At 45.8% G+C, this 116,759-nt stretch overlaps 4 protein-coding genes across 17 annotated transcripts; 2 read left to right on the top strand and 2 right to left on the bottom strand.

Moving 5' to 3' along the window:
* Positions 1-226: 226 nt before the first annotated feature.
* MEI1 (meiotic double-stranded break formation protein 1) lies at positions 227-57,676 on the bottom strand. Of its 10 annotated transcripts, none has more exons than XM_044983885.1 (31): positions 54,159-54,383; positions 53,177-53,300; positions 47,482-47,532; positions 45,247-45,320; positions 44,485-44,590; positions 41,477-41,680; positions 39,616-39,746; positions 38,966-39,080; positions 37,627-37,743; positions 34,095-34,194; positions 32,183-32,317; positions 31,758-31,872; positions 29,597-29,688; positions 28,260-28,401; positions 26,744-26,855; positions 26,005-26,065; positions 24,025-24,122; positions 23,034-23,208; positions 22,783-22,930; positions 21,964-22,248; positions 18,209-18,374; positions 16,271-16,375; positions 14,256-14,366; positions 13,447-13,628; positions 12,721-12,802; positions 11,549-11,739; positions 11,017-11,098; positions 3,661-3,824; positions 2,841-2,972; positions 2,307-2,416; positions 227-450 (listed from the first exon to the last, which is right to left on the bottom strand). In XM_044983885.1, exons 1-31 carry the CDS (start codon positions 54,294-54,296, stop codon positions 405-407), a joined length of 3,894 nt encoding a protein of 1,297 aa, XP_044839820.1. In that variant the 5' UTR covers positions 54,297-54,383; the 3' UTR covers positions 227-404. The 10 variants fall into 10 exon arrangements, with proteins under 10 accessions (XP_044839820.1, XP_044839850.1, XP_044839811.1 ...); XM_044983915.1 differs by lacking the exons at positions 227-450; positions 54,159-54,383 and adding exons at positions 930-1,469; positions 57,656-57,676 and having other exon boundaries at positions 2,279-2,416; XM_044983876.1 differs by lacking the exon at positions 227-450 and adding an exon at positions 930-1,469 and having other exon boundaries at positions 2,279-2,416; positions 26,744-26,852; positions 54,159-54,451.
* Positions 57,152-63,935, top strand: SNU13 (small nuclear ribonucleoprotein 13). The gene is made up of 3 exons (XM_044983949.1): positions 57,152-57,305; positions 61,544-61,664; positions 62,899-63,935. Exons 1-3 carry the CDS (start codon positions 57,303-57,305, stop codon positions 63,159-63,161), a joined length of 387 nt encoding a protein of 128 aa, XP_044839884.1. The 5' UTR covers positions 57,152-57,302; the 3' UTR covers positions 63,162-63,935.
* A 6,312-nt stretch (positions 63,936-70,247) lies between these two features.
* Positions 70,248-91,165, bottom strand: XRCC6 (X-ray repair cross complementing 6). Of its 5 annotated transcripts, none has more exons than XM_044983981.1 (13): positions 91,100-91,165; positions 89,661-89,754; positions 89,249-89,361; positions 87,684-87,822; positions 85,327-85,581; positions 83,252-83,435; positions 80,829-81,015; positions 79,155-79,323; positions 76,728-76,889; positions 75,349-75,478; positions 73,878-73,978; positions 72,405-72,518; positions 70,248-70,991 (listed from the first exon to the last, which is right to left on the bottom strand). In XM_044983981.1, the coding sequence occupies exons 2-13, from the start codon at positions 89,737-89,739 to the stop codon at positions 70,792-70,794; spliced, it is 1,833 nt and encodes a 610-aa protein (XP_044839916.1). In that variant the 5' UTR covers positions 89,740-89,754; positions 91,100-91,165; the 3' UTR covers positions 70,248-70,791. The 5 variants fall into 5 exon arrangements, with proteins under 5 accessions (XP_044839916.1, XP_044839923.1, XP_044839932.1 ...); XM_044983988.1 differs by lacking the exon at positions 91,100-91,165 and adding an exon at positions 90,378-90,553; XM_044983997.1 differs by lacking the exon at positions 91,100-91,165 and adding an exon at positions 90,429-90,550.
* A 402-nt stretch (positions 91,166-91,567) lies between these two features.
* Positions 91,568-107,332, top strand: DESI1 (desumoylating isopeptidase 1). Its single transcript, XM_044984043.1, has 6 exons — positions 91,568-91,866; positions 99,701-99,722; positions 100,814-100,883; positions 101,633-101,742; positions 102,562-102,684; positions 104,180-107,332. The coding sequence occupies exons 1-6, from the start codon at positions 91,776-91,778 to the stop codon at positions 104,271-104,273; spliced, it is 510 nt and encodes a 169-aa protein (XP_044839978.1). The 5' UTR covers positions 91,568-91,775; the 3' UTR covers positions 104,274-107,332.
* Positions 107,333-116,759: the final 9,427 nt, after the last annotated feature.

Below are 116,759 nucleotides of genomic sequence, written 5' to 3' on the forward strand. Positions count from 1 at the left end.
TCTGGCTTAGGTAAACAGCGCTCAGCCTCCTTGCTGGTTAGTGTGCTGAGAGCTCCCCATTGTGTTTAAATCTATTTTAACTGTTGCTACAGGCTGAGACACCTCCTCCCCCCACACATACCACCTGGGACGTGCAGTGCTGTGCTCTCAATGAATGCAAGTCTGACCTGTAGGGTAGGTTTCAACCAAGCCATTTCTAACAAATGAATAGAAAGAAGAGGGAATGAAACCTTTTATTTTGTGATTGCTTTTCAACAACAGTAAACACAGAACTTTTGAAAACCAACTACCAACCATTTCTGTTATTGCTCCTCTCTAAGCCACTCTCTGGGGAAAAGGGCAGGAATGGTCTTTTTCTCTGTCAATTTCTTATTTTTCTGCTCCATGTGCTCCCTCCTCTTGTTTCAGTCTGCAATGTGCGAGAGAGACACTGCCACTCCTCCCAGGCATCTGACGTTGGTGGCATGAATGGAAAACCAAAGAGAGGGACAAACCAGGAACACCCAACTCGCTTTTGTAATTGACTCTTTGTTGCTTTTTACAGATCCAGACTAACACGGCTACCCCTCTGATACTGTTTGGGCAGTGCTCAACACATGTTGCTGAGAAGCTACTACACGTGTCCTTTCCCTAAAACTGGGTTCTGGCTGTGGGGAGGGGAACGGCTTTCCAGACAACGTTAAACTTAAAAATCTGGCTTTCAACTAGAGGATTCTCGCTCTTCCATACAGTGACCCTCACACAGGGGCGGCTCTAGCAATTTTGCCACCCCAAGCATGGCAGCACTCTGCATGGGGCGCTCTGGCGGTCGCCGGTCCCGCGGCTCCGGTGGACCTCCCGCAGACGTGCCTGCGGAGGGTCCGCTGGTCCCACGGCTCCAGTGGAGCATCCGCAGGCACGCCTGCGGGAGGTCCACTGGAGCCGCCTGCCGCCCTCCCGCCGACCGGCAGAGCGCCCCCCACGGCATGCCGCCTCAAGCACACGCTTGGCGTGCTGGGGCCTGGAGCCGGCCCTGCCCTCATATGCAGTCATTCATCACCATTCCTATTCAGATGGAGCCAGAATCCTTTGTAAAAAACAGTGCAAGGATTTATGGGCCTCCCTCGCATCGCAAGACCAGTTGCAACAGCCCAGAGGCAAGGAATAAGGGAGATGACTCAGGGCGCTACTCCCTCTACCTGTAAAAAAGACAATTGCAGGGAACCTCATGGGGAATGGGATCAATCCGTGCAGGTTGAGAACTTTTATTCTGGAGCAAACCTCAGCTCCCAACATGGCATGATGGTGGAACCACTCTGGCAGGAATCCTGAGGATGGCGCCAGCCACCCAGTGGGGGTTTTACTTAAAAGACAGCTCCTTAAGGGGCGACTCCCATGTGATTGTCAAAGGCAACAGAGATGCCTCACAGTCACTGCACTACAGGGGCTCGCAACAGCATTAGCTTCGGCAGCACTTTGGACAGAGTCCCCTGCACAGGCACAAGAACAGAGACAGTGTCCGCGGCATTAGCTGGCTGAGACAATGCAGTGTGAAGAAGTCAGGCAGGCTAAAGCAGCTAATTTTAGAGAGAAGTAGCCACTTAATTAGGCATATACTCTAGACTCCCTCATTTATTTCCCAACCCCCAACAATAGCAACTCAGGCTAAATGACCCTTCTAGTTGAGAAGAGCTAGTTCTAATTGCAAGCAGTGCCCATCAACTCTGCTTCTAGCCCAGGCTGGGTGGGGGAGATGCTTGACAATACCACAAGACATGCCTGCCATTTTAACAAGGGCTAACAATAATACCTAGTCCTTGCATAATGGTGGTTGTTTTCAAAGTGCTTTACAAGCATCCAGTTATCTTCATGTCACCCTTGTGAGGAAGGAAAAATGAGTAGCAGCACCAGTTAACAGATGGAAAAACTGAGGCAGACTCGTCCTAGAGAGGAGTCAGTAATGGGGCCATGACCAGATGTTCCTAGTCCCCAGTCCTGTGCTCACTCCTCAAGCTGTCTCTGATGGACAAGCATCGTCCCACCAGGACACCATTCCAAGCACAGGTAGCGAGGGGCTAGGTATCATTAATCCCTTTTCTGCACAATTAGGATTTTTTTCACCACATGATGCCCATGGCCAGTTCTTGGCATGAGGGTCTTGGCATCTGCAACAAGTGGAGATGTACTGAATACATTCTTACTCTCATTCAGTCTTAGCTGGAAGGGAAGATGGCATGAGCAACAGATTAAATATCACCCCTAGCCCAACTGCTGCACCTTGTTTGGCAATGTCATTTACCAAGGATGTGTGTCTTGCAAAAGGATACACCATGTCCTGTGGGCTTAGATGGGTCCTGGTCCTGGCTGGGAGGCTCTCCAGCAAGGTCTGAATGGTCCCTTCCTGGGGTGGCTCCATCTCATAACTCCCACTCTGAAGCTGAATACCAAAGGAAAGGGATGATTTCCTGACCAAAGGGCAACTAACTGGTTTGTTCCTTCACATCTCCATCCCTTACTTCCCCCACTCCCCCATCCATGGCAATGAACCCCACGCTCTTCTTATTACAAAGGGTGAGATTCAATAGGCAGAGGGGCTCATAGCAACATAAACAATACAATCTGGGCACTGCTTGAAACGTTCCTGTTCCACAGTACCTCCCTGACTGCACCAGACACAAACAGCCAAGCTGATCATCTGTGGGATCCTCCCTATCCCATTATCTTCTACCTCACAGAACCCGAAGTGTTTCCCAAGTCTCATAGCAAAAACAGAAGAGATTGTTTGCAGGATCCCCTTCTTATAACCTCTTCTCACATGCCCCCATTTCCCTTTTCTGCCTGGGCCTTGCCAGCACTCTTACCTGAAGGAGAAAGAGGCGTAGGGCGTGGGATGTGGCACCAGGAAGCTCTGCTAACTTGGCTTTTGCTGCCTCTTGGAGTATCTGGCTAATTTCACTTTGAGAAATAATATCGCTGCTCCGATATCTCACAAACTTGACCGACAGGAAAAAGGGACATTTAATAACAGAAGTCACACTGATTCCAGCAGTGACTCATCTACAGCTACACAAGGAAGCTTCACTTAACCAAAGGTGAGATTTTAAACCAATTTAGTCAAATCAATGCAAAAAGCTGTGCAAACACTCGACTTATGGTTTAAATCAGGCTTAATTCAGTTTAGCTTTAGTCAATTAAGAATCAGTTGAAGCCTAACCAGAATAAACCATCCTTAAACTGTAATAAGAGTATCCACACAGGGGTTTGCATTGGTTTGACTAAATCCGTTGAAACTGAAGTTAAACCAGTGCAACTTTCTTGTGCAGGCAAGACCTCAGGTAGGGAAGGGCAGAGTCTTAGATCAGCTGCCATCATCTTTCTTTCAACAATATCTTCACACATATTTGACATGTGAGACCAGTGCTTCAACAATGCAGTAAAGCAAAGAAAACCACATATTCTCTTTTCTCTCCCCGCCCCCACATATGATGGGAATGTTACACAGAGGAAGAACAGGGTGTATCCACCTAAAGGGCAAAATGCGTAGCGGACTTCCCTTCTGCACTTCAAGATTAATAGTTTGTTGTCCAATTATGGGCCAAGAATACAGTTACAGAATGAAAGCAATGGAAGTGTGTATGTTGGGAGGTAAACTTATGATGTACCGTCCAATAATGTACACACCTGCATTGTACTAATACACAATAGATTCGCAGAAATGTCTACTCCTCCCCTGCTCACCAAAGTCATCAGCCTGAGAATTTCTGGACAAAGGAAGGAGTTCTCGCCACCATCCAGTAGTGTGAAGAGCAGGAATCGATTCCAGGGCTGTGAGACGACATGGAGCGCTGGAGAAGCAAGAAGAGAAACTCATCACAGGTAGTTTTAAAAACTGCAGTGGCAGGGTGCTCTTAGGTAAGAGCATTCCTTCATGCCAAATCCTTCTGTTCTTCCTGCGAGACACCAAGTCACAAGAGACAAAAGTGGTATTTGTTTTATATCCCTTCATCAGGAGAGGGTTTATTGGCTAGGAGACCAAAGGCTTAGCCTCTTCTTCAACCACTGCTTTCTGGTTTGGGGCCTCACACCAGCACTTTAGCTCATTTCTAATTCAGACACGACAGTGAAGTACTGGGTGTGGGGGCTGCAGCATCCGATAAGCCAATCGTCTGAGACAGTAAGCCCAGTTGCCTTCTCCCCATCTCTGGCATTTGTACAAGTGATGGTTAAACAGATCTCCAGGGGCACTTTTCAGAAAGAGTAGGGGGCTATTCCTAGCCAAGAACTACAAGGGAAATCCAGGTTCTCCTCTCACTGTGACAGATATTATCATCACCTACATATGGCCATGTGTTAATAGTGTACACCTATAAAGAATTACACCCCATTATATTTTCATGGAGAAATCCTCTTACCCCTTCCCCTCAGCTCTGTGACTTATACTAGCCTTGTCTGCCCACTTCACCCACAGCCATCTTCATGCCTTCTTCCACACTGCCTCTACCTCTGGAAGTCTCTCCCCAGCCTCATCCAAAAGGCCACTACCTTCTCCTCTTTCAAATTCTTCTGCAAGCCCTATTTCTTTTGTGGTACCCAAAGTGATTAGGCCAACTAATTAAGGGTAGGATATGGGGCAGTCAGCTAGATTTGAAGGGGATTTAGTAATGGAAACAGCGCAATATGTACATTTAGGCCTTTACTCCTGGGGGAATTCTGCGCATCTTTTGTGGATGCACACAATTCATCTGTCTTGCATAATTTTGTACTTTCCCGCATAAAAAATATTTTGCCTACAGTGCTACAGTTCCACCTTTTGCCCATCAGAGGTCGCTGTGGCACCAGAACAGCCAGCTGCGTTCATGCCAGCCGTACTAGCGCCACAGTGGCCTCTGGTGGGCAAAGGGCAGAACTGCAGCACTTCTCAGGCAAAATATATTTTATGTGGGAAAATACAAAATTCTATGCCCAGTTCTGCATAATTCCCCCAGGAGTAAAAGTTCATCACAGCGCCCTGCCTGCAGAGCCAGGTTTGGACAGAATGGGGCACACAGGGCTGCTGGGGGGTTACAGACTGGGGTTCAGAATGGCTAGTGGGCAGGACAAACTGGAGCATGGGCTCAGGAGCTAGTGGTGTGACAGCGTGGAGCCTGGGGACAGGGGTGTGGGGCTGCAGAGACCCATGGGGATGAGGGGTGTGGGGAAAGGGGCAGAAGTGCCTGACTGAGTAGGAGAGGTTTGGGGTCAGCCAGGGTCTCCATGGAGGAGGGTACCCAACACCGTAACAATCCCCACCCCCAAAGAAAAACCTCCCACCCAACACCCTCGTGATTCATTCCTAGGCTCCTTCTCTCTCCCTCAGCTCCTCCATTACCCCGATTCCCCCAAGCCTTTGCACTGCTTCTGACAGGTGCAGGAAATATAGTTCTGTATTTTAATTTAAATGAATGACACAAAGTTCTGTCTTAATATGCCTCGTAAGGAATCTGTCAAAAAAAATTACCAGAATCTTTTTCTTTTTGGTCTGTATTGTTACAGACATACTTGCTGACAGATATTTTGAAATAAATTACCAAAATAATTGTAACTGGCATGATTATATTGTGCTATTTTGACAAACAAAATTTGCAGATTTTTGCAGAATTTTCAAATATTGTGTACAGAATTTTTATTTTTTTGGCACAGATTAGCCCCAGGAAAGTGGTTTAATAAAACTAGTTTACTTAAATTGACTAAAACCCCTGTGGACACTCCCATTTCAGTTTGAGTGGCTTATTTCAGTTTTGTTTAAGCACCTTTCTAATCTATTTAAGCTAAATACGCCTGGTTCAGACCAAAAGGAGTATCTACATAGCCTTCTGTACCAGTTTTAGCTAAACCAGTTTAAAATCATACCTTAAATCAAACTGGTGCAACTGGGTGTGTAAACAAGCTCAGAGTGTACAGAAAAGCTGTACCCATTTGGTTGTCTCCCCACCTTTTGTAGGTCATTCACCTTCTTATGTTGTAAGCTCTTACCCGGGTAGGGAGCATATCTTCCTGTGTATTTCTATAGCAGCCAGCACAATGGGACCCCAAATCCTGACCTGGGGTTCTGGGAACTACTGCCATAAAAACAGATCCATACTGTTTTCCCCTTTCTTAGAATTCCAAACTAGGATACTCCAAACTCCACAGTTTGTGATATTAGACTGTTGCTGAAATGCTGAAACAGCATGTGATCTGTTTAATATTGAATCAGTGGAACTTCCTCCTAATCTGCTCTCTCTTTTGTTCTATGGGGACTTTATCAGAGACACGCTTGGGCTACTGAGTGGCATTCATCTGTAACATCACATTTTGATTTACTAGTTTCCTCCCTGCCAACAATGACCCTTTTGTTTGGTGTTCATTCATTCTTTGGTGTTCTCTCTCTGGGTATGTTTACACAGCCCACAGAAGCAGAACTAAAAATTAATGGTAGCTTAGGTACAAGTGATCATGAATTAATCGCATTTATAATGGAAAAGCAGAATTAAGTCCAGGCCAGTAATATATATACTTGGTGCTTTAGAAGGGCCAATTTCACAAAGCACTTACAACCCAAACCAGCTGGGAGGAAGAATTTAATAAGAAAAATTTGACTGATAATTTAAGAACACCTTACTATAGATGCCTAAAAAGCCACAATCGAGGAAGAAGCCAGTGCTGGTTAAAAATGAACCTGAAAATGAAGTGAAAGCAGCTATAAAATATATCCAGTGTTATATATATATAACAAATGGAAAAAAGGGGAACTTGATGGCCATGAATATAAGTCAGAAGTTAGGAACTGTAGAAAACTGATATGGGAAACAAAGGGACACAAGGAGAAATCTGTAGCCACCAGAGAGAAGGTCAATAAGAAGGAGTTTTTTAACTATATTAGCAACAAAAAGAATCCTGACAATGGTTTCGGTCTATTACTAGATAAAACTGGTAGAATTATCACTAATAATGAAGAAAAGGCAGATGTCTTCAATAAATAGATCTGTTCTGTATTTGGGGCAAAAAACAGATGAAATAGTCTTGTCATTAGATAATAACAATCCATTCCACTAGTATCTCTGGAGGATGTCAAACAGAAACTACTAAAGTTGGATATTTTAAAATCGTCAACTCCAGATAACCAGCATCCAAAAGTTTTAAAAGAGCTGGCTGAGAAGTTCACTGGACCATTAATATTGATTTTCAGTAAGTCTTGGAGTATGGGGAAGTTCCAGAAGACTAGAAGGCTAAACAAAATAACAGGATAATCATATGCCTGTAAGCCACATTGATCTCAGGCAAGATAATGGAACAGCTGATATGGGACTTGATTAATAAAGAATTAAGGGAGGGTAATGTAATTAATGCAAAGCAACTTTTTTCTTTTTTTGATGAGGTTATAAGTTTGGTTGATAAAGACAACAGTGTCAACATATTATACTTAGACTTCTTTAAGGCATTTGACTTGGTACCACACAGCGTTTTGATTAAAAAACTAGAACAATATAAAATTAACATGACACACATTAAATAGATTATAAATGGGCTGACAGGTCTCAAAATGTAACTGTAAATGGGGAATCGTCATCAAGTAGACGTGTTTCCAGCAGGGTTATGCAGGGATGGTTTCTTGGCCTTAGGCTATTTAATATTTTTAATCAATGACCTGGAAGAAAACATACACTCATCACTGATAAAGTCTGAGATGACACAAAAATTGGAGGAATGATAAATAATGAAGAGGACAGGTCACTGTTCCAGAGTGATCTGGATTGCTTGGTAAACTGGGTGCAAGCAAACCATTTTAATATGGCTAAATGTAAATGTATACATCTAGGTACAAAAAATGTAGGCTATATCAACATGATGGGGGACTCTGCCCTGAGAAGCAGTGACTCTGAAAAAGATTTGGGGGTTGTGGTGGTTAATCACCTGAATGTCAGTTCCCAGTGATTCTGTGGCCAAAAGGGCCAATGTGATTCTTGGACACACCAACAGGTGAATCTTGAGTTGGAGTAGAGAGGGTATTTTACCTCTATTTGGCACTGGTGCGATTGCTGCTAGAATACTGTGTCCAGTTCTGGTGCCCACCATTCAAGAAAGATGTTGATAAATTGGAGAGAGTTCAGAGAAAAGACAAGAGAATGATTAAAGGATTAGAAGACATACCTTATAGCAATAGACTCAAGGAGTTCAGTCTATTTAGCTTAACAAAGAGAAGGTTAAGGGGTGAAGTGATCATAGTCTGCAACTATCTACATGGGGGAACAAATAGTTAATAATGGGCTCTTCAATCTAGCAGAGAAATGTGTAACATGATCCAATGGTCAGAAGTTGAAGCTAGACAAATTCAGACTGGAAATTAGGTGTAAATTTTTAACAGGGAGGGTAATTAACCATTGGAACAATTTAACAAGGGTCATGGTCGATTCTCCATCATTGATCATTTGTAAATCAAGATTGGTATTTTTCAAAAATATCTGCTCTAAGAATGTCTCCAAAATAATTCCATGGCCTGGGTTATACAGGAGGTCAGACTAGATGATCACAAAGGTCCCTTTTGCCTTTGGAATCTATGAATGGATCTAAGCAAGCCTCCCAGCCAAGGGTTAGTGCTCTAAAAATAGCTGTGTAGCCTGCTTTGAAGTTGCAGCTCAAGGTGGACCTTGGGCTCTGACGCCTAGGCACGGCAGTGGACTTCAGATCCTGAGCTCCAGCCTGAAGCCTAGTGTCTACAAAGTTATTTTAGCGCTGTAGTGAGAGGCCCGCAAGCCGGAGTCTGTAGATCCAGGAGTGACCCTAACAGCCCTTAATGCCCACTGACATAGGGTACATTGTCTCTCATCAGCCCCAGCCAACTCACTACACCCAACACTGTCATCATGATATTTATCCAACAGATATTGTGTAAGGCATCATATGAAAGCTAATAACATGCTGGTTATTAATATCACTGTAAAATGCATGTATTAATGTTAGATGTGAAGTTATGAATTCTCTCTAACATGATTAAGACCAGACAGCCGACCCTAGGGAAAGGTAATAAACAGCTCTGTCCTAGACAAAGGAATGTGGGTTTACCTCAATTTAGATATTAGCAATAAACAAAGCTATCAAGTTAAACCAATGGGGGTTATCCTGATTGTGAACTCTGGAGACAGAGAATTAAGATGGCTCCTGCATCCCACAGAAAGACAGGAGACTGAATCGCCAGGAGGCCTTCCTGACTTGTAAGAGAAACACAGTCCCCTTGGGGCTATAGCAAACAGAGAGAGATTCCATATCCTTCACCTCAGGAGACAAAGGAACCAAGCAATTTGATCACTGTAATGGATCCTGCCAGAAAAAGCTAGAAAGACAACTCTGGGGGAGAGAGACTATCCTGAACAAAGACTGTATCTTGCTAGATTAAGTTTTAGTCTTTTAGAGGCCTGTTTTCACTTTTATTTGCTTGTAACCATTTGTACCTTTATCCCTTTTACTTGGTATCACTTAACCATCACTTTTGTTTAATAAACTTGTTTTACCTTTACTATAAACCCATTCAGTGCTGTGGTTGAAGAGAGGATGTGTTTACCCCAGTTAAATTAAGATGTAATGTACTGACTATTTAACAGAGCAGCAAACGTAATATCCTCGGTGAATGTACAGTGATAGGTGCTGTGCACTGCAGAGAAACGTCACTTTGAGGAGCTGGGCAGCTGGAGTTCACCGATAGTTACCTGCGAGCAGGGCCGGCTCCAGGCACCAGCTCAGCAACAGGGCTGCCCAGAGGCGGGGGGCAAGAGGGGCAATTTGCCCCAGGCCCCCACGAGAATATAGTATTCTATAGTATTGCAACTGTTTTTTTATGGAAGGGGCCCCCAAAATTGCTTTGCCCCAGGCCCCCTGAATCCTCTGAGAGGCTCCGCTCAGCAAGCAGGTGCTTGGGGCGGCCAAGGGGAAGGGGCAGCACGTTGGGCTCTTCCATGGCAATTTGGAGGCGGGTTCCTCAGTCCCTCTCGGAGGGAAGGACCGGCCACCGAAGAAGAAAGTAGCGCGGTGAAGCAGGCGCCGATCGTGATTGCGGCTTTTTTTTTTCCCCCCGCCGCTTGGGGCGGCAAAAACCCTGGAGCCGGCCCTGCCTGCGAGGCAAGGTTTGGGCTGGGAGAGCCTTGAGGAGTTTGCTGGTCAGGAAGACAGATTGGTGGGGCAGGAGCTGACATAATCTAACCTCCAGCAAAGCTCACTTTTGTTGAGGCAGAGAGGTAACGCAGTGACTCACAGCTCTGGGTGTCCCTAGCAGTGTGTTACACCAAGGTCTGAGATTTGCTGCCATGGGCTCCTCCTTGCTGGGCAGACATACCCTCTGTGTCTGATTCGAATGGGTCATGGAGCAGGGAACTTTTCTGTTTCAAGATTGAAGACAGAGCCCACTGCCCTGTATCAGCAGGCTGAAACTAAGGGACACCTTCTATTCCACTGGCTCAGCTGAAAGAAATCTACACGCCAGCAGAGTACACTGTGACATGGGGTTCTTGAGTTCAAATTCTGTGTTGAACTCTTGGTCTCTGGGAATACCACCATTTCCATCTCATTTCCCTGTGCCCTAACCTGGGACCAAAGTCCAACTGGCAACCTATAGGTAAAAGGTTCCATATCCATTCTTGGGCCTCTCAGTCACCTAGTTGTTCTGGCCTCAAGGAGTGGAACAAATGATCAGCAGGTGAAAGGTTCTGAATCCCATTCCCAAGCTATCTAGTCTTTTCAATCACAGCAGACATGAGGATGGGGAACATGATTTTTGTTCTTCTGAAAACCAACCATGGGATGGGTTCGTGACCACAGCAAGGGTTCAATTCTGCAGGGGCCTGGGTATTCTGGCCTCAATCCAACAGTGCACTGAAGCACATGATTAACTTTAGGCACACAAGCAGTTCCTTTGATTTTAATGGGACTGTAGCCACAGGCTTGATGTCAGACATCTGCTTGTTGGATTAGGGCCAGAAGACTCAATAGGATATGAGACCCAAATGAGCAAGGACTGGGCAGGTTTACCGACGCCCTGGTTCCTCCTATGCAGGTACTCCATCAAGACTTCCAGGCAGGTAACAACAGTCTGAGACAGCAACAGGTCTTTCTGAAAACACAGAGAAAAGAATGAGGGCGATGGTTGTTGAGAGAGGAAAATTCAAGAGACAGGAGGTGCAAAAGGTGTAGCTTAGGCAAATCACACTTTTCATCGTCCTCAGGGCATGCGATGTACAATGCACTTACAAAGCCAGCTCTGCACTCAGTTCACCATAAAGTCGGATGAGGCCAGAACTTGGTTCAGAAATTATAAGACTGAGGAGCAGTGTCCCAAGGGAAATGGTGAAAGCATGCTGGACTGGGCAAAGTCCTGGAGGATGTACCGTATATAACAGCCCTGCACTGGCTGTGGTGGGAGAATATGGTCTAATGCTTCCTTACAGATCAAAATTTCTATCATTCTGTAAGGGGTGAAGAAGGGGAGAAATTCCCTTGGGCCATGTTATTTGAGGCGTTTTTCCTCAGACTAATCCATGTTTATTTATGTCTGTACATGTACCTGGACCAGAAGGTTCTGCAGACTGACAACAAGCGAGAGCACCTGCCACGTGGCCAGTGGATGCAGGGAGGCATCGTTTTCTGACAATGATGGCTCCATCCTGCTCTGGGCTGTGGGCTGGACTACGAGCACCAGCAGGGAGGAAGAGAAGTTCTGTCTGAGGATGGCTCGCAGGAACTGAAGGATACTGACTGCACACACAACGGCTTGTTATTACAACACAGCATTACCCTCCCCCACCCCAGCCCCATGAAACCAAAACCATTCGGCACCAAGGAACCCAACCCTGCTGCCCAGGAATGCCCAGAGCAAAGCCTGGCAGAGGAGAGAAGGAAAAGTTGGGTAGATTTATTTTCAGGACCTACTAAAGGGAGACTCCACTGGCTAGTGTCTGCAGGCGTGAATGCCACCAAACTAAGTCCCCACACACCCGGCCCTGCAGCACCACCTGACGTGTTATTCCAACTCCTGCTCAGTTTCAAGCCCTGTTACCTAACTCTATGATAGTTTTAAGAAATTAAAAAATACCCACCAGGGATGAACGCCACCAAACTCATTTTACCTTTGCCCCAAGTACCCCAAATCTGTAGTGGACAAACATGGGTGGCACATGAACCGTCAGCTGGGGGAGGCTAGCCCCCAGCCCTGCCCCTTCAACCTGATGCCCCGCTCCTTCTGCACCCCCTCCCCCATGAGAGCCCAGCCCCCCCCCAACTGCAGCCACCAGCCCCTGCCCCAAGCTAGTGCCCTCAGGACCAGAGTGCCAGGAGGGTGGGCAGCGCGGCCCCAGTTCCCCCAGCCCCAGAGCGCCGGGAGGGCAGGCAGCACAGCTACTGCACGGGGGAGCCACAGAGCGGGACGCAGAAGGAGGGGACCTGGGGTGGAGCATGGGCAGGGCCATGCCTGGCTGTTTGGAGAGGCACAGCCTCCCCCAGCCTATGATACCTGCCACCCATGTGGACAAAGATAAATGCACCAAAGGTGCCAAGCTCCCACCTGCATGTTCATCTCCAGCACATCAGTCACTCTTATGTGTGTTCTTTTTGCCTTCCAATAGTCTCAACTACTCTCCCGACATTCTCCCTGTCTACTTTAAACAGTCTTGGAACTAGGCAAGTGCCATTTATTGTTCCCAGGCAGCAGAAGCATGACCCTGGACAGCCTCTGCATACCTAAGAGCAGTGCAGGCTTCTTCCTTCTGAAGATAACTGCATTCAGGACCTTTTCTACATCCAAAGAGATCGTCTGGTGAACCTAGTAGAAAAAAACACCGGGGGAAGGAAGAATGAATAAAAGCCTGTCTCTGGTGTTGAATCAACAGGTTATCAGGTGGAAGACTGTCCCCTTAAATGCTCTTAATTCTCATAGATTCCAAGGCCAGAAGGGACCATTTTGTTCATCTAGCCTGACCTCCTGTATAACATAGGCCATAGAACTTCCCCAAAATAATTCCTACAGCAGATCTTTTAGAAAAAGCCAGTCTTGATTTAAAAATCACCAGTGATGGAGAATCCACCACAGCCCTTAGTAAGTGGTTCCAATGGTTAATTACACTCACTGTTAAAATGTATGGCTCGTTTCCAGTCTCAGTTTGTCTAGATTCAACTTCCAGCCACTGGATTGTATCAGACCATTCCCTGATAGACTGAAGAGTCCATTATCACCCCTTAGTGTAGACCAGGCCTTAGCGAACCACCTGATGGGATTCCTAGCCCTCTGCCAGGCTGGGAGAGCAGGAGACCAGAACTAGGAATCCACTGCACAGAACAGTGCAGTAACTGCAAAGGCCAGCAGAGTCCAGGCCAATGTAAATCGTTTCTGCCTGTGAACAGGGATTTTATTTTAGCATGATGACTGTTCCCTCACAGCTCGGGTTCTGGCTTGACAGCAGTTCTAACCTCGGAGTTGTAACGATGCTGATGAGTTAAGAGGGAAGCAGTCAGCAGCCAAGCAGAGCAGAGAAGTGCCTCTTCGGATGAAGATAAAGCAGGTCCAGAGCGACAGGGCCACATCCAGGTGAGCTCCAAAACCTTCTGGAGCAACTCCAACAAAGGCATACTAGAGAGCAATACAGCCACCACTGTGCAGGAGAAAAGGGTACAACAGGCTTCAAGAGTCTGCTAGGATGGCATAGAAGGGATCAGCATGTATGTGACACAAGTGATTTAAGCAAGCCACTACAATCAAGAGGCAACCAAAACACCCCACAGGGCACAGCCCCTCAGACCAGTGGTCAGTCTAGTCTGGCATTCCACCTTCTGCCACACAGATGTGATCCCTGATACAGCTAATAGAATAAACAGCATTAAAATAATCTAGTACGGTGGCCATCTTGATCTTCCTCTCTCTGCTATTATTATTTAATTCGCGGTAGTGCCTGGAAGCCCCAGTCAGGCATCAGGGTCCCATTGTGCTTGCTAGCTAGCTGTTGTACAAACAAGTAAAACAAAGCTAGTCCCCTGCTCCACAGTGGCCAATACCCGAACCCTGAGGTAAAAAACAAAAACCACACCCCAACCCCATAATGCACCTGGCCAACTGCATAATGCTGTAAATGGAAGGAAAAAACTCCTTCTTGACTTCCCCTTGGAGGTGATCAGTTGTCACTGATTGCCCTTATTACCTTAGTTAGCCCAGCTACAACCACAATGAGACTAATTCAGTGAAATCATCCAACCCCACATCGTTTGACACAATTCCACTTCACCTCTCTGCTGACTACATGTTGTTGTCTGGTGAAGGCTCCAATATAGGAAGTTCAAGGACGGCTGCAGCAGCTCAACATCTCCTGGTCTGCATTTCCCACAGAGGTTACTGACTAGAAGACAGAACAATATAGATCAGTACACAGCACCCTCAGAAATATCTGATATAAAGACAATTCTGAGCAGCTCACTACAAGAAAGATGCCATTTAACTGGAGAGAATTCATATAAGAGCAACAAAATGACGGATGGGCTGGAGGGATTGAGGAAAATTAACAAAACTAAAAGAATAATTTGGCTAAACAAAGAGTACAAATTAATGCAGCACCCCAGGTGTGCATGCTGTGTAACATATACAGACTGACTGGCCCCTGCAACAAAGAGACTGTGCTCTATACTAGACAGAGTGCAGCAAGGGATGACAACTGCAAAACGAAGGGTTGGAGCAAAGAGCATGAGAGGATGAGGGGCCCAATAGTGGTGGATTGGGAGATAAACTGATTGTTACATGTGTATATTGTTTGTCCATAATATCAAACATTTGGGGATGGTGTCTATCAAGAAGGCCTGGGAGGAGGCCAAGGATTGAAAGGCTAAGCACAGAGCTGCCATATCAGACCAGGACCGTGGTCCATCCAGTCCTGTATTCTGTCTCAGAGAAAGGCCAGCACCAGATACTTCAGAGGAAAGTGCAAGAAACACCACGATGAATTGCCTGCCCATTTATTATCTGTGTTGCAGTACAGCCTGGAAGCTCCAACCCCAGTATGCTAGGTCAGTACAAACATAACAAAAAGCCAACCCCTATTCAGAAAATCTGACAGTCTAAAAGGAGATGCTTCTTCCTAGCCCTGACCTCTTTAGTTAGCAGCTACCTGAGAATCTGTGGATTAGTCACAAGGAAAGTAATGGAAGCACCAAAATGTGGATCTTTCAATGGAATAGCGCCCCCGGCCCTCATGGGTGGCGGGTGGCACTATTCCATTGGATATCACCTGAAGAACGCCGTAAAGAATATCCCTCCATTGGCCATGGTGGGAAATAGGAGAGGAGGGAGCAGATGATCTAGTAACCTCTTTTCCATCTCTAATGTCTATGATCACTGAGCAGCTTGCATGACACGTCCGTCTGCTGTCCCCACATGCACAGACAGGTGAAAGGGTATGTTCCAGCAGCCCAAAGCACATCTTTGAGGCCTGCCATGAAAAAGCCCATCTGATTTCATTTTCCTACACGCAGCTTTCCCTTCTCTGCCTTGTCTGCAGAGGGAGAACTGGAATAAACTGAGAGAGGAGGAGGGAGATTTTCTGCTCCTTAGGAGTGGAGACAGATACAGAAGTACACAGATGGGTTTCAGAAGGGAAAGAGAGATGTGACATAAGTACATAGGCAAAAAGGAGCATCAGAGGTTCAAAATCTTGTCTGAAGGAGTCTGGAGTAATTTTCAGCTGCCTAAGCCTTGGCTATTGCATTTCCCTCCAGCTACATGTGAGAGCTAAGCACAATACCCAGCCTCATTCTCTGATTCCCTGTGGCTGCTGGAAGCTAGAAGTATCCTCCTCTTCAAACCTCATTCCCAGGACTATGAGTAAGGCAGAGACCATCTGCTCAGCCACTGGTGCGGGACACAGGCAGGCAACGCATTGCACATCAGCAACCCACTCCCGCCACCTAAGGGGCACCAATGATGGACTCCATTCTCATCCAGTCCAGTCCCACCCAAGGGAAAACACTTTGGCCTTGATGTGAGGTCTCAGGCAACAAAGGTGCTTTAAAGGCAGGAAGCAGAGGAAACACTCTCACAGCTTGATCCTCATTTATAGCACAGACTCTTTACACCACACTCTGGCAGTGGAAAGGGACCTTTAAGTGACTGTAAATGTGATGTAATTTACTGCCAGGGCAGTGTAATGGGACCTGAGCTCCAATAAGAACCAGGCCCTTGGTCTCAGTACAGAACCGCTGGGTTAGAGCACAATCACATCCCAACAGGAAAGAAATGGATGCAGAGGCTCACCATGGTGAAGCAGCTTGAAGTCTGTGCTGTCCAGCTCTCTCTCAGCCTCATTCCTCAGCTGCACCAGGAAGAGAAGTCTCAGCAACAGAGGCAGGTTCTTGCTAGCTAAGAAAGGATATGAAAAGTTGGTCAATGCGCTCCATCCTCCTGCTGTCTGATAGGTACTGCACATTTTGGAGCTGGGGGGGGTTGGGGGGTTGTAAACTGACTGCCACCATCTCTGCCATCCCAACCCCCTTGTTCACTCTAAATCAGGGCTCAGCTTCCTTCCCTTCAACAGCTGGGTCCCACCAACACTGTTCTAGATTAGCTAGAGAAGAGCAAAAGAGATGGGATGCGGGTAATACTTCCTCTCCCAGGAGGCCAGAGACCCTTCAGCACAGAACCTGGGTTTCACTTTCTTAGTGAGCCATTTAAGGGACTCTCTCACCTACATTTTTACAAAAGGGTCCAAAACCCTCTGAGAAGCTGGCAAGCATTTCTTTCCATTCTGATGCTTTTTATCCCAAACTGTTACCTGTCTTAGGTAATGATGCGGCACCTCACACTCTAATGTATTAATCCTCACAACGCCCCGGGATGTAAGGGTGTGTTAGTATCCCCACTTTGCAGATGGGAACCTGAGACACGTGGTGACTGAACAACTAGCACAGGGTCACAAAGGAGGGCTGGGGCAGAGCAGGGAATTGAAGCTATGTCTCCAGAGCCTCAGGCCTCAATCTTAACCACAAAGCCATCCTTCCTCCCCTGCCTCCACCTGAGCTTCTCTCCGCCGAGCAGCACACAGGTGAATAGTTACATATGTGTGTGTGTTTGTATGTGTGTCTGAGTGATATATGCAGGATAAATTACCATAGCCTTAGAAAAACTTTTCCCAGTGCTGCTTAGGGGGTTTTCCTTTTGGGAGGGGAGGTTTAACTGCTTTTTTAAAATCTACTTGGGGTTCAGAGAACTTGAGCCCAAAGCCCTCTGGTTATTTATACAAGTTTTCCAGATACGCTGCCCCTTCCCTGATCTGCCACAGACCTTGCCAAAGGGGCCACCTCCAGTGGGAGGAAAGAATTCAAGGCTCATTCAGTCATTGGCTTCCCAGATGAGACTAGGAATAACTGGGCCACAGCTAGCATAAACCGCAACACAAGCAGGTGCCTGTGATGTTAGGAATACAGGAACTGCAAAGGTAGATCAGAGCTCAGGTCTATCTCGCCTTGTACTTTGTCTCTGATAGTGGCCAGCACCAGATGCTTCAGAGGAAGATGTAAGAACCCCCACAATAGGCAGAGGTGGGATAATCTGCACCCATGTTGTTGCCTATGCACCAGGAACTATATTCAGCCCCACCAACTCATGCTGCATAGAGAGCTGAACAGAAAAGAGACAGGAATGACTTTCAGTCACTAGCTACCCGAGGACGTGTCTACAAGGGGACATTTACTGGCAGAACTCTACAGCTCTAGTTATACTGACGTAACTTCCCAGGGGCACATTCTTTTACCCCAGAATCAGAATGCCCTTTTTAAGTTTAATTTATACTGTTTTCAAAGTGACATAAGCAAACCAGAAAAGGCACTTGGATTCTGGAATAAAAATGTGTCCACATAGGGAGTTATATCAGTGTAACTGTAGTGGTACAGTACTACCAGTAAATTTCTGCATGTAGACAAGTTCTGGCATTAGGGCCTGATCTACATTTAAATCTTATGCCAGTTACAGGTATGATTTTTTTTTACTAGCATGAGCCCTAATGTAGAGGCTGTGTATTTCAGGGAACTTGTATAACCCACATCTCCAGTAGGAGGGTTTTCTATGTGGACAAGGCCTAGATTAGAACCAGTAACTCTGAAATCAAAGGCTTTTTAGCCTAGATTTAGCCCCTTGAGCTATCCAGTCCTTTCACAAATTTCAGGGTGTGGGTCCCTAATTACAAGTCGGATTCACCTCGCAAAGTAGTGGAGCTGCTCTCCACTAGAAGCTGCTGCAGGATCTGTAGAAACTGACTCCGAAGGAGGTCACAGACAACAACATCCTCGTTTCTTTTCAGGAACATACTCAAGGTCATCAAAACTTTGTGAGCCACTTCTGTGGTGCTCAAGCAGACCAGGTCCTGAGCGGGAAGAAGTGCAGACATTACCTTTCTGTCCTCATTAAGCAGAAGTCATTGCTGTTCACTATCATTATGCTACATTGGTTCCTTGAGTGACACCCTACTGATGTGGATGTCCAAACTAAGTTTGGCCATTAAGCAGAGTGTATTGTATTACCTAGGTAGGCTCTCCTCTTTGATAGCCAAACACCTTCTTTAAGTGGGCTGTTAGAATTAAAATATTGATATGTGGCTGTTAAGTGCATGGGCATAGGAAGTAATGCAAGCTGAAGGCCAAGAATTTTAAAAACAAGTGCCTGAAGTTAGGCACCCAGATCAGTGGCCTCAGTTTCAAGAGGGCTGAGCAGCCCACCACTCTCATGGGGAACTGCTGCTTTGAAAAATCAGGCCACTTATGGTAGGTGCCTAAATATGGATTAATGAACCTAACTTTAGGCACTTGTTTTTAAAGTTCTTCACCTAGAAGCCTAGCACATATAGAAGCAACATAATGGATAAAAGTGATCAATTGTGTGATACATAAACCAAATATTCCTAGAATCACAGAAATTAGAAATGGAAAAGACATGTACAGATCATCTAGTCCATCACCCCACCCCCAAGAATAGCCCTTCCTGGAGTCTCATAGCTAAATTCCCACTAACTCTGGCAAAGATTCAGCACAGCACTTAAGCACGTGCTTTACTTTAAGCATGTGCTTCAGAGTTTGCTGAACAGGAAAGGACTTAGGTATGTGCTTAAAGTTAAGTTTTTGTTTAAGTGCTTTGGTGAATTGAGACCTATAAAGAAATAGATTCAGAGAGAGGCCACATGAAGGATAGAGAGACTTCCATATGAAGAGAGACTGAAAATATGGGGAGTGTTCAGACAGGAGTATGAGGAGACACAATGGAAGTATAAAAGCAACCAATGCTTCAGAGAAGGTAAATTGAGCACTCCTATTTACCATAGTTCATAATACAAGAACAAGAGGACATTCAGTGAAACAGAAAGACAACATATTTAAGAGTGATAAAAGGAAATCCTTCACGCACTTATGTATAATTGCCCTATAGAACTCACTGCAACAAGATACACCTCTACTCCAATATAACGCTGCCCTCGGGAGCCAAAAAATCTTACTGCGTTATAGGTGAAACCGCATTATATCGAACTTGCTTTGATCCGCCGCAGTGTGCAGCCCCGCCCGCCCGGATCGCTGCTTTACCGCGTCATATCCAAATTCATGTTATATCGGGTTGCGTTATATCGGGGTAGAGGTATATAAAGAGTTGAATTCTATTAAGCAAGGATTAGATATTTATATGGATAATGAGAACATCCACAGTTACATTACAGGATAAAATATTTCCAAGAGATAGAAACCCTTAGGCTTACATGCATGAGCTGACCACTTATTTCTCAGGGTTAGGAAAAAAATTCCTTTATGAGCAAGTTTTTCCATAATCGTCCATTATGGGGTTTCTTGCATATTCCTGTGAGGTACAGGATACTGATCACCACAAGAAATAGACCAGTGGTCTGACCCAAAAAGTCCTTTATTCTTAATGCAATACAACACCATTCCTACGAGCTACTGCTTATATTTGGTCTTGAATTCACTCCAGGGTGGCCTTCATCTGTGCAGGACAGGAATATAATCTAAAGTTGGCAGAATGTCTTCACTGTATGTGTTAAAAATTTTCTGTTTTTACTCAGGAGCTAACGGTCCCAAATGAAGCCACGCACCATCTGTCCTATCTAATCCAGAGTTTTAATAAGAACAGCTAAGCAAATAAAACATTTTGGGAAGGATATTCATTTTTGTCTTCCTGTGACAAGTCTTTCCATTTTACAAGAGTTTTAACTTGCCCTAACAGGCAGGGGTTATTTTTCATAAGCTTGCTTTATATCTGATGGAATATTTATGCCAAGACACTGGACTGTTTTACTAGCCCATCTAAATTCAAATTGATCATGCTGTACCCCCGCAGAGAGGTGAATTGCCAATATCTGTGATTTACTGTAGTTTACGCTAAAGCCTGAAACAGAGCTAAATTAATTTCTTTCTGTAGGAGTGCATGGCAAAGGGAAAATGGGAAAACGGGAACATAATATCATTCACAAATGATGCAATTTGTTTCTCTTTTACCTGTTTATACTTGTAATATTTAACCTGATTTTAGTTTGCTGGATGAAGGGTTTCAAAATTATTGTGAAAGATAATGGGGTAGATAAGTCATCCTGGGGCATCCCTCCTTTTAATTCACAATGATTTGTCAGCTCATCATTCACTTTCACTGATGCTCTGGAAGTATCAAGTGCCTGAATACAGTTCAGTATTCTGGAACCTAGTCCCAACTGGTGAAGGATTTCTCTAAGAAATAGCCATTCTGTCTGTTGGCCCTTTCAGTAACTGGAGAGAAAAAAATATTTTGCAACCTCCTAGACCAGGCCAGATGTACCAGCACTCCAAGCCCTGTGTATGCTGCCTTGTGTGTGCCTACTCATAATAAAACCTACCTCATTTCTTAATTATTTTGGGAGGTTGTTTATCCAAGAGCGTGTTATTACTTGATCTAAAAGCTTAGTAGTTTTAGTAATGAAATAGGTCTCTATTCTGAAAAATATGTAGTATCCTTATCAGGTTTGGGAAGAAATAACAAGTCACTGACTTCAATGGAGCTACACTGATTTACATCAGCTGAGGATCTGGCTCATTAGTCCAACTGCTGGGAGGACCTTGCCTCATTGATCCCAAAGGCTTTTGATTTCAGTTTTGTAAGAGCAGCACAGGGTGCTATTTACAGTCCTGGGAATCCTGGGAGTAGCACAAAGAAACACCTCCCAGTTAATAAATACGCTCCCTCAGTTCTAGTCTTTACATGCCATTTTTAAAGCTCTTTATTCCTCCCTTTCTTTCCTATCCATCAATAGCCTATAACAGTCCCCACGTTAACAGAGCAGCTTCTTGCAAAGCTACCACAGAAGAGATTAACCAGCTGTGTGTGAGGAGCTCACAGTACATGTGCATTTTTTTGTACCATGTATAAACAAGTGCAGTTATGCAGCACCTTTGTGATGGGGTTCACTACCTATCTGGGTTGCCGAAGGCCCTCCAGGCAGGTTGGGCAGGTTGCCCAGGTACAAAGGCCCACAATCCCATTTCCCATGTCAGGTCTGCATGTCTGGTTTGTGACCAGAGCTTAATTTGTGCCGGGGCACAGCCCTGGCCCCTCTCCTGTCAGTGGCGGGCTGTGACATTTATAGCTAAGCATGTAATTCTACACTAGCACACAGGGCATGGCCTCGCTCGTATGGTGTGTGCAGAGGGCACTCTACGCAGAGGACATCATGTTGTTCTGCAAAATGGCCTCTTCCATGCAGCACGACCTTGCTGAACGGTGCCATTTTGTCCTAGGAACAGTATTATCGTTATTGCTTGAGCCCCAGCACCTCTTTCTTTACAAATCAGACAGTCTGTGACTGCATATGCATATGTGAGACTGTTCGCTTAGGCCCCGATTCAAGAAAGCACTTATCCATGTGCTTAAGTGCTCTCCAGAGTCGGGGCCACAGATGGCAAACTGTCCTTGTGAAAGTCACATACCAGCAAAATGAGTACAACACTGGAATTGCCCTTCAGGATGTGAAGCAAAGTGGTAAAGCTGTTTGGATAATCAGGCAAGCCAGAGGAGAGCCCAGAGACAGCATCTTCAGTCTCAATCTGACTGTAGTCTTCCCAGGAAAACCAGAGCTGGAGGATCCGGCGACCAAATCTGCCCATAAGCTCAGAGTAACGCAGGAAGAATTTAAGCAGAAGCGGATGATGAATGTAGACCAAGCTCAGATCTGATGTATTCTCCAAGACTCTCCTTATGGCACACAGTGGACTCTGACAAGAGTGGAGAGAGACGGAGGGAGACATATATAACCATAAGATGAAGCTGATGTGATGAAACCCCATTGTGAGAAGTGCAATTATGTGCCCTGTTTATGCAGCCTATCAATACCAACCAACTACAGGCCTTGTGAAAGCCGCTGAATTACAAAGTCTAAAAAGTTCTTGTAAGCTCTGTTCAGTGCTCTGACCCAGCAAAAAGCCGTACGGAAACGTTAGAAAGCCTGCTGCAGACTGCAGAGGCTGCTGATGCTCTCAGGAGACTGAAGCTATGGAATTTATAACAGCATTCGCATGCACTCCCAGGACTACCCATCATGCAAACACCTTCCCACATGGACACAACTTTATTCAATATAATCTGTATCCCAAAGTGTTTGTCACCGTTAAATAACCTGAGAGTACACATGGTGTGAGCTCCCCCAGTCTATTCACTGACCATCACACACAGTCACTTTTCTGGGGTGGAGGGGAGAAGGTAAAAAACTTAAAGAAGCTCTGATTGGTGGTGATGAAATCAGCTTTTACCGAGTCTAAGGCTTCGCCTTTGTCTTGACAGACTGCCAGAAGGTAAAGAACAGCCCTGAAGACGTAAGGAGGGAGACAGTCTCCCTGGTCCTGCACTGACAGAAGGAAATTTCTTATGGCTGAGAATAATTCTGCCTCTGGAACAAACCTGCAAACGAGGATGGGGAGGGGGAACAGTAATGATGACAGGCTGCACCCTCTGGTATCTGTGTACAGTGCTGCCCCCTCCTCAACCACACCGCTTGGCTCACCTGTCTTCCAGGGCGTAGGAACAGTACAAGAGGAGCAGGAGGCAATATTGGTGGCTACGTAGAGCTTCATCTAAACAGAAGGGATCTGGGGTTTCTGACAGGAGGGTGAGGCTTTCAGGCACACTGCAGTTTAACTGGGGCAGACTCCTCTGCAGGAGCTCAGACATCTCTCGCTCTAGAAACAAAACCAGCATGAGAAGGGCAGGAAGGACTTAGGAATACCAGAGCAAAGGCAGAGAGGTGACGGTCTGGAGCGAGGGGGGCATGGTTCCCCACCCCAAAGTCAGGAGTATAAAATCAGGGAGGGACCTGGCTGATAAATACTGAAGTCCTTCATTTATCCCCAGAGCAGATATAGTACAAGCAACAGCAAAGCGTGATTCCCTGGTGCAGATCTGCTGTACATGCCTCAACCCAACCTAGTGAGACCATATCTAAAGATGAGAAGGGAGTTCTGCTTTCATGGCCCATTCAGTCCTTGGCTCTCTGCTGAGCCCATCAACAGAGATACTAATTAGTGCCAACCATGAGAGTGTTTTTTGTGGTGTAGAAACCTGCACCCACCCAGAACTGGAGTGAGAGATCGACACACTCATTTCACTTAGGGCTTGAAATTATCAGTGCAACTAAATTGGGGAAAAGCACTCTTATTCCAGGGTCCCCACTGAGAGTTATATCAGTATAACTATCACAGTCTCTCTAATATCCTGGCGCTGACATGGCTACAACTATATGCGTATCATGGTATAATTATACCAGCAATATTATGCCAGTAAATTTCCCATGCAGTCAAGCTACAGAGATTGCTGAAACAGGGATGGATTTTTACATGGCTCAAGGCTTGGTTTTGAGTATGGAGTAAATATGTTTAGAAAAGCCCGATTTGCCTCCCTGGCAGACAAGCTAAACCAGCTGAAAAACCTTTAAAACAGGGGCCGACTGGGTCCACCCAATCTGCGCCAGATTAAATTGCCTCCTTCATCAAACTTGCCCTGCTGGGAAGAGTCCTCCATCTTCTCTGCAGCTGAATGAAGGCTGAGGCACATGCTGTAGAGGAAGCTGGAACAGGCTTGATTCAAAGCAGGGTTACTTGAAGGGAGAACAAAAAGATATGAGAATGGAGATCTAGGCTGATGCATCCTCTCCAGGCTCTGGATTCTTTGTGTTTATTTGACAAGAGAGCATCAGCCTAAGGGGAAACAACTAACTGCGCACAGCTTCCCCTGTCAAGATATGACACCCAGAGCTCGGGCTCCAGGAGACTCAGGAGCACCTCAGACATTTTGGGATGAATAGCAAATTTCAGTGAAGAGCTATCAGAACTGTGGTGTTCCAGGGGTTAACACTGAAGAGTGGCAAAAAATGACCGAAAAGGGTGAGAATAACACAATCCCAGGCATTTCCCTCCCTGGCTGTGAGGACTTCTCATAGAGACCCCTATAGAACAGGACCATCACATTATAGCCCAGTGTCTCATGGGCCACCTGCCCATCTATTCCCAGTCGCAGACCACCTCCCTGCCCAATCGCAATCACGAAACATCCCCGTTTTAACTATCACACCTGCTCATGTGGCCAAGCGATACTAGGATCACAGCAAATGTATTTTTAACTGCTCTTGTAATGAGATGTAGCAGCTGGATACAAGGAGAGCCAACACCATGCAACTTGCCTGCTTGCTGCAGACCATTAGCAAGTGCCTCTGTAAGTAGAACCCTGCAAATCTGGAGGGGGGATGACACAATCTAAAGGGGAGGACACATGACCGCCCCATATGTCTCCTCTGTCAGTGACTGCCGGCACCCAGCCCGGGGCCGCTACGCTCTCCCTGCCCCACTAGAGTTACCTGGCGGGGGCTCTGTCCTTCTTCCACTCTACTTCCCCACAATGTTTGGCCGCTCTCCCTGGCAGCTGAGCCGGGGCGGAGAGCAGGAGGGAGCCACTTCTCATGCTGGCTGAAGCTAGCCACTCTGGGTTGCTGACTCTGTGCAGTGCAGCGGCTGCCTGAGAGAGAGCCTGGCTGGGGTGGTGGCCTGGCCTGCCCCACCCCTCTGCTCCCCACCCGAGCTGGCTGCTGGGGACAGGGGCTGAGCGAGCCAGAGTCTCTCCTCCTCCCCAGCATGTTTCCAGCTCACTCGGCCCCTGTCCCTGACAGCCAGGCCCAGGCAGGGAGCAGAGGGAGCGGGGAGGACTGTCACCCAAGCCAGGCTCTCTCTCAGGCAGCCGCCGCGCTGCCAGAGAAGTGACCTAGAGCAGCTGGCGTGAGAAGCGGTTGGTCCCACCTGTTCCGCTCCCCACCTGGGCCTGGCTGCTAGGGACAGGGGCTAAGCGTGCAGGGGGCAACTACGGTGGGAGTAGAGAGCTCCTCTCCTTCCCCACCCCACGGCAGGCCAAACAGAAATATTGGGGGAGGGAAGCACTTGACTCCACACATCCTCTTATGTGCCGCCTATGCACGTGGGGCTCTATCCATAAGCTTCCAAGCTCTGCTAGAAATGACCCAGCATAATGTATTTTGTTAGCATTCTTACCCTCCCCATCCCTTCTAATCACTGCACCAGTATTTATATAGATGGTACGTTCTGTTCCTGAAACGCCAGAGCTCCAGTGAGATGGAACCTGCTGTAACATCTCCTCTCCATGGCATCCAGTGTCATCACTCCATAACAGCAGCACCATTCTACTGAACCTGCATAGCATGTTCCTTACTGGGGATCTTTTAAAACAGTTCTGGCAAAATTTGGAGTTCACTTTTCCATTACACCGTCAGTTTCTCATCCCACCTCAATCCATCTAATTTTTCCTTTACAATTACTTTTTAGGTCTTTCAACAAATGAAGGCAAATGGTGCTGGCCCAACTGAGCAGAGGGTATTTCAGATCCATTCGCATTTAATTCTGCTGCAAGAATAGGACATTTCCTCTTTTCTCAAATGGAAACTCTTGGTTTAGTTTCAATATAGAGGACAGTACCTTTGTCCAGTGCAGAATTTGGCCTTCAGCTCCAGTGCCAGTCGGATGAAAGAAGAGGATGCTAGAGAGAAGGCAGAGCAGGAGGGAAGATAAACACAGCATGAGATCACAGAATGCAGGACCCCCTGTAACAAACAACCATCCCTGACTTTTCAAAGCAACAGCTGGCAAACAAGACAGGTCACCCTAGACAGAATGCATCTGCCAGGCTCATTCTCTTTTAGGTTCCATGGGCAAATTATTTTTCCAGATTTTGGAGAGAAGAACCATATCTGTGATTCACTGGGTCTCCAGGCTCTGTGGGAAAGAAGAGTAAGCACTGCCTGGTGCACTAGCTCCAGGGGAGAGTGACTTCCTCTTCATCTCTGACCCAGAAGGTGGTAAAGAAGACAGACAATACAGAGGAAATAAAACACTTTGTCTGATCTCCTGTCTCCAACAGTAGCCGATTCTGGAGGCTTTAGAGGAAAAGTACAAAGCTCCCATAACGGACCTAGCTGAAGTACTATGCTATGGGGTAAACTCCTTCCAGCACTCAGCAGATCTTGTTTTTAACCCCGGGTTTTATCCTAGTTAACATAAGTGCAGATGCTAGTCTTACTCAAATAAATGGCTCTATATGAAATGTTGCTAAGCTCTTTGCTTCAATCAGATCCAACAGCAGCAAGTTCCCCAGGTTAATCAGGTTATTCACTGTGTAAAGAAGCACAGTGAATTACGATGTCAGAGTTCGGCATACCCAGCTTCCTAGAGAATTTCTCTTGCATGCTCGGCACAACAGTGAACAAGGTGCTGAGGGTGGATATGAAAACCTCCATCAGAGCTGGGCTGGAAATCCTTTCTGAGTGCTTCTGAGGGGAGAGGAAATGGTCAGCAAGCAAATGCCGTATCCCTTTGTGCATGGGCATTGACTTTCATTTTTCCGGGTGGGTGCTTCACTCCTGCTCCACCCTGAGGCACCGCCCTCCCTTTGCACCCCCTCCAGTGCCCCACCCTTGCTTTACCCCTTCCCCTAAGGCCCCAGCCTCACTCTGCCTCTTCCCACCCCGACTCCACCCCCTCCTCCGAGCACCTCCTGCCAGCCGCCAAACAGCTAATCAGCAGGGCTGGCCGAACAGCTGTGGTTGGTGGGTGCTGAGCACCCACTAATTTTTTTCCATGGATGCTCCAGCCCCAGAGCACCCATGGAGTCAGCGCGTATGCCTTTGTGGTGAGAAACATGCAAGCGCACACTGAAGGAATCAGTGATCTTTCAGTGAGTCTCACATGGTTACAAAGCCAGGCAAATGTGACTGAAGTCAAACAGCCCTTGTTCCAACAAGACTGCTGACAGCAAGTATCCTGCCTCAGACGGTGGCCTATGCTAGGTGTTTCAGAGGCAGATTTAACAACTTCCCTCTCTGAACAATTGTTCCTAACTGTGCAAGACTCTACACCAAGGAGAAAAATTCTTCGTGGTTGCAGTTGTTAATAGGCTGATGTCCTGAAGCATAAGACTGATACTGTCATTTTTACTCTACACAGAATCACAGTAAATGGTATTCCTGTTCGGCTACTGAGGCCCCAGTTCACCAAAGCAATGGGACTTAAGCACGTGCTTCAGCGCTTTGCTGAATAGAGACGGACGTAAGCACTTAAGTGCTTTGCTCATTATGGACCAAAGTCTGCAAGGAGTGTAGTAATAGATTTGTAAGAAACACAGTACAAAGTTATGTGCGTCTGCTCCTTCTTTGCCTTATGGAGCTATGTGCTTCAACAATGTCCTGTGGCTGCAAGTTCCACAGGTTAATCAATATACTGCATAAGCCTAGATGACAAAGAACTTGCAAGTTCTGTTGTTTGCCAGGCCAGTGGCAGGCCTTGAGAGAGGAGAAGAGGGAGAGTGGTTCATATATACATCACCTCCAGCAGTGGCAAAACCTGTCATTTATTATCTCATTTGGGTAGGGTGCTATTTCAGAGACTTCCTGGTCTGGAGACCTCTCTATGGAACGCAGGCAGGGCTCTGAGTTCATACACCCTCCTCTCACACACGCTAGACTTCTCTCTTCCGTTTCCCATAAGCCAAATAAATTGAGGATTGCCCAACATGAGACAGAATATGCCACAACTACACTTGTATGAGGCTGATGCACTGGTTTATCCCTAATTCTCCTCTCCCACACAAATTCTTCTCAACAATCTCCCATAAGCATCTCTACTGCTTGGGTGCCCCTTATGCCTGAGGGACAGTGTGGATTCTGAACTGACCCTACCAGGACTATGGGGATGCAAAGGCTGTCGCAAATCCACAGCAGAAACTCAGAGAAGCTGCTCAGAGTATTCTCGCTCTCCGAGCCGGGAGCGGTGAAAGCATTCTCCTGAGCCACAGGGTCGCTTTGACATTCCACAGCTAACCTAGAAACATACACATGGACATCAGAGAATGCACTCTCCTGCTCTCTGCAGAACCTACAGTGTGTTACACTTCTAGAATCTGATGGACCCCAGAGCATGTCACACGCTGTATGTGCACGGATCAGTCAATGAAATGAGCTGTCTCAAATGAAACCTGACAGCCATTTTGAGCCAGTGACACTACACAATAGTATCACAGGAGGAGAAAGAATTAAATGGAATTCCTGCTGCAGGGCGAGGAGACAATATCATCATTTGGTTAAATGTACTTAGTCAGTTTGGAATTTGGCCTGAACACCAGGGCTAATGCCTCAAATCTTATAAAAATGCCATAGGGTATTTAATGATCATGAGTGGCCATGAACCCAGTTTTGCATTGCAATACAAGACAGTATTATAGAAGCACAGCGCCCCCTAATACCGTACCAAGAGATTGTTTCAGCATAGACTAAAACAAGGGGACAGGAAATGGAATACAATCTTCCACTAGTTCAAGTTTAGCCACCAAATTTGGGTAGTGGCCAGAAGTTGTTATTTTCCAACAGCTGTTCAGGGGTCTATATGGAATGAGCTAGTAGGTCTCAGGCAAGTTTCTAATGGGACAGGTGTGCATCACAAAACCATCAGAACTGGTACTGGGTCCCCCTTCTTTTGGCATCTCAGTGAAGCCACCAAGGATTAAACAGGCAGCTAGAGATTCTTCTCTCTCTTAGAAGTGAGTCCCTCCAGATCTGGGTAAAGTCACCATGAGGGGGACTCTACTTTGCAACTTCCTGCAGTTTACATGTTATGTGGCTAAACAGACAACTTGAGTCTCCAGTTTCAAGAGCATCACATTGACCAATACATTTAATTTTAAAAAATCATCTCTAGCCTCTGGCCAGGAGGTCCAGCAACTGGATCGCAGAGGCACGGGGAGATCTCCACTGACTGGATACATTCACTCTAGTGGCTTAAAGGATCCCTCTAAGTAGTTCGGTCTGCTCTAGCATCTGGCTAACAGCTGGCAGACTCACCAAAGAGCAGCCCTTCCACAAGTTGAGCTGACAGAGCATATACTGTACTTTCACATCACGCTGAAGAGAGACTGTAAAGAATGTTAGTTGGGCACAGGGTGTGTGTGGGGGAGGGGGGAATTCACTCACCAATTGATTAGACAGAGCCCGAACCAACAGAAATCCCCTTATCTCCTCACCTACAAGCATTTCTGAAGCCTTCCACAGTGCTGAGCAGGAACTGCCCCTGTCGCAAAACTGCTTTGTTCTGAATGCTGTGCCCCAGGTGACTCTGAGAGATTGAGGAGAGAAGATCACCCCATTAAAGGACAGAAGCAGGTACATGTCCTCAAGAGCTTGTGTTTATATGTGAAACAAATTAACGCTCCCCCCTAAAAACATCTAACCAACCAGAGGTGGGGTGTGGGACAATACCTGTTGCGAAACTCATTTCATCCACAGATGGGTTCCTTTTTGTTCAGTGTTATTACCCATCTGCTGTAGCAATAAATGAAGCCAAGTCCGTCAGTCTGTTCCGGTGGAGCGCCCCAAGCGGGGGGTCTCCACGTCCTTTTATTATAATGGTTACATAAATCATTCTATTATGCCCATGTACTAACCCAAGCCAATTTCTCGCCCCCTCTCCTGATTGGTGCTTTATGCACTGCGTCTTCCAGTGGTAAACACCTAGTCGGCGCTTAATCTGTGTGTCTCCTGATCGAGAGTGTGGGGGGGTGGGAACCACTTCAGCCACTCTAAATCCGGGGGCGGTCTTCCAACCCCCTTAGTGCTTGAGAAGTGTAAAGTTCCTACAATCTGCACTTCCCTCATCGAGATTAGAAACAGAAAAGATCTGTTAGATAATACCTTGCCCACTGGACAATGCAATATATTGCCATGGGTCTGTCTGGTCCCGTTTTAAATGGCTCAGGTAATGAGGGTTCTATCACTGCTCTGGGAAGACTATTCAGCTTTAATTTTCTCTCAACTTAGTTTCATCTCATTACCTCTCGGACAACCCTGAACAATTCCTCTTCCTCCTCAGTGTTTACATCATTCAAGTTGCTTGTAGATTGTTATATCCCTCCTTAGACCCCAATCCCGCAGCTGACTGAATGGGCAGACCCCAGCTCCCAGAGTCCCATGACTTCAATGTGGCTTCACGGGAGCACAGGAGTCTGCCTGCATCTCCTCAGTTGTAGGACCAGGGTGCTAGTCATTTGGGTGAGGAAGGACATACACGGCTCTTTTAATCTTTCTTCATAAGTCAAACCCACCAGCCCCTTAATCATCTGAGTTGTTCTTCTCTGAATTCTCTCCGAATGGACAACATTTAAGAACCATTACAGATTGGTGCCTGAGCAATCTGAAAACTGCGTGTCCATGAGCCACTTTCCCATCTGATGCTGAAACAAATTCCACCTTATAATAACCATTTTCTGCTTTCCCTGAGTCCCTGGTTTCTTTTCCACAGCCCAGTTCCCCTCTATTAGTGATTCACTAGTGCTAGTGGAGCTAATAGCTCAGGAAAAGCAAACAGACTGACATCTAAGGTCTAACCAAACAGCATGAAACAACTTCATAGTCCCCCATCAGATAAGACAAAAACAACAGATGCTACATGATTCAGACCATGCATAATTCTTTTAGAGAAAATTCAGCAGCTACCTGCACAGCCCTACATTTCAGCCAGGTGCTTCTTCTATTACAGACACACCTGTGACATAAACCCATGTGCATATAGATCTAAAACAGGGGTTCTTAACCTTTGTGCTTGTGTTCAGCCACCTGTTATCGCTCCTCCTCCTCAGATACCCCTCTGGATCTTTGCCCAATTCCCCTTCATGAGAAGAGGACTGGATATGCAATCCAAATGATTGCTGGTAGCTCTCTTGCTGAGAGGGGGTCACAGCCCATGGAATGTGACCCTCTAAGTTTAAGGCAGAGTGAGGAACATCACTGGTAATAAACATGAAAGAGGAAGCATGCTGTGAAGAAGCCTGAACATGGGGAGCTTGAACTCTCTTGGAGCTGAGGACACATGGAGGGAGGAAACTCAGCCCTGAGGGAAGGAATGCCTTGCACCACTTCTTAGCAAACCTCCCCACATTTCCATTGATCTGGCAGAATCAAGAATGACCTCCAGAGGGACCAATACCCAGCCTTCCTCAATCAGAGAGGAACTGAGGCCTTTCCAGAGGAGGAAGAATAAAGGGAAAGTGTGGGAATCCCTGAGGGCTACCCACCACCCATGGAAAAAGGGGGAAGTGTAAGTGTATGCGGCATCCATATGCCAGCTATATACAAAGGCCATCATCCGCAAGGCCTGCTGAGAAGCAGCAGTGGTCCTCCTTGACTTACTGCGGGCCTCCTGTTAATGGGTGGCAGTGATAGGTCAGCGCACCGCTTCAGCATAGTCTCAATCAGTTTCTGCAACTCTACATACTGCACTGGGGGGCAGCTCAAGTGGTCCTTCCTGTGGAGACAGAGAGAAAGAACGACAGCAGCTGGGACTTGGAAGAAGCCTCTGAACTTTCCCCATTGGAGACAGAACTCCCAAGAAGGTCACATGTCATAGCATGGTCAGCACAAAGAAAGACTTGATTGACAGTAGCACACCTTCACCAACTCGCTCCTGCCTTCAGTCTGTAACTGGACTGAAAGCAACTGTGATGGATTTGGACAGACAGGAGTAGATCTGAAGAGGCCAATATGGATAAGACAGATGTGTCACATCCAAAATACATCTCTCCTGAAAGAAGCCTATCAGACCCCTTCCTGCTTACCTCAGAATAGCAGACACAGCTTTCACAGCCTCTACTGCTACCTCCAGCACCGGACATTTTACTGCCTCCACAAGAACACCAATGGCATCTTTACACATGGCTAGATTTGTGAATAACTTGATTTCCACTGGTTGCCTGAGAAGGGGAAACAAAGAGCAAATGAGTAAAGCTTTGTGACCACCCCTGTTTGAAAAGAGAGTATGAAAAATAAGACCATCTCAGTGTTCTGTCCTTATTCCCCAAAAGACACTAAGTCTTGCAGCTTCAGGCCATACTACCAGACGTCACACAGCAAAGTCCTAGCTTTGTACTGAGATAGTGACTCTCCAAGGATTTCATGTAGTCTCCAAGCAAAACATTCATGCTGTCTATGAGTCTGTTATGGCTGGATCCCAGCACCATTCATGACAGGCAAATGTCAAAAGGTTTGGAGAAAAACCTAAGTGTGTGGATGGTTAACTGATTGGATCAGCAAACACTAGTCTGAAAACGTCAGGACAAACAGCCTCCCTACAAGAGAATGAACTCACCTACCTAGGATTTCACACCATGCTCAACTCTCTGGTACCTGAATGCCTACCTGAACAGAGACATTTCTAAATAAGGAAACAAATACCCTGCTTCCAGAGAGGCTGGAAACGCCATGAAAAGAGCTTCTCTTGCAGTATCGTGGCACTTCCTTGTTTGAAACACTAATCCTTGAGAAACGCTTCCCTACTGACTGGGGGCACAAACATCACTGCAGTAGGGCACTTTATGATGTAACTTTGCCTTGGAGGAAAGGTCTAAACAGCAGCATCTCTGTTTGGGTCCCAAACTCTGCCCACTGCTCCTCCTGTGCTGACACTCCTGCAGGTGGAGTGCGCTGAGTACCCCAGACCACCTGACCCTTTCAAAAAGTGACTGGATTCCTAAGGGATGGATTCCTGTGTTCAGCCACCCCTTTGGCCAGTGACTGTGGTGGTGTGGGGGAGAGGAGGTGTTGCTGCAATACAGCAACCCTCAGTTAGACAGCAAGTAGAAGGGGAAAAAACTAGAGGATCATTGATGGGATCCCTTTCCCCAGCACAAAATAGATGATCTGAAAGAAACACTGTACTTCAAAGCATAGCAAACAAGAACACATACTGTACTAAAAATGCCATTAGCTTGGCATGATATTAGCCTCTCTTCCATTTGCAATGACTAATGCAGAGAAGTGTACTTTGAGAAAGAGCTTTTCTCTGCCCATATCCCGGTTTCTCTCCTTCTGACGGATCCTGTACTGCCAGCACCATCTTGTGCCAATAGCATCACATTTTCTGTTATTGTTACAGGAATGACTGTAATATCCTGTCACAGAAATTCAACTTGGGGAACTGAGCAAAAAAAAAAAAAAAGGCTGAGATACTGAGGTGATGGAGAGGCAAAGAAATAAGGGGGGAATTAAAGCCAGACACTACATGAATTCTCCTATTTTGCAGAAAAGAAGAGTGAAGGGAAACAAATTCATATTTCAGCCTAGTGTTTCTATGTAAAATTTAATCCAGGTGACAGGTGTTGGACTGAAAGCCCTGGAGGTTGTGCTCTCAGTTTAGGTATAGAGCAGCACAGGCAGTGCCGAGCTGCTCACATACACTGACCCAGTCCCCTGGTTCCCCCGTCCTCTTCCCCACCAATGTGCCTCTGTCCTACCCTGGAGGTGTCCTTCCCAAGGCAGAGAGGACAGTTCACTCAGTCCCTCAGTTCTCTGCTGACACTGCCAAGGAAGCTACTATGGGGCAGTTGTTTTGGTAGGTGGTGCATGAGATGTGGATGAGTCAGTTTTATCTGAAACTTGCCCTCAGGCCCTTCTTTAGTGAACAGGTGCTCTCCCTTGCCTTCGCAATGTCCTCCAACTCAGTGACATGTGAGCGAGCAGGAGGCCCCTTACCGTTTCAGTATTTCAGTGAACAGCAAGAGTCCCTGCTTGTGCAGCTCCACATTATTCAGTTGCAGGATCCCTTTCAGGCTCCTCACCACAGATTCGATGCCTGCAGAGGGGCATGCATTCACGAGATGTCATCAGGGAGATTTTAACAAACACACCAAAAACCCAAGAAGAGTTATGATGGGGGTGGGAGATGAATTTTCAAAGGAGAGCGGGGGTTGGAGGATCTGCTAACATTGGCAGGGCATAGGCAGTGGCAGCAAAACGTTCCCCATATACTCTGCTCCCTGCCAACGTGCCTCAGCTTCCCTTGTAAAGGCACATCTACATTTGAGCTGGAAGGTATGATTCCAAGCTCACGCAGACGTACCTGCACTAGCTCTGCTTGAGCTAGCACCTAAAAACAGGAGTGTGGCTCTGGTGGCCCGGACGGCTGCTTGGGGAGGACCTTGTTGAGGAAATGGTTGTAGGGGACAATCTTGGCTCGAGTGATCATGAGCTAATTCGGTTCAAAATAAATGGAAGGATAAACAAAATTGCATCTGAGACTAAGGTTTACGATTTCAAAAGGGCTAACTTTACTAAATTAAGGCGACTAGTTAGGGAAGTGGATTGGACTAACATATTTAGGGATCTAAAGGCAGAAGACGCCTGGGATTATTTCAGGTTGAAGTTGCAGGAGCTGTCAGAGGCCTGTATCCCGAGAAAGGGAAAATGGTCCTTAGGTAGCAGTTTTAGACCGAGCTGGATGAGCAAGCGTCTCAGAGCGCTTAAGAAAAAACAGAAAGCGTACAAGGAGTGGAAGATGGGAGGGATCAGCAAAGAAACCTACCTTATTGAGGTCAGAGGGTGTAGGGATGCAGTGAGAAAGGCCAAAAGCCGGGTAGAGATGGACCTTGCGAATGGAATTAAAACCAATAGTAAAAGGTTTTTAGCCATATAAATAGGAAGAAAACCAAGAAAGAAGAAGTGGGACCGCTTAAAACTGTAAACGGAGTGGAGATTAAGGATAAGCTAGGCATGGCACAATATCTAAACGAATATTTTGCCTCGGTCTTTAATGAGGCTAATGAAGGGTTTAGGAATAGTGGCAGAGTGACTGATGGGAATGAAGGTGTGGGGTTGGAAATTACAGTATCTGAGGTAGAAGCCAAACTTGAACAGCTTAACAGTAGTAAATCAGGCGGCCCGGATAATCTTCATCCTAGAATATTAAAGGAATTGGCGAGTGAAATTGCAAGCCCATTAGCGATAATTTTTAACGAATCTCTAAACTCGGGGGTTGTACCGTTTGACTGGAGATTAGCTAATATAGTTCCTATTTTCAAGAAGGGGAAAAAAAGTGACCCGGGTAACTACAGGCCTGTTAGTTTAACATCTGTAGTATGTAAAGTCATGGAAAAAATATTAAAGGAGAGAGTAGTTACGGACCTTGAGGTCAATGGCAATTGGGACAAATTACAACATGGTTTTACGAAAGGTAGATCATGCCAAACCAACCTGATCTCCTTCTTTGAGAAAGTAACAGATTTTTTAGACAAGGGAAATGCGGTGGATCTAATATATCTTGATTTCAGTAAGGCGTTTGATACGGTACCGCATGAAGAATTACTGGTTAAATTGGAAAAGATGGGGATCGAAATGAAAATCCAGAGGTGGGTAAGGAACTGGTTAAAGGGGAGACTGCAGCGGGTCATATTGAAAGGTGATCTGTCGGGTTGGAGGGAGGTTACCAGTGGAGTTCCTCAAGGTTCGGTTTTGGGTCCGATCTTATTCAATCTATTTATCACTGACCTTGGAACCAAAAGTAGGAGTGGGCTGATAAAGTTTGCGGATGACACAAGGTTGGGAGGTATTGCCAATTCGGAGAAGGATCGGGATATCCTCCAGGGAGATTTGGATGACCTTCTAAACTGGAGCATTAGTAATAGGATGAAATTCAATAGTGAGAAGTGTAAGGTTATGCATTTAGGGATGACTAACAGGAATTTTAGTTATAAGCTGGGGATGCACCAGTTGGAAGTAACGGAAGAGGAGAAGGACCTCGGAGTCCTGGTTGATCACAGGATGACTATGAATCGGCAATGTGATGTGGCCGTTAAAAAAGCTAATGCGGTCTTGGGATGCATTAGGTGAGGTATTTCTAGTAGAGATAAGGAGGTGCTAGTCCCGTTATACAAGGCGTTGGTGAGACCTCATTTGGAGTACTGTGTGCAGTTTTGGTCTCCCATGTTTAAGAAGGATGAATTCAAACTGGAACGGGTACAAAGAAGGGCCACTAGAATGATCCGAGGAATGGAAAGCCTGTCGTATGAAAGGAGACTTGAGGAGCTCGGTTTGTTTTCCTTAACCAAAAGAAGGTTGAGAGGAGATATGATTGCTCTCTTTAAATATATCAAAGGGATAAATACCAGGGAGGGAGAGGAATTATTTCAGCTCAGTACTAATGTGGACACGAGAACAAATGGATATAAATTGGCAGTCGGGAAGTTTAGGCTTGAAATTAGACGAAGGTTTCTAACCATCAGGGGAGTGAAATTCTGGAACAGCCTACCGAGGGAAACAGTGGGGGCGAAGGACCTCTCTGGCTTTAAGATTAAGCTTGATAAGTTTATGGAGGGAATGGTTTGATAGGATAACGTGATTTAGTCAATAGGCAATAACGTGCGACCACTGGTAATTAGTACCGAGGGTCAATGTTGGGATATTGAAAGTCTTTTTCCTGAGTGTCTGGCTGGAGAGTCTTGCCCGCATGCTCAGGGTTCAGCTGATCGCCATATTTGGGGTCGGGAAGGAATTTTCCTCCAGGGTAGATTGGCAGTGGCCCTGGAGGTTTTTCGCCTTCCTCCGCAGCATGGGGCAGGGGTCGCTTGCTGGAGGATTATCTGCTACTTGAAGTCTTTAAATCAGGATTTGGGACTTCAACAGCTGAGTCAAGGGAGAGAATTATTTCAGGAGTGGGTGGGTCAGCTTTTGTGGCCTGCATTTTGCGGGAGGTCAGACTAGATGATCATAATGGTCCCTTCTGATCTTAAGTTCTATGATTCTATGATACCCCAAGTACAATCCCACCCACTGTTCTCGGTACACACTCAGGTGGCTACCCACCTGTGCCGGCACAGACACGCTGCTGTTTTTAGGTGCTGACTTGAGCAGAGCTAGGGTGGGTATGTCTACACAAGCCAGGAATCATGTTCCCAGTTCAAATATAGACATACCCTAATGGTGAATTCAGCTTCTGTCTTCCTATGTCCTTGGCATCTTTGTAGAGACTGCCAGCAAGATGCCAGTTAATGTCAACAGTGCTGGTGGCTTCTGTAATGTGGACATGTGCCCACCAGGAACTGGACTCAGGCACCATAAACCTATGTCATGGAAGTCTCCAGACAAGCATCGTATGGGAATAATTTTCAGTTACTACTAATCTGGGACCAGTGACCTTGCAGTAAAAGGCTCTGAAACCCCAGCTACATCCTCAGTGTCTATGTGATATTACTCAAGCAATTTTGACAGGTTAGGAAGGACTGGGACCTACCATAGACTGTGTGACACTTGGAAAAGAAAAGCCGCTCCTCAGTTAGGAGCAGCAGGCAGCAATAAACCGACCAGAGGAGAATTTCATTGGTGCAGAAGAGACACTCAAACAGGAATTCTGCAAACAAACAAATAAAACAACCCTAGTAAAACAGCATCTCCACCATGCATGGCACAACTGCCCCTAGGGGGCCAGGGAGAACAACAGAGGCTGTAACTGGGAGCAACGTCTTCTTGTTTCCACCCTACTGCCATACTAATTTAACAGTAACACTCAGTAATAGTCCCTAGGGAAGAGGAGACAACCACCCACTACCTCTGGATGGTGTCCAGCAGCACTGATGAGTCCTGAAGGAAAAAGGGATTCCAGCTTTGCTCAGCCAAAGCGAGGATTACTGTGAAATAGGACTCTTAAAGAAAGATAGGGAGAACGCAGAGGAAAATGATGGATATATCATCCTCAAAATAAAGTGACTAAAGAGCAGCAGGGTCCTGAAGGCAAGTGGGCTGATATCCTTCTGGTACATAGCTAGCAAGCAGCTGAAATATGGCTATAGACATTAACATGATTTAAGGGATAAAGCCAGCTTTGTCACAGCAGCTGTGACCCCGCCTCTCAAACTCTTACACATCCAAAGTAGTGGATGCACAAAACCAAAGTGATTAATTCCTCTGCGGAGGGGAAATGAAAATTTAACATCTTCCTGGCCTGGCATCCTGGGCCAAAGTCTGAGCTGAATTATATCCTGTGCAACCCCACTGAAGTCAAGGGGATGATATAGGGTTAATTCAGGATAGAAGTTGGCTTGTTTGGGTTCTGCAGTTATGCATGCCATGAGAATGCATAATCTAAGCAGAGTTAAGCCAGGTTAATTCTTGGATGGGAGACTTCAAAGGAAAATTCAAATGCTGCAGGAAGTAATTAGTAATTTGGTAAAGGACGGTCTATGCTCTGAATCACTACTGGAGCAATGCCTCCTAGCAGTGCTATGCATTTAGAAGTGCTGTCTTTACACCAATTACGGATAATAAGTATCCTCATCGGCACTTTTTGCAAGAGGAGTCTTAAACTTGATGACCTGCCCAAATTCCAATTTAGGACATTACATTCGGTCTACATAAAACTCCCCCTACAATTTCAACTAGGAGCTTATTTTTCACTTCTCTTCCTATAATAACGTTGGTGGTTTTTGTTGCTGCAGAATGGCTGTTGTGACTACCCCAGAGGTGGTTGCATTACATGGATTGAGGCCGATTTGAGTGCATAAACTGTACACTGGTAAGATACCCCCAGAGGGAAAGACACTGTAGAAGTACAAGGTATTATCGTATTTCTTCACCTGGGATGTCTGCATGAATAAAGGCAGGAGCATATTTGATAGGAGAATGCACAAGCACAGCAGTCATACACTGAACACTTGCCACCTGTAGCATCTCATCTCTGGACAGCAACAGCTGTGTGGAAACAAAAATGAAGAAAAAAATCAAAACCACAGACTTGATTAGGAAAGAATTCCTAGAGGGAGCTTGAAAAAGACCAATTTAAAACAGGCAAAAAGAAATCTCTTTAAGCAACATATAATTCCCTAGTGTAACTTGCTATGGAAAGATAATACCAAGGCAAGTAACTTAGCAAGATTAAGAAAAACATTAAAGACGCCTAGGACTAAGAATAGCTTTGTAATCACACTTGCCAGGCTAATGCTTACAAGAGCTATGTTGATCCTCATGCTTCAGAGTATAAGCTAAACAGAGCTGGGATCAGGAAGAAATTCCACTCACTACTGGTGCACTATTGAACAACTGGTGCATTATGGGGGATTTCCACCTTCCTAGGCTGCATCTGACATTGATCAGTATGGGGGAGGCTACTTGAACCAGTGCAGCAAATAACTGTTCCTATTGATAACTCACCTCACAGTAAGGGATAATTTGACTGGCCACTTGTACAAGGAATGTTGAGAGATGTGGTAACCCCTTCAACAATTACCTTTTTGAGCACTAGTGGCAGTGGGTTCTCTCCCTCCAACAACTCAGTATTCTCGGAATCTGCCCCTCTTCTTGAATTGCTCATAATAACTGATACAAAATGGTCAGAATTCAGCAGCTCCTTTAGCAAACCTGCAAAGGGAGAGAAAGAACAAGCAGCAAACTGGGAGTGGGGAGGATTGGGAGCTTCACAACATCCTGTCCTGAAACATGTCACTGACTCCTTACCCACTGCTGTATTCTTGACAAAACCCTTCTGCTTACATTCAGGGCTTTCTCTGGCCATGCCCCCATGTATCTCCACCGTCCATCAATGCATTACACACACACCCTCATCTCCAATTCTCCTCTTTGCCATTTCTGATTCTCTCCATTCCCCGTTCCCTCTTCTATCACTGGATCCTTTAATTGCCATTGCACCAGCTTTCTAGCACAACCTGATCCACTCCTTCTGCCTTTCCGATTCCTCACCTCCAAACTCTTTTTAAAGCGCAGCTCAAAACCAGCCACTTCTCTGCTGCTTGCAGCCAGGGACCCAATCACCAGTTTCTCCCCCAGGTACTTACTACTGCCAACCATTCACACCTCTTGCTATCTATTCTCCCAACCTGCTCTCATACCTACCCATTTAATAATCCCATTTCTGTAACTGCTACAAGTTTAAAGAACCTACCACAAGCAGCACATTATAAACATACAGTGCACATTGTTACATGCACTGATGCAAATCATAAACAAGAGATTTTGTAGACAACACTCTAATGTAAGGTCAGAAGTGATGTAGCAGAGCTGTTGGAGTGAACTTTTGAAAAGAGACATCTGTTACAAATGGCTGACTGCTGGATGTGAAAAGCAAGCAGACTACTGTTTCCCTTCTACAGTAAAGGGAGAGATCGCTGTGTGGTGTGCATTTGAGCTGTGTGAATGTAGCCGAAACCATCCTGTGTACTTCATGACATCACTGCTCTATGCAAAACGATGGCTCTGACTGCATCATCCAGAAGCTTAGAGAAAGCATAGGCGCCGACTCCGTGGGTGCTCTGGGGCTGGAACACCCATGGGGAAAAAAATGGTGGGTGCTGAGCACCCACTGGCAGCCCCCCTATCAGCCCCACCTTCCTCCTGCAGTGCCTCCCGCCCATCGGAGGGCCCCGCCAATCAGCTCCTCCCCCCTCCAACCCGGTGCCTCCCGCCTGCCGTGATCAACTATTTCACAACATGCAGGAGGCTCTCAGCGGGAAGGGGGAAGGAGTGAGGATGCAGCACGCTCGGGGAGGGGGCGGAAAGAGACAGGGCAGGGTGTGGGGTGAGGGTGGGCATATTGGAAAGTCGGCGCCTGTGAGAGAAAGCCAATCTCCATTTTTGTTTTTCAGCCTAAACTACGAGACACTTCATATCTCCAAGTTGCATTTCTCAGAATCAATCCAACTACTTTACAATACCAATCTATCTGATTGTATGTAGAGGTTGGAATCAGTCACTTTAACCTTAGGGGGTTACTTGATTTCCAGGAGGATGACACAGTCAAATTGGGACAGGTCAAGCCAGGGTGCAAGCTGGAGGCCTTCAGAGACAGTTTCAGCAGGTACCACTGGGGTTCCAGCAACAAGGTGTGACAGGGTGTGTTGCTTCCCTGGTTATACTAGGAGGGTTTGGCAATGGGGCTAGGATGAACGATTGTTGTGCAGTAACAGAAGGGATCAGCAGCTGTAGACAAGTACACTCACTACCTACGGAATAGTCCAACCAGCTGAGAGTTTGCAAGTTCAGAGTTCTGAGGAACAATCCAGAGTCCAGCACACATTAGAATCCCAAACTATCAAAGACAACCCCACATCTTTTGTTTCTCTGAGATGTCTTACCCATGCAGTTAACCTGCAGTTCCTTTGTCTGTGCATTCCCTAGGGTATCCAGGAAGAGGTCACACAGCCTCTCTGTGAAGTGCCCTGACAGCCTTTCTGAACTAGTGGGGGAAGAGTACAGCTTGCCATAAAGATAGCAGACAGCAGCCTTTACACCCTCGTTGGGGTACATCAAGCCTGCCAGCAGGTGTTCCATTAAGTTACCTAGAGTGGTAAACAACAATGACCGCTGTTGAGAGAAAACACTGGTAACGACATTTCTAAGTCATCCGGCAGAGGCACATTCCTTGCAAAAGCCTCCACAAACACTTTACAGACCTGTCCATGCAGGCTAGGAAAAGAGGTTGAGGTTAGGTTGAGATTAGCTAATGCATGTTAACTGACCTTTCCCTCTTTCCCTAATCAAGCCTTATATTAAGAAATGTGGGGCCACCTGCTGTGATTCTCTGAGGAGTGAGTGATGTTGTAAGAATTGTCCAGGGGGGCTCACAGTTAAACTACATTACAATACACACGCCCACCCCCACTCCCCCACCCCTCTACTCAGGGGCTGAGCATTCTCGCACCAACACTCCTACCTTGGGGAAGGGAGACCTGGAGAAGTGCAACCACATGCATGTCTCCCAAGACACAAACAGAGCTCCAAATTCCAGTCCACTAAGGCTGGTCTTCAACAGGCCGAACTAGCCAGGAGAGGTAAAGCAGCCTCATGGCTAAGCACTGGACAGGGACTCAAGAGATTTGGGTCCAATGCCTAGTTCTGCCACAGATTTGCTTTGTGACCTTGGGAAAGTGACTTAGTGTCTGTATCAGAGTGGTAGCCATGTTAGTCTGTAACCACAAAAACAACGAGGAGTCCGGTGGCACCTTAAAGACTAACAGATTTATTTGGAGCATAAGCTTTCATGGGTGAATATCCACTTTGTCAGACGCATGCCGTGGTATTCACCCACGAAAGCTTATGCTTCAATATGTCTGTTAGTCTATAAGGTGTCACAGGACTCTTTGTTGCTTTTTACAGATCCAGACTAACACGGCTACCCCTTGACACAGATTTATTTGGAAAGATAAGCTTTCGTGGGTAAAAAAAACCCCACTTCTTCAGATGCATGGAGTGAAAATTACAGATACAGGCATAAGTATATACTGGCACATGAAGAGAAGGGAGTTGCCTTACAAGTGAAGAACCAGTGTTGACAAGGCCAATTCAGACAGGGTGGATGTGGTCCACTCCCAATAACTGATGAGGAGGTGTCAATACCAAAAGAGGGGAAATTGCTTTTGTAATGAGCCAGCCACTCCCAGTCCCTATTCAAGCCCAAATTAATGGTGTTAAGTTTGCAAATGAATTGTAGCTCTGCAGTTTCTCTTTGAAGTCTGTTTTTGAAGGTTTTTTTTGTTGAAGGGTGGCTAATTTAAATCTGTTATTGAATGTCCTGAGAGACTGAAGTGTTCTCCTACTGGCTTTTGTATGTTACCATTCCTGATGTCTGATTTGTGTACATTTATTCTTTTACACAGAGACTGACCAGTCTGGCCAATGTACATGGCAGAGGGGCATTGCTGGCACATGATGGCATATATCACATTAGTAGATGTGCAGGTGAATGAGCCCCTGATGGTGTGACTGATGTGGTTGGGTCCTCTGATGGTGTCACTAGAGAAGATATGGGGACAGAGTAGGCAATGGGATTTGTTACAGGGATTAGTTCCTGGGTTAGTGTTTCTGCGGTGTGTAGCTGCTGGTGAGTATTTGCTTCAGGTTGGGGGGCTGTCTGTAAGCAAGGACTGGCCTGCCTCCCAAGGTCTGTGAGAGTGAGGGATCGTTTTCCAGGATAGGTTGTAGATCGTTGATGATGTGCTAGAGAGGTTCTAGCTGGGGACTGTACGTGATGGCCAGTGGTGTTCTGTTATTTTCCTTGTTGGGCCTCTCCTGTAGTAAGTGACTTCTGGGTACCCATCTCGTTCTGTCAGTCTGTTTCCTCACTTCCCCAGGAGGGTACTGTAGTTTTAAGAATGCTTGATAAAGATATTGTAGGTGTTTGTCTCTGTCTGAGAGATTGGAGCAAATGCGGCTGTATCTTAGGGCTTGACTGTAGACAATGGATCGTATGATGTGTCCTGGATGGAAGCCGGAGGCATGTAGGTACATATAGCGGTCAGTAGGTTTCCAATATAGGGTGGTGTTTATGTGACCATCACTTATTAGCACTGTAGTGTCTAAGAAGTGGATCTCTTGTGTGGATTGGTCCAGGCTGAGGTTGATGGTAGGGTGGGAATTGTTGAAATCCAGGTGGAATTCTTCAAGGGCCTCCTTCCTGTGGGTCCATATGATGATGTCATCAATGTAGCACAAGTAGAGGAGAGGTACTAGGGGACGAGAGCTGAGGAAGCGTCGCTCTAAGTCAGCCATAAAAAGGTTGGCATGCTGTGGGGCCATGCGGGTACCCACAACAATGTCACTGACTTGAAGGTATAAGTTGTCCCTAAATCTGAAATGGTTGTGGGTGAGAACAAAGTCACAAAGCTCAGCCACCAGGTGTGCCATGGCCTCATCAGGGATACTGTTCCTGACAGCTTATAGTCCATCCTCATGTGGAATATTGGTGTAATGCGCTTCTACATCCATGGTGGCCAGGATGGTGTTTTCAGGAAGATCATTGGGAGTGGCTGGCTCACTACAAAAGCCATTTCCCCTCTCTTGGTATTGACACCTCCTCATCAATTATTGGGAGTGGACCACATCCACCCTGACTGAATTGGCCTTGTCAACACTGGTTCTTCACCTGTAAGGCAACCCCCTTCTCTTCATGTGCCAGTATATATATGCCTGTATCTGTAATTTTCACTCCATGCATCTGAAGAAGTGGGGTTTTTACCCACGAAAGCATATGCCCAAATAAATCTGTTAGGCTTTAAGGTGCCACCAGACTCATCGTTGTTTTAGTGCCTGTCTCACTCTCTCAGGGCCTCTAGATGTTACCATGATATAATGAAGTATGACTCACCGTGTTCAATTACCAATATATCAGCTAAACCCGGGATGGCATCTGCCAGTTTGCCCAGGAGATTAAACATAGGCAGGCTCCCTCTCATGGTGGCTGCCTTAGATAACTGGGAAGGGAAGAAAACAAACCACCAATAAGAATGTGGCCCAAAATGGGAAACACACACAAAATGGTGAACTCCCCTCATGGTGCAATGAACCCCATGAAATGGGACCTTCTTAGCCAGTGGAACCCCCTTAACTGTTCAGGATAAATCAGCGGAAGATATTTGTTTGTCCATACAATTGTCCCTAAACACATCCACCAAATCTCCCAGCAATAATCTCCTCCTGGTTTCTGCCCTGTTGCTGCACCCCCCGAGCTGATGTGTAGGTGGATGGGGGAGCTGGCTAACCCTCTCCCCATCTCTGCTGTCTCCCAAGCTTCTGTGCTCTGGGGAAGTCTGACATTTTGTGATGAATCTGGCAATGAAGAGAGCACAAGCGAAGGGAGCAGACCTGCCAAGCAGCTCCAGGTCTGAAAAGCTGCCCATATTACTGCCGCAGTAATGGAGGGAAAAGAGAAACCACAGAGAATGCCATGTTGCCATGGTGGAGGGGATACAATGGTAAAAATTCCAGGGCAGATGTCAACATTGCCAGAGTCACAAAGGCAGCAGCAGCATTTAGGACATTCCTCAAGAGCCCGTTCACAATAGTGTGTAACTTGCCATATTTTCAAACTTGGGGGACCAAAGGGAGCAAGGAAATAATCTTTACTGACCTCTTTCTGGCTTTCATCCAACACACAGTGTACATACTGCTCCAACTTCAGCTCCGCCACAAGTCGCACCAGAACTGAGCAGAAGAAACAGGATCAGTAACAATAACACACACCAGAGTGTACTCAGAACACATCTTCCACAGAGCTTTACCGAGCAGGTGGAGTACGTGTTTAACGCATATGGAGGTTAAACAGCATGGGGCACGGGTCACTTGCTGGAGGATTCTCTGCAGCTTGAGGTCTTCAAACTGCAATTTGGGGACTTCAATAACTCAGACATAGGTTAGGGGTTTGTTATAGAAGTGGATTCTGTGGCCTGCATTGTGCAGTAGGTCAGACTAGATGATCATAATGGTCCCTTCTGACCTTAAAGTCTCTGAGTCTATGAGGTGCTTATAAAGCATAGTAACATCTGCATTCCCTTTGCTGTTATTTGATATTCCTCCTGCCCCAGCTTGATCTTTCTGCAGTGAAGTCATCATAAACCCTGCATTAGTGACTGCCATCTGTTTACAAGGAAATTAACTTCCAGTCACCAATTCAGTGTTAGGCTATCAAGTAACAAAGAGAGATCAGGCTGGAAAAGAATTAGTCCCTTGTTCAAAGCAAAAATACACTCAATAAGTAGTGCATAGGACAAGTTTCCCACACTTCCTTTCTGAGATTAGATCAGGACACAGTTGATGACCAGATATAATTTGAGGGGCCCTTATCTAGTATTAGGTTCTTTAATAGTACCTGGGAGTCTGTTACAGACCAGGTTGTAATAGCCCAGTGGGCAAGGGGCTGACTTATAACTCAGGAAACCTGTGTTTGAGCCCCCAGCTCTGCTCCTGGGTGAGTGCTACCAACCCACTTTTCTCCCTCATTTTCCCCAAATGTAGGATGATGAAACTGACCTCTTTTGTAAAGTGCTTTGAGATCTACCGATGATAAGCCCTAGGTGTTATTTACACCTGTTGTGATTATTCTGCATATCAAGTCCTATTTCTTCAGCTTGGTGTTCCAATTGTACCTTTCCACCTCCTCGGCACCAATTAAGACCTATTATTTTTGGCTCACAGTAACTGCAAGAAAACCTTATTCCATCTGCCCTAGTGAAAAGGAGGAGGTGGAATAATGGAAATCAACAAGAAACTAGGTTCACTAGATGCCATTTGCATATAATTTTTGGCTTTACTAACAAAACAACCAGTGAGTTGCATGAAGCAAGACAACCGCTTTCCCAGTAAAAAAAAATCTGCATAACCTCTGATGCCCGTTGCTCACCTCTTGCCTGATACGAAGAACCAAAACTATTTCTGACATGCTTAGATCACAGGCTTTCCATGGGTATAAGAAACATTCAGACTGACTTAAGAGGTAAAAGTTTTCTAGCAGACAACCAAATAGACAAGAAAGCTATTGGGGTAATACAAAGAGGATGGAGTCAGGGTATACTGTTTGATATTATATGAATGGTTGTTGTGGGTTTACTTTGCTCCCATTGTGTATTTTGTTTAGGGCATATGCTTTTATGGAACATACTTTTTTCTGTTTATATTGTTAGGGTATTCAGTGACACATTAACAGTGAAGGGTGGTTAACCCTTTGAACAAGTTATCAAGGAACATGGTGCATTCTCCTTCTCTTCATGATTTCAGATCAAGACTCTGGGCCTTTCTGGAAGATGTGCTTTAGCCAAACACAAGTTACGGCTCAATGCAGAGGTAACAGGATAAAACTGTAAGGCCTTTGTTATGCAGGAGCTCAGAATAGATGATCTAACAGTCCCTTCTGGCCTTAAAATGTATGAAAACCTTCAGGTATGAGGCACCAATAAGTTAAACTGTTTTACGGTTTGGGAGTGTGCACATCTCAGAGGATTAGTAATGTGACAAAGACACTTTACCTCTGTGTCACCATGTGAAATCCAGCCCACATTCCTACTGACTGAAAACTGATACCCTCTCTGAAGAGAGCTGGTTATTTTTCAGTTCAGCTCTTAAGATTTTTGTGAGAAAGACAGCAGTGTCAGCAGAAATGCCGAAGATTAAATGAGCTGTGGGTGTGCTTCCCCCAAAAACAACTCTTAGGAGACTATACCCCTTTCACTGTGCATGCAAAGCACCCCGGCAAGGAGAGGGAACAGCTGCTCTCTTCAATTTGTGAAGTTGCTGAGACTATCAGCATCCAACCAGATACAGTAGATTCTTCTTCCCAACCTGCCAGTGAGACCCAGAACCTCCCTCTCACCTTCAGTGGGTAGATCCAGTGCACTACTGTCTTCTGCTGTATGCAACATCCCTGAAAGATCAACTCACATATAAACCACAATTACATAATATATCCCCCATTTGAGATCATCAGTGTTGGGGCTTGATTTTGAAAGGAATCCTGGGGACCTTTCAGGACTCTTGCATTTTCCCCATTTATTAGCCCTGCTTCATGTTAGACCAACCTGTCTTTCTGGTCAAGACTGGGAGGACATTGCTCTTTGGGAGCAGGATACAAGGCGCTCCCTGTATCCAATTCACAAGAGGCTGAAGCATACAGCCTAACTTGCAATCTTTTAACTTGCTTGCTGTGTTTTTATTTGTAGGGGGTATAGTGACAGATTTTTTTTTTTTGCTAAAATAATTGTTTTCACCCATCTAAGTACATACACAACCCACATCACCAGCGCATTTGAGTGTCTGTGACTGGTATTATTAAATCCACCTCACAAAAGTCTGTTTCTAGAATACACACAGCACACTCTCCAGAATCCCAGAAGTTACAGACTGTCAGATCAGTCTCTTATGTTCTACCCACTCCTGCCATGAACAGTTTTGTTCCTGCTCCCTTACTGCCAAACAGATTATTTAGCCTAAAATTAAACACTACCAGTATTAGAAATTCACATTCCCGTTGAGACTATTCCAGAGGTAAACTTAATCTATTGTTACAAAACTGTTTAACATAATCTTTTATTTTCACAACCAGAACATAAGATTTGACTATCATCCCACCTTTTGCTGCACCAGATCAGACTACTAATCCAGTACCCCACCTCCTTCCACATTAAATCAGAGCATTGGTCTACCACAATCCCTTCTTCTGCCCTACCGGGCCTGTTCTACCAACATTTCTAGTTCAGTATTTTGCTTCTGATGGTTCAAAAGGACAAAAACCCTCCACATAAAACAGCTGACCAACTGAACAATACTGAGACACTGGGTCTGGAGAAAGCAGTTTTATTTCCTGCCTCATCCCATCCCCTCTACATCATAGGATCAATTACCTTTATTACGGAATATTGTAGAGTTAGCTTCCTTTCACTTTCCAAGTTAAATTCAGACTATTCATGCTCACCAACATGGCCCTTCACAATACCCCAGCCTGCATCTCTTCCCTCTTTCACTTTTAACCTCTCTTTCTTCTGCCTATGTTCCTCCCAAAACTCCCTCCTTTTTTTATCTTTTTCCAATGTTGTATTGATTTAGATTAAATAAATTGGCTAAAGGTGTTAACATAACCCAATCACTGTCCAACATTAAACAGTATTAAACCAGGTGTGGGGTTTGGTATACAGAGACCTCAGCCTGCTTAGGACCTTGGAAACATACCATTACATTTTTTAAAAAAACTTTTAAATTAAAGAAAGGAAAACAGTTAAAGAATTTGAAAGGTAAAGTATTAAACAAGGTTTTTATTTTAAACAACTTTTTTGTTGTTTGGGGAATTAGCTGGAGAGAGTTTTTACAAGGAAAAAAAACCCTTTGTTTGGCATTTTTTTAAATGGTAAAAACTATCATTTTAGGGACAAGAGAATAAATTGGTTGAGGGAGGCTTGAGCTGTTGGTGTTGTTGTTAACATTTGATTTTGTTTTATTTTAGGTGGTGTTTGGGATATAATTGGAACCAGCAGAGATGGCAATGTCATTTGGGGCTCTTTTTTGGCCTGGTTTGGTCAAGACATTTTTTAGGATGTGGATGATAAAAGTCTGGTGCCCTGGTAGATCATCAGGGTGGCAGCCATGATAGTGAAGCTTCATTCAGTAGCCAATTTTTCTTCCAAAGTGTTTTAATTTAAGGACCACATAGGGAGTGTGGGACGTTCTGTACCTTGTGGGAACACCCTACACCCCCATGTTCATCCTTATAATATGATTGTGTGGCATCCAATGCAAAGTTTGTCATGTTGGGTGTCTTTGGAAGGCTCATGATACACTGAGTATTGTTGTTATAGTGATGCTATGCACTGGGATAGCTCACTGGTTTGCGCATTAGCCTGCTAAATGCAGGGTTGTGAGTTCAATCCTTGAGGGGGTGACCTAGGGCAAAGATCTGTCTGGGGATTAGCCCTGCTTTGAGGAGGGGGTTGGACTAGATGAGGTCCCTTCCAACCCTGATATTCTATGACAGGTATATACTTATGTGGCTGAAAATGTTTCCTCATAGCTTAAAATAAGCCCTGACAAAAAGCCTCCAAAAGCAGAGGCAGCAAAGAATCCTGTGGTACCTTATAGACTAACAGATGTTTTAGAGCATGAGCTTTCGTGGGTTCCGACGAAGTGGGTATTCACCCATGAAAGCTCATGCTCTAAAACGTCTGTTAGTCTATAAGGTGCCACAGGATTCTTTGCTGCTTTTACAGATACATGGCTACCTCTCTGATACTCAAAAGCAGAGGGGCAGTTCACACCTCATCAGGGCATGTATGCAACCAGCCCAGCCTCACAAGAACAAAGGATCTGTTGGACTCTTGAGTGAGTCACTCCCACCTTCCTTTGGTCAGTTTGGGACTGTGATGAGGTAATACTCACCTGACTCTGATGGGGGGGGGCAAAGCCAAGAGGGAAGAAAGAACATGATAAAAGGGAGATGTTTGCCATGCTCTTCCTCTCTCTTTCACCTACATCTACAACCACCATACCAAGTGACTGAAGCACTGATCAAAGCAGAGAGCCTGGCTGAGGAGCAACCAGCCAGCCTGTGGTGAGAAGCAGCTACATTTGCAAGGGCATTGAAAGTGTTAAAATCAGCTTAGAATGTGTTTTGCTTTTATTTCATTTGACCAGATCTGATTTGTTGTGCTTTGACTTATAATCACTTAACATTTATCTTTGTAGTTGATAAATCTGTTTGTTATACCAATCTCCTAAAACTGGAAGGGACCTTGAAAGGTCATCAAGTCCAGCCCCCTACCTTTGCTAGGTGGACCAATTTTTGCCCCAGATCCCTAAGTAGCCCCCTCAAGGATTGAACTCACAACCCTGGGTTTAGCCGACCAATGCTCAAACCACTGAGCTATCCCTCCCCCCAAAGCAGTGTGTTTGGTCAGAAGCCTGTCAGAAACTTCCCTTGAGATAACAAACCTGGTACATATCACTTTGTTAAACTGACAAACTCATATAAGCTTGCAGCATCCAGCGGGCATAACTGGACACTACAAGACAGAGGTTCCTAGGGTTGTGTCTGGGACCAGAGATATTGGCTAGTATCATTCGGTTGCACAATCCAAGGAGCAGCTTACATGCCAGAGGCTGTGTGTGAACAGCCCAGGAGTGAGGGTTGTCATAGCAGAGCAGGGTAACGCTGACTCCCAGAGTCAAGGATTGGCGTGACCTAGCAAATCACCGCCCTGAATAACACTAGGGGAACATCACGAGTGGTAGGCAGAATAGCCTATCTCATCATTATTTTGTCCACCAATTAGGCCTAGATTTTGATACATCAATTTTGGCTTACTGTTTTTACACTTTTTTTAAAACACCATCCTTGAGTTACATCAATAACCTTTCTGTTTAGACTAATTCAGTTTTTCTGTCTCCCTTTCATACCTTTTCCCATTAACATTTGTTCTTGATAGGTTACTGTGACATTTTAGGAACTTTCACATACTTTTTACAATTGAGTTCTTAATTATGTACATTTGTAGGGCCAATTATTACTCCACCACATTGGTTGTTTTGCCTTCCCCATGCTGCTGCCCTTACCCCTGGACCTCCCTCCCAAAGCTAGTGTACCAAAAAAAACAAAATCAGCTGATTCCAATCCCTCTTTAATACTTATTATTATTGATTATATGTAGTACAGTGACACCCGGAAGCCACAGTTAGGACCCTACTGTATGTACAAACATACAGTAAAAGACAGTTCCTGCCCCCAAATATAGAGAAGGGGTATTTTTGATGTTATTGCCTGTTTTTAAAGCACGCATTGTCCCCCTAAGTTATTGGATTCATGTGTGTTTACTGTTAGAACTATATTATCTAGGTCTGAATTGTCTGTAAACTCCTCAGGGCCAGGGCTGCTCCCTTCACGTTTGTACTGGGCCAACGGTGAATAAAATTATACAAAGCTGTGTTCCTAACAATGCACATCATCATATGTACAAACAAAATGGGAAAACACCACTGAAATTATTCAATGTGTCAGAATAGAAGAATGAGAGGGAGGGATCTTGAGATGTATTTTCCCCTGAAGAGCAAGAAAAATCTCAAGTGTAAATGAGATCTGGGGAGTAACCAGGCAGAAAGAGAGAATCCAACATATTCATTCACTGAAACAACCAGCTTTTGGGACCTCTATGCACCCCACCACTTTCCCCCTCCCTTACTATTCCTTGCTCGATGGGCCAACATTCCATACCAACTCTTCCTGCAAGGGCTGTGATGCAAACAAAAACCGATCGTGCATATGCTCTGGCCAGCAAGGATCATTGTTGGAAAGACACCTCTCCTAATCCCTTAGGCCTGGTCTGCACTGCAGTGGGGATCGATCTAAGATACGCAACTTCAGCAACGAGAATAGCGTAGCTGAAGTTGACGTATCTTAGATCGAATTAAAATGACTTACTTTGCGTTCTCACAGCACTAGATCGACGGCCGCAGCTCCCCCGTCGACTTTGCTTCCACCTCTCGCACTGCTGGAGTTCAGCAGTCGACGGGAGAGTGATCGGGGATCGATTTATCGCGTCTATACTACACGCAATAAATCAATCCCCGATAGATCAATCGCTACCCGCCAATGCGGTGGGTAGTGTAGACGTACCCTTAGAATATGCTGCTCTACTGTGATGCTGGCTGGAAAGGAGCAGGCAAATGGCCCTCAAGCTTCAATGAGAATTTCTACAAATTCAGAGACATGAGCTGAAAAGGTATCATGCAGATTAGCATTTTGGATATTGTGCTATTAAACCATGCAATGTGTTCCTTCTACCCAGCCCCCTTTGGTTTTGTACCACTTCATCCCAAAGCTGCAGTCCCACCTATCATAGGCGCCGACTCCATGGGTGCTCCGGGGCTGGAGCACCCACAGGGAAAAATTAGTGGGTGCTCTGCACTCCCTGCCACGCCCCACCTCCTCCTCCTCCAGAGCGTGCCACGTCCTGCTCCTCCACTTACCTCCCAGTGCTTGCTGCCAGCAAACAGCTGTAGCAAGCTGCAGGAGGGAGGGGGGAGGAGCAGGAACATGGCACGCTCAGGGGAGGAGGCAGGGCCAGGGCAGGGATTTGGGAAAGGAGTCGGAATAGCGGCAGGGAGGGGGTGGAGTTGGGGTGGGGACTTTGGGGAAGGGGTTGGAATGGGGGCAGGGCAGGGGTGGAGCTGGGGGCAGAGGGGGGGGTCAAGCACCCACCAGCGCCACTAGAACTCGGTGCCTATGCAACCTCTTCTATACCTCTGACAGTGCTGTGGCAGAACAGCAGTGCACTATGGGAAGAGACAAACCCCCAAAAGCTCTCTGTTTGTAGCAAGACTTTAAAAAAGGAGACAAAATAGAAGAGGAGCATGATCCACGCTGTTATGCTGGTTCTGCCTCCAGTATTCATGACACAGAGCTTTGAAAATCAAGATGGGGCAGATAGAAACAGGGAACACTGAGGCAGAGGGATCCCAGAAAAGTAAAGCTCAGCACTGCCTTCCCCCGTTAGCTGTATTAGTTAACATAAAGGGGGTGCTCTTACCAAAGAGGGTTCCTATGAAATGGACACACACCCTTTCGTCCTGTGCCAGCAGCTGGATTACTGGCATGGCATGCCAGGCCAGGACATCACGGAAGCAAGACAGCACATGCTTCTTGCGCACCAGCTGAAGGTTAAAGATGGAATGGAAAGTATCACTGGTGATTTCCTTCATGACATGCAAAGAGGGGGGGGGGGCTGAAGAAGACACTAGGCCAAGGGGACAACAGCCCAGTGTGCCTAGGTGTCTGAGCAACCCCCCATGCTGGAGCCCAGAAACGCAGCAGGGCAGGGCACTTGCCCTATTCCCACACTAGAGACCAGGACTCTAGTCATAGAGACCATCCCATGGTAAAATGACCTGGGAGGAATGATCCGGCAGGGGGCAGGGCAGGACCAGGCAAGGCCTGGGGTGAGAATGGCAGGGAGCGAGACCAGACCGGGTTGGGGCATAGAGCCAAGCCATGCTGGGCCAAGCAGGGGGCGGGGCAGCGCGGGGCGGGGCTGGACTGGCTGGGGGGGGCAGTGACCCAAGCCAGGCAGGGGGTGGGGCTGGACCGGCTGGGGGCGGGGCGGGGAGCGGAGCCGGGCCAGGCAGAGAGCTGAGCTGGACCGGCGGGGGGCGGGGAGCCGAACCGGGCCAGGCAGGGGGCGGGGCTGGACCGGCTGGGGGCGGGGCTGGGAACCGAGCCGGGCCAGGCAGGGGGCGGGGCTGGACCGGCTGGGGGCGGAGCGGGGCGGGGAGCTGAGCCGGGCCAGGCAGAGAGCTGAGCTGGACCGGCGGGGGGCGGGGAGCCGAACCGGGCCAGGCAGGGGGCGGGGCTGGACCGGCTGGGGGCGGGGCTGGGAACCGAGCCGGGCCAGGCAGGGGGCGGGGCTGGACCGGCTGGGGGACCCGTGTGGGGACGCGCAGGGGGCGGATATGGAACCTGACAGGCGGGGGCGGGGCGCGCTGGCGCGGGGAGGACTCGGCGGGGCTCCGTACCGAGGCGCCGCCGGCCCCCAGCGTCTCGATGACGCAGGCCAGGCAGAGCGGCGGGGGCAGCAGCAGGAGCCAGCGCGGGTCGTGACGCGCGTGGAGCCGCTCGCAGACCAGCAGCCCCGCCCCCGGGGCCGCTTCCATCGCGCGCCGCCCGGGCCTCGCCGCGAGTAGGTGTCACGTGGTTGGGGGGAAAGAAAAGCACAGAATTGGCGGGGAAAGTCCTGCGCATGCGTAACTGGGGCGGGGTTTATTTTCGGCGCCTGGGGAGACGCCGAGCACGTGCGTCCCGGTGGTGAGGGCGGGTCCCAGGGGAGGGAGGCAGTTGATTCCTTGCTGACGCTCTCTGTCCTTAAAGGGCCACACACATCACCCTCCGCACCTTTCTTCCCTTCCCCAGCCTGAGCCCGCCCCCTAGGGGAGCCACGGCCGGCAGGACTGGGGCACTCGGGTCAGGACATCACCCCATGCAATGCGCCTGGTGCCTGCCTGGCATCATGGGCAGCTGGGGGAGCCAAGAGGGGAGGAGGAGGAGCGGGGATCTGCTGGGGAACCTAGAAGGGGAGAAGAAGAGAGTTTCCGGAGCAGCGCCGCATGGGGGGGGGGCAGCCTTAGAGCAGAACCCCCGCCCTCGGGGGGTGAGACAGAGGTGAGGGAGGGAAAGCTGATATGGGTCCAGGGGGATAACAAGCGGGGAAATGAGAACCCTGGGCAGGGATCCAGGGAGAGATTAGGCGGAGGGACAGAGAAGATGAGAGAGCAGGGAAATGGGTGGGGAAAGACACAGGGGATTCCAAATAGCAAACGGGGAAGGGGAAATAACGTGCAGAAAGGAAAGAGAAAACTGAGAAATGACAAAATAAGTGAGGTTGAAGGAGAAACCCCAGATCCTTACATTTCATTGGTTGCAACCTATGTTTTGGGGTGACATAAAAGCCACACCAGCCTTTTCCCTTTTGTACTTGGAATGTGGAGGAGTGATCAGTCCTTGACTGAGGATACCACTGCACTTAAAACAAGCCCTATAGTTCATGGTTATTTGGTGACCTATGTGAAATCATTTTTGGCTCAGTCCAGTTCCTACTGAGGTCTGCAACACAAAAGCCACAATTACAGCTGGTACTAATGTTCTTCCCAATATCAGCCCCTTGCTGGCAGCCTCAGAGAGGTCAAAGACTGAATTAGCTATGGGGACTAAATTTCTTTTCTTACCCCTAGAGATGGACCCTTCAAGTCAGAGTTGAAACTCATCAGCTGTGTGTGTTTGAGACGCCTGAACTGCTGCTGTAGTGCAGTAACTGCCTTGTAGAGTCTCCAGAACTATAATTACAGCAGTTTTTCCCAGCATAGATTCACTTAAAATGTTGAACGTTTAGCATTGCCACCCAGTAGCATCCACCTTTAACTTACCCTTACAGCAGCATTCAGGGGGCATAGAGATGCCTTTCATCCATTCTCTGATCTGCACAGAACTGCAGAACAGATCCTGTGTTCATAGTCCTGTGTTTCGCATCAGTAAGGATGTTTTGGGAATTCATAATCCAACACTAAGTGTGTATGTGTTTTGTTTGGAGTAGGGAAGGGAACAAGGATGAATGACATTAGCAGGCAAAATATTTGCTTATGTTTCTCCAAGTCCAGAAAATTATCATGATGGTTTTATTGCATTTGGAACTAGGAAGTTTAAAAAATGAGTTAAACATTTGCATCCCTTTCTGAATAGGGAAGATGGAACAAAGACTAAAAAAGAATGAAATATGGAAAGACAAAAGAGAACAAAGGTGGAGTTACAGCAAAAGGCATATACACCTCTACCCTGGTATAACATGACCCGATACAACATGAATTTGGATATAACACGGTAAAGCAGTGATCGGTGGGGTGGGGGGGCTGTGCACTCTGGTGGATCAAAGCAAGTTCGCTATAACAGTTTCACCTATAACGCGGTAAGATTTTTTGGTTCCCGAGGACAGCGTTATATCGGGGTAGAGGTGTAATTGTGTGCCCCTGTATATCCTGCAACTATAACATGTTATTTCTATTTCTCAATTTTTTACATGTGGAGATCCAGAGCAATATAGATTAAAGTCAGTAACTAAGGATCAAGAGAGGCAATCAGCTGATACAGAATTTAGAGCCTGGTTCTCCAAAGTGCCACAGCTCTTAGAGCCTTCAACTAGAATTGTGAATTATCAGCTGTTCTGAAAAGCAGATACTTAGAGTCTAAAGAAACAGAAATTAAAATTGTAATGACATACTTTTCAGACATATCTTGTTCATTCTCCATACCCTGGCTAGTAGGGAATTGTATCCTTCAGTATATTGTCAACAAAGTGTCCTACTCTTTCTTTGGGAGAGGATTCAGTTGTCTGAAAGAGCGCACTGTTAGAAAAATATGTTGATGCCTAGCTAAAATCTCACCTTGTTACTCCAAACTGTACCCTGAATAATTTATGTGCCTTGTATAGTGTGAGGTTTGTCCAGGGCCACCAAGAGGGGCAGCGGTCTGGGTTTTCAGCAGCATTTCGGCAGTGGGGGGCCCGTCAGTCGCTCCGGGTCTTCGGCAGCATTTCAGCGACGGGGGGCTCTTCAGTGCTGCTGAAGATGTGGAGCGACTGAAGGGCTCCCCGCTACCGAAATGCCACCAAAGATACCGCCGGGTGAGTACAAGCGCTGCAGCTCCCCTGCTTTGCCCCAGGCCCCCTGAATCCTCTGGGTGGGCCTGGGTTTGTCTTTCTATTCAGAATGGATTGGAAATCAGAATTCAGCTCTGCCTCTAACCTCCAGCATAACAATCTCTATATGGAAACCCCAGGCTGAGCAGGATATTGAAGACTATTTCCGCCAAAATCCCTTTTCGCTGCAAGCAAAGCTGGTCTCTGGTTCCTGAATTGTTGCTTCTGTAATGGGACCTGATCACGCGCAGGGGGCGCAATGCACAACACAACCGACGTATATCCAGATTAGACCCGGCCGGTTTTTAAAAAGAGCAGCGCTGGCCCTTTAAGATGAGAGTCTCTCTCTTCTGGCTCCCCGCCCCGGTCGGGCTCAGCTAAACCTCATTTCCGGGCGCGACGCACTTAGAGCGTTTTAGGTTTTTTTCCTCCGTGAAGCTTTCGGGCCGAGAGGATCGCTCCGCTCCGCGCAGCCATGGTGAGCGGCGCCCCGGCCGGGGTGGCCCATGTGGGCTGATGGCCGAGCACGTGGGGGCGGGCGGGCGGAACGCTGGGACGCTCCGCGTTCTGTGAGCAGCGTGCGCGAGGAAGGGGAGCGCCGGGCTGGCTACCGGGAGCCCTGCCTGGGCCGGGGCACGTGGAGCACAGGCGCCGCCACGTGGGAGGGGGAAGAGGTCGCTGGGGCGCCAGTGTAGCCGAGCACCCGCCCAGGATTCCTGCTGCCGCGCACAGGGCCGGTCACAGCAACTGCCGTCACGGCCTGTGGCTTTCGTGTGGGCAACTGCTCGCCCTCCTCTGAGCGCTGTGTGCCGATCCCCGTTCACTCACCGTGCTCCTCCGCTGGGTGGGGTGGGAGCTTGCGGAGACCAGTTATCTTACCACCTCTTGGTGTGCGGGAGTACAGGGCTGGGTGGGAGCACGTGGAGGTTATGCTTTCCCCCCCTCCCCTGCCTTGTGATAGGGTATGACAAAAGTACGGGATGTTGCTGCTTATTTCACAGCATGAGTCTCTGTTTATTGAATGTTAATTGACCATAATACAGAGGGGTTATTTAAAGGGGTAACATACAGCAAAAATTATTGAAGCAATAACAATATTTAGTTCTTATAGTGCTTTTTGTCTGTAGATTTGAAACCACTTTGCAGAGGGAAATTGAGCTATAGAGGTTTCAGCATGGCAGCCGTGTTAGTCTGTATCAACAAAAAGAATGAGGAGTACTTGTGGCACCTTAGAGCCTAACAAATTTATAGAAGTGACATGACTTGCCAAAGCTCACCCAGCTATCCAGTGGCACGTGACCCAGGTCTCCCAATTTGCACTCTGTGTTCTAGCCACTAGATCATAGAATATCAGGGTTGGAAGGAACCTCAGGAGGTCATCTAGTCCAACCTGCTCAAAGCAGGACCAGTTCTCAGCTAAATCATCCCAGCCAGGGCTTTGTCAAGCCTGAGCTTAAAAACTTCTAAGGAAGGATATTTCACCACCTCCCTAGGTAACATTCTAGTGCTTCACCACCCTCCTAGTCAGATATTAGGAATAACTTTTTCACCTAAACCTCCCCCACTGCAACTAGAGATCATTAGTCCTTGTTCTGTCATCTGGTACCACTGAGAACAGTCTAGATCCGTCCTCTTTGGAACCCCCTTTCAGGTAGTTGAAAGCAGCTGTCAAATCCCCCCTCATTCTTCTCTTCTGCAGACTAAACAATCCCAGTTCCCTCAGCCTCTCCTCATAAATCATGTGCTCCAGCCCCCTAATCATTTTTGTTGCCCTCTGCGGGACTCTTTCCAATTTTTCCACATCCTTCTTGTAGTGTGGGGCCCAAAACTGGACACAGTACTCCAGATGAGGCCTCACCAGTGTCGAATAGAGTGGAATGATCACGTCCCTCGATCTGCTGGCAATGCCCTTACTTATACAGCCTAAAATGCCGTTAGCCTTCTTGGCAACAAGGGCACACTGTCATCTCATATCCAGCTTCTCATCCACTGTAACCCCTAGGTCCTTTTCTGCAGAACTGCTGCCTAGCCATTCGGTCCCTAGTCTGTAGCAGTGCATGGGATTCTTCCGTCCTAAGTGCAGGACTCTGCACTTGTCCTTGTTGAACCTCATCAGATTTCTTTTAGCCCAATCCTCTAATTTGTCTAGGTCCCTCTGTATCCTATCCCTACCCTCCAGCGTATCTACCACTCCTCCCAGTTTAGTGTCATCTGCAAACTTGCTGAGAGTGCAGTCCACGCCATCCTCCAGATCATTAATGAAGATATTGAACAAAACCGGCACCAGGACCGACCCTTGGTGCACTCTGCTTGATACTGGCTGCCAAATAGACGTGGAGCCATTGATCACTACCCGCTGAGCCCGACAGTCTAGCCAGCTTTCTATCTACCTTATAGTCCATTCATCCAGCCCATACTTCTTTAACTTGCCGGCAAGAATACTGTGGAAGACCATATCAAAAGCTTTGCTTAAGTCAAGGAATAACGCATCCACTGCATTCCCCTCATCCATGGAGCCAGTTATCGCCTCATAGAAGGCAATTAGGTTATTCAGGCATGACTTGCCCTTGGTGAATCCATGCTGACTGTTCCTGATCACTTTCCTCTCCTCTAAGTGCTTCAGAATTGATTCCTTGAGGACCTGCTCCATGATTTTTCCAGAGACTGAGGTGTGGCTGACTGGCCTGTAGTTCCCCAGATCCTCCTTCTTCCCTTTTTTAAAGATGGGCACTACAGTAGCCTTTTTCCAGTCATCCAGGACCTCCCCCGATCTCCATGAGTTTTCAAAGATAATGGCCAATGGTTCTGCAATCACATCCGCCAACTCCTTTAGCATCCTCGGATGCAGCGCATCCAGCCCCAGGGATTTGTGCTCATATAGCTTTTCTAAGTCCTGAACCACTTCTTTCTCCACAGAAGGCTGGTCACCACCTCCCCATGCTGTGCTGCCCAGTGCAGCAGTCTGGGAGCTGACCTTGTTCATGAAGACAACAGGCAAAAAAAAGCATTGAGTACATTAACTTTTTCCACATCTTCTGTCACTAGGTTGCCTCCCTCATTCAGTAAGGGGCCCACACTTTCCTTGATTTTCTTCTTGTTGCTAACATAACTGAAGAAACCCTTCTTGTTACTCTTAGCATATCTTGCTAGCTGCAACTCCAAGTGTGATTTGGCCTTCCTGTTTTCACTCCTGCATGCCTGAGCAATATTTTTATACTCCTCCTGGTCATTTGTCCAATCTTCCACTTCTTGTAAGCGTCTCTTTTTTGTTTTTAAGATCAGCAAGGATTTCACTGTTAAGCCAAGCTGGTCGCCTGCCATATTTACTATTCTTTCTACACATCGGGATGGTTTGTTCCTGCAACATAAATAAGGATTCTTTAAAATACAGTCAGCCCTCCTGGACTCCTTTCCCCCTCATGTTATTCTCCCAGGGGATCCTGCCCATCAGTTCCCTGAGGGACTCAAAGTCTGCTTTTTCTGAAGTTCAGGGTCCGTATACTGCTGCTCTCCTTTCTTCTTTGTGTCAGGATCCCGAACGTGGCCATCTCATGGTCACTGCCTCCCAGGTTCCCATCCACTTTTGCTTCTCCTACTAATTCTTCCCAGTTTGTGAGCAGCAGGTCAAGAAGAACTCTGCCCCTAGTTGGTTCCTCCAGCACTTGCACCAGGAAATTGTCCCCTACACTTTCCAAAAACTTCCTGGATTGTCTGTGCACTGCTGTATTGCTCTCCCAGCAGGATCACACTGTCTCCTTTAGGAGGTATCCTGTTATGCCCTTCTAAGGCATAAGAAAATCTCAAACTGGAGAAGCAGAGCTGTTTCTGTCTAGACAAACCTGTGTCCTCGCCTTTCAGTTCCACAATCACCTGTCTGAATATTTACAATGTGTCTGGTGTAGTGCTGACCCTGAGCAGAAGCATGTTGCTGTTACAGAAGGGCCTTAAAAATTGTCACTTGTTTGTGCAGCTCTAGAACAGTTTAATTGTTAACATAAGGTTTTAGAAAAGCCTTCATTAAAACAGAAAAGAATTCTAACTCTTTCCCTATTGATGCTGTTTGTTTGTTTTCACTTATCATGGACACAAACTAGCCTGGTTGATTTTACTTCTTGCTTGTTATGCGCTAGCACACAATTGTTCTAACACTTGCGGAGGGGAGAAGTGGTAAGTAGATTTCCTTTTGAATTGTTCTCGGAACATTCCATTTTTAATTTTTAAAACATGCCTTTTAAAAAATAAGCCTGGTGCCTGACTCTCTTTACAGGATTATTCTTTTAAGTTCAGATCTAAAAATGTGCAATTGTTTATCTGCCAACACAGGGAGAGCATTTTATATTAACAAAGCACCTGAAATTGCAAAGGGCTCACTGCTGAACTACCTCTGGGCTGGAATTGGCATGGTATATGTGAAACAACAGCATGTGGAGGGGAACTTTGGTTTAGGACTGAGAACAAACCTGTGTGTGTATGTAACTTTGGGATGCCATGCAATCTTTAGTGTCTATGCAGAGCAGATGGGACCTCAGTGTTTCCTCTCTCATCTGCGTATACATTTTGTGTAGATGTTTTAGAAGAGTCAGGGACTGAGTTGATCCTGGCAGGATGTGAACCTGTGGTTCTAGGGAGTTTGGATGTGTTAAACTCAGTACCTGCCTGTGAAAGTTACAAGTGAAGCTTTTCTCTGCTTCTTGTAATTCTTGCCTTTTTTTCTAGACTGAGGCCGAAGTCAACCCCAAAGCTTACCCACTAGCTGATGCACAACTCACCAAAACCCTGCTGGACCTTGTACAGCAGTCCTGCAACTACAAACAGCTACGCAAGGGTGCCAATGAAGGTGAGGTCTGTTTGTTATAAGACATGCTGTGTTTGCCTACAGTAAAGAAAGGGTTTAATAGATTCTGAGGCTAGGAGGGATCACTGTGATGATCTAAGTCTGACTTCTGAGATGAGAGAACTTCCCCCCAGATAATTCCTAGAGCATCTAGTTTACCACACTTGATGTTACAGATGATGGTTGTCTTCTCCTGTCTCCAGCTGTGGAACTAGGATGTTTGGTAATTCACCCTTCCAAATCCACATTGTTTGTTTTATACAGTTTCTGGCTTGTGCAAATGTTTGGGGTTTCTTTTCTTTTCCCTTACAGAATATTCTAGCAGGAACAAAACTAACCTTTTCAGCAAAACTGTGCAGCTCTCACTTGCCTCTCTGTTAACTGCACAAAATAGGGTTGTTGGTGTAACAGTTCCTGTGTGTTTTGGGGAGGGGTAGCAGGGGAGAGTGTTATAGAAGATGACTGGCTGGTGGTGAGACTAATTTGTCAGGATTACATCCTTAATATTTGTCTGTAGTGCCCGTTGCTGTGCTGCATAAGAACTGATAGTGTTTAGGACAGTGGTCCCCAAACTGGGGGGTGTGGAGGAATGTCTGGGGTGGGGGGTGGCAGGGCCCAGTCCAGCCCAGCCCTGGCTCCCCTCCTTGGCATTGGCTGCAGCCCTGCTCCTTGCCACAGCTCAGCCACCTGCCCCCACTCTGTCCTCGGCCTGGCTGTGACTTTGCTCCTAGCCCAGGAGGCTGTGGACATATTCCATTACTGGTAAGACAGTGCGTGAAGGGGAAAGTTTGGGCACTACTGGCTTTGGGCAAGGATACAGACAGACCAGACTCCTATGTCCTAATTATAAAAAACAGAATGAAAAAAGTTGTTGGATCAGTTGTATCTATACAATCACATATATCACCTTCCTTCACTCCCTCCCTGTCAAACAGTACAGGTTTGTTTCATAGAATATGTTCCCCACAGCCTTGTCCAATCTGTATGGGGTTTTTATGACACCAAATCCACCACTTTCCTCAGGAGATTTTCACAAACTCTTTGGGGCAGGACTATCTCTGTTCTGGTTGTGCAACACCCAGCTCACTGGGGTCCTGGTCCTTGACTAGGGCTCCTAGTAGCATTACCATGGCATCTACCTAGAATAGATGCACTGTTACTAAATAGATTTCTGTGTTTCCTAATGTTCTCGTGTTAATATGCTCCACACCAAGACCTCTTCCTTCTCTCTCTACAGCCACTAAAACACTGAACAGAGGAATAGCAGAATTCATTGTGATGGCTGCAGATGCTGAGCCCCTGGAGATCATCCTGCACCTCCCTCTCTTGTGCGAGGACAAGAACGTGCCCTATGTCTTTGTGCGCTCCAAGCAGGCCCTGGGCCGGGCATGTGGTGTCTCCCGGCCTGTCATTGCCTGCTCAATTACCATCAAGGAAGGGTCACAACTGAAGCCTCAGATTCAATCGGTCCAGCAAGCTATAGAGAGACTGTTGGTCTAAATCTGCCTAAAACCCAATAGCTGAAATCCATAATTAAAAAAAAAAAAAAAAAAAAAATCCGAGTTGGAGAGGGAATTAATGATAGTTAGACAATACAATGGTTTGATACCAAACCCTTGTTGTTTCAAAATGCCAGGTGTTTGTTTTACAGTGGCTTGCTCCGATTATATATTTCTACTCTCCACTGTGGGTCAGTCTAGATTTTTTTTTTCTCCTCCCTCTCTTCCTTGACGGCCTTTCAGAAGACACTCTTGCAGTACTAGTTCTCAAAACTCTGTTGCTCAACAGAGTGAGAGTAGCTCCTCCTGTGTGATATGCAAAATAATATATTGCCCCACTTTAGGGCATGGTTAACCTATACTCTTTTTCTCCCCCAATAATGGATTAGTTTCCTTCATTTTGCAGCAAATTCTTCTGTGATAAGTTTGACCTTAACAGACATGAATCATTTAATGTGTGTGTTCTAGACGGTTAGGTCCAATGAGGAAAATTAAGGTGGATCTGCGGTGTAATGGTGAATATTCAGCAATTGCTGCTTTAAGGGAGAGGCAAATAATAGAGGAGTGGGGGAAATAAAGACAGTGGCAGCTATGTAGTGTAGGATACAGGCCAAGACCAAGTCAGCAGATATGGTGAAACTGGACAAGAGGCCACTGTCTGAGAGGTGTAGAGGGAGGAGAAATCCTACTACAGTGCTATGGGTGATAATTCTAACCTTGCTTGTCTTTTTTTTTAAACTGGTATTTTTTTAAATAAAATCCATATATTCCCAGATTTGTCAGCTCGTGTACATGACTTTTCTCTCAGCCTGTCTTGGATAGGAATGTGCTGCTAACTGCCTTTTACTAGTTCAAATGAATTGGAGACCACCCCTGGGCTAATGCTGTGCATTATAATGCAGCATATTAGAGCTGCCTCCTATCATTTTGTTTAGTATTGATGCGTCTGCCTGCAGCATTGTTGTGAGCTACGAAAAGCTGGTTCTCAAGGGTGTTTAAACCCCTTCCCCCTCCTAAAAAACCCACCAAAACAAAACCTCACACACCAGGGAAGAAAATAAGTTTGCTACTTCTTGGTAGGAAGTAGCTTATCAAGGCCCAGTTGTGGTGAAGGAGAAATAAGGATAGCAAGGAACAGTGTGAGTATTCAGACTCTTCCCAAAGGTGTATTGTTTCTGTCAGTAAAGGCCTAGCTTTAGAACTGAACATGAAAACAGAAAAAGTCTATTATTCTTTTCACTTTAAAGGTGAAATGAGGCTTGTGTAATAGACACCCTTGAACTTCTCCATAGCCTTGCCTCATTGGAATGTGGTTTCTTAGGTCCAAGAGCTAGTGGCCAACTTTGCCTACCACCCACACCAGCTTTTTTTTATTATATTATTATTTTTAAATTGTTAATCTTGCTTCTGTTTTGTCCAAGAGTTAAGATAGGTGCCACCCCTACAACACCATATTAACTGCAATCCTGGAACTGGCATTACCACTGGCAGGGGAGTGGGGGAAGGTGCCATAAGTGCATGTGAACAAATTTTCCATTGGCCGGGCTGGGTTCTGCAGGCTTGAATTGTAATGCTAATCTAGATGCACTCTGGTTGTGTTAACTGTTAGGTGTAGCTGTACCGAATGGTAGGATCAGTTGGAGCAGGTAGGAACGGCTCTTGCTGTGATACAGAGATGCACATGTATGTTGAGGGATTAGTATACGCTGTTTCAGCATTGAGTTCTGGAGGCTGTCTTCTAGTCCTGTATAGGTTTTTATACCACACTCATTAGTATCTCTTGGCACCTAATAGTGTATTAAATAACATAACTACAGTTATGTTCTCCCATCCTCTTCCCCACAAGGGGAAGCATAGGCAGTGGAGTGTCTTTGGTAAGGTGGGTGTTGGGTTGTGTATAGTGGAGAAAGCAAGGTCAAAGAAATGCCTTACACTTGGAACAGAAAGTGGGGGCTTGTGATTGTTCCTGGGGAGTGTTGGTTCCATAGTCTCTGACGGCCTCTGGAACACGTTCTGTCTCAACAATAAAAGTAAAGCTAATCTGTGGTGTAAAGTTTCACTGTGTGAGAGGAGCAAAGCAGCCAATCACATTTTGTCCTGGAAATTTAGATAGTCTTTATCTTCAAAGTACTCAAGGGCCCGGACCCAGGAGACTAAGACCTTGATTCAGTATTCAGTAGGAAGCTAGTGTAGAGAGCAGAGGACAGGTGTGTGCTCACAGCTGCATGTATTGCTGAGATGTGCTGCAGTGTTTTGTGCTAGTTGGAGTTTCCTAAGTGCTGCAGGTATCATGCCTAGGAATATCTCATTGCTGTAGTTCAGCTGAGAGGTGACAAAGGCATGAATACCTAAGTTCTGGTATTTGATGGTAGAAAGCATCAGTCATGGCCATTATGATGGGAGAGCCCAGGATCAGTAAGGAATCCAAGAGTAGTCCTGTAGAGTAAGCTATGCTGACCAGGTGTTTTTCTTGCAATGTAGCAATACTACCTCGCAGCATCAAGCTTTGGCCCATCAACATTGCTGCATTTACACTGTTAGGCTGGCATAGTAATGTAGGTGGGGTGTGGATTTTCACATCCTGACCACCTTAGCTATGTTGACCAGGCCTCAGAGCAAATGTCCTTTTTGATGACAACCTCACTGTAAATGTGGCAGTATTGATACCTACAGTTAATCAGGGAGGTGTTACTATACTACTGGAAAAAAACCCTTCTGTGGCTGTAGGAAATGTCTACGCTAAAGTGGCATAGCTATGATGCCACAGCTGTGCCACTGTAGCTCCAATAGCAAGGGTGGGCAAACTACGGCCTGGGGGCCTCATCTGGCCTTCAAGCTCCCTCCAAGGAGTGGGGTCTGGGGCTTGACCCACTCCACACAGCTCCCAGAAGCAGTGGCATGTCCCCCCTGCTCTGGTTCCTATGCATAAGGGCAGTCAGGGTCCTCTGCATGCTGCTCCAGCCTCGAGCCCCATCCCCGCAACTTCTATGGGTTGGGAACCCACAGCCAATGGGAGCTGCAGGGGTGGTGCCTGCAGATAAGGCAGTGCACAGAGCTGCCTGGCTGTGCCACTATGTAGGAGCTGGAGGGGGGAGATGCTGCTGCTTTTGGGAGCTGCTTGAGGTAAGCCCTGCCCAGAGCCTGTGCCCCAACCCATGCCCTAACCCTGATTTTTCCCCCTCCCCCCCACCCAGCTCTCCAAACCCCTTGGTCCCAGCCTGGAGCACCCTCCTGCACTCTGAACCCCTCATCCCCAGCCCCACCCCAGAGCCCATACCCCCAATTTTGTGAGCATTCATAGCCTGCCCTACAATTTCCATACCCAGACTCTGAGGCCAAAAAGTTTATCCACCCCCATCCTATAGTATAGACAACTTGATGTAAGAGATTGTAGAAAAGATTTTTTTTGACAACCCAGCCCCTCAAATGAGATTTTCAGAAACCGTTTGAATGATCCCTTACACCACTAAAGGTCAGCGGGGGGGAGTAGTGCCCCTACAACAGCCTAAAGGGGCAGAGTCCCTTCCCTGTTCCATAATTATAAAAATCAAATTTATAAACAGTTCACTGGAGGGGCTGTGTATCAGAACACCTTGACACTGATGTGCTTCCATAGTCCTATTTACTTACTGGAGCCTTTCACGTTCCTTCTGTTTGATTAATGCTTATTTCTGTAATATTTCTAAAGTAAAATGGGAGTCTGCATGTGGATTTTAGAGCACCTCAAAATCTCTCTCAAACCAGATAGTTTGGGCTCTGGACAAAATTATCCAAAAGAGCCATATAAGGAACACCAGTCTCTGAAAACTGCTATGAGTAGGGCTCAAATTTACACTGGGGGTGGTCAGATTCACTGATCACAGCATGTCACCTTGAGTCACCCAGTTACCATGGCAAGAGATTGCACGCAAGCCCTCCGGCTGTTAGCAAAGCCCTATTCTAGCTTCATGCACGTTTCATTTGCTTTGGTTCAAGCTGATGATGCACCAACCTGGCAGTGTATGCTTGCCATAGGTAAGATTGATCTCAGCTGTTTGGGATTTGTCTGAGCCCCAGCTGTACACAAGAACACATTAAAAGCCATTGGCTGATTTTTAGGGAGACTGGATCTGAGGCTCAAATAATCCCAAATTTGGACCACTAACCCTATCACACACCACTACAAGGCAATCTGCATTACCAGGGGGATTTTAGAGCCCTTTGAATAGTTTATCTTTTAAACAGTAAACCTCTCAACCTTAACTACAGTAGAGCTGTCATTTCCTTATAAGGGAGTTTATCTCAACTATGATGGCTTAATGTATTCAAAGCTACCACTCTGTAAAGGGCCTAAACACTTCACAGCATGCCAAGACAGTTGTCTCCTTTAACACACTACACAACAGCACCAGGAATAAAGGATTCTTGGGTGAAGGGAGAGTTTGCTTGTTAACAAAGTGAGCAGAGGCAACTAAACTAACCCAATTTTCACTGCCTATTTGCTAAAATTTTACATAATAAAATGCATCCAAAGAAGTGGGTATTCACCCACGAAAGCTCATGCTACAAAACGTCTGTTAGTCTATAAGGTGCCACAGGATTCTTTGCTGCTTTTACATAATAAAAGGGTCTGTTAAAAACAGGACTGGGGAAAGACTAAAAGCAAAATCGACCATAAAGTCCACTTGAGTGCAATGAAGATGTAACTTACCTAATCAGCACCTCCATACTAGAGCAGGGATGGGCAAACTTTTTGGTCTGAGGGCCGCATCTGGGTATGGAAATTGTATGGCAGGCCATGAATGCTCACAGAATTGCGGGTTGGAGTGTAGGAGGGGGTGAGGGCTCCAGCTAGGGGTGAGGCAAGAAATGAGTTCAGGATAGGGGGCACCTCTGGGCTGGGTCAGAGTTGGGATGCAGGGAGGCTCCAGGGTGGGGCTAGGGATGAGTTTGGGGTGCAGGAAGGTGCTCTGGGCTTGGACTGAGGGCAGGAGAGGGATCAGAGCTGGGGCAGGGGGTTGAGGTGCAGGAGGGGGGTCAGGGGTGCAGGCTCTGGGTGGAACTTCCCTCAAGCAGCTTCCAGAAGCAGTGGCATATCCTTCCCTCCAGCTCCTTTGCAGAGGCGTGGCCAGGCAACTCTACATGCTGCCCTATCTGCAGGCATCACCCCTGCAGCTCCTATTGGTCACAGTTCCCAGCCAATGGGAGCTGTGGGGATGGCACTTGGGACCAGGCCAGTGTGTGTAGCCCCCTGGCTGCCCCTATGCACAGGAGCCAGAGGGGGGCAAGCCCCAGACCCAACTCCCCAACAGGAGTTCAAGGGCCAGATGCAGCTCCTGGAGCATAGTTTGCCCACTCCTGTACTAGAGAGTACACCAGAAAACCCTTTGAGATATGTACATATTAATTACAAAGTAAGGATGTGATAGCATCAGAATCTCTTTCCAGAATTGTAGACTGCTAACCTTCAAGTCAAGGCTCACTAGGAAAAGGGTCCAGAACAATTTTTCTCCCTGACATCACTATTATGTGGTGTGGAGGCCCATACTACACCATAAAACATCACCCCCTTTTGCCTACAACAGCTTAGTCCTGCTTCCGGGCCAAGCTCGTGCACCTGTTATACATGGAGAAAGGGGTAGACCACAGGATGGGAACAGGGATGGAAGTGTAGTTACACTGCAGTTAGCAACACTGTCTTCTAGAACAAGACCTGGTTCTTAACTACATATAAGGGTGTAGTCACTAGTCTGACACTTTCTAGTGCTGGCAGTTTAAACAGATTTACATGTCATAGATCACACTTTGATACAAAAATCAATGGAAGTAATGAAGAGGAACCATCACCACATGCCCTTTTTCAAGGTATAGCTCACACCTCTGCTTTCAGGCATCTGACTCACCCTCCTTTGAGAGTGGAAAAGCAGTGTCTGGATTACAACTTAAGAACGGCCGTACTGGGTCAGACCAAAGGTCCATCTAGCCCAGTATCTGTCTACTGACAGTGGCCAATGCCAGGTGCCCCAGAGGAAGTGAACCTAACAGGCAATGATCAAGTGATCTCTCTCCTGCCATCCATCTCCATCCTCTGACAAACAGGCTAGGGACACCATTCCTTACCCATCCTGGCTAATAGCCATTTATGGACTTAACCTCCATGAATTTATCCAGTTCTCTTTTAAACGCTGTTATAGTCCTAGCCTTCACAACCTCCTCAGGTAAGGAGTTCCACAAGTTGACTGTGCGCTGTGTGAAGAACTTCCTTTTATTTGTTTTAAACCTGCTGCCTATTAATGACCCCAGCCTGTAAGGCACTGGGTTGCCTTGTTCTGGTCAGCACTGCCGACCGGGACATTAAAAGTCCTGTCAGCACTGCTGCCCAGCTAAGGCAGGCTAGTGCCTACCTTTTCCAACACTGCGCTGTGCCCCAGAAGCGGCCAGCTGGTTGCACACCTCTTCCTAGGAGCAAGACCTGCTGCTGGGTGCTTCCGGGACACAACGCGGTCCGCAGTGCACCCTGGCTGTGCTGCTTGCGGTAAATCCGTGCCTGCGCCCCAATCCCCTGCCCCAGCCTTGAGCCCCCCAAACCAGAGCCCCTCCTGCACCCCAAACTCCCCAGTCACTCCAAACGCAGGGGCCCTCCTACACCCCTCATCCCCAGCCCAGAGCCCTGACCCCTTCCTGCACCCCAACCCCCTGCTCCAGCCCAGACCCCCCTCCCACACTCTGGACCCCTCACCCCCATACTCCAAACCTCTGTCCCAGCCCTCATCCCCAACTCCATTGGGTTATGGGCACCACCAATTTTCTTCAACAAGGTCCCCAGAAAAAAAAAATTGAAAACACTGGCCTAATGGGATGTCATTATCCCTCGTCAAAGGGAATACGTGACGTGATATTTAATGTTTAAGAGGAAACTAGTTATCCTTAGCTAAATTGCCAACGGAAAAAAAGGCTTTCAAAAAGGGAAAAGATCCAGGTTTGGTTTTTTTCTTAACTGCTATTACTGAGCACTAAATCGTTTTCTGCCTATGCTATTATCAGTATATGCTGACAACTTTGATTATGCTTAAGGCAGAACAGAATCCAACTTGTTCTTGCATAATGATTTTGGTTCTGATAAGTTTAATGTGTTAATCAGTACAGTAAGATGCCACTTTTATAGTTCTTGTAAGCACACACACACTTGCGAGGTAAGCCTGATAGCAATATAGCACTATCTCATCCACCACCATACATTCTTCCACTTATTTAAAATGAGCAAGTTTTGTTGTACATGGCAGCATCTCTTCTATGCCATTCCTGCTGTTCCAAAGAAGTAAGGGTTCCAAAACAAAGTTGCATTTATTCAGACACCAACAAGGCACAACAGTGTTCATCTGAATTGTAGGACAAGAGTTGGGATGGGGTTTATTTTGCCCTCTGCTACCACCAGCAGAAGACAATAGCTAAGAGGATCTATTGTCACCAAAAGGAAAAAATAAGTTTCCTTCCACTGGAGCCTGCAGTGTTTGATGTAGCGAAAGGATTCTGTCCCCACCCCATCTCCCACCAGCATCAAAACAGAACTCAGACCCAACACCCAGGTGAGCAGACTGAAGTTTTGAGCAGAAGGGAGTCACCCCTTTGTCATCAAAGTCCTTGGTTCCTGGTTAGAACTTGCTGAAATACTCAGTCAGTGCATCTAGAAGTTCTTGCTTCTTCCCACCACCTTTCAGCCCATAAACCCTGCATGCTTCCTTCAGAACAGGCACGGTGAATTTGCCCAGAGTGCCCTTCTGTACATGGCTCCTAAGCTCATCCTTGGAAACTTCCATCTTGGGCTTCTTCTCTGTTTGGCCAGCACCTTCTCCTATTAGAAAAAGAAATTTGGACCACAACATTAAAAGAACTGTATGTATAGGGAAAACACTGCAACACTTAATATGCCAGTCTAGTAACCAATAAGTAAGCAGTGGCTTAATAGCTATGTATAGATATGTGGCAAATTTCTAGATTCTGCATTTCATCTTTGAAGCAGCTGTATTGGTGAGTGATCAGAGGAGATCAAATAACCAATGTCAGTTTGGTTTATTGGGATGGTACAGGAAAAAAGGTTCTATTACAATACCAGTCTCTGAAGAGCAGTCCCATGCAGGGATATTATATTCACCTTATGCAGAAGGTGTGCTCTTCAAGTTACACATTTCAGCCAGTATTATTTATATGATTTTTACAAGTTACACATTTCTTTATATGTCACTAAAATCCAACCCATCAGTTTGTTTCAGGTCCCTAGCTTGTTTTTCTGTTCCTCCCTTATCTTTGTTTTGAATACCAGCATTCCAGGTACTGATATGGGAAGGTACTTCTCTAGTTGGTACTAAGAGAGAACAAATTTCCTATCTGATTGTGCCAAATGCTTACTTCATCAAATTCAAGGAGATACAGGATACTTAGCATAAGTGAACAGAATTAGGGCATTGGCCAGTTTAGGCTATATCACTGTTACAATATTTGTGCTTAATATTACTGGTGCTTAATGCATATTTAATACATATATATTTATATGCTGTTGACTAATATATCCTGGCTGGAACAGTTTGTGGCTTAATGGGAAAGATTCCATAACCGAATGACACTATGGGGGATTTTCACAGGGACAGCACAGCAGAATATAAAGTCCCAACATGGAATTTGGCTAGGACACCCTTGTTAACACCCCACTCTTACGAAAAGTCCCATGGAATCTTAATTACAATTGTGGTGTACAGCTAAGTGCATAGTGGAACACTGCATCGTTACTTTGAGGGAAGAAATCGCCTACTACAGCCTTACAAAAAAAATTTAGCAGCCCAGGCAGTCTTATTCATGATACGGGTAAATAATAATAATAATTAATAATAATGATTTTGTTGGCCTGTCTCAAAAAAAAAAAAAAATCACCTCAAGCTAAATGAGCAAAAACCTTTAAAGGTTGCTCTATTTATTGACCCACATTACTTCCTGCTGCAAGCTGGGTTTTCTTTAAGAGATCTCCCATTCAAGAAATGATCCAATTTGACCAAACACTATTTCAGCTTGAGAGTTCTAATGAGGCCACAATCCCAGGTGGTATGACTCCATTTTGGCGTGAAGCCCACTGACAGTCTATCAGCGAGAGTGGTTTCATAACAGGTTTCTTTAAACCATGAGATAAACTGAAAAATGCAGACTTCTCAGCACACAGCTAATATGGACAGAATGCTGCATGTCACAACAGTGCAGGCTCCTCACCGCCACTCACCTTGTTTCCGCTTCACAGCTTTCCCCTCGGGATTGTAGTCAGGAGGGTAAACCAGCTGCTTAAACTGCTCCACCAGATCACCTAGTCTGTGGTTCATCGCCTCAACCTTGGGCTCTGACAGAAGAGAAATTTATACTCACAAAAACATAACCAAGCACAGGGAAACCTGTATGACTGAAAATGTCACCCCCATATTCCTGTGTACCGCAAGAGAGATTGTCCTCAGAATAACTATCATTCCAAAAGGCTTTGCAAAGATGAGAAATTAAATGCAAAAAGGTATGTTAATGCAATGGTAGTTACAAATTTTGAATGCACAAGAGTCAGGAAGTGAGTTTCTCGATGATACCATTAACTTATATTGTCCATGTGTAATGTCTTATTACTAATTAGACTTGTACATATACCTAAATAGGAAGGACAGACATGCTTATGCACAGACCAAATGGAAGAAAAAATATAACAGCATGCTAGAGAAATAGGTATGCTGCAGCTTTTAATTCATCTCACTGTTATGTTGGGCTATCCCTATCTGTTTTTTATATTCACCTGTTGTCTTTTGTGTTAGACTATAATCACTTCGGCGCAGAAATCATTTTTGCCGTGTGTATCCACTGTCTAACACAATGGGGTCCTGACTGTTGAATGGGATCCTTAGGCACTACCGCAATACAGATAATTTTAACACTTTTCCAGACATACAGAAAAACAGTGAAAAAAGTTACAGCTTTTCCTGGGAAAATTCTCACATATATGCTCTTACTGACCACAAGGTGGCATCATTCTGCCACTATAAATCCACTGGACAAGTCATTCATTCCATTAATTTATCAGAGTTAAATGCTAGCTAGACCTTTAAAGAAGGGAGTTTCAGGGAAAACAGCAGTTTTCCAGTAAGGAAACCTGTTCAATCTTCATTTAAAAAAGGTAAGTTATTCAGTCTCCTCTTTACTTTCTTTGGCCATGACTTTAAGACCTAATGAGGGATTTTTGGAGAAGAGAGTTGCTCCTGACATCTAGATACCTAGATTCAAAATCTAGGTTTAGGGCCAGTTTCTGCCTTCAGTAAGCACTTACAGCTTTCATTCACTTAAGTGAGAACTGCAGGTCTGTTCAAGGGCAGTATTTAGCTCTAAGTCACAAGTGACATGAGTTTCGTCTTAATTTAGTCCAAGTGGCCATTTGTACACTGTACAAAGTTAAACTGAAAGGGACATTTTATCAGGTACTTATTGGGGGAGGAAGGGGTGTGCGGGAGGAAGAGAACAGAACCAGAATTACAAAATTAAAGAGACTGAAGTATGTTACTACCACCACACACTCTGAATTAAGTCCTAGCATTGCACAATGCTAACTGGTTTAAAAGCACAAGAAGTCCATTTCTGTTTTCTAGAAACACACCACCACCACCTAGAGTGAAAAAATCAAGTGGCCTCTACCCCCACCCTCTTTGCATCCACTCATTGTTCTCACGTGTCAGATCCTCAGCTTGTTCAGGCTCGATCAAGTCCAGTGCCAAGGCCTCCAAGTTCCTAAAATGCTGTTGCAGAACTGGATTCTCAAAGCTGTCGTTCCTGCCAACAAAACCCAGAAACATTCAACACACGTCAGGAGTAAGCTGATCCCATAAATAGAACTACTGAGCCCCCAATTCAGAAGTCAATTCCCCATCCTCCACTGCACAATTAAGCATCTCCATCACCAGTGGTCCTTCGCTGAGGACTGGTTTTCTCTCAGATTTACTGACTGCAGAAGTAGTCACCATGTCACTAGCTTAATAAGCTGCCAGCTTATTAATAAGCATGACGTGTATATGTGAAAGAAATGAAGATGGCATCAGCCCACACTTCAAAACCAGTTTTGCCCCTTTCCACGCAGCCAATATCTGAATATACATCCCCTTTAATGTGAGCATTATGAAGTTGATCCTCTTCAAGATGGAGAGATATAACTCCCTTTAACAATTATTCTGTAGTACTTTTCATTTAAACATCCTAAAATGCTTGATAGATCAGACGTAGGTTCTCTCATGGTCACTGAAACATACTGCCTCTGGAACATGGTGTAATGGCCTGCTCTATGGGACATGTGTTAAAGGAGTCCCAGAATGTACTGGTACAACTGTTTAAGGCATGCTGTGTGGGGGTGGTGTCAAAATAGCTCCACTACACGTTAGTTTTTAGTTTATTAATATAGTGTCTTAGGCATAGCCCACTGCATGTGAATGTATGCCTTAAACTGCTGCAAGGACAAACAATGTAACGAACTAGTTCAGGCAATCAATCTTCCTGCGACAATCTCCTAGCTTAGTGCAAACACACCTAAGTAGAGTGCATTGGAGACCTATACCACAGCTAATTTTCAATTAGCAGCTCAATTTTGGCCCCTTGAGGTAGGAGCTTTGGGGTAATTTCCAAATGTGAGATATTGCACCCTGGGATGGAATTAGGACTAATTCATCTTATCTAGACTTACACTGTACCCATCATTATGGTATCTGAACCAGTGCAGCTATACGTGTATTGGAGGTTTGACCAATGGGGCAGATATCACAGTGAATTGCACCAGATGAGAGCGGATCTTTAGGTCAGATCTGGTTTAAGTTTTGCGGCCAACTATTATAATCAATACTTGGAAGCTGTCTGGCTTAGCTGTTGTATGCGGACACCATATTGTAAAAGTGTTGCATGATCAAAGCATTTCAAAACAATGGTTTTATACAATGTTTAGAGTAGATATGTCCTTGGAACACCAGGCAGCCAAACAAATTCATTCAGAGTTAAGAAAAAGCACTCAAGTTGCATTATAAATTGCACGGTTTCAGCCACCTAGTGCTTTGAAGTCTATGATTCTGTGTGCATACCACAGCTGCCGCTGAACACTGTACAACGCAGCAGGTGATAGCTTTGCGTTTTCATGCCCCGTGCCTCTGGCCTCCATTCACCTGTACTTGAACCGGAGCTTCTGGATTATTTCCTTCATTTTGTCCACCTGTTCATCATTGGCTGGGACCTTTTCTGTACAGTCAATTTTCCGTTTGTCATCTGCATAAGGCAGGAAAATGAGGTGGAAACCTAGACCAGAGAGAGACCAGAGAGCAGTTATCTGAAAGCCTGACCTCAGAACAGCATGTCAAGGGCAAGCCCAAAACGCTCTGCAGTTGGGTCGGCAGGAAAATTTATCTATGCTAGCCAGAGACTTATTGTATACAATCTGTCAATAATGCACAATTAACTAGCATCTCTTCCCTTTTCATACATTTCTTAGGCAGTCTCTTTTCTGACGAGCCAACATTATCTTCAGGGGTATTCAAACAGCACAATGAAGCCCCAATCCTGACTGGAGTCTCTGGCCGCTACCATAATATAAATCAGTATCAATAATAATTAATGCTGCTGACTTTTGAGAGATACGATCTAAGTGTGTGAGCAGGAACTAGGGATTCTTGAGTTGTAATTCCATCGGACACTGATTCTCAGTGGAGTTGGGCAAGTCACCTGTCTTTTCTGCATCACTCCATCAGAACACTGATACATCTCACAGTGGCGGTGTTGCGACAATGGAATTAATGCTTATGAAGAGATTGGATAGAACCACACACTACATGCACGGAGCATTATTTTTCTCCCCAAACTTCTCAATCCAGGGCTCTCCAATTATAAAAGTGAGGAAAAGCAGAAGGAAAATAATTTACCACTGCTCTTTCATAACACCTCCACTCAACTGGTACACAGTGACAATCAATAAATGAAAAATCATCATCACTCACAACCTTCAGAAGAGCCCAGGGACAGAACAAAATTCAAGGAGGCATAAGAGCGCTAGGTAACCAATAGAGAGAGACATTTTTCCATTCTGATGTCGGCTACCTGAAGCACTTAGCAAAGATGTGGGAGGGGAGGGAAACTGTTGCAGCCACATTGGACTTTCATGTTATTTTATCCTGGGCAAAACGGAAACAAATGGAGGCTTTTAAAATATGTAGCAGAGCACAGTACACAGGTGCAACATGGCACAGCTAAACAAGGCCAATACCAGCTTTGCATCAGAAATCCATAGTAGCAGGCATTCATTTTAAATTGCCTCAACCGAAAAATTGTGGCAGACCTGTGCAAAGTAAATATTTCAGGTGAGCACCTGTGGCTAGAGACCAATGAGCTCCTTGTTCTGTGTCAGATTCCTGACATGCCCATCTCCTCTTTCTGCGAGTCACTTTCTCCCTAATCTTTATAGTAGGCAGTATCTGGCAGTGATAGTGCATGTTCTCTAGCTGACAGCTTTTTTCATGCTGCTAGATGGAAAAAATGTAGTCTCTTCACATACCTGGAGGGGCTGTCTGCACTTTCTGTTCATCCAGCTCCTCTTCCTGTGGGACCAGGGCCACAAAATGGGGGGGAGTGTTCCGGCGGGGGGTGTACCTGCACAATGCCATCACCCCTTTGTCCAGGCACTTGGTCAGTAAGGCATTAAACAGAGTTGTACTCCCTGTGCAACAAAAGCCATACATCTGTCAGATTAAGAACCCTGCTCCCTCCTGGGACACAGACACTTGACCCAAAGCATTACAGACCTTAGCATCTGCCACTTTTTGAATATACCTGCAATACTCCAGATGGAGGCCAGAAGAGGAGGCAGAAAAATAACGTTAACAGGGCAAAACTCTGAGATGACAACATGGTCTCACCTGAACAGAAGAGCAAGAGAATGCTGGTGATTGCTGGACGCGCCAACATTTGCAACAGGAGATGGGGGAAGAGAATGGAAGGAGATATCTGGCAAAGCCCCCCTTCAATTTGGATATATACAGTGACACTCTCTTGGAGGCCTAGCAGTGGTAGACCCAAGGCCCTCACTGCAGAGGCAGGGTACTAAGAATCTAGGTTGTAAAAACTCCATCCTCTTTCCAGACCAAACATTAGCTTTTATTTTCACCAGACACCTAACTCAGACTATGTAGTCAAGAGTCATGCAGGTGCTGTTCTGCTGGACCTAAATGGACCATAAGGCGGTAAAGGAGTTAGCTAAATATCCACCTCAACAGCCCAACACTCAAGGGAGTATGTCTTACATCCCATACCAGGAGCATTGTCTCAGATGCTGAGGGAGAAGGGCACCCGGTCCCACCAGAGCCCTTTTTAGTTGATAGCCTACTCTGTACGTGAGAGAACTATTAACTACTTCATCTTAAGCACTGTTCACTTATAAGTTACAGTATTGCCTCCCCACCCCAACTACACAAATAATATGGTGATGGAAAGGAAAAAGGCCCAGGTTCCAGCCCCTACAGTTACATCTGCTTATAAACTAATCCAGAACCCCAAAATGCTAACGCATACATCCCTCCTTGGCATTGCCTTTGTCCTGCTTAGCTGATATAATTGCCACCTTTGAATCTAGATTTTCTACCCATGACCCTAGAGCTCTCTATTCTGGTCCCTGCCTTCCAATATACCTCAGGTTTCAAATACAGACACTACTGTGAATGACAAAAGCAAACCTTTTGGGGGCACATTTGATCAGCTGCTTGTAGGTTGGAAATAGAAGACAGAACAGGTTCAGAAGCATAGTGGGGAAGGAAGAGAACATTAGCTGTGACTGGGGGAGCAGAGAGTGGCAGTTAAACCCACATTATTGCTCTTTTAAGATTTGGTACAGTAACTCCTCACTTAATGTCATCCGGTTTGACGTTAAGTTGTTGATCAATTAGAGAACATGCTCGTTTAAAGTTGCGCAATGCTCCCTTATAACGTTGTTTGGCAGCCGCCTGCTTTGTCCACAGCTTGCAGAAAGAGCAGCCCATTGGAGCTAGCTGGTGGGGGCTTGGAACCAGGGTGGGCCAGCAGCCCCCCTAAGTTCCCTGTGCGGCAGCCGCCCAGCAGGCTATTGATTGCCGGGCACTTCAGCTGTCCCTCCCCCCACTACTGTGTGCTGCTCCTGCCCTCTGCCTTGGAGCTGCTCCCGGGAGCCTCCTGCTTGTTGTAGAAGGGGGGGAGGGAGGAGGAAGAGGGGTGCTAATGTCCGGGTGTCCCCCTGCCCCCACTCCTGTACCTCATCTCCACAGATAGGGCGGCAGACATGACAGGGCTCTGGACGGAGGGAGCTTGCTGGCAGCAGCTGCTGTCTCAACTTGCTGATCTACTTAAAAAGGCAGTGTACTTAGAGTGGGGTCAGTGTACTTAAAGGGGCAAGGAGCACATCTCTCTCACACACAGTGTGTCTCTGTCCCTCCCTCCCTCTCTCACACACACACACACGGTGTGTGTCTCCTCCCTCCATTTGTGCTGTCTTGTAGAGTGAGGAGCTACATTAACAACGTGTTAACCCTTGAGGGCTCAGCCAAGTGCTAGTTCATCATTTAGCAGTAAGGCATTCCCAGGGAAATATCCCACTGTCTTCCTCCACCACGTCAACCAAGCTTCACAATCATCATTGCTGTGTACAGTATTACATTTTTGTTTAAGAGAGAGAGAGTCAGTCTTTTGTCTGGCAAAAAAAATTTCCCTGGGACTTAGCCCCTCCATTTACATTAATTCTTATGGGGAAATTGGATTGGCTTAGCATCATTTTGCTTAAAGTGGCATTTTTCAGGAACATAACTACAACATTAAGCAAGGAGTTGCTGTACTGGGCAAGGGAGCAAACTAAACTCTATATGTCCTATGTCCCTCAAATGATAGCTCTGTTCCACTCTTCTGTCAATTAGTTTGTTGTTGCACTGCCAGGTGGTCAATCTCTCCCAGTTTTGCTTACCACTAATGAAGGACTCTTCAGGATAGATGAACTGGGAGGGCTTGATGTAATGGTGCTGTTTCAGCATCACCAATGGTTTAAAGCCAATCAGGACCAAACCTGGGGCATCAAATCTTTTCGCTTCTTCTACCTCCTCTTTCTCCAGTACAATCTGACGGTTCCCATAGGTCTAACAAATAGAAGAAAAAAGACAATTATGAGAATGGAGAGGTCACCCATTCAGCAGAGAGGGCATAAGCAGAATGGATTCCATTGTCCCTATGATGAAACATATGGGGGAGTGGCAAAAAGAGGACTGTGGGAATGGGGAAGATGACTAGATTACCACCGAAGATATTTTCCAGCTCAAAGGAAAGATCTGTGAGATGTATTTCCATGCTGGCATGAGGAGAAACCAACTCACTGCTGGTTAAAGCAAAATCCAAATTGGTTTCACACACAGGACTGAACAAATCAAATACATTCAACGTTGACAAAGCCAGCAGTTTAAAAGGACTGATAGCCAGTCTACGTAAAGAGCAGTCTTGCTACTGCCCATAATGGAACGTCTCTCATGCGCCTTTCGATTTCTCTAATCCCAGGTTTTTAATCAGCCATTCAGACAATAATTTAATTTTTATCTATTCATCACCAGTCCCCCTCAGACACACTTTGGATCCCTTTGCACTAGTTTCCATGGTACTCCATGGCATTCAGTGTAGCACCTGGCAGGATGGTTTATGGAGGAAGTTTGGGCGTGAATGACTAAGAAAATCTGCTTCAGCAAATTCCCAGTAATGGGAGTGTGCTCACAACCCTCGCTTCTAAGTGGACATCTGCTAGCAACCTCGGGGTTGAAAGTACTGCTCTGTTTCATAGATCTGATCAGAACACTATTTAATCTCCGTACTTTCATCCAGTCTACAAAAGGTCAGACAGGAGAGAAATGTTTGGATTTCAGCCTTGTGCTTCTCCCAAACACCTTCTGCTCTGAGAAATTGGTGTCTAATGACAATAAAACCCAACATCTTCAGCTAAAAGAAGGATGGACACAAAATAACTTTATAGTCCTATAACTCCTTCCATCCCGGAGCTTCAAAGTATTTTGCAGACCGTATATAGGAATCACTTATCCAGCCCTGAAATACAGCTATACCTGAGCACGGTGTACCATGCAATACTACATGGCGGAAGGAGGAGTGAAGAATAAAGAGGGAATTTTAGGGATGCAGAGTGCAATTACCCAGGTTGGAAGTTAACTTGGACATTGGGATTCATACCCCTGACCTTATGGTAATTAATGATTCCATGATATTCTTTATAAGTGCTCAAAACCTCTGTGTTTAGATCATCAAGTAATGGCACCAGCAACAAAACAAGGGCTGCTAGTGTCATGTTTTCAGGATGATACAGTTCTGATTCTGAAAGGACAGCACACTCTATAAAGCCCCAGCCTCACTTCCACTAATAGCTGTTTTCTCCCTTGAAAGTCTCACCCAAGCAATGACCCACTCAAATTCTGCTTAACTTATGAAGAGGACAGAGGTGCAAACAGTACGAACAAGTGGTACTGTGCCTTTCTGCACATCATCTTAAAAGGCCAACAGAAAAATAAGCAGCAGGTTTATTCAGATGCTCAATGTCCTTGCAGGTCCCCAAGCACCAGGAAGAACAAGTGCGTAGGGAGTGCGTTACCTGAGCCTTCTTGGTATCACTAGGTAGAAGCAAGCTGCCTGTCTCTCGATTAAATGTCCGTGTCTTTGTTTTCACAGGCTCATTGGTTTCTCGATAAAGTTTCACTGGAGATGGTTTGCAAGCTTTCTGGACCAGGTTGTAAACACCTACAGTGAGGGACAGGTCTTTGCCCAGATGGAAGTTTAACCTGTGTGGAAATAACAGACAGACTTCAAATTTCTAAATGGACACTTTTCATAAAGAAAGTCTCTCACATGACAGTCTATTCCCCCAGGTTTGCCTTTATTTACTTTCCAGCACCACCTGCATCTCTGAAATGGAAATATTACTTACCTTGCAATTCTGCTTCTCTAAAGATATTGTGCAGGATTCTCAGTCCTGGGTCATAGGTCTTTAACACAAACCACTTAGCAGAACTCACAGGTTCTCCATTCTTTTTACCCTTGAAGGCAGCTACAGTGAGGTAGAGCACAAGGCAGACCCACTACTGACAACTGTGCACCGCTCTCATGCTCAATGTAAATGCTGCTCTTTGACCTCTTAGCCAGCTCCTTTGAGCGAACACGAGGCAAAGCTCCCAGAAAAAGCCAATTAAAGACAATGCAATAGCAAAAACATGCCTCTGGGGGGAAAAGAAACAAGGCTTGAGAGAGATGGTAACCTACAAACTGAGTATAACAGTGAGAGGGTGAAACAAAGCATTTCCCTTCCTCTAAAGAGAATGTCAGTATAGGATTCTCACTCCACAAGAGTTAAAGAGCTTGAGGGATGTCCCCAAAGGAGGGCAATAAAGTGTTGCTGAAACTAGCAGCAACAAAGTCAATGCCAACAGTGTGAATAAGGAAGGAGGTGTTATATAAAATATATATATATATATAAATTATATCCTTCCTTATTCACACTGTTGCCATTGACCTTATTGCTGTTAGCATTAACGCTACAAAGGAGTAACATACCTTGTCCAAGTATTATGTCAGAGGTTCCAGTCTGCAAAAAGGAATAGCAATCAGTGAGAAAAGCCCACACAAAACCTGGCCACCTGAAAATCTGGGATGACATCCTAAGAAGGGACTCTCTCCTGTTCCTGAACCCAAGCAATAATGCTTTAAAAATGCATGGAGAGATGACCATTTGTTTGCTTTGCAGACATCTGTGACTGAACCTTGAGGTTGGTTATGGCTGGAACCTTCCCTCAAATTGAGTGAGAGCCTTGGCTGGGTTGAAACTAGAAGTCTCTGTCAAGTCATGAAATGCAGACATCCAGTTAGACATGGTCTTTTCAGGTACAACACTGCTGATCAAACTAGTGCTAAACAAAAAAAAACAAAAACAAAAACAAAAAAAAACCACACATACCACAAGAAGTTGGGTAAAATTTCTAACGGTTTCAGTCTGCTCCATACAGAACCTCCAGGGACGTTTTGACATCTAGCATATGGTGAAAGGCCTCCCCAGACAGGCACACAGTCTGGGGGGAAATGTTGGCAGAAGGATAGGTAGAAGTCTACCATCACCTTGAATAGGAAGCTCGGATGAGTCTGCAGCATTAACTTATCCTTATAAAACATGGCATAAGAAGAATCAATCACTAGGCCCTTGAACTCACTCTCAGCTGAACTCATTGCCACCATGAAAATAAACTTCCTGTAAGAAACAAACTCTCACAAACTGGATGGTTCAGAAGGAATTTTCAGCAGCTTTGACAAGAGCACATTAATATCCCATAACACTTTTTAAATGCGAGTTTTCAGATGTGTTAATCCCCATAAGAACCAGAAAACAAGAGCCTGCAAAGACTAATGCAGGTGTGACAAGCTGAAATAGCTACCAAACATGCTGGAATGCAGTATGCTAAACTCAGACAGGTGAAGGCAGTCAAGCAGTTGTGCAAAAGCACACTTCAGCCTGACTTTACCACAAATATTAACATTTTCTGGTTTGAATTGTAGATTTTTTTCCAGTAGATGATTTCTGAGATGCCTGGAGGACATGAGCCCCATACTCAGACTACCATGTCAAGAAAAGGGCTCTGGGGTCAGGATGGAGCAAGGATGATTTCAGGCCACTCTCAGAATAGGAGAAGGCATGTGGTGGCTAGAAGGGGCCTAGTTCACATTCTATTTTCCACTAGTGCGATCCTCAAGGATCTACGAGCTAGGAGAGTTCCATTAGTCTTGTGCTAGAGAGTTATGGCCCAGGAGTGAAAATACTGCTCAAATGGTGTCTTTATAGAACAATCCTTCCACAGGAAGAAGGCTGGTCGTAACCCCTTCCAGAGGCTGCTGATGCTATTTCAAAATCAGTTTGCATCCGACAAAGTGGGTATTCACCCACGAAAGCTCATGCTCTAAAACGTCTGTTAGTCTATAAGGTGCCACAGGATTCTTTGCTGCTATTTCAAAATGTTGACATGTGGTACGCACCTGAACAAAGCACGCTTCTTTGTCTCCTTTGCTCGCACTTTCTTCATGAGATCTTCCAGCTTGCTTGAGGCATCAGTATGGACCCCAAGGTCTTCGTCCTCTGCTGTGTTTATGATGTCCCTGTAGAACAAGGAGATATCGAAACCCCCAGGCTTCTTCAGGTGCATCAAGTCAAGGACGATACCTGGGGCAAGGTAGAAATGTGGGGAGGATCATACAAATTGATTTCTACTTATATTGGCATGTTCATACAATACTCAGATATTCCTTTAAATAGGAAAGGAAGTTGAAATGGACAGTCGTCCAAGAACAAAGAGCTGTCCTTTTGTTAAGAATTTTTCTTTTTTGGTAAGTGTTGGTTCTTGTAAGAAAGTAATTAATGAGAACTAGCCTGGTAGTTCTTTGCATCTAGTCAAGCAATGCAGCAGAGGGACCATGCTCAACTCCTACCTGGGAGGGGAGTGACCCACTGTGGCCAATGCTCAAAGCAGCACTGACAGGCTCCCGAAGAAACTGCATCCACCCCATTCTTGTCCACAGGGAGAGGAGAGGAAGAGAAGATGGAAGATTAGAGAATCCCCCACAAAATTCTCTTTTGCCAGGTATAAGGGATAATGTCTTAAGGATGCTTGACTACCCTTAGGCTCTAGCACGCCAACTGAATTCTAAAGGAATTGGCTGTCTCAACCACTTGCTGTGACTACTGCAACATCCTCCTTTCTGGCCTCCAAACATATTGCTTTCCTTCAATTCATGTAAAATACAGCTGTAACTGAAGGCAATTTCTGCAATACCCTTGAAAAACATTACTGAATTAAGTTAAAGTATCTCTGAAGTCCATTGTATTAAATACAAAGGTGATGTGTTATTATTGGCTTAGATTGTATGTAACCTGTCTGGAGGGGGAGAGGGAAGGGAAGAGATGTGATGTGAACTCTAGAAAGTGTTGTGAATGTCAAAGGACTATATTCAACAATGAGCCAGACAAGAATGGACTTTGGAGACTAAGTGTCAAGTGATTTGCTTGGGGAAATCTCTAGAGGGAAGGTGAATGCAAATTCCAACTTCCAATTACGCAAAAATACAGCTTTTTCAAGCTATGGCTTGAGGAGGGAACCATTGTCTACTGATTATCTCTTCCCAGAATCTCAAGATCAAAGGCCCAAGCTGTATAAAGGAAAGACTGCACTATTCATGGGTGTGCTAGTTCTGAGCTAAGTCTGCTGTGAACCGGTAGCCACAGAAAAACCCCTTTGCAGAGTTTTTAAGATGGATTCCTATCAGAGTCCTAGCTAGAGCTGGGGGGTGATCTCTTGTAAACTTATTAGAATGTACGTAGATTTTATTGTATTTAATACAATTTTCTCTGTAATGCTTTCACCTTAAGAAAAAATATGTTTGCTTAGAAAAAGCTGTGTGCTAACTTGTGACTGCTGGCAACTACAGCTGTTCATAGCCTCTGGTGAGAAAGCAAAGCACAAACACTGGCCTGTTTATGCACTCTAGCTTGCTGGGGATATTGCAGAATAAGCAGAGAACTGTGCAGGCTAAAAAAGACCCAGTCAGAAGGGAGAGAGATGTGGGTCTTCACCAAAGAGAGGTGATGGGTCAGGAGCCTAGAATGCGTGCCATTGCTGAACCACAGAGAGGGAAACAGATGCAGTTGCTAAAGTAATCCTCTTTGCCTGTCAATTTGATCATGTCACTCCATTCCTGTAAGAGCGGGGAAACAAGTAAGTATGAAGGGGGCTTAATTTCTATGGTCCCTTCAATCCCTGACCACAAGCCAAGACAAACAAAAGGGGCTTAATTAGTGCCTATTAATCACAAAAAACTGGACTGAGAGCCTCTAATTTAGCAAGGATTTTTACGTTTTGATTCAAATATTTTGAAGAATTGTCTCCAGAAAAGTAGCAGCCCAAAGCCCAGTTTACTCCTAGGCAATTCCCCAAGTCTGATCACATCATTCACTTTCCTCCAAGATTGCACAAAGCCTTTACCTGGTGTCTGCTGCAGGGAAACATCACTTACTCTTCATTAGGCTCAATTTCTAAATTAAAGGTGAAAATGCTCACCTGTGTCTCGAAGGTCAGCAGCTTTGGTCCTCGCCAGCTTAGCTTTAGTGCTGTCATGTCCATGAGGGTTGTCTTCATTGGTGAACAGCATGATTCTCTTGTGGCTCATCTTGAGCTGGACATCACTGAAGAGATTACAGCAGGCCCAGAGCGCCTCGCCCAGTGAGTAGTCAGCATTATGGCCAAACGACTCACGAAAGAGTGCTTTTCCCTGATCTCCCTTGTACTTATCCAACTCTAGCACTCTTTTGGCACCTAGATGGAAAGACAGCAAGGGCATTACTGGTTCTAGTTCACACATAAAAGCCAAAACCTGCTGACCATTTTTCCAGCCAGAGAAAACACATCGCTCCGTAAAGCTGATGTTTGTCTAACATTTCACAGCATCTCCACAACATGGCCCTTCCAGCAGTTGGGTAGGAAAAGCGTTCAGTGTCTTAGGGTATGTCTACATAGCAACTGAAAAGCATGCTGCCAAACAGGAGTAGACATATACACATTAGCTCTGCTCAAGTTAGTGCCTAAAAATAACAGTGCGGCCACAGCAGCACAGGCAGTAGCTTGGGATAGCCACCCACATACATATGAGGAGGATCGGGCGGAATTCTAAATGGGCAATTAGCCACGTAGCTAGCCCAAGCTGCTGCAGACATACCGCTATTTTTAGGCATTAAGTCAAGCACAGCTGGCACATATATATCTATCTGTACTGGGAATTACACCTCTGACCCTGTTGTGTACACACATCCTTAGGTGTATGGACCCACCGATAACCATCCTCGTTTTTCAAACTATGGACTTGCTCAAGTTGACCAATAGCTTCCTTTCTGCTTGTCTAGTGCCAGCTTCTCTCTCTCTCTCTTCAAAATCTTGCCAGTGATAATGGAAGAAACTTTTACTCTGCAAGCACTGCTATTTGATCAGCTTTTTCGTATCTTGCTCCCTCACTGGATTCTCCATCTCTTAAGATCTCACCTGAAAAGGGATCCTATTCCCTAATTTCCTACCCCCTCTGTTATTTAACTGCATACAGTTTTAGAATTAGTGTTCTGAGAGAAGATGCTATACAAGAAGAACTAAACCCTTCCCCCTCCAGGGTACACTGTATCCTCCAGCAGGCAGGAGCTTTCCCCAATTCTTTTCCCCACTAACAGCCCATACCTTTCAGCTGCACCTTTGGGTCAAAAGAACAATAGCCCCCTCCTGGCTCTGGAGGTGTGATTATTAGAGGTTGGTAGGCAGAACTTCCACCATGATGCACTTTGCTTATAAGATGTGCTGCCAAGAAGCAGTTTGGGAATCAGACTTCAGACACACTCCTACCCTGCCAGTACAGTAGCTAAAACAGAGCTGGCCTTCTTTCTCCATACAACATCCCATTCTCCTAAAAGTACTTCAGCATGAAGGCTAAGAAGTCTCAATGAGAAAGAAACGTTAACAGTCCAAGTCCTTTGGAGAAACATCTGCTTGTTCTCCCACTCCTATTTACTGAATATTCCCACTAGATACAAAGCAATAGCTTTTAGATAAAATGCCACTTTGCCATGAAGATACGCGCGCTTAGTTCTATTAACGTCACTCTGGCTGGAAGCACTCACCTTTTATTTCCTGCCCTTTCCTCAAACAAGGAAATTACAATATTATCTATCTTATCTCTCTCTCTCTCTCCAGAGCCTCCCACATCTCACTCTGCTTCCTACACTTTATCACAGTAACCTTACTCCTGCTGTTGGTTCTCAACCAGAGTTACTGTGCTGCGAACATTATTATTATGGACGTCTGAGACAGAATACCACTAGCAGGTCATCCTGTCCATCTTCTGTTGCAAATCAGTGTTTTATTTCCTTTATGTGTGGGGTTCCATATCTTTCTGTACTATAACACAAGGCCCCATTTTACGGCCACTGCCCCCTTTAATTAAAGAGGACTTCTAGCACATACATGGTAAATTCAACAGTATAGCAGGTGCCTGACAAGCTTTCAAGAGTCTGGATGGGACTCTCCTGAAAGCCTGTCAGACACCTGCTGTATTGCTAAATGTACCATGTATGTGCTAGAAGTCCTCTTTAATTAAAGGGGGCAGTGGCCATAAAACGGGGCCTTGTGTTATAGTACAGAAAGATATGGAACCCCACACATAAAGGAAATAAAACACTGATAGTGTGTGTTCTTTACCTGATTCAATAAGGAAACTCTAAGCAGGGAAGTTGCTACACCTATCAAAAATCCCAGCACAGAAAAACAAATTAAAATGCTACAGTAACAGGCTTCTCTCTCCAAAGGGGACAAAAGGTGATAAAAGCATTGTACAAACTTCCCCATTTCCTCTTAAGTCTTATACGCCTATTATCTCTTACCTGGATTGTCCAGCTCCTGAAGAACATACACATGTTTGAAATCCACAGAATTCTTGTGTTTCTCAGTGCCATAAAACACAACACTCAAGAGGTCCCTGTCACTACTAATTATCTTGTTGGTGTACACATTCCGGATGCACTGGAAAGAGAAAAAAGCAGAATCAGTGAAAAAGGAGGGAGAAAGTTAGCTGAAAAAAATGGTGCTAGAGTTCTACTTTTGGCAATCAGCCCTTCATAATGGCAATGCCAAGGGCTGCCACAATGTCTTGAGCCACATTTCATAACAAGTTAGGTACGAGATGTTTATGATTACATTTGAACATTAAGCACTTGTCCTCTTCTGTAGAAAATGTGTTATAATGAAAAGAGAAACACTTCCTAGAGATACTACTCTATAATACAAATTTATTCCTCATTTTGTAAACACAATTGTAGTAAGATGAGGCCCTGAAACAAACTCTTGTGTCAGAGGTCCAGTCTGAGGCCTGAAGCCTGAACTAAAGTACTTCCAGGCATTGCTAAGCAAGAGCTGGGCTGTGAGCCAGAGGCAGGCCCCACTCACAGAAGTTGGCGAGAAGAGGGTTGCTAGAAGCAGGTGCATCCACACATAAGTGCTCATAAGAGGAACTTGTGCCATCTTGGCACCAGAACACTCCACAGAGATAATGAGGAACAGGCCGGTGCCTCTTAAAGACAGGGTCAAAAGGACAGCATGATGGATAGATCTGTTTGAAACAACATGATCAAAGGAGGAGACAGCACCCTAATGAGCCAAGGGGCTGTACTTCAATACATCAGTAGGGACAAGTAATCTGTCCTATAACTGTATCAAAGTAGGTCCCGGAGTGCACATCTTTGTCTGGCCTAGGGGGCAGTGGAAAGTCCCGCCACTGACTGAGCCGGTCCATTGCCAGGGGGCACAAATTCGTAGTATGTATTGTAAAGTCTACGGGAAATTATTACTGTGCTTCGTTTGACAATAAACCTGGCTCGGGTTCCTTCATACCTTACTAGAGTCTGTGGTCTTTGGGGGTTCTCTTGGGTTTGCTGTGTCAGCTATCTGCGCAGAACTGGGGCAAGCACACAGGGAACACGCTGGCGGCCGACTGTTATTATCCTCGAACAAGAGCAGAGCACCACACCGGTAGCTACTGACAACAACAATCACCACCAAAATTTCTGGGTTTGACTACAGATTAGGGATGCAAATATCGTTTAAATAGTTAACCGTTTAAATGGTTAACTGATTAAAGGGCTGCCCCAGTTGGGGCTAAGACTAATGATTACCAGTTAACCGGTTAACATTTTACTTCACTACTACAGATCAGACCTCTCCAGTCCACAACCACTGCTGTTGCTGCAGAATGATTTCTGATTTTCACACCAGAGATATAGTGCTCTGATATCATGGCAATGAGAAATACATAATTAGATAAGGCAGTCAACTACCTACTTTAGCTATATTATAGTGGATAAGAAATCTGTATATAGGCAACCCGTGAAGCATGTTGAGATCTTTCAGTGTACAAGATAGAGATTAATAATGACCTAACACATGATCTTACCTGAATTGTCATATCAAAAGGAGTCCACTCATCATCATCATAATATTCAAACATGGCCTTGGAAGCATCAACTAAAAAAATCAGGCTGTCTCGACCTGCATACTTATATTCCCCTGAAAAAAAAAATAGTATAGTCTTATAATTGGCTGTACCTTTTTTCCCCCCACTTAATGCACCCACCCATGTTATTTGTGCTTTGTAATATAAGCAAATGTAGGGAGTGGCTTGAGTAGCCAAAATGCATCCACAGGAGATTATTTACAATACAGAGGCTTGAAAGAACAAAAATAAAAGAACCTAAGGAGATCCTCAGAAATATGTCTGGAGCAGAGGACCTCATGCTAAGGGGAAGAAAGCAGGCACTCAGGATCACATGCACAGAACACTTTTTGGTTAAAGGTCAACTTCTTACCACCAGTTTCAACTTCTTCAGGATATTCTTCCTCTTCCTCATCCTCCTCATTTTTGTAGTAAGATATCCACTCTGACATGGCTGTCACTGTTTGCTAAAAAGAGCAGATGAGGCAAGTGTTTGAACTGACCTTCAGTCTGAAGACCCTCCAAATAACTGGTCACATGGTTTGGGCACTTCTTTTCAGTTGCTAAGGTCTAGTCCAACTTACAAATTAGATCAACCTAGCTACATTGCTGGGGAAAATGTAATGCCCCAAGCACGGTAGTTAGGGAGGCCTAACCCCCAATGTAGATACAGCTAAGGCTTGAGCTACACTACAGAGTTAGGCAGCTTACATTAACCTGTCTACACTACAACACTGCTCCCATCAATGTAACTCACCCATTACACCAACCTAATAACTCCACGACAAGCATAGCGCTGTCGATATAGTTAGGGTGACAGTGTAGACATGGGTGTCAGGCCCGTGTGGGGCTCACAGCGCCCCACACGGTGAAGTCAGTGGAAACGCACCGCCAACAGAGGCAGCGTAGCGCAGACACGAACCCCCCGAGTAATGACTGCAGTGGCTGTACCGTGACTTAACTTCGGTCGACTTAAATGTGTCGTGTGCAATAGGGTGACCAGCTGTCCCGCTCTTTGGGGCTTTGTCTTGTATAGGGCCCTATTACCCCCGACCCCCAGCCCGATATTTCACACTTGCTGTCTGGTCACCTTATGTGGGAAGCGCCTACGCCCCAGCAGCGCAGCCGCAGCCTAACCCACCAGAGACGCCCCCGAATGTTACTGCCACGCAAGCGATGGCCGAAGCCAACCGCGGGGCTGAGCGGGACGCGGCCTGCAGGCGGAGCGCGGGCTCCCGGCGCCGCTGTCCACGCCAGGAGCGGTTGGAGAATCCCGGGCCGCGAGGGGGAGGGGAGCTGGGCCCCGCGCCCCGGCAGCCAGCAGGGGAGGGCGCGCGAAGCAGCGCTGGCGGGATAACGGCCTGGCTGGAATTGCTGCTGCTGCCCCCCCACCCCCCTTGGTCTCGTGCCAGTGGAAGCGAACGGGACACGCCCCCTCTCGCTGGTTTCCAGCCCGCCGCGAGCGCCTCGCGCGGGGCGCCGCAACAGAGCGAGCCCCGAGCTGCCCATCAGCCGCGACCCGCCCTCCGAACTCGGGCGGGGGCGGGGGCACGGCGGGTCCCTGCAGCGGCAGCAGGAGGCCGGACCGGACACCCGCCCCGGGGATGTGGGGCGCGAGGCGGCGGGAACATCTGCGGGCAGCCATAGCTCAGCGCCGCCCGGCAATGGGAGCCCGGGGGAGGGGGAATTCGTGGGCACTGGGGGGAGGGCCGGCAGCCCCCTAAGTGGGGGGGATCGGTAGAGAACAAGGCGGGGCCCCGACAGCCCCTAAGGCAGCTCGGCTCCGCGCGAAGAAGCGATTCCCGCTATTACCTGTGCCCGTAGCAACTCACCGAAACCGGAACACCCCCCCCCCCGGAAACAATCCCACCCAATCCTGCGAAAGTGGGTGTGGCCCGAGGGAAACCACGCCCCCACGCGATTGTTTGCGAGGAAGCCACGCCCCTTACATTCTACCGCCTCTCTCGAGCCGGCCGCTCAGCTCCAGGTTACAGCCCCGCCCACTCATCGCCCAGAAAGCGCTACCTTCACGGGGCATCACCGCGTTCCAGCCAATAGCGGGGCCCAGCCTTAACCCCGCCCACAAGATGGAGTCCCGCTCGCTTACCTCATGTACCCCCTCCTCATGAAATAGCCCCTCCCACCAGCAAAAGCCCCGCATCCTAACGGCATAGCCCCACCCCGCCCTAGCTGTAGCTCCGCCTCAGCAGCGGCGCCGGGTTCCATAGCGGCGCAGTGACAAGCCGCCCGGCCGGGCTATGGCTGTGGCGCATGCGCAGAGGGAGCATTCCCCATTCCGCCCCCTCTGTCACCTCACAGTTGGTGCCGCCGCTGCTGTGGACCCAGAAGTAGCGGGGCCGGCCCGGGCTCTCCCTCCCCCCCCTCCCTCCGCTCGGCCGGCACCCGCCCGCCCGCCGTCCCCCGGGCAAAGAGCCTCCTAGTCCCTCTCAGGGCCCATATCCCCCCCCCCCGGGACCCGGTCCCCCCCATGGAGCCGCCGCCCGCCCTGCACCCGGTGAAGCTCTATGTCTACGACCTGTCCAAGGGCATGGCCCGGCGCCTCAGCCCCCTCATGCTGGGTAAGGCCGGGGGCTGGCCCGGGGCAGGGTCGCTGGGGTGAGGGGGGTTGGGACGGGGCGGGGCCCCCGAGGCCGTGGGATGGGGGGAGCGCTAGGCCGGGCCGTCGTGCGGAGGATGGTCCCGGATCCTGCCCCCGGCGGCCTCTTTGGTCTCCCCCCTTTGCTGCCCTGGAGGCAAGTCACTCCTGGGAGTCGGACGCTGGGGCGGCTTCCCAAGGTGCAAAGTAACCTGTGTCCCGCCAGAGTGCTGGCAACTGCAGAGCCCCCCAGCAAACACACCCTGCGCCCCGAGGGGACAAAGGCTCCTTCGCAGGGATTGTGCCGTGGTGGAGTGGAGCTGTGGCCCTTTATCTAGGAGAAACGAGATTTTTCAAGGCAGCATGGATACATTTTTCCGTTTGACACGGTACAGTACAGTTCACAGATGAGTGTAACACTAGTGATAAAATCACATTAGGGTGGGACGGATCCTGTTTTGAAATATGCTAGAATAGATCCCTGTATCAAGCAGTTTATAGAGATCTGTGGTAGAAGTACTGAATGCTACCATGGGCAGCGATCCAGTGCCAAATGCTACACTATGTGACAGTTGTGCGTCTAAAGAGCAATTCCTGGAAGTGTATGAATTTATTACCACTTTACAGATTTTTCACAAGAGATATTAGATTTTTCTCTCCAAGATCTTAATGGGTGAACTTTATGAGTAAAGGAGGTGCAGGCCCTTTGCTAATTGTTTGAAATGCTCTATTACCAACTTTAATATGGCAGATTTAATCATAACTTGGCTGATGAGTGAGGTCAAACTTTTGGAAGGATTTTGTCCTGGATCCGATAGCTTGTAACCACCTTGCTGACACCTAAGATGCTGACACCCATCACTACTTTCTTCTGGGTATGGTGGATTTAGGGGCACTAGTAAAAATAATCATTTCTTACATTCTGGTATTTCCACACATATTTTATCATCAGTTTTAAGATTGGCTATTATGCGGATTACTTTGTCCTTGTGGAATATGCCAAATGGTAGATCTATTACATGAGCTCTCCACTAAGAAATTTCTCTGTTTTAGGCACTGGTAATTAGACAAATTATTTTGAGGGCCAGAAAGCATTTCCTGGAAGGGTTTGAAAAGATGTACAGGGTGGGTATCTGGTACCAGGAAGGAACTGAACATTGTTTGGGATTATGGAACTGATGCTGTCTTTAGTAGTATCTTCTCTGAAATTTCCATGTACTTTGAGGTTGCAAAAATACTTGTTGACCATGAGACAGAACTTTGAAGAATATTGACTTTCTATCCTGGTAGCAATCTATTTTAGGACCCTATACAATACAGCTGGATAAGATCTGTCAGGTGTCATAGCTCTGTATGAAGGGGGATTGTGTTTTATTCCTTTGTCTGAAACTTTTTTTTAAAAAATGGGGCTATGGGAGATCATTTCAGTCTCCCCTGGGTATGAGTGGAAAACTGGTTCTTGACCATAATGACTTTCCTTATGAGAGAGACTGAATGAGGACAAAGCTTTTCACTCATTGCAATGTCATTCATCTCTAATAGGTTGATGCTGTACTGTGACTCATGATAAGGCCATACACCCTCGACTGTCTGTGGTGGATACTAGGCCATGTATCCTACCAATCTGGCTACAATAGTTTATGCATATCACTGTCAACTCTCTTACCAAGAACTTGTCCTTTGTCAACTGACTGATCAAAAGTTTGATGACTTTGAGGAATTGTGTCTCTTGTGTATGGTTTCTGAAGTGTGAAGTGGCCTTGTAGGAAGAGGAAGACCTGTACCTGTCTGCCCCATGTCAGACTAACAGTATATATCAGCCTTCCCAGCCACCTCAGTATCTGAGTAGATGGCCCTATGGACTGTGAACTGCTGGCAGTAACTTCATCTGTCTGTCCTGAGAGAAAAATGTTGTGCTTTCCTGTGGCTTTTTAAAAATAAAAATGAAAGCCTGAATTATACTCAGCATAAAGGCCCATATATGCTAACAGTGAGTTTGTGAGTTTGAGAAGAAAACATTCCTGTTGAGACCCAAAGCGATTAATTCTGTCCATGACAGATAGACAGAAGTAGCAGCTTTGAGAGGTGTGCATTCCGCTATCCCACCCCCTGCTGGATAATTTCAAAATAATTACACATACTTATTTCTCCCATCAAGCTCTTTTCCATTGTACTGGCAAGGGTGTAACTTTCTCTTGTAATAGTTTTAGTGACTAAATTTTATTTTGGGCTGGAGGGGAAATATCAGTATGACTCTAAAGCCTGATTTACACACAAATTTGCAATTATTTAACTAAATGTGAGAAAGTTTAACTAAATCAGCTTTAGCCATGCTTCTTCTGGAATAAGTGTCCATCCACAGGTTTGTACTGAAAACTAAACTAATGTTCATTCACATCTTGTGTTATTACAATGCAAATTCATATGCAGACCAAACCAAAGCATTCCAGTTCTGGTATGACATAAGATTCCAGTCTTAGTATTTTGCTGCTTTATGAGTTCCTGAATGATACATTTAGCACTTATTCTTTATTTACTTTTTTCCTGAATGGTAGTAAGTATGCTATGATTTTTACAATACCCAATAATTGCAAAATAATGTACTTGAAAAACAGTTTATAGGAGTCTGCAGAAAGAAAAAGAAAATTACAAATTGGATCAGAGTCCACAGTTGTGTGGGAAATACTGATTGCTAGTGATGGTTAATAACCAGCTGAGATTGGGCAACTTGTCATGAGTTCCTGGAATAATGACCACTAGGCTTGCTTTGTCACAGTGACAAGGCAAACTTCAGAATATTTGGGATCATATGAATTTGGTGATTGGATTGTCCCAAAGATAGATCTTGGTTTTTATTCTTTGTGTGACAGTAAATCTCTAGTGTGGGCTCTCTATTGCCATATCTGACCTCAGTGGTTTTCCACAGATCTCCCCAAAGTAGGTAGATGGGAAAAGTACCTTCTTTCCCCAAATACATCTCATTCCCTTTTAAGTGGCCACAAAAGCGGTTTGGCACTACTCCATAGATTGGCTTTATATGAGGATCTCATGCAGCCAATAGCTTGTTCCTTTTGGAGCCGAGAGCAGTTCAGATGTGAGACTCTTGAGCTTCATGGAATACAAAAATTAGACAGGGAAATAATGTATTAGATTATTTAGTTCTAAACCCTCATCATCCCTAGCCAGTCTAGGATTACTCCTTACAGTATCTTCTTCTTTGCTTTACTCAGTTTAGCTCTAATAATGTGATTCTTTCTTTAGTGTGATAATTCCTCATAATGCCACCTTCTTAAAATACAAATGCATTTAAAATAAAGATTGGAAAGGAAGGTGACAAATATAGGACCAAAAGGGTCTTAAGGTGTTTTAGAGGAGGGGAAGAATGGAATGAGATGTGTATCAAAGGGAAGCAGTTTCCACATCATAGGACCCACCACAGCAAAGGCATAATTGCCTGCCAATTTCAGATAGGCTAGAGGAATCCTGAAGTAGTAATGGGTATTGTGTTAAAATGTGTCAGTACAAAGCTCAAGGATCAGTCCTCTCCCTCAAATACTTGTAAAGTTACCTTATAGAACTTTCTAGAACGATCATCACCACAGTAGCTGAATGCTGAACTTGGACAATTCTAGATTTCTATAGCATTGTCAAAAAAGATGTTATAGTGACTTAATCATGTTCTTTGGCCACATATAGTTTTCCTTCCATCCCCCAATCCATTTTCTGGTGTTACTCTTCCATGAATTTCCTTCCAATCTACCAGACATCTTTCTGATATTGAGGTAGGCACTACTGAACACTGTAGTCTCTACTACATCTAGGGATTATCACCTTCTTTGTCTGTGATGTCATATGTGTAATCCAAAACTGCAATGGCATTTATCTAACTTGCTCTACCTTTCAGCCTTTGGGATGTGCTTTGACTACTTTAGCATGTCCAACTAAACTAGCTTTAAAACAGTAAAATAATAAATACACCTCTACCTCGATATAATTCTGTCCTTGGGAGCCAAAAAATCTTACCGCGTTATATTGAACTTGCTTTGATCCACCGGAGTGCGCAGCCCCGCCCCAAGCACTGCTTTATATCCAAATTTATGTTATATCGGGTTGTGTTATATCGGAATAGAGGTGTATTCACCAATGGGAAAGCAGTGGAAGTTCCATTCGTAGGATGTTTGGTCTTATTCTTCCAGGAGGGGGTGGGGGCAAACGAGAACTGGAAGCTGATTGTGGACAAGCTACCCTAATATTAAGAGAGATTCATGGTGAGGATTAATGTACGCACCACTGTGCAAATCAGTCAATCAATTAGGAATATATTTGTTGAAACAGTTCTTGATGGAATATTCAACCAGCACTACCATCCTTCCCACCCCACTAGCCCATAAAGACTCTGAGAGCAGGGGATAACTGTTACTTGAATTATCGCCTGCCTTTTTTCTTCTATCCCCCATCCAGTGCCTCATGATTTAAATGAGAGAACAGGATGGTTCCAGAGCAAGACTGAATCAGCTTTGCCCCAAAGCATCTGCTAAAGAGGATTGGTTGAAAATGAAATACTCTACCCTTCCCCCATACACCCTATCTCTGCACACTCCCAGCCACCTCTGGGAATGAGATTCAGATGCAGACTCAGTGAAACTGCAGCACAGTGCCAACAAAGTAAGGCAATATTCTTTCAGAAATGAGGTGGCATCCTAAGCAACTAAAAATGCTAAATTTAATAGCACCTTATTTCCCTGCTACCCAGCTGAGGAAACAGGTGTTGCTTTCACTTTTGTGCCAGTGTAGGCACCAGTTTTGCATCCCGGTCAGAGTATTTGGTATCCTGAGTAGTTGCTGTCTCCTTATATAATCCCTTCATGCATTACTAGTACACTGTTCTTGGATTTTATTAATCCTGGTCCATCTACAAACTCCACTTTTATTTGGGATTAAAAACCTGCACATGCATACACTCCATCCCCTAACTCTCTAGATTAATAAATTAACTGTGCCAACAAGATGGATGATTCACAGCCATCTAATCTTCCCACTGTGTGGCCTTCTGGATAAACCCAGGCATGGAAGTAATCTGGTTTGATTGGATTCTAAAATTATACAGGCTCAGTTTCTAGTCTAAAAGTGACCTTGTATCCTAACTATGAACCTGTGTCCTAACTTAGTCACAGAACAAGTAAATAAAGTCTAGTAATTCTTCAAATTCACACAATTAATTGGGGGGCAGTGGAATTGTTTCTCATGAGCTTTAACCTATTTTCTTGCCCCCATAAATAGTGTTTAGGTTGGCAAGATAACTATTTGAAACAGAAATCTTTTAAAAAAATTAAAGTAACAAAAAAAAAACCCTGTGTAGGCTCCCAAATCTCTTAGGCTCTGATTCAGCAAAGTATATAAATATGTGATTAATAGGACTACTTGCATGCTTAAAGATATGCATATGCTTAAGTATCTTGATGACTCAAGGCCTAAAGGCTATCAAATACCTTAGTCCTAAATTTTAGTAAATTTTGTAAAAAGCAACTTAAAATGTCTTGATCTTATGTTGATATTCCCCTACAGTATTGGGAATCCAAGCACAACTTCTCTTTACTAACAAATTATAATCAGTAAGTGGAACTGTCCAGTAGAGCTTCACTGTCTACGATGAATGAAGTACAAAAACTAACAGCAGAAATAGTGAAGAGACCTTGATTTTAAAAACATTTCCAATTTAGGAATCTTAGGCGTTCGCACATGTAAAGGAATGCTTTAAAACACAATTTATCTTGACATCCTCCCTGTTTAATAGAATATATTTCTAGAGAGAATTACCATAGAAAATCAAATTTTAGAAAACTAGTTCCTTCCTCTCCAACCTGCTGCCAGGATTCTGTCTCTATAAACTAGCAGCTGAAGTTTATTTTATCTGTACTACTTAGACAGAGTCATCACCTGTTGCCGGAGAAAACACTGAATTCTGAACTATATTCTTGACATCATGAATGAAGGAGGAAGCTATTTTCACATTTAGTTTCAAGATGTAAATATTTGAAACGTTTTAATCTACCCTAATCCTGTTTTTAAAAAGCCGTACAGGTTATCTTTGCAAGGGAGACACTATTGGGTTCTCTTTCAAATAAATTATTATTTATATTCTAATACTGCATATAGGGGTCCAGTTATGTTAGGTGATGTACAAACACATGAGAATAGACACTGTATGTATAATTCTCCATTGTCCATTCTCCAATTCCTCTTGCACTGATTCAAGTCAATTTCCATGTATTGTTTCTTTAGTCACTTTCTAATTAGTGTCATGAGGCAGATTTCCATGTTTCTAAATAAGCTGAAACCAAAGTGGCTTTTTTCATTTCATCTTTTGAATTCAGTGATCTTTGCAACAAGTCTTTAACTGTTGCTGCTGGCTGAAGTCACAAAATGGATAAGGTGGTAGATTGAAAACAACAGATTTGGTAGGTTATAATTTTAAAGCCTATTTAAATTTCAGTCCCATACTTTATTTTTAAGAAGAGATACTGAGAATGAGCTACAGAGCCTTCACTTCTAGGTCACCAGTTCCAATCTGGCTGTTTATCAGTAGAGACTGAAAAGGAAATTCATTATTATATGATGGGTGTATAATGGACTATGTGAAATTGGTATTAGTAGTATACCTGGTACTGACTGAGCACCTTTGTTGTTAAGCTTAGAGGCCAAGCACTGACTGGGCCACTGAAATGGTGCTCTCTTCTTCCCCCCAGAAGTGGGCCCATTCAGGGTTAGGACGATGTATGTTGGCAGAGAAGTCTAGCACTACCAATTCCTTATGCAAGTAAACAGAGAAATTAAGTCACCAGTGCAGACAGTGTGGCACCATTCACTAGCGCTACAGTTCATTACTAAATGAAAAAAAGCTAATTTTTCCTGATCCTTTAGAACAGAGATCGGCAACCTTTGGCATGCGACCTGCCAGGGTAAGCCCCCTGGCGGGCCAGGCTGGTTTGTTTACCTGCCGCGTCTGCAGGTTCGGCTGATCGCAGTTCCCACTGGCGTTCACCATTTCAGGCCAATAGGGGCTGCGGGAAGTGGTGCAGGATGAGGGATGTGCTGGCAGCCGCATCCCGCAGCCCTCTTTGGCCTGAAATGACGAACCGTGGCCAGTGGGAGCTGCAGTCGGCAAACCTGTGGGTGCGGCAGGTAAGCAAACTAGCCCCGGCCCGCCAGGGGACTTACTCTGGTGGGCCGCGTGCCAAAGGTTGCCAATCCCTGCTTTAGAACAATGGCTCTCAACCTTTCCAGACTACTGTACCCCTTTCAGAAGTCTGATTTGTCTTGCGTACCCCCAAGTTTCACCTCACTTAAACTACTTGCTTACAAAATCAAATATAAAAGTGTCACAGCCACACTATTACTGAAAAAGTGTTTACTTTCCCATTTTTACCACATAATTATAAAATAAATCAATTGGAATATAAATATTGTACTTATATTTCCGTGTATAGTATATAGAGCAGTATAAACAAGTCATTGTCTGTATGAAATTTTACTTTTACTGACTTTGCTAGTGCTTTTTATGTAGCCTGTTATAAAACTAGGCAAACATCTAGATGAGTTGATGCACCCCCTGGAAGACCTGTGTGTATCCCCAGAGGTACATGTAGGCTGTGTTGAGAACCACTGCTTTAGAAAGATACACCTTTGGCATTAAGTTTGCAGCTTGGGGTTAAGGCAAGATGTGGTAATAGGTGAGAGATGCATAGGTGAGTGACAGCAAGTAGACTGAACTGTGTAAAGGAAGTTGCCGATGACTCTCTCCTTCTCTCTACATACAGGGAAACAGCTGGATGGGATCTGGTAAGTGACTAGATTTAACTTGCATAAATGTGTGTTAGACATTGGGTAGCATTTCCAATATGACATTATAAATATTTTAGATCTGAAGGAACACATTGGTACTGAACAGAGTTTGAGGTACTTTCTGAATGTTCTTAGAGTTACTAGAAGGAAGATTGATAGCATTGAATTAGGCATTGTGCAAATCTCCTTTCAGTTCTTATCAATGGACCTCAATACCAACAATTTATTATTACATATTTTATTGCAGTAGCACCCAAAATGTACTGGTCATTTTTCAAACACAGGATACTGTCTCTGTCCCAAACAACTTAGCTTCTGATTGCAGACATGACTTAACATGAGAGCACCAAGAGCAGGTGAAAATAGGAGGATTGCAGACGAAGGTTACAAAAATAACACCATATGGTTACTTAGTAGCTATATGTACATTTTTTTAGAAAAATATGTTCTCCAATAGATAAAGCACCGTCATGCCCAACTCACCAAAGTCTCCATCCAGGATTATGGGCCCTTTGGCCAACGTCTTCCATCCTCCCTCACCAGTCAACCACCCTGTCCTCCCTCATCCAACTATCCCACTCACTGTTCAACTCTTTTCCAGTCCCAATCATCCAGCCATTGTCCATATGGTGACCTTGGGTAATTCATGCCCCAAACTTTCCCAGGTTTCTAACTGCGCATGAGAGAAGTTTTGTCCTTCAGTGCATATGGCTGGAAAAGGAAAGCTGTTGGGGGTGGTTCTCCCACCTTTTCTGGTGTCTTACGTATCATGGTGATCCTGGCTGAGCCATTCACTCCCACCTGCAGTGTAGCATGAGGCTTGATAACCAGTATGACCATTTTTCTTCTGGTTAGTGTCCTAGCAGACGACATTCCTATTCATAGAAGGGTCTCAATCTTTTCTTGACTTTAAGTTATTTGCCTCAATAATATCTTAGACAACATGTACTACAGTTCTAGTCTTTCATCCACTCATATTGGTTTATATGCTGTGGTTAAACATTTGTGTATAAGCATGAGTGGTTAAACATTTCCTCCTCCTCTTTCATATGGCTTCCTTTTCATGTCTCCTTGCTCTCCCTCAACAGGCACACCTCCATAATTGTCCATAAGGATGAGTTCTTCTATGGCAGTGGTGGGATTTCCAGCTGTGCACCTGTAAGTTCAGCTTTCTTGGGACTTTTTCCTAGCTCTACTCTTTTCTCTTCCCATATGGTTTCTCTAATCAGGAGTGTCCTGTGTTTGCCCTTTAGGAAAAGTATACAAGTGTATTTAGTCTTAAGAGATTGCAAGATTCAGCCAGGTGAGGTGCTAAGGGTCAGGATGGCTGGTCAGCTGGGGAAAAGGGACCCTGCACAATGGGTTTGGTCCCAACCACAAGTTAAGGTTTACATCAGCCAGAGTTCGAAACAAACTATGGGGCTTCCTGTGCTCAGCATTCTGAAAAGAAAGAAGCTTCCTGCAGCTCAGCCACCCCTTGGCTGCCTTGGTTGGCACTAAATGGAGGATTTTTATAGTTAGACCTTGGTGATTCACAGTATTTAAAATGCACACACATTGACTACCTTGATATCCTCTCCAGTTAGCCCAAAGTTCACCCTCTGAAAGCACCTTAAAACACAGGTCCGCCACACAGTTCTGGAACAGCATGGAGAACACAGCCGCAAATTGCAAAATAAGCCACATGAAGTGTCTTGTTCCTCTCATTCTCTAACCGGGGAGAGCTGAGGACAGAATAGTTTGCTCTGAATCTGATACTGTAAGCCCCTTTCCCTGCTCCTGGGCAAACCATGTTAGTTTGTTTATGTCAGCAGCATTCTGGACTGCAGGAATCCCCACCCCTTGGAGTGCTCCATCAGAATCCATTCTGTCCATTTAGCATCTTCTTTTGCTTGTGCATTTCACAGGGAGGGACATTGCTTGGGCCCCCAGACTCAGTTGTAGACCTGGGGAGCACGGAAGTTACAGAAGAAATTTTCCTGGAATATTTGTCCTCACTGGGAGAATCCATGTTCCGGTGAGTTATAGCTTTTATTTTATTTTTAACATTTCTTTGCCAAAAAAAAAAAATTGGGGTGGGGGTCCTAAGGCCTGTCTCATTAACACAAAGCTTCATCTGCCTGTAGTATGCTGTTTAGTACTAACCAGATAATAAGTAATAATGGGGCTAGAACTGGCACATGATCAACTGCAAGCTACGTAACACTTGGGTGGACCCAGGCCTTGATCAAGGCTGGAAAAGAATTCTGTCAGGATGCCTGCAACACTGGATCTTGAGCCCACATTGAGTACTGACAGCAAACAGGGTTTTGCCTGGTACGTATTGGATGAGAGACCTTTATGGAAGACCTACATGATGGAGGAAATAGTGTTCGTTCAATAGGGGCACTTTACCATGAGAGCCAGTACTGAAACAGTCCTCTCTTTCAGATGATATGTAAAACCAAGATTCTGATTTCCTGTGTTCATTAGAAAGCCAAGGGCACTTCTCACAAAAGCAATTAACAATAATACTTAGTGTCCCGGTGAAATTCCAACCTCAGTAATTACTTGGATCTACTATTTTTTCTGTAATTTCAATTGAAGAAGTTGGTACTCATTTCTCCTCCAGAAGGCTGTTGTGTAGTGCCAGTAGTGCAGAATGGCTGCCACGTTCCACCCCCAACTCAGCTGAGTTTTGGAGAGAGAGCGGATTTGTGTGTGTTGTCTAAATCATGTTAGGGTCCTTTAGGATGAATGATGCTGATGTAATTGATTATTGGTTTGAGTTCCTTTTCTTACGGTATTTATTGCTGACTCTCTCTCTTCTCTGCTTGAACTCCTCTCTTGGGCACAGAGGAGAGTCTTATAACCTCTTTGAACATAACTGCAACACCTTTAGTAACGAAGTGGCGCAGTTCCTGACAGGAAGAAAAATCCCTTCCTACATCACTGACCTTCCGTCCGAAGTCCTTTCCACGTGAGTACAATCTTCTCTGTTTCTATCTGTAGTATGTTGCTTCATGCTGATGTCTGGATGTTTGCTGCCACATCTGGTAAGCCCTAGGTGGGGACTGGCACCTGCTGTACCTCATGAGATCAGGAAGCGGTTGCCACTTCATTTATTTGGGCCTTTATATGCAATTACAGTCTCCACACCATGACTGGCCCTGTCATGATGAGGGAAGGGTGGAAGATTCTTTTCTTCTACCATCAATGAATGTAAACTAACTGCCTCCCTATGGCTTTTTTTTTAATCACGTGACAAGATGTATATAAGAGGTCAGAGAGCCGTATAAAGGCCAGTGGCTAAGGATACTAGTACCTCTTTGAAATTAAAATAAGCAATGTCTTCATCTCAGGGCAGGGTGTGGGCATCGCTAATGAGTCACCTTTCCTGCCCCAGAGGGCCATCACTGTGTTGAGGCTTGCCATATTGCCCTATGGAGGTAAAGCTTTGAAGTTGCTTTTGAGATGCTTAAAAGCAGGGGCTGGATGGGAGGAGAGGAAATAAGTGAAAGTTCTATAACATCCCTTCTCATCACAACTGAGATTTGTAGATCTCACTGCCTCAGAGGCTAGCTCAGCCTCCTTTGGTATGCACTTTCAGTTGAGTCAATAAGGAGAGTTGTACCATCCAGTTCTCCTCTTACCACAAACAGCATTGTACCGGACTATGACACGCAAGGTCAGTTGGTAGAAATATTTCTCCTGTACTGGGCTGTAAGATGAAGCTAAGCAAAGTCAGATCTAGTATATACTTGAATAGGCGACCTTCAAGGAAAACTCAGATACTGCAGGACTCAGTAGGAATTATTCAGTGAATACTGATCCAGAGTTGCACAGAGGTGCTAGTGGTGGTTTTGCTGCCAGAGATGCCATCTTTCAGATGAGATACTAAACTAAGGTTTGGACACTTGTGACCATTAGAGATCCCATGGCCCTTTTTCCAAGGTTACTGATGATAGACACTATGTTTCTGGCCAAGTTTGAATTTAGCTCAAATTTGACATTCTGCCTCCCTAACTTTCTCTTAGGAGTTTCAGTTGGATAGCTACTACTCCACTATTTAATGATGTTTGACACTTAATGGAAAACTGCTTTGCAAAATCATATTCTGATCATTTCAGGTAACTAGATGCATTACTAAACATTAGTATCAGACAAGGTACAGCTATCTTGACACTACTTTTATGTTAGGATTCAAGGAACTGGCTCATGAAAACTAGAGTTTGAACAAACATTTAAAGTTGCTGCTGTAGCAAGTTTTATTTAACTGGTTAAATTAAACCGTATAAAGTAACTCACTGAAGAACAGGATTTTATGAAGTTGCCTTTATAAAGGCCATCTCATTCTATTTCAGAAGTGGCTATATTTCAAGGGTGCATGAGAAATCCTTGTATATATGTAGCATGATCACTTTGAGATCTGTAAGTGTCCTTTTTTCTTTTTTTTAATTTCCTGGCCACCTCAGACCCTTTGGACAAGCTTTGAGGCCTCTCCTGGACTCCATCCAGATCCAGCCACCTGGTGGGAATACCTTCCGCAGACATAATGGACAGAGCTAACAAGAATGGATGGATGTGCCCAGCCTCACCAGGCTTTTCCTTTTTAAACACACAAATCTACCAGATTTCTATTTTATAATTTCACATCAGCATCGTCTCCAAGGAACTAACAAGTTGTTTTTTCAGATTTCCCAGGGAGATGACTTATCAGGTTGCATGTAGGACAATGCTACCAAAAAGATTGCCATAATTTCTAATAGCATTATTCTAACTTGTTAAGCCTGTCCTGTCTGTGAAAACTGATGCTTTCTAAATAGCCCCCTTGCTGGAGATGTGGGAATTCATTCTATGGAGACTAGAGAGCCCATTACTCAATTTGGGGTACCCAAGGGAAGGCACTGGGTTAAGAGTCCTAGCAATCCCTTGCCAGACTTGCATCTTTTTTCTTTTTCACTGCCCATATTATGGGATATTTGCTGCAGTCTAACAGGAAGTACAGTGACTTTTGTAATACTGCAGTGGGTCCCCCAATATTAAAACCTTCTCACTATTCCATTAATGTTGTGTTGTTTGCTCAAGTGGAGAAGTTAACCTAGCCTAGTCAGAACATTCAGGGGAAAGGTGTCCTAGCTGAATAAAACCTGCTAGCCTCTCAGTGTTACAGTCTTCAGTGACATTAGGTATGAGTTGGATGGTGGCTGCAGCAGAGTGTCACCACTAGCCTCATAATGCTAGATCCAGGAATTAAGGGGTGGAGGACAGGACATCTCCAAAAGATCAGTATCCCTTTCAATCAGGGGAAAATAAGGGTCAAGTAAAAGCAAAATGAAGTGAAACTTTTCCTTCTCCCCATAGCAAGCAAGCTCACAGGCCCCTGTGCAGAACCCCTTGAAACTGACTGACTACCTTTGTATGGGGCCTGTTCTTGCCCTGCTGAGCCAGCGTTGCATGCACAGTGAGGAAAGAACAACATGGCAGCTGCACATTAATCTAAGGTTTGCAAACAGTCTGCAGCATCTGTTTGCAGTCACAACATAAGCACTAAGGTCCCAGCCTTCTGTGACACCATAATCCTTTCCATGGCAATTGTGTGATGTCACAGATGAGTCTGATTAAATGTGTGAAGAAAACAGCGGGTAAGCATTGCAGGAGCTGCTATCTGGTTTCCATATAAATTTCCCCAAATTAAAGAAGAAGAGGGATGAGCAAGACAAAAGCAGAACAGTCTCTAAATAGAATTTCTCCACTTTTCCATGGGGCATCAGGGACACTTCAAGGGATACACATGCCTAACATTGGAGGTGGGTAAGGCGGAACAGCAGGCAAAGGGTTGGGTCAGAACAGCATCCTCCCCTGATTTAAGATTACTGCGGCCTCTCCATTTAACTCTCTTGTGGGTAGGAGGTTAGGGAAAGGAAAGAAGGGGTAATTTGTGCTATCTTTCCTTCAAGTATAGATATATTCCTCCCATTGATTCTCCCGCAACTATTTAGGAGAGAGAATGCAAGAAAGATAGTCACGCGACAGTGGGAACTTCCCCATGGCCACTAGTGTTGCTGATACTCTGTAATGGGGAGTACTTGGCCCAGATGCTGCCAAAAGGAGGACCTTGCATGTGCAGAACCCTTCGCCCAGTGTCTTGTTGTGCAAAGAACTGCTCCAAGCTTAGTCCAGACCTGCCTCAACCTCTAATCATACCGGTGCACAGGACACTTCCTAAGATCCTAAAGCAGTTGTGTCCTTGCTCTGTTAGACTTCTACCCTTGATAACAGTTCCAAAAGGATATCCTTTGGAGAGCAATTTCTGATGCACTTATTCACTAACAACTATAAGTGGTGCACACTGTTTGGGAGGAAGAGGATGACTTTAGTTTGTTTGCTGTTGCCGTGCATGTTGTGTAGTCCTTTACACAAATACATAGTGCGTGTAAAATGTGTTATTAAGTCAGACTGATAAAGTGTATATAACTACACAAGGTGCAGGGGAATGGTCAGTGCAATCCAGAATGTGTTTCATTGTGTCATCTTCTCCTTGTAACATAACAGTCCTCTTCCTCAGCCCTTCATTGTGATGAATCTGGACTCCAGGTGCGGTAGAACCTAAGCAGTGGGAGCACATGCCCTTTAGAAACCGCTCCTGGTTAGCACACACATTCCCAGAACCCAGAAAATGCATAGTCTGCAGAAACTGTTCTAAAGTGAGTGGTTTTCAGAGCCTCTCTTTCCCGGCTCCTCCAGAAGCAGCACCAAACAGGTCTTTGCATTCCTCTGCTTTCCTATACTCTGTACGTCTTCCTGTCCAGTCCTTGCCCATCTCCTGTTGTATAAACGGAGACCAGCATACACCCTAGCAATGTATCCCACTAACTAGGCTTGAGCCTGGATCTTACTTGACTGCCCAGCAAACTTCAGGACCTTTTACATCTTTTCTGGGAGAGAGGAGAGAAGGGGAACAGATTCACCTCATGTATTTTGGAATCTGACGTCCCTCCGCCCCATTAATCCCAGTACAGATAGTGCTGCTACTTTAAAAAAAAACGTTACTGGATAAAATTTTACTCGGCAGCAGCTTCTATTTGCAGGCACTGGGGACAGTCCCACTGTAGGGGGGGGGGGACCCAGAAAGGGGCCTGAGTTCAACACTAACACTGGGCTCCTTGATAAATGAATTACATGAAAGTGAGCCCCCTCTGCCCCAACCAATTAACATGGTTGTGTAGTGAGCTCACCTGATGCTCTGTAGGCTTATTAGTAGCCCACTCCCTCAGACGGGTTATGTATAAATTGAGATGCATATACCCAGCATTCCACCCACCAACACTTATTTATAGGTATATAAGATAGAATGAGAAATAAATATGTAAATGTATGTAAGTAAAGCACTTCCAGTGAGTTGACTGACAAAGGGGCAGGGAAACAACCTTTTCTCTTGGAAGAGAGCAGAACCCCTTTGCCACAACTCCTGTTTTCTGTCTTGTATTTCTGGGGTTCCCCTCAGTGCTGCTGAACAATGCCTGGACACAGGGGATGCATTTTTACATTAAAATAATGATGTCTCTAGGCAGAAAGTGGTGTTTGGTTTATTCTGTTTTTTTCTCTATTACAATAAACAGAATTATAGTATGTTGTTCTGTGTTACTTCATGTGTTGACACAGCTCCTGAACAGAAGCAAGTGACTAGAGCCCCATCAGGGCCTATCTGTCAGTATCAAGATGTGGGCTTGGAAACTGCCCTAGCAGCTCATGTCATTTGGTGATGCTGAAGGGAGTACTGGCTACCTCACTCTGGTAGAGCTGGTCACAAGCAGCGACAAGTTTGGGGACGGTGCTTCCATGCACACCCTGCTCCTGCATCATGGCTACTTTCTTTGATATCTGCCAGAGCTCTGAAGAGCCTGTCAGTGCTGCTGAAAGATGCTCTTTGGCCCTCACTTGGGTAAGATGCCTTCATAACATTGAATGGATGAGGAAGAATAAAACCTCCTAATCTTTGCTGCTAGAGAAGGAGGTAAGATGAGTTAAGACAGGAAGAGAGGGAATGGGCAGTGAGGGAGCCTATGCTGCAACCTCCCTGAACACACTCGAGTTATCTCAACATTTTGAATGGAAGATATCAGCCAAGTATTTTGGTATTTTTTAATAACAGGGAGGCCAAGGCCTGGCTTTCCTTGCAGAAGCAGGGAAGAGATTGCACAGAATACTCATCTCATCTTAACACATTCATTGCTTTATAGGAATTCCTGTGCTCCCATCAACACGGCTCTGGGGAAAAAGGAAAAATTCCTTCCCAATTTTAGTTAGCCATCAGTTCAACCCTCAGAATGCAGGCAAGTTATCATGCTTCAGCATCTGTCCACATAAATTCATAGTAATTATGCCCACCTCTCCCCCTTAATGCTAAGAAGCTGGATTCTGCTGATATTTAAAGGACAAAGAATTTCAAACAGGGTCAGAGTCAGGACTGCAGTTGAATTGGTGGCTACATAGTTACCAAACTTAGATTCATGCATGGGAAAGCTGGTCTTAGACAGGGGCAGCTCTAGGGATTTTGCCGCCCCAAGCACAGCAGGCAGGCTGCCTCTGGCGGTTTGCCTGCGGAGGGTCCGCTGGTCCCGCGGCTTCGGTGAACCTCCCACAGGCACACCTGCGGGAGGTCCATCGAAGCCGCGGGACCAGCGGACCCTCCGCAGGCAAGCCGCCAAAGACAGCCTGCCTGCCGCCCTCGTGGCGCCGGCAGAGCGCCCTCCACGGCTTGCCGCCTCAAGCACGCGCTTGGCGTGCTGGGGCTGGAGCCGCCCCTGGTCTTAGACATTAGCTATCAGCAGTGGCCTCAAGGAGAGCAGACACCTATTCCAAAGGGGGAATGCCAGCAAATAGTCCATTCTGCTTTGTTACAGGGCAATGCTTTTATGTCAGCAGCAGCTGCTGTAAAAGGAATGTATCAAGGGATCTCTAGCGTATAGCCAGAACAGGTGGTTTGGTTGAGGCTTCAAAGTGTTCAGGAACTAGAATGACAGACAGTTTGCCCAGGGCAAGTACAGCCTTACAGCAAGCCCAGATGACTTATGAATGATTAAACATATTGCTGCTGCCCAGAGGGCAAATTCCTGTGGCGGGGGAAAGAGGAATGTGAGCATTCCTCCTAGCCAGCTGGTACTAAACAGTACACAGAATGGTTAGAGAGTGGTTTGGACTCTCCACAGACTCTTGCAAAGAGGTGTCCAAAACAGTATGAGGAAGATAGATTTGGAAGAACATAACAGGCCAAATTCATCCCTGGTGTGACTCCACCGATTTTGAGGGGGGAAGCTGGTCTGACATCTGTTTATAGGTGGGAAAGATGCAAAATCCTGACAAAATGCCAACTCACTTGCAGTTGCTACAACAAGCTACCTCTAGATGGCACTGCTATTTTGTCTCATGGTTATGTAAGTTGCATTCCTTACAAACACTTTGGGTCTCATTATGCTGCTGTTGCAAAGCCAGACTGGGAAATGCCAAGTGGGAAGTAATGCTTGAAGTTCGTGAACATCCAGTGGCTGTCTGGTAGCCTGTGTGATTGAAGGTAGTTCATTTCCAGTCCACTTCCTAGAAGGACAAGTCTCCACACAAACTACACTTCACTGCAGGCTCGCTTCTTGGTCTCAGAGATGCCAAGGAATGAAGCCTGTGCATACAGCCTGAGTTTACCCTGAGGCAGCCACTTCCTGTTAAACCTAGGGCCAAGACACATTTGTGGCCCTGCACTGCGGCTGCTGTACTAGGTCTTTAGTCTCCCAAGCCACATCCCTCTCATCTATGCGAGATTCACTTTGTAAGAGTGATCTTTATGGGGGACCAGTTTCTCATCTTTGTAACATGCTACAAAGAGAAAGTACAGCTTCCTGGATTATGGGCAAGCCTCACAAGTCTAGAATGTTCAGCCACGCACCTGCTGGCCTGGAAGCTGATCCAAAGCATCTACAAGAACCCAGGCTGGAAGGCTTTGGACAACAGTAGCTGAGCACTTCCTACTGAAAGCAAAGAGCACAAGAAGAACTGAAATGAGAACTGCAAGGACTTGGAGAGCACGTATCGCCAGCTACTCTAAAACCGAGAAGGCTGTGGTTTCACACAGAGGGTGAGGAAGCTTTGTTCTTTCATCCACAATGGTTTCCCTTCCCTCCCCCTGCCCATGGCTCTGCCATCGAGTTAAGCTTCTCTGGAGGTTTCTAGTTGTGAGGAGACCAGTCAAAAATAAATAAAAGCCAACTCAGTCTGAGCAGACCTCAAAATATTTTCTGATGTTTAAGAGTATTGGGACCAAAAGGGTTAAGATCCGAAGGCTAAATGTAACCATGGAGCAGAGCACAACTTGAAGAATCTGTAGCAGTGATGCCACAGCACAGGCAAGAGAGAGTCCGACTTGGCTTTCAGAAGGGCAGGTTGAGACGATGGGGCTGGCAGTCAGGAACTGCATCTTTTAAAACTGAGTCTCATAATGAATCAGACAACACTACAGTTAGTGAGAGAAGGTGTGAACTGCTTGGACTATGATGAGAGGGGGGGCAACTGAGGTATTGTGTGGCTATGTTGAAATAAAACAGTATCTGTCAAATCATGGCTTTGCCTGGTTACATGAGGGGTTTGCTCTGATGGTTTCACTGGCAGCTGGCCACTGGTGGCTATACCCAGGGGAAAGACTTAGCTACACCTCTTCCATTGAAACTAATCACAGGTGTGGGGCAACGTGTTCTGCACAGCTTTGAGAATCTCAGCCAAAGAGATGTCAACAGTCTGACAAAAAATCCCTTGGTTTCTCAGTTGCTCAACTGTCACTCGTTGGGATGTCACCATTTTCCTAGCTCTCCAGTCACCTCAGGATAGGTGCCCATTGCAATCACATGGTGTGACTGCCTCATGCAGCCAAACCTGAGGTAGCTTTAATCTAACTAGCGTGAGTACCAATAGCAGTGATGTCACAGCAGCATAGGCTAGTCACCAAAGTAATTAGCCAGAATCCTGGATGGGTTTGTACAGCCTGCATTGAAGCCCATGGTGCTGTCATTGCAGCAAGGACTCACCCTGGCTAGATCCAAGCTAGCTTGGGTATGCCTACATGTGCAGCAATCACACCTCCCATTGCAGAGGTGACACACTCTCTTCCAGCCTAGATATGCCCTGAACCTCTATGGTAAAGCATAAGCAGGTCTGTATTTGGAACATAAAAAAGGGGGCCCAGGGAAGAAGCAGAACTCTATTTATTGTTTTCCTCTTTGCAGATCACCTTTCATTACAGAGAGACAAACCTTAAATCCCAACAGATAATGTTGACAAATGACCCCATTTAAGGATTCTAAATATGAGTGTTTCCATCTAAATTCCCCCAAGGCTGTAGGAGGCCACATCAGTACAAAGCTAGTTTCTTCTAGAACTTGCCTGACATGCGCTCATCTTCACTACCAAAACACACATACTGTTTGGGGGGGTGTTAATGTTGTTATCTTGCTGTAAAATCCCAGGGGAGACAAGGGGCAGGCAGTTTTCTCCATGATGTAACTAGGGAAGGTCAACACTATACCACTCCACCCATCTTGAGCTTGCCTAGCTACACTGCAGTGAGAACTACAGAGCCTTGTATCTGCTAGGATTTTACAGTGAGATAGCTCATGTGCATTAGTTAATTATCTAACCCACTAGGTGAAGCTAAACAGGAACAAGGCATTCTTAGTCTGGAATAACAGTGTTCACACAAAGTTAATCAGTAATAACTCCATGTGTAAACAAGCCCATAGTTAGGGCATGTTCTTTGACCTACATAAACATTCAGCCACCTAACTGCATGCCAGCCACACTAAACACCTGTACCTGTGTACAGGTGTACCTGGGGATCACATCCTATAGCTAAACCTATATTTCCAGCCTAGTAGAATGTGATTGTCATAAGCAGGCTACGGCACAAGTAGAATGGAGAGAACCCTGTAGGCCAGGCATAAATCAACTGTGAGAGCACCAAAGCCTGGGGAAATACCAACCCCCTGCAACTCCACTGCCCAGCATTTGGAACAGAGGAGTCCATCCTGCTCACATCTGTCACCTAATATACAGTCCAGCTTTACCTGTCTGTTTGCTCTGACTGTAGAGTAGAATAGACTCCTCCATGGGAGTGATTAAAAGATCAGAGATTAAAGCACATAAAGACAGATTATCAGAGTTGGAAGGGACTTTAGGAGATCATCTAGTTCAACCCCCTACTCAAAGCAGGACCAATCCCCAGACAGATTTTTACCCCAGTTCCCCAAATGCCCCCCTCAAGGATTGAACTCACAACCCTGGGTTTAGCAGGCCAATGCTCAAACCACTGAGCTATCCCTCCCCCCATTAATAGGGATAATGTAGGAAGGGGCACTTGGAAATGCAAAGGGGGGTGGAAATCAGATGGGGAGTGTCACATTCTATGCTGATGCCTGGGAGCTATCCTACCCATATACCCTCCCAGCTCATTCCAGTCATACCTGGATTATTCCAGTATCACCAAAATGATAAGCAAATAGCCCAGACCAAGCTCACCTTTCAGAATGTGACCTCCTCACCTCCTGCTCCTTAGGAGAGAACTGTAGCTGTGGCCCAGGGTAAACTGAGGGAGAACAAAGCCCATGCATACACATCTTGCACAAACCAAGGCCTTCTGTATGAAGATGGGCGTGTCTCTGTTTCCCTTGCTCTATTTCCTTGGATACAGAGCAGCCCAGGGGTCCTTCATTAGTCAGTTGTACAGGATAGTTAAAGTGCATTCGAAAGCACCTGAGATTCATTCTCTCCTGGTTGCTAATTACCAAGGTTCTGTCTTCTTTAGTAAAGGTGTAAGGTCAGACTTTCAGTATTATTGGGATTTTCCCACTAAGAGTAAAGCTTGTTTTTCTGGGAGCCAGCCCTTTTTCCCGGGGCTGGTCCGAGACTGTGGAATAAGCTCCCCCAGGAACTGAGGACCATTACAAGCCTCTATATCTTCTGCTCCAAGTGACCAGTTTGTTTCTTTGACCTGCCTTCTCCAACACAAACACAGCAACAGGCTTATATAGATCAAAACAAAACCTATCAAAAACAAGACACTCCACTACACACGCTTCTCCTGCTGGGGAGAGGATAAGAGAACAAACAACACATGACAGATGTGTAGTCACATTGCTTAATGCACCACTGGCAGGCACTCAGATATGAGTACAGTATAAGAACCTCTACAGAAAGTTCTGTGTATGTTCATATCACTTATTTGTATTGCAATAGCGCCTAGGAGTCATGGTCCTGAAGCATGACCCCACTGTGTTAGGTGCTGTATGTGACATTATATGATTTTATGAAAATATGCTAATGTAACTGAAATATGCTTCATACAAAAGGTCTCTTGTAAGGTATCATTACAAAGCTTATAATCTACTGTGATCATCCTATTTGTATAAATGTACCACTCTTGTATCTGAAACTAGAAATATGAAACATTACTCTGAGGGCCTATTGTAATTATGCAAAGTATGGGTCATTAATGGTGGTTTGGAATCTTGATGACTCCCATTAACCAGGACAATTGACTGCAGATGGCTCTGTTTTACCTGTAAGTCTTCCTGTATACATGTGTGCTGGTTAGTGGGTAATGAAGTCTTACAGTGACATGTGATCATGTCACCTGAACTGGAATCCACCTTTAACCTGGTGTCTTTCCATTGAGAAGGAGGGGGTGGGAACCCAGAGAGGAACAAAGGATTCCCGCCTTATGCAAAAGATATATAAATGGGTGGAACAGAACAAAGGGGGAGCCATTGTGAGGAATCCCCTAGCTACCACCTGAGCTGGAACAAGGGCTGTACTAGGGAAAAGGATTGTGCCCAGACTAGGAAGGCGTCCAGTCTGTGAAAGAAACGTATTGAAACATCTTTCAGGGTGAGATATTATCTGTATTAAGCTTAGATTTGCATGTTTTATTTTATTTTGCTTGGTAACTCACTTTGTTCTGTCTGTTACTATTTGAAACCACCTACTTTCTGTACTTAATAAAATCACTTTTTATTTCTTAATTAACCCAGAGTTTGTATTAATACTTGGGGGGGGGGGGTTTCCAAACAACTGTGCATATCTCTATCAGTGTTATAGAGGGCGAACAATGTATAAATGTACCCTGTATACATTTTATACAGGGTAAAACGGATTTATTTGGGTTTAGACCCCATTGGGAGTTGGGCATCTGAGTGTTAAAGATAAGAACACTTCTGTTAGCTGCTTTCAGGTAAACCTGTAGCTTTGGGGCAAGTAATTCAGACCGTGGGTCTGTGTTGGAGCAGACGGGAGTGTCTGGCTCGGCAAGATGGTGCTGAGGTCCCGAGCTGGCAGGGAAAGCAGGGGCAGAGGTAGTCTTGGCTCATCAGTTGCCAGCTCCCAAGGGGGTTTCTGTGATCCAACCCGTCACACTGTACAAACATAGAACAAAAAGATGGTCCCACCCTCGAAAGAGAAGCAAATCTCCACTGAAGTGGACCACTGCACCCTTGTAATACTGTAGTCACCTTGGTAACATTAGGGATACTGCCGCCTGCTTTGTGATAAGGTTTTATCTTTTGTATGACCAGGCCAGCTGATAACCCAGGAAACAGAGACAAGTCTTTTATCAGCACTTCTGTGGGTCACAGTATTAACACTCAGTATCAGAAGAAAACAAAATCTTTGACAAAAATGGAGCAAGTGACGTCACCTGAATCCCTCAGTCTGGCAGGGGATCTAGCAGAGAACTGGAAGAAATGGTGCAGATTTTAGTGAAAGCAAGAAGTATTGAAGATAAATCAGAAAGTGTGAAATGTGGTGAGATGTTGCAGCCCAACAGCATATTCCAGTGAGAGCAAGAGAGCAAATATTCCGAAATGTCAAGAACACGGTGATCCATGTAAGAATGTAATTTGGGAAAAACATATTCTTTAAAAGAAGCCGGGGTGAGGTGAGACTATTGACCATTATGCACAGGCCTGCATAATAATGCTAAGTCACACGAACTCCAGATGGACCAAATTATTTGTGGTATAACTGATAACCAGGTCAAAGCAATATGGGGCAGAGCAGTCTTCTTGAGCATCCACTGCTTCTGTTACAGTGGTTGAGGTAGAAGAAAGACCCAGGCCAGTAACAATGAGCTACCCCACAGACACACCCAGGGCCGCCCAGAGGATTCCAGGGGCCCGGGGTCTTCGGCGGCGGGGGGCCCTTCCGTTCCGGGACCCGCCGCCGAAGTGCCCCGATGACCCGCGGCGGGAGCCCCCCACCGCCGAATTACCGCCGAAGCGGGACCCGCCGCCGAAGTGCGGCGGGGGGGGGTCCCCGCCGCGGGTCTTCGGGGCACTTCGGCGGCGGGTCCCGGAACGGAAGGGGCCCCCCGCCGCCGAAGACCGGGCTGCGCTTCGGCGGCGGGTCCCGCTTCCCCCCCGCCCCGGCCCCAGCCTCTTACCCCCGGCTCCCTCCTCGCCCGGAGTCTCAGCGCCTCGCCGGAACAGCCGCAGCATGTGGCCGGCGGGGCCTGAGCTCTGTCCCGCTCAGAGCCGCGTGGGGAGGGGGCGGGGCTGGGAGCTCCACACCGAGCGGAGGGAGCGGAGCTCCCAGCCCCGCCCTCTCACCACGCGGCTCTGAGCAGGGCGGGGCTCAGGGGCTCCGCCGGAGACATCAAGCGCTGAGGCTCCAGGAGAGGGGCGGGGGCGGGAGCCTCCGCTGTTCTCTTGGGGGCCCCTGCGGAGCCCGGGGCAAATTGCCCCCTTTGCCCCTCCCTCTGGGCGGCCCTGGACACACCAACTGCAGTTCCCTTGGCAATGCAAGTCCACATGCTGTTCCCTAACCCCATGCACCTCATTAGCAGCAAAGGCCAACACAGACACACAACAACCAGGCTTTGTGAACACCACTGGCTCCCCATTTGTTTCAGAGCATAGTGCAAAGTCCTGATCCTAATCTACAAGGCACTGAACATACTTGGATTTAGTTAGTGCAAAGAATGCTTTATCCTGCACAATCCCCCAAGTCAACTACATTCCACAAGGGTGATCTTGTGGTTTAGGCACTACATAAACACTCAGGAGCTCTAGGTTCAATTCCCAGATTTGACACAGATTCCCTGTGTGATCTTAGGCAAGTCACTTAATCCATCCATGCCTCAGTTTCCCAAATGCACAATGGGGCTAGTGCTCCCCTATTTCACAGGGGTGTTCTGAGGAACGCTCATTAATTGTCAAATATCAGGGGGTAGCCGTGTTAGTCTGTATCCACGAAAACAATAAGTCTGGGGGCACCTTAAAGACTAACAGATTTATTTGGGCATAAGCTTTCATGGGTAAAAAACCCACTTTTTCAGATGAAGTGAGGTGAGGTGTTTTACCATGAAAGCTTATGCCCAAATAAATCTGTTAGCCTTTAAGGTGCCCCCAGACTCCTTGTTGTTTTCATTAATTATTGTGAGGTTCTCCTCTCCTGTTGTGACTCAGTCCTGTGTAAGTATCTGTATATAGATGGATAACCCAGACACTGGGAACAGAGCAGTGTTGGTGGCACAGCCCCAGCTGCAGATCTCTGTCAGAGACCAGACTGAAGCCAAACCAGGCGTTGTTCTGATCAAACCGTGCCTTTTCCATAAAGCCTTCCTCAGAACTGATACTATCCAATCAAACACGCAGTCATGCTCCTCTGGAATTGGGAAAGGCAAAACACCTTTTGTTCAGGGTTTTGGTGTGGCACATAGATACCATGATGACAGGTGTTACGTCAAACCCCAGAAGTGGTGAGATTGGGTAGCTTTTTAAGACGAAATCTTGATTTACTTTCCTCACTGGTGGAGCTGCTTGGCTGTAAAGCACAAGGCTGGTTACGTCAGGCTCATCACAGCATCCACAGCAGCTGCTGTCTTGCGCAGTTTACAAATGCAGTTAATTTAACTGTAATGGGAATAAGTGATTGGTCATCCATAGCCCATCATTTTCCAGCCTCCATGATCATCAAAGGATTAGATTCCTCTTTCCACCAACCCCCCAGTCCCAAGGGTAT

This window comes from Mauremys mutica, chromosome 1 (genome assembly GCF_020497125.1).
Source record: "Mauremys mutica isolate MM-2020 ecotype Southern chromosome 1, ASM2049712v1, whole genome shotgun sequence".
NCBI lineage: Eukaryota > Metazoa > Chordata > Testudines > Geoemydidae > Mauremys > Mauremys mutica.

Bases quoted from the DNA above. Each gene is read 5' to 3' on its own strand.
- MEI1 (XM_044983868.1), bottom strand. From the start codon at position 54,296: ATGGAAGCGGCCCCGGGGGCGGGGCTGCTGGTCTGCGAGCGGCTCCAC. The intron at 34,195-37,626 runs GTAGGTCCCAGT...GCCCCTCTGCAG, and splicing joins CAAGTGTCACACAGTCTATG to GCATCGAATCTGTGGTGAGG. The intron at 26,066-26,743 runs GTATGCCGAACT...CCTTCTCTCTAG, and splicing joins GAAATTCTCTAGGAAGCTGG to CATCCTCTTCTTTCATCCGA.
- SNU13 (XM_044983949.1), top strand. The intron at 61,665-62,898 runs GTGAGGTCTGTT...CTCTCTCTACAG, and splicing joins ACGCAAGGGTGCCAATGAAG to CCACTAAAACACTGAACAGA.
- XRCC6 (XM_044983981.1), bottom strand. From the start codon at position 89,739: ATGTCAGAGTGGATATCTTACTACAAAAATGAGGAGGATGAGGAAGAG. The intron at 87,823-89,248 runs GTAAGATCATGT...TTCTCTTTCCAG, and splicing joins CTTTTGATATGACAATTCAG to TGCATCCGGAATGTGTACAC. The intron at 76,890-79,154 runs GTAAGCAAAACT...TTTGTTGCACAG, and splicing joins TGAAGAGTCCTTCATTAGTG to GGAGTACAACTCTGTTTAAT.
- DESI1 (XM_044984043.1), top strand. From the start codon at position 91,776: ATGGAGCCGCCGCCCGCCCTGCACCCGGTGAAGCTCTATGTCTACGAC. The intron at 91,867-99,700 runs GTAAGGCCGGGG...CTCTACATACAG, and splicing joins CCTCAGCCCCCTCATGCTGG to GGAAACAGCTGGATGGGATC. The intron at 102,685-104,179 runs GTGAGTACAATC...TGGCCACCTCAG, and splicing joins CCGTCCGAAGTCCTTTCCAC to ACCCTTTGGACAAGCTTTGA.